This window comes from Solanum stenotomum, chromosome 6, assembly GCF_019186545.1.
Source record: "Solanum stenotomum isolate F172 chromosome 6, ASM1918654v1, whole genome shotgun sequence".
NCBI classification, from domain to species: domain Eukaryota; kingdom Viridiplantae; phylum Streptophyta; class Magnoliopsida; order Solanales; family Solanaceae; genus Solanum; species Solanum stenotomum.
In genome coordinates this window covers 61,186,837-61,328,318 of record NC_064287.1, presented here as the reverse complement: position 1 = coordinate 61,328,318, position 141,482 = coordinate 61,186,837, and the positions used below count along the sequence as shown (strand labels likewise).

The following is a 141,482-nucleotide window of genomic DNA, read 5'->3' as shown; positions in this document are numbered from 1 at the left end:
ATCCTAATAATTTGGAATATAATTTCTAGTCATGAAAAGAGTCGATAGAATGTTATGCTTTGATAGTGACAAAGCCAACTCGCAAAGCTTATCGGCTCCCTTTAATCAATCAATCAAACTTGAATTTCAATTGCTACCCATTAATTTTTTTTTTTTAGATTCTGTATTCAGTTAAATAGCATAACATAAAGTATTACTTTCATTATCTTATAACCATACAAATTGTCAAAGACCATTTTATATCATATATTAAATTAAATAATGTCACATAAATTAAAATACGAAGTATTAGTACTAGTAGGTAGAAGTAGTAGTTATGCATAGTTATCATAACCCCACCCCTCATGATCAAAAATAAAAGCAAAGAAATGGACAGAGAGATGAAGGATCTATGTAGACCTGAGTGAAAGCCACATGTGCTTTGGGAGCCAAAAAATTGAACTGATAGACTGCAAATATTCAGTGTCACTTCACTGGGGTTTTTTTGATGCCCAAAACTATTGGTTGCTATGTAAGATTCTACTTGATAATAACTCATCACTTTCAAATTTTGGAGGGCCCTTCGATCTCGTTTGGTAGAATGTATTAGAGAATTTAACATATGTACTTGTCATGGTATTATTTAATTATTTGCTACGTGGAAATCATTAGCTTATGTATAATTATTAGTATATATGTCTTATTCAGTATTATTGTACGTAGAATTGTCCTCAATACCCTATTTGTGTTATGAATAAAACTATCATTGTAAAATTCAGAATCGATAAAGTTGAAATTTTAGTTTCACGTTTGTTTCTAATGGTATATATATGTGTGCAGGCTCTGACAAATGGAAGGTTTAAGAGTGTGAGGCATAGGGCAATGGTGAATTCATGCAAAACTAGGATGTCAATGGTGTACTTTGGTGCCCCATCACCCCATGCTAGAATTTGTTGTCCCTTAGAATTGGTCACTACAACACCACACAAACCTTATCATCTATATAGGCCATTCACTTGGGCTGAGTACAAGAAAGCTACTTATTCCATGAGACTTGGGGACACTCGTCTTGATCAATTTTTCAGACTACAATCAGAAAATGATGAAATAATATCTATTAATAATCAGACGTCTTAAGTTTGAAATTTTAGAAATAATTTTTATTTTTTTTGAGAATGCTGCTATTAGAAATAAATTATGTAAAGCAGATATCGAACACTTGCTGAAAAATTGGATAATATCTTGAATTGGTTCTATAATTTCTTATTGAAACATGTAATTATGTGGAGTCCAAATGTGAAGTTTACAAGTTCATAACTTTTTAGGGAATGCATTGCATATTTTAGTTATTGTGTTCACAATTAAATATTTAGAGAGATTTTTTAAATATAAATATATGGTTTAAATAAAAACTATTGATCCAAATTTGTCAAATTCATACCTAAGCTAACGTTTGGGTATATATTTCGAGAGTACATTTAAAATATTTATCTTCAAATATTTATTTATTTATGATATTAGATCAAATATTTTCAAGTTCTCAAAGATTCAAGGAATTTTCAAGTAAAATACATGTCTGAATACAAATTTAAATTCTAAAATTACAATTCATTCTTCACTATTCATCACCCACGTATTCTATCATATATATATATATATATGTGGATACTTATCAAATCATTTCTAAATATTAATTTGTTTTACTCTAGAACTCATGTTATTTTGCGAGTTTCACATTATGACTATCAATTATTTCTTCTTTTTTATCTGAACAATCACATATTAAGATACACCTAAGTGAGTAAATGATAATAGATCAAGTAGAAAAAAGGAACATATTGACTTAATCGACTTTGAATTTTAATTAATAATGATACTTGAGATAGAAAAAGATGGTAACATATAATCGAGTTGTGATATCCATTGAAAGCCTAAAGATATCATAAACTATTAAAAAAATAATTTTATATTCACATGAAAAGAATCGCACTTCAACATATGTGAAATATACAATTTACTTTAATATAAGATTAATGAATATATCCACTGACGTATAAACTATACAGAAACAAATTTACTAGACTTCTTTCAAAACATAAGATATATCAAATAAATATAAATAAATTATTTTATGGATATATGTATTTAAAACATCAATATCATTAAAAATTCTATTGGGATTACATATCTGCGTCGGCCAGCTTCAAGTTTCATTTTCATTTAAATGCTATAAATTAAAAGGTACACAATATAAATTATATTAGTTGTCACTGTACCTGCCACAGTACTATAGTTGGCTAAGGATCTGTTTGATCATAAAAATTATGTATTTATTTATTTATCGAATATTGAAAATTAGTATATAATCAATAATACTAATTTCAAATTAAATTTTGAAAATAAGTCATAATTTATTATCTAACTTACTTTTTACTTTTAAAATGATATTTAGATACATTTAAATATGGATATATTTCAAATATTCCTTACGAAAACATAGAATCAAACACAATTTTATTTTCAATTCCGACTCGGTAAGTCAGTAATAATAATAGTGAACTGTAACTGACACAGTACTATAGTTTGGCCAAGACTTAATTATGATATGACCATGGGGCATGGGCTGCAAAAAAAGACACAGTGAACAGGCTACATATCCAAGGGGTCCTTTGGCATGATTTTTTTTTATTTTTACGTAAACAAAATATATTATTCTAAATATATTTATATATAATCTAGATAAATATGTAACATCTCAAAATTTGAAATAGCTAGAAAGAAGCTAAGAACTTGAAATAATCATTTTTGGAAAGTATAAGGAAATCTGGAAATTTTTAAGTAATGTAAAGTTGAGATTTTGGTCAACTTCAATCGATCATAACTCCTAGCTCAGGATGAGTTAGGTGTAGTTCCAGATATGGTTGGAAAGATCTTGGATTTATCTTTCCAACGCCATCGAGTTTGCACGATTCCGAGTTTGTATGAGTGAATTATGTTTGTTGGAAGTTGGGCTGTTCGAATAAAGAAATGCCCAATCCGAAATTTAAAAAGGGGTAGTTTGGTCTTTTCCTTATCCAATTAATTAAATCCGTTTTTAGTAAATTAAGTGGGGTCAAGACTGAGTTAGTTTAATTTACGCTTTTGAGAAATAGAGTTAGGGCTTTTGGAGAAACAACGCAAGAGAAAGGAGAAGAGGAAAAGCAAGATTCGCCAAGAACGATCGATTTTGGTTGTGGATTCGCCAAGGAATTGATCCTACAAGGTATGTGAGTCTCTCATAGCGTTGGATTCATTCACCCACGCGCCAAACATGTTTAGTTTCTGCGCAATTCATCCTAAAAGAGTTTGAAAGTTGATGTTCTTGACATGAATTCTTGAATTTGAATGTTGTTCTTGAATTGGGTTGATTGTGGAGTTTCCGAGATCTTTACATTGTGTTTTAGAGTTACTTTGAGTTAGGTTCTTGAGTACATACGCTAGGTATCGGGATCTAAAACGAATTTGAGGAAGCTAATCGAATTTAGGTGGGTTGAGGCTGTAAAATGAAAAAGGAAAAAGTCGAGTAAGGTTCATGAAACAAGTCTGCGTCGCGGACTTGTTCCCACAGTGAACAAAAATCTGTTTTGCGTCGCGGAGAGGACGCAGACTCCTCTGTCTCAACAATTTAATTTCGTGAGTAATTATTTAAAACACCTCCGTGTCGCGGACATGTTCCAAGACGGTGATTTCGTAACTTTTCTCAAGTTTATCTATTTGAAATCATTCCTAAACATCAAGAGATCTTTCCAAACACAAATCATAATCCTTGAATCCATAATTCAATTCAAGGATCAGTTAAGAGTCAATTCAAGCAAGAGTTAAGATCAAAGTCAAAAGTCAAGTAAGAGAAGTTCATTTCAAGTTTTTATAAGTCTTTTACAAACGTTTTAACTTGTTTTAAGACTTAAGTTTGAAGTTAAGCAAAGAGTAAAAGGTAAAGTTTGAAGTTCATTTCTTCAAAAGTATAGGGGACTAAGTATTCCCAAAGAGATTTTAAATGTTTTTCACATTTAAATAAGAACGGAAACTAAAATTTCCAAAGAGCCTTCGGCTAGTTTTTAGAAAAAAATAATAGCTTTCTAAATGAAGCAAGCAGGGAAACAAAGATTTTTCAAGATAGCCTTTGAGCTAAGTTTTTAAGCACTAATCTCAAATCACAGAAGAAGTATGTTTTTAAACATAAAGAGCTAGTATATTTTTGGGAGTAGTATTGAGCACCGATGGGGAAGAGTTCGTACAACTATCAGCCCCCTTAAACCATGTAGTCATCATTGGTAGAAAAAGGTCATACTTTTTAGATGAACCCTTTTCGAAATAGACTAGTGGATCCATTAAGCAGTTCAGGTCCTATACCTTTGGTATAGGATGCGCTGGCAGCATGAGGAAGATTGTTGTATCATTACTATAGCTCTTAAATGATGGTTGTCGGTTAGAGAAACTCTCATAGAAGTTATTGTATTTTTTTTTATATACATCAGTTTATTGTATTTTAAATACATCTCAGTGTTATTTGTATCTTGCATACACACATAGTTGATATCATATTTTTAAACAACTTTTCTTTATATTGCACTTGCTTTTAAACTGCTTTATATTGAAATGAGTTGAGTCATGTTGAGTTGAGTTGAGTCATGTAAGTTCTTCAGTTTCTCTCAGATTCTTTCTAGCCTTTGTTATTTTAGCATTCCAACTCGCATACTCGTACATTCAATGTACTGATGCCAGTTGGTCTGCATCATATTATGATGCAGTCACTGGTAACTAGGATCGGCATCCCGACGCGTCGTTGATCCAGTGAGCAGTCCAGAGTCTGTTGGTGAGCCTCCTTGCTTTCCGGAGGATCCATTTCATTGCTTTCTAGTTTAGTTTATTAGGATGTTATGGGGTCTGTCCCAACATCTATCTCAGTTGTTATTGGATGCTTTATAGACAGTCAGATGTTAGTTTTTAGTCTTTTCATTGTCGTTATTCCATGTTGAGACTTGAGTTTGCCTTAATGGCCAGTTGAATGTTCCTTTATAACATTCCAGTTTGTTATATGAACTTATCTTTGTTTAGTTTAAGTCTTCCGCTGAGTCAAGTAAGCCAGGCCAAGGGTTCGCTTGGGGCCAACAATGGTCTTCGGGTGCCGGCCACGTCCAGGGTGTAGGCTCGGGGAGTGACAAAATACTATGAAGGTAAAAGTGTGGAGAGGTGGGACGGGAGGTACATGTTGTGGGGAAGGGAGATACGTGAAGATGAGGAGTGTTGAAGGATAATAGGATGTAATAAATGTAAAATGCTACTTATAAAACTTGATTTCTCTACTTTCACTATCGAAGTTATTTTTCTCGTTTTTAAAGTTAATATCTTCAACAATGTGCAACTAATAACTCAGAGGCAAAGCGACAATATTAAGTATGTGATATATAAGATTAGATAAACCTAGTAGCTTTTGCTTAGATCATATTTCTATTAAGAAATCTATTAAATATCTATAAATATTTTATTAGATACATCCTAGCAACTAAATTGATTGCTATGAATTCAATGACAAGTTCAAGAACTGATAAACTTCAAATCGTGAATCACATATATAAAGATTGAGGCACCATTGCAATATTGTCTAGGAAAGTTAAAAAGGCCCAAGTTTTGAGTGCCTGAAAAATGGCCCAATAAGGCACAACTAATGGGTCGGGTCAAAATAGCCCATGGTCCAAGCCCAAAAGCCAGAAAAGTATTCGGGCTTATCTCCGGGTCCACAATGATAGATTACCCGTTTAATCTATGTCGGATCTATATTGAGTGGTTTGTTATTTAGGATCCATTTGAACATGTGATATGAAATTAGATTGACTTGGAAAACTATTCTTTTCGGATATTAGTGTTAGGTTCCGTTCTAATAATACTGCTCAAATTTATAGACAAAATGTTAGATTATAATTTAACGTTTACAATAACTTACAAATTGAAACGGAAAAGTATTTTTGAGTGACGGATGTAATGGGGAACTTATTATTATACCGTGTGAGAATCAAAAAAAAAAAGAGGCTCTACAACTTGCAATTTTAGAGCTTAAAAGATACCAAATATATTGACAGAATTGAAGAATATTTGTAATTGCTTGGATTGGTGTTGAACAATAATTTTAGTCAAAGTTAGTGTAACTACGTAAGCCATTATTTTATATCATCCAAAATTCCCAAACTCTAGCCATGATAATAAATAAAAATGTGTTATTTGACCCCATAATTTATTTACTTTTTCATAAAAAATGTGTCATTTGAAAATAAAGTTGAATGACACATTTCGACTTTAGTCATTTGAATGCATAAATGTGTCATAGATGTGAACAAGTAGTTATTATGTTTGATGTGACATAATGCAAATTAGTTGTAAGGTAGAATGAGTGTATCTCACACGAATTGTCACATAAAACGTGTACTATTAAAAATTGATTATTTATACACACCCAAAATTAGAGGCTATAAATGTCAACACATGTTAAGTTAAATGACACGTTTATGTATTATTTTTAATCTTATGATCTTAAACTTAGCGAGACATGCATAGTGTATCAAATTAATTTTTAATTTTATGATCTTAAACATCAATGTAAAATGTTGAAAATTAAAAAATTATCAAATTATAAAAAAAAATATTATATTTAAAATAGATTTTAATAGAGGAATAAGAATATAACGCAAACAAAATGAAATGGTTGGAGTATGTGTTCTTACAATTCTTAATCTTAGGCTGCTAATATGATTTGTATACTTTGTTATCATTTTCCTTAATATATAATAAAAAAAAAAAATTGGAGAGGGATCTTTATAAAAATAATAGATAGAATTCACTGTTTATTTTTCCTGATGGATATATTTAGATTATATATTGATTATAAATAATTATAAACATATTATATATTTATCAAAATATAATTTTTAGTAATTGATGAGTGACTATTTAAGTTTCATTTTTTTTGTTTGAGATTACTTTTTGGAAATTGGAATTTTTTTGTTTGTAAAGTTTTTTGTTTTTATTGGTAGTTACAAGTTAGGAGTGGGCGTTCGGTATTGATCAATAAATAAGAAGACATCAAAAAAAGTAAATTGACATAACTAAAAGACATTTGTATTTAGATTTTTATGTTTAGTCTTTAACTTACCTCATGCCAAATTACCAATTTTTTTTTATTTTTGTTCGATAATTTGGTTTTCAATATTTTATGCCTAATAATAATTTCTTGATTTGCGATCGACTAATTTGAGTTTATGTTGAAATATTTTATCGAGCATAAAGGACTCCTCAATAGTTGTCCTGTTCTTGTTTAATAATTCTAGTCAATGGAGATACTAATTTTATTCTTTTACTTCATTCCATTCTTATTAACATATGTTTTCAACTAATTAATTATTTTTTAATTATACTTAAACACGTTTTTACTTAATGCATCGAGCATGTTCGTTCCTAATGGAAAGGAGAGTTAATTACTAACTTTATTATAATTATAAATTATAAGTAAATGCACATACTTTAATCACTATATTTGGTCCAATATTATATTCAGCGTTGAATCTTGATAATTAAGCGCACACGCAAAGTACCCTAAATTGCAAAAAAGTTATCTAGGGTGTGTTCGGTATTAAATTATTCTCAAATATCTTCAATGTTCGGTTGATTAAAAAAAAAATTTTAAAAATCTAGAAAAATAAGTTTCAGCGCTATGCCCATGACCCCACATCCCTTCACTCCGCATAATATTTATCTAGATTACATAGTGCAATATTTTTAGAATAATATTTTTTTTGTTACCTACCGAACATAAAAAGATAAAAAAATAACCCACTTATTTTCGTAGAAAATATTTTTCTTAATGCCAAGGACACCCCTAATTTCATTTTAATTTCCAATTAGCTAGTTAACAATATATAATACCACTTCATAACTTGGTGATCATTAGATTTTTCAATTTAATTTTATATTAATCAATTTTGATTTTGAAAAAGTGCTATTTAATTTGAATAAAAATAAATTTGATTTGATTGAATTTTATTTTATCTTCGATTTGGTTTTTCAACTATAAAGTGCTTCAAATGGCATTTCTTTTTGAGGTTATGTTAAGCATCAAATGATGTGTAGTGATAAGCATCAACCCTAAGATATATTAAGTAATCAAAATTAATATGCTATAATCATATGGATTCTAGTTAATTAACTTAATAATTTAACTTATTAAAACGTGTTACTTGTCATTTATCAAAGTTACCAATCAATACTTATATAGTGTAGGTTGTAACTATTTTTAAAATGGTCCGACAATATAATAGTATAAGAATTAAACTCTATTACTATCTTTAGTGGTAATTAATTAACGATAATAATTTAATTACTGCAAAATAAATATGTTTAGTGATGGTTAGCGCTTTTTGTAAATGTTCCTAAAGCGTATAACGAGATTGAATCCAAATACAATTAATTGATACCGATTAAAGTGTTAGCACTCTTTATTAATATGTATATTTTTTACCGCTAAAAATTATTTTTGTTATAGTATACACATTAATAGTCCGCTTAATACTTTCCCTGTTCCGAAATGAGTGGTTTTTGTAGCTTAAGCCTAGAAAATAAGGGGTGTGTTTACTAACTTACCCCTAATCAAAGAAAAGTTAATCAATGGTTCTTGGTCATGTAAACAAGGGTAATTTTGGAAGAATAAGTTCAATTCCTTCTCGTAACCCAAGGATACCACTTAGTTTGAAACATAATGGAAAAGCTAAAACATCACTTATTTTGAAAACGAGAGAGTATGTAATTAAGTTGCATCATTTTACCTTCTTATATGCAAATATTTGTACTCCTCGTTTGTTTACTTGTTTATATTTGAGTTGACACATTCTTTTAAAAAATATAAATAAAATAATTATTTTATTTTATCACCTTTAATTATTATTGAAAAATAAACGACGTAATAATAAGGGTAAAATAGGTATAAAATAATATATAATTTTCTAAATTTTCATGCTGACCAAATAAAAATGAATATCTATTTTTCAGTATAGTAAACAAGTAAAAATAAATCGAGAAAATAGTTTTTTAGTGCTCAAATAACATAAAATAGTTTTAAATTTTTTTTTATTGATAAAAAATGTTGGGTACAAGGATAATCAATCACCTATTCTTTCCTTTTTATTTATTACGTGTTGGAATAGTATTTTCTGTTGAATAGTAGTGGCTATAAACGTTTCCAAAATTCGAATATGATGACAAATTTGTGGATTAGAGAATTTTAATAACAATTAATTAATGTTTAACGAATTAACCTCTCTTTTAATTAACAAATACCTTCACGTAATGATTTTATGATAACCTCATTTTAAATAGAATACGGAAACAAAATCTATACAAATTCAAAAAATAAATTTATATTTATTCATGATACGAAAATGAAAAAATTATTAAAAAAAAAGTTTTTTAAAAAATACAACTGTTCAATTTGTAGAAAAGTCTACAGCAAAAAATATTTTTGAATTTTTAATAAAAAAAATAACTGACCAATAAAGTCATTACAGCTGTGTGGTCTTGCTAGATGGGTGGATTACTACAACTTGCTACTGTTTAGGAGGGACTATATGAGTAAATACTTATTTGCATCGAGTACTACGTAAATCAAATCATGTAAATTTACTATAGTTAAATGAGTTAACGAAAAGAGAACACAAGTTTGTTAGTAAAGGTAAAGTTGATTAACAATTAGTTTTTTTTTAATTCAGTCAAGATTTGTGCATTTTCTCGAGTATACATTATTACGTAAATAAGTTAATCTTTTAAAACAGACTTAGTATATCAACAACCCTTCAAATTTGCTATTAAACTTTTGTTTAGATACATAAATTATGATTTGTTTAGATTGAGCACTTAAACACATGATAAAGTGTTTTTACTACACTTTCAAGTTATATTTCGAAAAAAAACTTTTGCATATAATCTCGTATGTTCATTACATAGATAAATTAACCACTTAAAATATATCAACATATCTAGTATTATCTCACAAATGCTCGTCCAAAGAGTGTAAGATGTAAGATAGTCCCTTTACTCGAAAGAGAAGATATTCAAAGCAAATCGAAAATATGTCATATACCTTGATTATACACTCGTTCTCAATTGTAACATGCCATGATGTTTTACCACTTATTAAGAATAATTTGTATAACTTAAGTACATAGTCATTTTTATTATGAAGCATCTTTTAATGTAGGAGTTTTCAACGCAAATTTAAATTTAATTAAGCTTCAATGTGGATATACCAGACACCAAATAAAAACTTAAAAAAAGAAAAGAGAAAGAATAATTCGCATAATCAACATAACTACACAACTAGTTCATCTATATACTCATCTTTTTAAATCATCAACCCTGATATCGATTCTTCGATCAAAATAATCAAAAGAGATACTCTAAACATAATTACACAACTTAAAATTTCTTAGGGGTCGTTTGGTTTGAAAATGAGTTATGATGGGATAAGTAATGTTGGGATAAGTTATATTGGGATTAGTTATGATTGGATAAGTTGTGCTGGGATTATTTTTTATTGAGTGTTTGGTTTGTTGTATTCAAAATAATAAATTTTAAGAACAATTTATTTGTTTACAAAAATGTCCTTCATTAATGTAAAAAGTGATATAACAAAAGGGTTGAAAGAGACAATTTTGTCATTTACCTATTTTATCCCGGGATAAGTTATCCCGGGATTACTATACCACCCAAAGAGAGGGATAACTTATCCCGGTACTAATTATTAATCCCGGGATAAGTTATCCCGAACTTGCCAACTAAACAACAAAATAAACGGTACTATAATTTAATCCCGAGACTATATGATGTCATCCCTCACACCAAACGACCCCTTAGTGTTTGGATTGTTCCAAGTCTTTGGAGTACTAAATAGTCTAATATTCAAAGGGACACGTGGAAGCTAAGTAACACACTTATAACTTTTGGACCACTTGTGATGGCTCTCTGTCACATCGCAAGTATTCTATTCCACATAATACTCTATCCCTCGCGTTTTAATTTGTTCGTCTTTTTTAATCGATTTATAAAGAATATTTATTAAAATTAAAGGTATTTTATAAGATTCGTAAGGTATATATGTTGTGTATCACACACACTTTTATTTAATGATCAAAACAAGATTCAAATAAAAGTTTTCCAAAGACCTTTGTTCATTTTTTATTTACTACTCCCTCTGTCCCATTTTATGTGGCACCATTTCCTTTTTGGTCAGTCCCAAAAAGAATGCCACATTTCTTTATATGGTAAGTTTATAAAGGTACAATTCCTCTTTTATTCTTGTTGGTCCCACTTAATCTTAAATACTCCCTCCGTCCCTTTTTAGTTGTCCACTTTAGAAATGGCACACAGATAAAGGGCAATTTAGTAAACATTTCAAAGTCTTCATTTATTTCTTAAACTCCGTGCTCGATCAAATGTTGCCACATAAAATGGGACGGAAGGAGTATTTATTATAACTTGTATATCATAGATTATTGATTTGATCCTTTATCCATGTACAAGTATTTAAGTCCATTTTTTTTTGTTAAACTTAGAACGGTCAGTTTCACACTAATATCAAAAGTGAAAATAAAATTTATTTATGGGCTTTCACCAAAGAAAAATTAAGGAAATTTCATATAGATGCATCTCGAGATATTTTTTTATTATATGATTATTTGCAGCAACTAGGTTTAAATTATATACAAAACCATGTAACTAAGAATATGCCACATATTTTTTTTTCACTTTAATTAATCTAGAATGAAGTCTAAGGTCTTTTAATTTGGTTCAGACCCCATAGACTGTTTTCTTAACAATTCCATGACTTTGGTCTAAGATTATTAATATTTATATTAACAAGCAACAAAGACGCTTTACTGTTAAAAATAGTAGAGCCAATTATGCACTCTCTCTCATTATAAAAAAAATACGTTCCCCTTTTAGAATTCCATCATAAGTATGTTAAATTATTAATTACTCCATATAAAGGAAAAGGCAAAAAAAAAAAAAAGGATTTGTGTACAATTGTAATTGAATTTTTAGTACTATTGTGTAATAAGAAATGGACTTCATAAACTTAACTCAATTTTAAAAATTTTCTCATAAAATAAGATAGTTGTCTAAGATTATAAAGAGAGACTAAAAACTCCAACCGCAATCGATGTAGGAGTTAAACATGATATTTGCACAATTACAACCAAACATTTGGAGCATGAACAACGTAAGACTGAAGTGCAACATCGGGTAAATCAATGGTTGAGATTGATATGACTCTAATACTATGATAAATATAAGAAATGAACTTTGAATCTAATTCAACTAGAAGTTAGTTCATGAGATAATGATTATTTAATATTAAATAGAAATAGACCAAAAACCCCATCCACAATTGATGTGGGACTTTAACGTTGCATTCACACAATCAGAGAGTTGGAAATCTGAAACATGAACAATATAATATGGAATTCAACATCGAATAAAACAAGAGTCGAGATGAGTCTAACTAACTCTGATTATTTATATATATATAACTTCGAAAGCTAGCTAGCTCAGGAGGTGAGAATTGTCCAAAAAAATATATAAATAAATCAAAGACCCCATCCACAATTGGCGTTGACTCTAACACACAATCCTCTCACTCCGTGTAAGCTCGTCTCCATCCAATACTATTAAAAAAAAAGTTTCTTTAATTAGCATTAGAAGTTCTACATTTTCTAGCACATAAAATGAAAAACAATATTAAGAAACTCATCGGATAAAATAAATCTAAAATAAATGTACACATATATATATTTATTAAAAAAACATAAAACTAAGTAATTGATGGAAATTTGGTACATAAAAGCTACAAATGTGTTGCATAAGAATTTTAAAAAAAAAAATGTAGATGCTTTTATGGTGATTAATGATAACTCTATATGAATCTCCAACCTCTTGAGGTACTTTTGGATACTATATTTGTATCACATCTCATTGTTCAATTGTTGTAAGAAGCACACATCTTCAATATTCCATGGATTTTCCATCCATTGTGTATTGTTTTGTTGATCCACTTCTTGGAATCCTTGAAATCCAGGGTGAAAATTATAACTTGTGGGATTAATTGTGGATTCTCCATAGCAAAATTGATTAGTACTTTGATTAACTTGAGAATGATCTTGATTATTGCTTTGGTTAATTGAGAAATTGTAGCAACCATCAGTGAGGTCGGATGAGTAATTATCCGATGACGCTGAAGTTGCTGAATAATTAAGACTGTTTGTTTTCTCAATATTCATCAGTTGGATAGGTAAGTATTCGGGCACATGATGATTCATGTTTGGTAGTGGATGTTGAATTTCTTGATTTTGGATATATGTGGTGGTGGTGGGGCCGGAGGAAGAAGCCGCCGTTGGGTTGGAAGTAGCCGCAGCGGCGGCTTGTATTCTTTCGGCTAACCTTGGCATCCAAAGATACTTCATGGTATCTTTGAATTGCTTGCTGTTCACGTCACATTTGAGTTGTTTTGCATGCTTTTGTACTCGAGTTCGCCAATAATTTTTTATCTCATTGTCTGTTCTTCCGGGGAGATGTTGAGCGATTTTAGACCAACTACACAAAAGAAATGAAAATCATATTAAACACTATAGTAGTTAGTTACTACAAGTAGCAAATAGCACATAGTTTAGTTATTTTAATGTGGTACTATTATTGAGATTGTGAACATACCGATTGCCCCAACGAGAATGCAATTCAAGAATCAAGAGTTGTTCTTCAAGAGTAATATTGCCACGTCGAACATCTGGTCGAAGATAATTAAGCCATCTTAACCTACAACTTTTCCCTGTTCTCTTCAAACCTGTTTAATTAATTGATTCACAACAATTTATTAATTATAATAAACTTCTCATGACTGATTTTGCCAAATTAAACTTTAAAAGCATATTTCAAAAATAAAGTATTAATAAAAGACAGTATATATGATGCATAAAACATTTTGTGTTTCAAACATACAAATACTACTTTTTAAGACTACTACTTCCCCACCCAAAAAGAAACACTTTTTTCCTTTCTCTTTATCAGATTAGACAGGTGCTCAGCATTTAAAAATTTACCTAGTAAAGAAAAAAATATATACAACAACATATCCATTCAAATATTTATCTACGTGAAGATATTGTCTTTTTATACAAAAGAAAAGATAAAGAAATACATGTTGGAATAAAGAAAAAGATGGTTTCTCGAAAAAAAGATTACTGATTCAAGTAACTCGATGAACATGATTTATTAACCAGAAATTTGGGGTTCGAACTTTTTAAGAATAAAAAATTGATAGTAATAAACACTTATTCCTTAACATGCCTTACACAAGTATGGACGTAGATTAGTTGAATGACCTTAGGTCATTGGAGAGACGTTCGACTTCTCATGAATAACCAAATATAAAAGGTTTTTATAATAACAAAAAGAATAAAAATAATTACCAGCACAACGGGCAAGGGAATTCCAACGACCTTCACCATGATGAGCAATAAAATTGATAAGTGTAAAGTCTTCTTCAACGGTCCATGGACCCCTTCGAAGATCCATAACAACATCTTCCTCCTTAATTTCTTGATTATTTTCATTACAATCTCCTCGTCCTGAATCAACTTCAATTTTCTGACCATGATATTCCATCTAAACTTTTTTTTTTTTGCTTACTCAAAATGAAGAAACTAATTGATTGATACAAAAAAAAAAGGGTACAAATAGAGAAAAAGAGAGAGAAATATTAATATGATATAAGAAGAGAAATGAATATTGGATTAGTACATAGGACATAGAAGTTGATGGGACTTTATAAAGATTTTTTAAAAAATAAATAAAAATAAAAAGTGGGGGAGAAGTTTGAAAAAATTGTGTTAGAAAATAAAAGTGGCATGTGAGGGAAAGAAGAATTTAGAAGTAAAAAAAAGTCTATAGTCGTAGTAATAATAATACTATGTATCCCACAAAGCCGCAATAAGGAGAAAAACTTTAATTTTCAACTTTTTAATTCCATAGTTCAATTAAAGTAATTAAAGCTTCACTTTGATTTTGACTAATCCTTCTACTTCATCACCATATTTAGTTAATTCTTACTTGTCTATTTTAATACTTTTCGTGTTTTTTTAAAAAATAAATTGATATAAATATTTTAATATAATATTCATATTATTTGATGATGTATAGTTTCAAGTATGGAAAATAATTTGAAGAATAAGTATTTAATATTGACGATAAAATAAGAAAAAAATAATTATATTTTTTTGATATGTTAAAATTAACAAGTAAAAGTAAAATTTCAATTTTTAAAATATTGGATAAGTGAAAGTCAACATGGTTAGTATTTTCTCGTTTCAAATTAACAGTCACTTTAGCTAAAATAAAATAAAATATCCTAATATACTTTTCATTTCATTTCGCTTGACATTAGGTTTGTTGGCATTATTGGCAGCACAAGTAGACATCACCCTTAAATAAAAAATAAATTTTCTTTTTTTAATTGTTCATTTTAACAAATTAAGAGGGGGGGGGGGGGGGGNCTGATATTATCTTTATCATTAATTAACTACATAAGATATTAATTATCAAATTTAAATTTCTAAAATATAATTAATAAAAATAATTTAATAAAATAACTCCTTAATATATATTTTCTTAAGAAAGGTATCAAATTATCATATGCCAAAAGAATAAAATGAAGGAACTAATTATTACTTTAAAAATTCAAGACTAATGTTGACAATGGTATTCAGTTATACCATTAATATTAAAGTGTACACATAATACTTGAGAAAAAAAAATTAATTTATTTTTAAATAAAAAGAATTTAATAAACAATATTTATATTTTAGTTTTTTTTAATAAATATGAAAAAAACTAAAACGATCGTTAAAATGGAACAGTAGTATAGAACTTGTTCCATGGTTTTCCCTAATTAGGCCTTAACTATACTTTATCTTATTTTCTTTTATGCAAGTTCTCACGTAATTTTTTATTTTTTTTGTTAAACAATTTTTTACTTTCTATCTTCAACTTAAAATGGAATAAGATGACCACTGGAATTATAAATTGAAACAACATGGGGATTTATAATTTATACCCACTATAAGGTGTTTTAAGCTTTATATTTAGTTCAAATTAAATGGTTTTAAAATAATTAAAAAGGTATTAATTAATTTTTTCCAAATTTATCTTTCTTTAGATAACTGGATTTTTATATAATCAACAAATCACATTAATTAAATAGGAGATATTATTTAATTAAGCTAGTAATTTAGTGAAAAACACTTCTTACTTTTTAGGTGTGAGTAGCTTCTTAATACGTTTGTCCAAAGTAAAAACACCAAAAAATATGGTGCGTAGGGAGTATTTCCCCTTTTTATTTTTTGTGTTTTAATTTGCATAAAAACAGTTTTTTTTTTTTAAAAAAAAACAGAACTTCTAAATCTTACAATTTTTAACTAAAAAATCATGACCGATATAATTAAAAATTCTAAAAATATGTGCAAAAACAACTTGATATATTTAAATATAATTGAAGACATTTTTTATTACATTTTTTTTCTTTCGCAAATATGAATATCTTTTTTTTTTTCATAACATAATAAATTACAAATGTTTAAATAACCTACTATGATTTTCTCAAAGAACTGAATTGAAGATGCGTGAGCATAATTTACGTAAAACCAAAAAATGGCTGATAATTTAATGAGCTATTTACTATTTTTTTTTTATATTAATGAACTTTAAAAAATTTAGCCCACTATCATTTGTGTACCTTCATAATTATTAATTATAATATATATATATAAGAGATATCTGCATAGGCCTAGGCTATTGAAGTCTAAAGATTTTGGAAATTAATTTAAGTACTAAAAAATAATGTACTTTATCCCACTTCCAGTGTGGAATATTTATAGTTCAATAAATTAATTAAATCCCACACTATACATAGTCTGACCCAAATTACTCTAGTCTAGGCCTTAGAACTAATGAACATGGGCAAGAAGTAAAATACAAATAAAATAGGAGTTTAAAATGTAAACACATATAGTTACTGAAAAATGTGCAAGATGATCAACTTTATGCACTTTTAAAAAGAATAAAAAAAAATTATATTTGGAATTTGATTTTAAAAAGGCATCAAAAAATTTGAAAAGATTCGAAATATAAGAGATTAATCTAATGCGATTAAAGGTTGATCTAGAATTTGATGTTTATTGATTTCTACAATAACCTCAAGTTAATATACAATAAAAATTAAATTCATAGTTAAATATTTAGTAAATTTCTAGATACATATACAATACTGAATTCTAATGAACTCGTATATATCATATATCCAACACTTAGTGATGTGATGATGCTCACATCCTTATCAAGTTCTGTTCACTATTTAAAAAATTGCTAATTTTTGATGAAATCCATTGAAATTGTTTTCGATTGTTTTCGTTGAAAATTCTTTACATTTATTTGAATTGTGCCGTAAATTTAATGACATTTCTTTCTATATAGTTTTATTAATTGCTAATATATATAGGGGATGGCTCCTACTAATATAAAAAAAAAATAGTCGACCACACTAATAACAAATGCAATATTGACATGCTCCAATATTTATCATGGACACTTTGCGCCAACAATTTTCAACTTTTCATTAATTAATTAATTCATTAATAAAACTATAAGAGCATGAGGATTGAGGGGGCTACAATAATAAAAGTCAGATTTAAGTTATTTACAATAATAGTGTAGAAAAATTAATACTTAATGACTATCATTTAAATTGTTATAGAATTACTTGTAATTGTATAAACAACTTAAAATTCAAAAAAGATTGCTAGGCGAAGCACAATTATCCCAAATTATTGCACTTTAAAAACATGTTATTTTATGTGAATTAGTGATCGTTTTGCGATGCTAAATATTTTTGGATGATCGATATGTGAATTAATGTCCCGAGGAAAGGGTGGAAAACCTCTATTTGAAAGTATAATAGAACATGAAATCATAAGCTTCAAAACAACGAACGAGTCAAGATTTTGATCGTGTTCCCATTTAAAACTAAACCTATATATAAAAAATTAATATTAATTGAGTGAATTATGCCCTCTTCTTTTTTATTTGCTTAGAATATAAAGATTTTTATTTATATACTAAGGTTAATCCATGCAAAGAGGAATAATCTAAATGATTCAGTTCCAACAACATCTTTATAGAAAACATTTGTTATAAAGAAGGAAATGCTTCAAAAATATAAATCAACATAGAGATTTAAGAAAAAACGATAAGATTTTTATATCTATATATAATTCTTAAATATATCATAGAATTTATGTGGTTATAAAATTTTTGAATTTCATACTTGACATTCCTTAATTAACATATTCTTCTTCTTTTTCTCTATTTTGACCCTTAATTCCAACTTCAAAGTAAAAAATTAGCAAATTTTAAAAATGAGAATAAAATGAGAAAGTGTAAAGTCCATCATAATTTGGAAATGTAAAACTTTATCATTTTTTTTAAAAAATAGATAAATTAAAATAAATAAAATATTAATTAGTGGCAGTATCAAATACCATTATACTACGAAAGAAAAGTGAACCCTCCATGATTCCATATATTTTCCAATTTCCTTCTTGCTTTAGCCATCAACTTGAACTTTGAACATTAGTTAGCATCGTGTCTTCATTCGACTTTCATAATAAATTCTATTTGTCCTTAGTCGTTTTGAATTATACTTTTGTTAAAGTATAAGTTTCTCCATAATTGTGATTTGCATCTTGGATCAACTTGATTTATACTCATTACACTATCTAGCTAGCTAGCTAGGTAGACTTTTTTTTTTTGGTCTTAAACTCTAAATTACCCCAGGCATCTCTAAAGGTATAGAAATTAGAGAATAATTAAAATAAATAGTCATTCATCAAACTAATAAATAGTAACTGTAATTTCTTTTATATACTATTAATGTATGATATACATAAAATAGTATATATATTTTTTGTATATACATTTAACTAGCGAATATTATTATTTTGCTCGATCAGTTAAATATATAATTACCTTGCTCTATCTTATGTACTATATTTTAAGATGTTGAATTTGCTTATTGCTTATGAATCAAACTTTTAGCAACAAAAAGTCGATATTTTTACATAAAATCAATCAAGGGAAATTGAATTAAATAGTGCCGATCAAAATAAGATAATATATATATAAAAGTAAGAGATCTTTATTTTTAATTTATACTTTTTTATAGTTTAATTATTATTTTACGAGAGATCTTCATTTTTAAAAATAAAAAATCCTCATTTTATAGATGGATTTAAAAATTTATTTTCTATTATTTAATTTATAAATAGTAAAAAAATCTTGCAAAGGGTCAAGATAATATTTACTACTCTCTATTCACTTTTACATATCATGTTTCATTTTAGGGGAGTTATATTTGATCAATCTTCTGTAACGACTCGAACCGTCGTTATTTAGGAGGAATAAAAAATTCGGAAAAAATTCTGGGCCATTCTCCAGCCAGAGCGGGCTAGATGTCGCCAGGGCGGAGGCGCTAGAGCGGGGTAAGTTGACGCCATAGCGGGATAAGCGAGACATAACATAAATTATGAGAAATTCTATTATCTCCATCTTCCTATAATACCTAAATAAGTCGTAAAACACCCCCAAAAACCTCAGAAAAGTTGCTCTAAGCTTGGAAAGGAAGGAGGAGGAGATTTCTAGAGCGAGGGTCGTGATATCTTGCGGATTCTTGGCCAAATTCACCGTCGCGAAGCCCGAAAAATCCGAATCGAAGTCAAAAACTCCGTGCAACTGCTTGGCGCCCAGGTAGGCTACGCTTTATGAATTGAGTAGTTTAAATTTGTGCTCACCTTGTAATATATGTAAATGAATGGTAGGGTTTATGTGTAGACCTTTGTGCACCGAGTGAATTCCATGGAAAATTCCTAGAAATCAAGTAATTGAGTTTATACCTTGAGAAGTGAAATTGATCACTTGTTAGGGCTTCTAGAATTGCTATCTTGGATAGAATTGTTTCAAGAATAAGAATATGAAATCATAATTGGAACTAGAATTATGAATGTATGTGAGACCATAAATTGGAGTGATTGATTTGCGGATTTATTATGAATTGTGATTAAACCCTAAAAGAAGCCGTAGATGATGAATTAGGGCTAAGTATGACAAATTAGCGTATGTATATGAATGATGCATTATTGATCACACTTGTTGTATATGAGATATATGAACTATGATCGCCATGAAATCATGACCTAAATGTGTGATCTTGAGGATGTACTTGTGACTGTGATTGTGATTGTGGTGTGTTGAATGGATCGGTTGCCACGTTCCGGCATAACTAACTTGAATGGGTTGCCACGTTCCGACATAACTATGAGATCGGTTGCCATGTTCCGGCATAACTATGGGATTAGTTGTCACGTTTCGGCATAACTAACTTGGATCAGTTGCCACATTCCGACATAACTAACTGTTGAGTTTGGGTCCCATGAGAGGGGCAATGATGTGATATAAAATGTGAAGTTATTCGTTGTTCGTAAATATTGATGAACTTGTATATGTTTTATATGCGCATGCGAGTGTAGTGTTGTCTTGACTTGTTTATGATGCACTTAGTGGGCACGTGTATGATGAGAGATATTTGATTGTTCGTCGTGATGAGCGAACTTGTCGAGTATAGTGGAAGGGTAAAATGTTCAAGAGGTGAGTAATAGATAGTAAAGGTAAGAAGTGAACGGTTAGTTGGAATGGTGGTAGTCGTATTTGGGAATGTTTTCTACATGTTAGAATGGTTAGGCTATGATCAAGTACCTAGTAAGTAGGTTGGCTGGAAGGTGGTTAATAGTTAGAGTGCCGACGTAATTTGGAGGTATTTTAAGAGAGGGTAAAGGTGAAGAGGCAAGTGGTTTAATTCATGACCTTACTAGTTGGTTTCTTATATTATGGGGTGGGCGTCGGGTTGACCGATGATGCCTACCAATACGTGTGTTTTGTACTGATACTATTCTTGCTATGTCTTTTGACATAGTTTGGATGCATGATTGGTGACGTTTCATTAGGTGAAGATGAAGAAATTCTCCCGCAGCCTCTATTCTTCCTTCCGCATGGTGGGAGCTGTGTCTTTTATTTATCTTGTTCAGTTGTACTCTTAGTAGCTCTTGTACTTGTTTAACCTAGATCCAGGGGAGTTGTTTAAATCACTTTACAAGTTTAACTAATAGAGTGTCTAAGGATATTTTTTATAAAATCATATTATTATATTTATCTATGTTTCAGTTAAAATTTTCTGCATGTTTAACTATTGAGATATGAGGGTTCTCCTACTTAGGTGTTAGAGTGGGTGCCCGCACGGTCCGGTGGGTTGGGTCATGACATCTTCGGAGCTAAGTTAGATCAGGTTAATTCAATAGTTAAAATTTAGATGTTTGAAAACAATATAAATCATTCACCTACTAATATGATGAAAAAAATACATCTTAAAATATTAATCAAAATTCTTAAATTCATATAATTTGATTCTCAAAATACGAAACGTGATCAGAAATAAAAAATAATGGAGAACTGCTAGTATAAGTTTTGGGGGTCCTTGAAACTATTAATCATAAATTAACTATGTGTCTTGCATTCTAATGGATCCATATTACAACCCAATCCCCAAAAACTCGTGTTAGATCGATCGAACCTCGTTAAATTTTGATATTATTAAATTTTGCTACAATCATACATCATTCCACAACAATAGTATGATGTCATTTGTGACAATATAGTATGATGCCACACACATTGTCTTTTTTACTTCACGATACCAAACTAAACAAAAAGTTTTGTGGTCCAATATATATTGGTTCCTTTTTGGAGATTAAATACAATGTATTGAAATAAAAGCTAGTGAAAAAACAAGAAAAAAAAATTGACATTTGAAAATAACTCACATGATGTCTACGTTTGTGAGAGAGAACAAGTAACTTGCCTAGCAAAATTGTGTGTGAATTGTGCTCCACCACCCTATATTGATAAATAAGTGTTTTTTTTCGTAGTCGTTACTCTTCTTTGTGTATACAGAATAAGCAGACTTATGTTAAATATCTCGCTTCATACAAAAAAATGTAAACATCACTAAACAAGTTTGGTTTAAAACACTGACGATATAACTAATATAATCAATTCCTGACCACTCTTACGAAATACCTTATATTGCTTCCCCAACTCAAGCAACTCTTATGAGTTATTGTTGATAAATAGTTGATGAGATATTTCTCAAGAAGTTCCATTCAATTTAAAGTTGCCACACGTTTTTCAACCATATAATTCTTGGGGGAAAGTATAATCTAGATATATGTCTATTTCGACAAATTAAAACCCTACTTTTGATGGCAGTCAACTTGATTTTATTTCAGGAATTTTACTTCGTTAAGCATCAATATTCAATCGTGGTGGAGCCAACAATTTCAAGAAGGAATTCAAAATATAAAAAACTGCTTTTTTTTTAATAAACAAGGTTTTAATAAACCATTTACAACATCCTAGCTCCACCACGATATTCAAAGGCAACAGAGCTAGCTTTCTAATACGGATTCAGTTGAACTCAATAACTTTGATCGAAACTTTGTATTTATTATTAAAATGACCGTTAAACATTAATATAAACTATTAATTTAGACTTGTAAATTTCAAATTCTAATTCTGTGTCTACTAATTATATATACAATCAAGTGTACTTTCCCAAAAGAGGATTAGTATAGTAATTCACATTTTATACTTTAGTAATATGAGTCAAAGATTATATATATATGTGTGTGTGTGTGTGACATAACCAAAAAAGGGAGCTTTCTTTCCCATTAGACCTAACTCTAATTATTATAGATTCAAAGGAGCTAGAGAATCATGAGCATAGTAATTCACATTTTATACTTTAGTAATATGAAAAACGTGACATTCTCCAATAGACAAATCTTTCAAATGCCATTTATATATCCTATACATACATAGTGCCAAAAATGACAACGAATTTCTTGAGATCGACTCGATCGTTTGATTTGTGAACAAGTTATATTAGAATTATAACATTAAAACTAAAAATAATGAAATTATTTAGTAGGTATACTTTTATCGTAAACGTTTGATTCATTGTACTAAAAGAAAGATATACATATAGACGCATTATAAGTTTTAAATTTGTGAGTTTCCTTTGCTATATTTTCTTAAGAGGAATTGAATCGTCAAGTCATGAGTAACAAAGCTTAAATAAGTTTCATTTCTACAGCTGGATCAAGAAATTACTTTGTTACTAAGTTTTAAATAATTTTTTCAAGATAATTACAGAATCCGTATGAAAATTATTGAATTCTCGAGAACCTGCTCCCATCACTCTAGATTCGCCTCTGAATGTACACGATATAATGTAATAAGATGTGCTTGATTTTACGTGGTATAAACTTAAACAAATTTCTATTTTCAGTTTCAACCTCAATTTTTTTAAAAGATTTAATGAAAGATCTTTCAAAAACTCGTAAATCACATGTTAGGATGCGTGTTATTCATGAGTAGTCCAACGATACATCACTATCAATATTTATTTTTTTTAAAAAAAATTGTCAAATAAATACACTCAAGACAATTAAAAATATGATGTATAAATATTTATTGTAATAAAAAAATTAGTTTGTGACTTTATGTTGTTAGCTAAAAGCTTGGTAAAAGTCCAATTAAACAGTAAAAATTAGGGAACAAAATTTTGTCAAGTATGAACACGACATGCCTGTCATTAGCAGAACACAAAATATTCAACTTTAATATAAATATAGTAATACTTTTAATCTAACTTTAACTAATATTCAGTTTCTAAAGTCCCAACATTAACATAATTAATCATTAGTGCTTTACGAATTAATTTTTATCTAACTTTAACTAAATACTTCTTGTCTAGCTTTATAGTTTCTAAAATAGATTAATAAGAGTTTAAGTTGTGTATATATACTAACAACTTTTTAAGAAATTTCGCAGGGTTAGTAGATTTTAATACTCCCACTATTCATTTTCACTAGTCATTTTGCTTCTCGAAAGTTAATTTTATGGATTTCGATTAGTATTATAAGATGTATTTTTTTCATCATATTAATATGAGAACAATTTGAAAACTTATTTAAAATATTTAATTAATCTAATTTAATTTAGTTTACGAAAATAGTTAAATTGACTCTCTTGAAAAGTGAAATGTGACAAGTGAAAGTGAACGGAGGATGTGTATGATAGATTGGTAGAAAGTTATTTATCATTTTATCATACTATAATTAGATGCCGATTCAAAATATATATTTAATTGGTTTAACTTTTAAGATTTTTAATATTATCTTTATGTACTGTTTAATTATGAATTCAGATATAATATTTTTAATATGTTTTTACAAAGTTATGAGTTCAGATTCTGCCCATGGTTACAACTTATTACAATTAGCAATTACATTGATTTTGTACTTTATAAATATTAACCTGATTTGTGTAAATATTTTTTTAATGCTTGATATATCTTAAATTCCAATAATAATCCAATAAACTACTGCCCTAATTGTTTATTTAATCAAAATCAGAAGCAGTAAAGCACTTTACTTATTGAAAATTTTCAATTCAATTATTATTTTATATATATATGAAGCATTGAGCCTAATCCCACCAAACACAACATTAATTTAATTTCTAATTTTTTCTTTGTTCTTATCTTAGGTTTAAACCTAAATATGATCTAGTCGTCTACATAGTCAAAGACATTATCAACAAAGATTCTATTCTAATCTTCGAGTTAAATTTGTTTTAGTTAATTAAAAAGAGATCAATGTCGCTTTCTCGAAATTAATTAATCAATACAAATTTTATATCCCCTATAATCTCATACTTGAAGTCTAATAACAAGTACTAACATGTATACATTTTTATCCCTATCTTGTAATAATCAATGATTATTTTTGATAAATTCTCGACTTAAATAAACCAAAATAATTAATCACTATTGTTAATTTTAAAGCCTTTTCAAGGTACATGAACTTAGTTTGTCATCTCTACCTATGCATAAAAGCTAATTAATAGCTCACTATTCAAAAGACAAAAATGAAATTAGCAAGAGTTGACCATTTGGATTTTACTCGTACGTACTTAGATTTTTTGTGAATGGTATCAATTATATGTATTTAAAGAAGTGAAGATATAAATAAATTATATTATAAGAAACACAATTTGAATTATATTGATAAAATACAGTACAAGTATATACATTAATACACATCAGATCGATTTTAAAACAATAATAACATATTAGTGTAATAAGTGAAATTTGAATAGAGTAAGATTTATACAGTTTTACGCTTATCGAGTAGAGAAGTTATTTCTGATAGATACACAACTCCAAAAAGAGAAGCTATTCAGAAAAAGGTTGCACGACAAAAAAAAATAGCTACGAAATATCGAGATATAAAGCAAAATGAAACAACAAATAGCAAATACACAATAACAAATCAAGAAATACACTCTAGTTAATCTGCAAAATATCTAACTCAATGTTAAAGAATCAAAGGAAAAGAAGAAAACAAACGAAGTGTTTCAATTGTAAAAAGACCTAATTAAGTGTAATTTATATAATTGTGAAAATTATAAGCAAATAATTAATAATGGAGTGGACGTATATCTACTTCCATTACAGATGCTTCTAATGTTAGACGAATTAATATTATTTCAAAGATGGACAAGTCTAGTTAAATTTTTTAATTCTTTTTATTGTCAATGAATTATTTTTTTTCTTTTCAAATTTTACCAGAAACCATCATAAAAGATTCAGTTCATAGCATGCCGTCAGTATTTCATCATAACATTTTATTTGTCCTGAAAAATGATTTTACTTCAGAAGATCGAAGGTCTATTAGAAACAATCCCTCTACTTTTTGGAGGTAAAAGTAAAATCTGTGTACATCCCACGTACCTCCCTATACCATATATTTCTAAAACTAATTGTCCACTCTTCTTTACCTTCTCGAGGTAGTGATCAAGTTTAAGTATGCTTTATCACTTAGTGGGATTTCACTGAATATGTTATTGTTGTTGTTGATTGTTCACTCTTATATTTTGAATTGGTTTATCTTTCTCATAGGAGCAATAAATATATTCTCTTCGTTCACTTTTAATTGATTTATTTTTTCTTGATATATTAAAAGTGAAAAATAAAAATGAAAATCTACCTTTGAAATAGTTGACATATAAAAGTGAACAAAGATAATATAAATACATAAACTAACATGGGTTGTGGACTTGTGGTGGATGGTTGAGATACCTTCATCGTTGATCATATGTTTTGGGTTTTGAAATGGTAAAAATCATGTTAGAAGTGTTGTTCCTAACGATGGATCTTGCAGTGCACTTGCTATTAAAGAATAAGATGTTGATTCTATAACAACTCCAATTCTCTCATTTTTTATCTCATAATTATTCGATTCCATCCCTAAAACTAGCTCCGAATTTAATCTAGTGCCTGAATTATAAGAGCAATTTTGAAGTTTCAAGAGAATTCAGAATTGAACTGGGCTGGGCCTAGTCAATGTTCATTTCTTAGATGTGTGTCGAAATCCATTTTGGGCTTTAGGATTATGTGGGCTTTGTTAGCTTAGCTTGGGTTATTTTGGGCCTAGTGCACAAACACCTAATTTGGGGACTACTATTTAAACTGTAGCCAAATTTTTTTATAAGAAAAATATAAATTAATTAATTTTGAAATAATTCAGATGTACGCGACAAAATTCATAAACTTCAAATGTTTTTTCTGAAGTATTACATGATGATCTATTATGGTAATAAGAAATGTCTTCTCTTAATCGATCTATTTTAAAAGAACTTTTCTTTTAGAAGAGCACTAAAATACAACTTTAATGGAATAATAGCTATCAAATTCCATCAATGAGATATCGAACATATTCCTAGAACTTAAAGAATGACTGACCACCTTTTACGTTAAAAGAGCAAAAGGCATGAGGCATAATTATAGAGTTTTGACAAAAAAAATAAAAATCCAGGTTTGTTATTTAGGAAACTTGATCAAAGTAATAAAATAAATATTATATTCATCAAAACAACACACACATTACAATATAATACACGCCTCATGAAGCATATGTTACAACTTATAACCATTAAAATAAGGTGTAAACGACTCAACTTAGATTTCAATAGCTTTTGTCACGATAATTCATATAAGTATTAGATCACAAACTCAATTATTATTATCATATAATACTAATTCAACATTTTAGAAATTCATTAAACTTCAAATCATGAATCCGTGACTAATCACCATTTCACTCCTCCATTATTCATCACAATTTCTACGAACATGACCAATTTTACCACAATTCCAACACACTACCTCTCCTTTTCTGGATCTAGATCTAAACTGTGATGAACTTTCAGTTGAAGAAATCTTCAACAATGAAGATTTAACTTCATCCAATGAAATTGTATCTTTACCATCTACAATTTCATCAACAAAATCTTCATACGAACAAGGTAAAGTACGCAATAACAACAAAGCCTTAATTTCATCATCAATTTTCTCATCCAAATTTTCCAGATCCGTAACGATCGATTCAAAATCATTAATATGAGAAGTAACAGAAGCAGTAGTAGTAGTACCTTCTTTCATTCGAAGAGAATATAAACAATGCTTGTTTACTCGAATGTTCTCCAAATGCAGAGCTTCTAATTTATCCCAAACTTGTTTTGCTGTTCTCTCTTCAATTTCATCTGCGAGGTATAAATGAATTAGATATCGAGCTTGTTCATCGATCTCCTTCCATTGATCGGCTTTCATGTCGATCGGTTTTTCTCCGGTTAAAGGTTTATGTAAACTGTTTTGCACAACGATGGCGTGCATTTTGATTTTCCATAGAGTAAAGCTTGTTTTCCGATGTCCAATAATCTCAGTGACATTTTGAAACTTCAATTTACCCAGCAAAATACACCATGAATTTGAGAGTTCTTCTCTAAATGGGAAACTCAAATATGAATGTAGAAAACTAGTATGATGATTCTTTTTAAAAAATGAAAATTTCGTAAATAACACTATTGATACTACTTTAATTTTAAATCATAGTAGAATACATATATCTAAATTGAAAATCGTGTAGATATGGTATAATCTTACCAACGTATGTGTGTACGTATTGCTGAAGTTGAAGTTAGATGTATGTGTGAACAATTTTATGTGATAGTGGCGATTAGAATTTTTAAATACACATATATATGTGTATACTAAACTACACAAAGTTTTTAAATATAAGTGATTATCCGATAATAAGTCAAAAATATTCATCTTTTTGCTAAATAAAATAGATTGAGCTCATAATTCATATGTGTATTTTTATAAGGGATAAATGTCTGAAAAATACCTCAACTTTGGTTGGATTTGTTGTTGCAATACTAAACTTTCATGAGGACCTATTACCTTCCTAGACTATTTAATACCATATTTTAAACATATATATTTGCCCATGTGGACATAAAAAATAATGCAAAATTATAAATAGTAATGTGTCCACGTGGGGACATATATATCTTTAAAATATACTATTAAATAGTTCAGGGGGTAAAAAAATACGATATTAAATAGTTCAGAAGCTAAAAAATACGATTCTTATGAAAGTTTAGTATTGCAACAGTAAATGTCAACTAAATAGGTAAGGAAATTGCTTCCACTTGTTCAATATTTAATAGCTAAAGTGAATTCTTTAGAAGAGAGAGAGATTGGGATAAATTGGGACAAGTGGATTGATTACTCATACAATCAACAAAAAAGACCCTTTCTCCACAATTTTTGCTCGTCTAGTCAAGGAAGAAGAGTGAGAAAATAGAAATGGAGGGTGGTAAAGGAGGAGTGGTGAAGCACATTTTGCTAGCAAAGTTCAAAGATGGGATCCCACCTGAACAAATTGATCAACTTATTAAGCAGTATGCTAATCTTGTCAATCTTGTTGAACCCATGAAGGCTTTTCATTGGTACCCTCTTTCTTTTCTCTTCCATAAATCTTCAATCTTGCTCAACCCCTTTTAATGTGTGTGCTTGATTTTGAGGTTCCATGTTGACATTCTTATGCTGTTGATTTTTATTGGTGCCCTCTTTCTTGTCTCCTCCACAAATCTTCAATCTTTTCTGTGCTGTCTGTTCAACCCCTTTTCCTTTTCCCCCCTGTTTTTACCTTATCCGTGGATGGTTTATCTCTTTTTATTTGAGTATTGGAGCAACCCCTTTTTACGTGTGTATTTGATTTTGATGTTCAATGTTGACATTCTTGGTTCTTATAATTAGAAACATACAAACTAAAAACTTTAGCATTCTTGATTTTCATTAGTGTGTTAGTTTGGTAAGTTGAATCGAGGGTCTGCCAGAAACAACCTCCGGGGTAAGATCTGTGTATACTTACCCTCCTTAAATGTAACTCTTTGGGCTTACATTGGGTATGTTATTATTATATCATTTGGTAAGTTCAAAGGTCAATGTGATAAAAGGAAAGAATTTTCTAGATCTGTTGAACTTTTTTAGCTGATTGGGATCTAGATGAGGAAAAGTACTTAAAATGCATAGATCAATGTTGATGATCACATTTGCTGCAAGTCGTAACACAATTATTGCCAGTTATTAGGGTATTGACACTTCTTAGATTGGAGCATTGACTATAGATGCTAGGCTAGTAAAGGGCTACTTCTAAAATGATCGTTAAGGTTACATACCATTCATATCGTATAATTGCTTCATTATGGATTCTAACATTACCCATAACTTCCTTGGGTGTTTCCGGGAGTGGTTACATTTACTAGAGGTTGCATCACCTGCAACAGACATACTTAAACTTAAAAGACAACAAAAGGTGATTACTGATAAACAAAGTCTTCATGAATCACACCAACTTATACAATGTGCTGTCCGCTTTCTCTCAGACACTAGTGGCTTATGTAGTGGTCAGCGATACTAGGTGCACCTCCTTGCGTCCCTATAAATTTTTTAGAAATGTTAAAGTTCCGCCCTTAGCTTGTTTCAGTATATGTCTTTTATGTTACTTCTCATTTAGGTCTACTATACCTCACCCACTTCTCGTGTGCAAACTAATGCATCCTTGCCTCGGCCAGTAGTTGGTTTGTTTTTGGCGTTGACAACATATAAAGATTATATCATGCTTCGACTAAGATACTCCGGAAGTAGTAACCTCTGAGATCTGAAAGAGCACTCGAGTTTTGAAGTTCCCACTATGGGGCGGAAGGGATAGTTTAAGCTCGACATACAAAGTTCACTAATGATCATTCACTCTATGTGCATAGTGTTAAAATAAAATAAACAAATGCATTCCTAGAATTGGAACTATAAATGTTTTGAGTTTGGTAATTCCCCCTTCTAGTTGTTAGAGCATAGCCTGTGCTATGTCAGTTAGGTGATGGGTTCGAATCCTAGGCAGACAATAGCCTAGATTTAAGTAGAGAAGGGAGGAGGAGTGGGTCTATTATCTATCGAGTTTCAAACTGTACACCATTGGACTTCGAGGATTTAATGGTTATCCAAAAAGAATTGCACTTATAAACTGAACTTGAAGAGATTGTCCTGTTGAAGTAAACTCAATTTTGATTTATATATATGCTTGATGGAAAGTGATGTAGAAGTAATATTTTGTCTTGCTTCTGGTAGCAATGCCCCAAGGCTTTATGTCTAGGGAACTTGGGGTAGAAAGAACATTGTGAGGCACGGTGTTATCAAAAGCAAAAAGCGCAAAAAAAAACTCTAAGGTCTATTGAGACTTTAAGAGCAAAGCACAAATAAAGTGTAGGCTTTAATGGAAAAAGGCGCAAGGGAGAAAAAATACAAATGTATTTGTTTAGTCCAAAACTAATAATTATAAGCATTATTGACAAACATATGAACAAAGAGATTGAGAAAAACAATATTATAAAACTAAAATATCAATTGTTTAGTGTTGCCTCTTGAAAAGGTCTTAGAACCTTGATGACGACATTGAAGCGCACATTAAGTGAGTCAAAGTGCTCAACAAGTTTTGAGCGTTGCTTTAGGGCTTAATCACGCCTTTGACAACACTAGTGAGGCATTAGTTTTTTTTTTCTTGCAAGTTCATACAAGTATTGAAATGTAATTTGTATGTCATTATTGCAGGGGTAAGGATGTGAGCATAGAAAACCTTCACCAAGGTTTCACTCATGTTTTTGAGTCGACGTTTGACAGTTTAGAAGGCGTTGCAGAGTATGTAGCTCATCCTGTTCATGTTGAATTTGCAAATACAATGCTTCCTCAGCTGGAGAAAGTCCTTATCATTGACTACAAACCACAGTAACTCAGTCCCTAAACTGGATTCACGAATTGATGCACTATATCAGTTTTACTTTACTGTACTGAAATCCAATAAGAACACAAACTTTTCTAAAGGGTGTGTCTTGCTTGTTTGCAATTATTGTATTCACTTCATAGACGCTAATGCGAGTAAATTATGGTCAGCTTGGGCTGTTTAAACTCGAGGAAGAATGTTCTTCGTTCTTCGTTCTTCTCTTCCCAGGGAGAATGAATGATGAACAACATATAAGTGCATCAATAAACTCATATTAGTGTTTCCATTACCTCCTTTTTTTTTAACATTTTACTGAGCAAATTCGTCGATTGTTGGTAGCTCTCAAACACTTCAATGACTCTACCCAGTCCCGGCCAGGCATTTGGATTTACGCCGGATAGGTTTACTAAAGGAGATAAATAGCTACGTTACACAAAATATTTTCATTGCGACAATGCATATTAACAATTGAAGGACAAAAGAAACAAGGAAACAAAATGGCTAATAAAGCATTAAACTCACATTTCTGTAGTATTGATGTCAATGAGATTGCCGCACTGCAGAGTTCATAACAAGAATATTAGCAAAGAATCATACAAAAATGATTGAATCTTCAGATGCTTGGAAATGATCAAAGTAGTTGAATAGGAAGATCACTATAACTACAGCCCCTGGTAAGTTTACCAATGAAAAACAATTTATTTGATATTATGGATGACTTACACAACCTTTGCCGGTATCACTGCCATACAACGCTTGAGGGAGAACACCATTTAAAGTGAAAAGTACAACAACATACCAAATGAAATCCCACAAGTGAGTTCCAAAAAGGGTAGAGGTACAGAGACCATACCATTACCTCGTGGAGGTAAAGTGGAAAGTAAAGACTCGTAAATTTCAATCAAGCAAAATCTATAATGCTGATCAAAGATGGGGCGGGGCTAAAAGAAAACTCAATGAAACTCACCATTGATGGCATTTAAACTCGACATGCAGCTTGTATCTTTATTACAGTAATGAATATGCAGAAGAGAAAACATTAACTTTGAGGTGGTTTGAGTACCCAATTAAGAGAGGAGGGGGGATGGAAACTTCTGTTCCAGATATACTTGAGGAACGATATGGCAATTAGAAAATCTGCTCCAAGTATTCGAGATACTCGAAGGAAAATAAAAAACAATGATATGACACTATCTCTACATGTGAATGGGCTTGTCATAAGTGGCCATGGCTGCTTCTTTCAGAGCCTCGCTCATTGTTGGATGTGCATGACATGTACGAGCAATGTCTTCACTTGATGCTCCATAATTCAAAGCCAGGACTGCTTCGTGAATAAGCTCCCCTGCATTTGATGACATAATATGGACGCCCAAGATTTTGTCGGTTCCCTTCTCAGCAATTACCTTTACAATTCCTTCAGCATCGTCAATTGCCTTGGCCCTACTGTTTGCAAGGAAAGGAAATTTGCCTACGCGATAATCAACTCCAAGTGCCTTAACCTGTTCTTCAGTTTTCCCAACGGAAGCCACCTCTGGGTGAGTGTAGCAAACACCAGGAACCAAATCGTAGTCCACATGACCCTCCTTGCCTGCAATGAATTCCACACAAGCAACACCATCCTCCTCTGCCTTGTGAGCAAGCATTGGCCCAGGAATGACGTCACCAATTGCATATACCCCTGGAACATTACTGGCAAAACGTTCATTGACCAAGATCCTACCAGCCTTGTCAGTTTCAACACCTATCTTGTCCAATCCAAGTCCTGAAGTGAATGGAACCCTACCAGCAGAAACAAGAACAACATCAGCCTCAAGAGTAGTCTGCTCACCACCAGCTGCAGGCTCAAGGGTCAGCTTCACACTATCGCCAACAGTGTCAACTGACACCACCTTAGTTTTAAGCATGAACTTCATCTTTTGCTTCTCAAGAGAACGTTGGAATTGCTTGCGAACTTCACCATCCATGGTTGGAACAATATCAGATGCAAATTCAACAACAGTCACCTCTGAGCCAAGGCGGCCCCAGACAGATCCCATTTCGAGGCCTATGTAGCCAGCACCAATAACAACCAGTTTTTTTGGAATTTCAGTCAAAGCTAAAGCTCCAGTAGATGATACAATTCTTTTTTCATCAATGGTTAACCCAGGTAGACTTTTGACATCAGAACCAGTCGCAATTATAATATTCTTCCCCTTAACAATAGTATTACCACCTTCCACGGTGTCAACAGAAACTTCGGAAGGGGAAAGGAATTTACCATAGCCCTTGACATAGTTCACTTTGTTCTTCTTAAATAGACCCTCAATACCCCGTGTTAGGCCAGCCACAGCCTTATCTTTCTGGGCCATCATGGCAGGAAGATCTACCTCAACAGAAGAGAACTTCACACCATGACTAGCAAAAGAATGTTGAGCTTCATGATACATGTGAGAGGAATGAAGAAGTGCCTACACATGAAAAGCAGAAACAGTAAACATGAATTAGACCTCAAAAGCTGACTACAGAGCTCCAAGCACAATCATCGACGAGAAAGATGGGAATAAACCTGTGCACTACTCTGCCAAGTATATTTTAAGAGTACCATTGTTAATTTTACTATGCCGAAGAATGAACTTAAGTTCATGATGTCACAAAAACAGAATGACAGTTAGCAAATTACTAGAGCAGAACTCTATAGTTGAGGGTTATTACAAGATAAGTGGAGGTCATAAGAATATATGCACCCTATGGACAGCATTGGGTAAGCTAGGCACTAGGTTAGATACCAATGAAAATGGCCTCTCGGTGAAGTTACGTCTTTATTCACAACAAGAGAACCCTCGTGCATGTCACATTTTAAGGGCATCAAAGAAACTGAGTTAGCCATATACATTCAGCTTATCTTCTCTTCTTTGTTCATATTCCACAAATATATCGAAACTAACTAAGACCAAAATATTCAGAGGACTCTTCAGACAAAATAAAAAACATGCAATTGTCAGTAAAGTTGTTTTCTTTTTCAAATCCAAACAGCTCTTCTTACTTAGAATATGTCGTCGATTCAGCATTAGATAAAGGGGGTAAAATCTCCCTTTTTACAATTTACAATAAGCAGTTAAAATTATTTTATCAATATGAGTATCCTATATCAATATAATATTTATTTTTGAAACCACCTCTATCTTAACATAGAATAGGGAAAGTTGGGAATATATACTTCAATGCAAATTAACTCATAAGAATAAATATATACCTTGCTAAGAAGCCAAACCAAGGAAAAAATGCACAACCATGAGAAAAGTATTTAACCTTCAGAACTTTTGACAAAAAAATAGAACAAAGGAACCCACTAAATATTCGCGAGAAAACATTCATCAAGATTAAAATCTATATCAAGATAGTATGCCTCATTTAAGGGTGGCAGATTGGGCCATCCAGAACTTTTGGTCTTTAACTAGCTTAGGTAAAACTATTGAAAGGAGAACTGATACATGTTGAAGTTCAAATTCAGGAAAAAAGGAAGAAGCTGAAGCACAAAAAAAAAAGAAAAGAAACAGGTTCCTAATTGTATATGAAAGCTACAAGTCAACTCGTCAATTGGAACCACAACTGACCACATCACTCAGCAACTAAAAGAATGTGACTGTTGATCATGCCAGATGTCTTTACTTATATATGTAAGTCACAGATTAACTCATCAATTGGAAATTAGAATGTCTACAATCCCCTTCCAATAGTTTCATATAACTCAAAAATTAGGTCTATATTTTATTTTACTTCTTAGAGAAAGCACCTTCTATTTTATTTTACGTCACTTTGGATAAAATTACTCAATTCTAATTCAAATAGAAACAAATTATATTTAGTACTGAAAAGAACATATCATTCATTATACAGCATATATCTGCTATCGAAATCAGTGGAGACGATTGCCATTTCCTTCCATCTTTTATCAACCAAAAAATATATAATCAACACTTCACAAGTCACAGCTGGATAGTCAGAAATTACATATTCCCTCCATCCTATTTTATGTGACACTCTTTCCTTTTTAATCCATCCCAAAAAGAATGTCACCTTACTATATAATTAGAAACAATATAACTTTAAAATCCCCCCTTTTCCCTCAATGAAATGATTTATAGCCACATAAATATCTAAGGATTGTTTTAGACTACAAATTTCAAAAGTCTTTCTTTGTTTTTTGGTCTTTCTTATTTTTCCTTTTTCTGCAGGGGTGGATACTTGATTTGAAGTGTCAACATAGCAAATGAAAGTTGTATGTGTAATACTTCCGATAATCCTAAAGCTAATCCTATAAAAATTATTAGAAGCAAATGAGAGATAATAAGTGATGAATAACTAAACAAGATTTTAGCATGCAATCTGGTTGAAAAAAAAAGATGTCGATGACATACAACTTCTCTTAATGCAAAAAATTTCAATACATGTATTAAACATAACAACCAAAGACTTTTATTACTAATGCAACATTTAACACACATTATTCCTTTAAATAATACAGGTCACAAACTAATACTACATATTTAAGAATTGTCTAAAAGTGTATTCTTATGTTAACTACATCCCTCTTTGGAATTTCAAAGCAACTTCAGAATCTTTTAGAGAAGTGAATTCCTGAATTACTAAGTGTGTTTGGTATGACGAAGGTCACTTGTCAAGAATTCTGTCTCCTGGTATTTGGTTACCAAAAAATAAAGGAATACATTTCCGTCAAAGGATAGAAAATGAACCTCATGGCTCATTTATAGGTGGAAGTTCCTTGTCACTATCTTAATTTTTTAACTTCATCCTACTTGCTCCAACTAATACTTAAAAGATATTATTACTATTTATCTTCAATACAAAAAAAATTCATCATAACACTCTCCAATTTGCAAACATTATTCCTAATCTTTAGCACATTTTTTTTCAGAAAATATTTCACTCACTAACTGAAATGCTAGAAAAAAACATTTTCTATGGAAGATCATTTTCCATCACACCAAACACAAATTTTTCAATTTTCTCACAGAGCTCACATTACAGAATAACCTACTATAGATTTATTTAAACCCTAAAATACAAAACTGATATCTGACAACAGCCTCTCAAATCAAAATCATCACAAAGTTAACCAAATGAATACCACAGATAACGCAATTTTTTAGCTCAATACTCAATAGCAGAATACTCTTAATCGATATCATCGTCACATACTATCGCATAATAAACAGTATTACAATAGCAAAAATCAATAGATCTATGAAGATTCGAAACTTTGTTAAATCAAAAAAATCTAAAAAAATTACCTTAGAAGGAATACAGCCAACATTGAGACAAGTACCACCAAGAGCACCACGTTTCTCAATACAGGTAGTTTTGAGACCTAGCTGCGCCGCTTTGATCGCCGCCACATAGCCGCCGGGTCCACCACCAATAACAACGACGTCGTTCTCATCGGATCCCGAAGCGTAACCTCTGCTAAGAGAAAATGAATACTTGAGATATCTAGAAGATAAAATTGTTGAAGCCTTTCGTCTAGCTAAGCTCCCAATCGCCATTTTTTCCGGCTTGAATTTTCTGCTCTGAGAAAATGAACAATTTTTCGTCGAGTTTTCTTATTATATATTTGTAGAAAAATATATGTACAGTGGTGGAGGTGTGCGCTGATTTATTATTTCATTTATTATTTATTATGTGGTGGCATTTATTTATTTTTATTACAACATGCCAATATAATGGATCGGGTTATGCAGTCTTATTTTTATTACGAGCGTAAAGAAAATCATAACGAAGAACATAAGGACCAAAGTAAAATAAATAATTGGTAATAATACATTAAAAATAAAACAATATAAGAGTAATAATAACAATACTAGAAATAAATTTACTTATTATTCCTATAGTTTAGTTTTGACTTGCATACGCTTTTATCTTATTCAGTTCTAAAAAAAATGTAGTAAATTAAATTTGTGATTATCTTTAATAAGGTGAATATTAGTAACAAATAACAATAATTTTCTAAATTTTATTCTTTAACACTATGCTAGTCAAAGAAGGAAGCATATAATAATATTTTTGAATTTTTTTTGTCACCAAACGCTTGTTAATTAAGTACTTACTAATATAAAGGGTCAAGAAATAGTAAGAGAGAACTAACTATAACAAGAATTTCTTTTATCGATAAAGAAAATCATAAACGTATAATTCTTTGTAAATTTCATAGGATAAGTAAATTGCGTTTAATCAATAAATCAACTTTGTGTGATAAGTTCGATCAAGAAAATATGAAAAAAATCTTAAACCAGAAATTCTATTTTGAAAAATGATCTGTTTAACCAACTCGACCATCTTTGTGAGGCAAGATAACAAGAATTGTCTTTTGAAGACACTTGATTTGGAACACACACAAAAAAAAAGAAGAGGAGAAATAGTACCACTAAAGCTTTCAAGGCTATAAAATCATAATTCAAATAACTTATTTTATCTTGGAAAATTGGCATTATGTCAATTTGCACACACTTCAATTACTTCATTAAATATATATTATTTGTCACCAATACAAATATTACTTTCGCAGTTTCACTAATCAAAATTTAGACATAGAATAAAAAATGAACTAATTTTTTGTTTGTCTTGGTTCAAATTTTGAACAATAATGTAAAGGAGTTATATCCATTTCATTGTTTATCTAAGCTAATTTTTGGGGGGGAAAATGAAATTATTTTTTGAAGGAAAACTCCAAAAGATAAACAGATAAGAAAAGATTGAGATATTTAGCATCAGTTAGGAAATATTTTCCATCATATAGTAATAATAAATATCCTTTGCCACAAGAAAAATAATGTCCTCACAAACCCTACCTCCTATTTAACCTTCATTCTTGGCCCAAAATAGATTACAAGCCTCCCCAATCTAGATGAGGTAGCCCACTCTTCTTCACAATTGAAAGCCACTCATTAAGTGTGTTTTAAAAAAACAAGCAGCTTAACATTAAGCCACATAAATTTGACAATTAAGACAATAGTTTAAACCAATGTCGCTTAGACTCTTTAAAATTATTATCATGTGCCTGTTAAATCCTTCAAAAAGGATGTATTTATTGACTCCTGCGCTGGTAAGGTAACGACCCTTCAAAGCTTGCTTAATTACATCTATGTTTACCCTTCGGGGTGGCCCAGTAGTTTGAGCTTGGAACTTCCATGTTGGAGGTCTCAAGTTCGAAACCCCTTGCCAGCAAAAGCAAGGGGTTTGCCTTCTAGGTCGAGAAGCCTGGTGCGATTTACCTCTCCTATGTGGTTTGCAAGCTATTGCATAGGAGCGGGGATTTTGCCCTGTGCGCACCCAAAGGGTAGCGGTTGCGGATTTCCCTTGTCATAAAAAAAAAAAAAAGGTAACGACCCATGGTCATCCATCTCCAGTTTGCCAGTCAATAAGATCTCTGAGATTGACCTACCAGCTCCATTGGACAACACAACATATTCACTCAAATAAATATAGACGAATCATACTTGTGAATTGTGATGGTTTCTAAAAACTCAATATGAACACTTAAGTCTACGATAGTAGTCATTTTTTAAAGATTCACAAACGTACAACTCCAAAAATGTCCTAGCAACATAGATTTTANNAGCAAGGGGTTTGCCTTCTGGGTCGAGCTCGTCGCACCAGGCTTGCCTGGTGCGGTTTACCTCTCCTATGTGGTTTGCAAGCTATTGCATAGGAGCGGAGGCTTTGCCCTATGCACACCTAGAGGATAGCGGTTGCAGATTTTCCTTGTCATAAAAAAAAAAAATAACGACCCATGGTCATCCATCTCCAGTTTGCCGGTCAATAAGATCTCTGAGATTGACCTACCAACTCCATTAGACAACACAACATATTCACTCAAATAAATATAGACGAATCATACTTGTGAATTGTGATGGTTTCTAAAAACTCAATATGAACACTTAAGTCTACGGTAGTAGTACATTTTTTAAAGATTCACAAACGTACAACTCCAAAAATGTCCTAGCAACATAGATTTTAACAACTATTAAAGGTAGATGGCTGTAATGGTAAAATGCATTATGGCAATTAATTTCAGAAATAACTACACAAGTTCTATCTTTCCATTAAAAGAAAATGACAGCACCTACAATGCAATAGCCTTACAAAACTGCTGGCTGCTTTTTCTCACTACCCTGAAGCAGCCTCAAACAGACATGAAACCAGAAATAAAACAATTCTTTTATACAACATTGTAGGAAAAATATATTAGTATGATCATGAAATAATGCTAGCTTACACTCAATTGCTTCCTAACAAACTTTGCAGCTTCTTCCTTGCGTCCTCGGACAAGTTGCAACACCTGAATCTTGGTCTCTGTGATGGAACTGAAGTTCGGTGATCAGGAGAAGTAAAGCATACAACAATTGCAGTGAGATTGTCATCTATGTCTTTACATAAAGCTTGATTCACAAGTTCTCTGGCAGACTGGTGTGGGTCATTGTGCAGCCTCAGCTCACGGCGAACAACATTCACTGCATCTTGGTTAGACATCACATCCCAGATGCCATCGCAACCAAGTATCATGAACTCATCATCCTCAGTCAACAACATTTGCTTAACTTCTGGTTCTGCTGTAAGAGGAGATGCAGACCCAAATGGAAGCTTCATATACCAATCTCCAAGGGCTCGAGTAATTGCAAGATCTCCATTTAAGCAACCATATTCAATAATACCGCCTAATTTTTCAACTCTTTGTCGTTCCGCCAAACAAGTTGGCCTGTGATCTTGAGTCAACTGAACTGCAACACCTTTCCTACAAAGAACAGCACGACAGTCACCGGCATTAGCAACAACTAGATGTCTTCCTAAAACCAGCGCAGTTATTGCTGTTGTCCCACAATAGGCATCAACACTACATTCATCAGCCAAGGCCTGGTCAGCAATTAAAAATGCTCTAAAATGAGAACTCTCCAATTCTTCCAAGAATGCTTGATCAACAGCAGATGTTTGCGGCAAATTAGCATCTTCAAAGAAAAATCTCATTGCATTAGTCCTGACATAAGCAGCTGCATCAGAACCTCCATGACCATCAAACACAGCATAGAAGGCACCTGGGAGAGGCCAATTGTATAGAGAACCTAACTGAGCTGAAAGATCATCAACACGAATATGCTCATCTTCATTGGATCTACGAGGTCCAATATCAGTATAGCTACCCGAACGAATAGCTGGGATAACATTACTGCTTCTAGCTGAATCAATTATAGTCGTCTGAGAATTAGTTGAGCATCTCACACCCTGCTAATTGCAAAATATATAAGGTCAGGTCAAACCACGGGTACATTGCATTTCAACCACATAAGTATCAACAAGCATTAAGAAAACAAAATTATTCAATCATAACCACAGTCCACATAAGAAATGAGATAGTATAGTCAAATAACTCAACAAATCAACAACCAACAACAAAAACCATCAGTTAATCATATGAAGAAACCCAAATAAGAGTTTGAAAGTTCAAATCCATTTCTTTAGCAAATAGAAAAATCATTCAACTACAACTCAACCCCCGCTTAAGTTCAGTCAGATATACAAGTCCTCAGAGAATTCATCTTAGTTACACAATTTTGACAGAGACCCTAAACTTAGCAGAACCCTCATTCTTTCAACTTGGACCTGTTATACTTGTGCAAAGTTTACATACGTACAATCCCAGAATCGAACAACAACATACGCAATATAATCCCACAAGTAGAGTCTGAGGAGGAAGGATAGAGTGTATGCAGACCTTACCATTACGTTGTGGCTGTTTTCGAAAGCCCCTCACTCAATTCCAGAATTGAAAACAACTCAAAATAGCAGAATTGAGTTTTTTACACCCTAATTCATAGCAATATCTATCAAATGAACTTTTTTTAACTCCAAACCCTAAATAATACTATATCAGAACCTCTAGGCAGATCCAATTCTTCACAGCAAACAAATACACAAAGAAAAACAGGGTGCTACAGAAAATAATTTCCCTGAAAAGGAGATAACCTAGGTCAGCTGGACTAACAACTTTGAGATCCCCGATTCGAATCACAAAGCATAAAATTAGGTAAATTCTTCAAAATACGCAAAATTGCACGCAAACTAACTGAAACAGTTACCAAAAATAGCAGAAGACAAAACGGGAAATCAAATCTGAAACTTTACCGAGTCAGAACGAGAAATATCAACAGAAACCAAATCAGCCGAGCGAAATTCACGAGATTTTGGACGAGAAGAAGACGTAGCAGTAGCTGAAACATCAAAGAAGTCCAAATCCTCATCGCCGACCACCGGCGCCGCCGTTGAAACTCCGATGTACTCAACGGAAATATTCGGCTGACACAAAATCTCCGCATCTACTACCACCATCTTCGCCGCCGTCGTTGAATTCTTCACAATCATCAAATGAGTTAATCCAAAATTGAACAATAATTTGAAGTTTTTGTTTGGATTATGAGAGATTTTATGGATAAAATTTGTTTGTTAAAAACAGATTAGGGTTTAATTAATCGTTGAAATAGAAGTAAAAGCAAGTTGGGTTCTTGAAGAAATTTATAGATTAATAATAATAATAGGCGGCTTAGTATTTACTCGGATTAAATAGGACGTGTGGTAGTAACGCGTGACGCAAAAAGAAAAAAAGCAAAATCGATTCTTACTCGGATTACATGATATTTTATTTAATCGTTCGATGTCGAGTACTCACATACCGTAAAATTAAAATTATTTTATTTTTATGTATGTCTATAAATATAAAAATAATATTTATTTGTGTTAGAATTGATGACAAGTTTATAATATCTATGTATGTAATGAGATATTCTGATATATCGATAGACTTGAATAAATTCTTAAAATGACAGATATTTTTAATAAGAACGATAATAATTTTGATATGAGAAGAATAACTAAATCAACCACTTGATAATATGCCATTTACTTGGTTTCCTATTATACACGAAAGCTTGATTGACTTTTTAAGGAGGAAAATTTTGAAAATTAAATTAAATGCTATTATGAGAGACCTTATATTTTAAAAATCTAATTAAGAGGCAGAAAGGAAGGAATAATCTTAATTAAGATAATGGGGTTATTCTTGCTAATTAATATGTTCATATTGGAGCCTCTTAAAGGCTTTTTAATTTATTTTATTCTTTATTTAGATACCTAATCCTTTAGGAGAGAACAATTACAAGTATGGTAATATTATTAAAAATGTACTCTATTTGTTAGTAGAATTTTATCACTTAATCATGATTAGTCCATATAAATTTATTATCATTTCATTAAATTATTTAATTAATAATAATTATTTGATTTGATATAAATATAAGGTGTAAATAAAATTTTGCTGTATATGATGATGGTATCACATGTTACGCAAAAGTATTTGTATCAAAATCAATATATATACGTTGCACCCGTAACATCAATGATCCACGTTATTTTGAAATTTCATTCATTGACGTATTTTCTACTTATTCTTGAAGGTCAAACCATGTTATCACACATTAAGATTACACTAACACTATTAATTTTCAAATTAATAATCGCTCACGCATAGAAACGACAAACTGACAAATTGATTCAAATATAGACATTACGAAAACGAGTTTCACAAAAATAGATAAAATATCCGATACATCCATATTTAACACAAATAAGTCACACGGCATGCTTTCCACTTCATACGATAACCTAAATTAAGTATTGTTTTTAATCATAACTAAAGGTGGGTTATTTCAAAATTTTGTCTATTCAGATAACTCGATATATCAAACTCTCATTAGGCATGACGTTCAGAAAATAATTGAATGAAAAAGGATTTATTATACACAATCTTACTCTATATTTTTACAACTCGATCAAAACTCTCATCACGTGTTTATCCAAAGAAACAAGTCATTTACATTTGTTGAAACAATGGCTAGGGTCAAGAAGTATCCTTTTCTTTCTAGATAGTTCTACAAATATATATATGTCAAAATTCTTCAATCCAAATTAAAACGTCACTAATCACGTTAATAATATATTTATTCGTTAAAAGTATAACAAATGGAGAAATATTTATTATTTTCAAGTTAAGTCTACGTTGACTTTAATAAATAATACTCTGTATTTTCCATTAATTTTAAAGGTATAATACATTAGTTTTCATTAAATTGAAATTGTACAAAGACAAAGAAAGGGGTTAAGGAAAACTAGAACAAGCAACTATCCAATTTTATTATGCATATAGGATTACAATAACCTTTTTGTATATATTGATTTGAGTGACACGTAACCAATTTTTAAATCCTCTTGATAAAATTCCTGATATAATTTTAAAATGAGATGGAAGACTCGAGAAAGAATGGAATATATAAAAAATCTTATTATTTTAAATAAATTTTCAGCTCAATAAGAACGCGGCTAAGTCCAAAACGAGCACAACCACATTAAGATTGGTAGGTAAAGTGACACGAAAGTCGAAAACAAACACATAAAAAGTCAAAACACTAACTCTAGTAGGACCAAGCACTCAAAAAAGATGCCAATAGTCAACAGGTAATGGGATATTACTTTTGTACACTAATATTGTATAGTAATTCTTGAAGAGGTAGAGGGTAGATCGAGGAAGAATTGGAAACAAGACATAACATATTTTTAGCTTATCAAATTCATTATTTCTAATAGGAAAACATGGAGGTCGAGAATTAGAGTAGAATATTAATAGATAGTCGAACATTATTGTCTCTTTTTGATGGGAGAGGAGGTTCTAGTTCGGAGCACCTCTTATTTGCTCCCTCTACTCGTTATTAGTATTATTGTTATCTCATCATTATCTTATTCTTCAATTTTATTATTACGGTTGTTTTATTTACTTTAATTATCTTTATTATTTTTGATGTCAATACTTTCCTTTTTTCGATATTTTCATTTCAAACCTATTTTGAAAAATGCTTTTCCTGAGCTTTGTGTCAATAGGAAACAACCACTCTACCCCCACAAAGAACAAAAACAGGGGTAAGATATGCGTACACATCACTCTATCGAACCCCACTTGTGAAATCATACTAGGTATGTTGTCATTGTCATAGTATACGTATAAATATATTTAGTATCTATTACTCCTTTTTCAACATTCAACATCAGCTTAGTAGCTTACCAACACAACATAAGATGGCACATAGGAATAACAACAATATAGTGCCAATGAAACAATATACAATTGCAGTTTGATGACCTTTGTCAAAGAATAAACAAACAGAATCATATTTGAAACCATTATATCTGCAAAAAAATTGTACTCACTAGTCGATTTGCAACGTTCAGGATTACAGCACGATCACTCGCAGCAGTTTGGTTCGTGCTCTTTCTGCAGTTTCTCCCACAGACATAGTACCATCCTCGGATTCTGATAATGTGCAAGAATATAGCCTGATTCACAACCGGCATTGTAAAATCTTTCATCGTTAACATACTGTACTTTGTGACCCTTCCTCCTGAATTCCTCAACCCAAATGCCCACAGCAACATCCTCAAGTTTAAAAAGCTGGCAGAACATCACAAACAAAATAAATTTAGCATATTGAGTAGAATTTCGACTTTGGGAAATTCGTCTCATGTGTTTCTTCTCTTTTTTTTTTTCTTTTTTTTGGTTCAAACGATAAGACGATTGTATATAACAGAGAATAATGTTAACATCCGTAATTTTTCTATACTAGATAATTCCTAGTTGTTCTGCTTCCATAACATCTAACACAATTAGAGGAAGAACTGCTTCTTCCAATTTACTCTGATGATGATGATATGAAATGAGCTTAAATGAAAAGGTCCGACCCCAACTTATTTGAGACTGAAGCGTACTTAATTGTATTTTGCTTCTTTCTATTAATGGCACGGATAAGATTCTTTCAGTAAGTTGATTATTGGTTTGGTACCATTTTCTTTCAAGTCATATAAGATCAAAATAAATGGTGCAATTATTCATCTTTCTCCTTGTAACTATCTTTGTACTAGTAATTCATGGTTGATAAGAAGGCAGAGAGATCAGGTCAAAACAAAAAATGAAACAAAATAAAAAATCAGGACAATAAGACTGAGTGTTACCATCAGTTCCATTTCTTGATGGCCCTGAACAATGAACTTAGCTATATCTCGAGAAATAATATAACCTGGTCCATGTGCCCATGGGGGATAGGAAGCAGGCGGATATTCCTGCAGAAGGGAACTGTGATTAAGGAGGTTGTAATATTGCTATACGAAGACACGAATTTAGAAATAAATACCTCAGGACTGATATACCACTTGTTTTCTTTATCCCTGTGGGGTGCTGACTCAAAAGATATTCCACCATATAATAGACCATTAGGATCCTTTCCCTTGAGGCTAGATAGAACTTCATCAATCCTTACAAAAGCATCATCATCAGTCTTCATAACATATTTGGCAGGTAGGATTTTAACCTGCAATTTAAGCACACCAACACTTTAGCCAAATATTCTATCGAACTTTCAAATGAGCATGTAAATGCAGTCAAATAACATTCCTATTGGATATGTTTCTTCTTGTCAGATGAGAAATTCAATATATAGAGAGTGTGCATAGCACTGGGATTGTGGAAATAATCCTGATACATTTTCATATTTAAGGAGTTGTAATAATCCGTAAATCGCATTTTAGTTTAAGGATATAGGGATACTTTATACAGTTATACACATACCAGAAACCTATGTACGCAATCAAAAAACCTTCATACACTACATATTCTCCAAAATGAATTCTGTAGTAAGACTTTTTTCCACTTCACCCCATCGGGAGGATCAATAGTTTCCCAATTATTCTCCAGTGTGACTCGAACCTTCAACCAACCAGTTGATGGTGGAGATACTCAACTACTAGAGCTAGCCTCACTTGTCAATTGTGTAGGAAGGCTTTATAAAGCTTTTCTTGGACTTTATGTAATACTATCCTTCAGCAATTATAAATAAAAGAAGACTCAAATTTGTAACTGATAATTAAATTCAATTTTTACTCATAAATACTTGAAAGTCCTTACACCCATAATGCAAATTGCTATGGTCTTCAAAGTGAGCAGGCTGTAGTAATCAACAAAAGGCAATAATTGGATATCTCCATAGGCTTGTGCTTCCTTCCATAGCTCAAAATTGACCTGCCTATTTTTGTCCTGCATTTGTTTTCAAAAGGACATATACGTAATGATCAAATACCTAATATCAGCAACGAAAAAATATTAGACAAAGTAATTGAGCAACAAAGGCTAAACAACAATATCTTAAGAGGTAAACTCGTGATAAATTGCAAGAACAAATGCCGAGCAATTACAAATAAAAGTACTCCTATAGAAGTGTAACATGAAAACGAGCTGGGAAAGTCTCAATAGCAAAGGCCAACATAGAAGAGACAAAGCACAATCACAATAGATGCAGTGAGTTGATTCAGAATGCCAAAAATCTAGACCATCAGAAGGACCAACTACCAAGCCACCAAAAAACAATCAAAGGAGGACTGCAGCAACCTTACCATAGTAAGTACTCCCACTATTTCAATTTGTTTGTCTAGTTCGCACGAAGTTTAAGAAAGTAAATAAGACTTTTGAATGTTGTGGTCTTAAGCTAAAGATATGTAGAATGTACCAAAATACCCATTAATCTTGTGATTTGAAACATGTCAAGTGGAAAGTTAGAATTAAAGAGTTGCCAAAAAAGGAAAGAGGCTTTCTTTTTTAAACAAACTAAAAAGGAAAGTAAGACAAACACATTGAAATGGAGGGTGTATTTGAAATAAATGGAGAATATGAAAATTAGTGTCTACAATAACTACTTCCAGTTGAAGGTCTCACTTACAAGACCAATAAAAAATCGGACAGCTACTTCTCCTGACCGCACAGCTTCATATTGCATCCATGATTTCCTTAGTGCCATACGTCTCTCAAAATTGTTTCCAGTAGAGAAAACCCCAATTAACATGACAAGTCTCTTTTTAGGAGTTAGTGGAGCTTTGAGGTGCTCAACATCATCACCCAAGTTAAAATCATTGGACACAGGTAATCCTTTCGCTAAGATCGATATGGTGTCCACACCACCTATCACATTGACTCCACTAACCAACCAAGGTTCGAGTTTCTGCATTTATAGAAACACAGCACTATAAAAGGAGTTATCCATAAAATTCATGCAACAGTTCCAAAAGATAATAAAGCTCAGTGATCTAGCTGAAACTACAAACACTAACCTCTCTATATGCAAAAGACGTCTCGTGTCTTCCGTTGACTGTCATATGGAACCCCTCTATACCAGTCCATAGTGTTGCAGTAAATGGATTACCTTCAAGAAAAGGGTAGTTGGCAGTACCGTAGGCACTAGAATTTGATACATCTGAAGACTTTGGATTGCTGGTATTGGTCATATTTGCAGTTTCTTCTACATTATTTCGGAAAATTTTGGCATTGCATTTGACTAATCCATCAACTGATATATGTAGGAAGAATATGTCAGATTACAAGATTATTAGGAGCAACGGAAACAATAAGGTGCTAACTACTCCTGGATGTTTATTAAAAATATTGGTCACTGAAGAAGGATCACCACTTCACTACAGTCAACAATTGAAATACTCGTCTATTGGGCTACCGTCCTATTTGCACTGGTAAGAACACAGAACTTAGAGATTTGACAGAATACAGCGCCATACGTCATGATAATCTAGGCCAAAGTACATGCTATCCAATAAGCTTGGTATCATCAAATAAAATTTTAAAAAATTGGCAATTCGTTTACTGGAAAATCGAACTACAAGTCCATGGCTTTCTTCAATATGCAAATGGTGATATGACTTATCAAAGAGCATGATAGGAACAATTCTTTTTCAAGCAAATGCTGAGTTGGTGACTCATTGAATGGTTGAGTTCATAATAACAAGCTTATCAAAGACTTAAAATTTGTAACTTAATTCACTAAATGACAACTTTCTTCATCATGTCACACGGTCGAACCCACTACTTTGTGATGATATAAGAGCAACACATCTATACCTCTCTTGCTTTGACCTGAAGCTGGTCACAAATCATTACATAAAGTTCTATTACTATCTGTTTGAAAGCTTGCAACATCAGATAATTTTCAGCTAAGTTGCGTGGACTCTTCACTTCCGATGCCGCACCCGTGTCGGATTCTCCAAAATACACTACTTTTGATGAATCCGACGCGCACCCGTTGGCATTTTTGAAGAGTTTGAGCAACGTAGATTTTCAGAAAAGGGTTGCAGAATCCAATTAATGCAGCTTACAAAAACCCACCCAAATAGAATGAATCCTTCTCTAAAAAGCACCCTTGTAGCAACTAGCAAGTAAGATGACATCTAAGGTAGAAAACTATCTCTAACAAAGATATACAAGATTACATATAACCGTTTTCCCTGAATGAACACAAATTAGAAGATGAAAAGATGCTCTAAGTAAGTTTTTTGTATGATTTACCTTTTATCACGTCGGTAGAGCCATGATCAGGGCACTTTTCCACCTTACCCCACTCGGATTCATTAGTCCATGTATTTTGAGTAATAAGGGGATCCTTTGTCAAGTTCTCCCCGGGTAAAATTACATTATAAATCAAAACTATAGGAGGATTTGTTTCCTCTGGAAGTTTCGAACCTACCAGCTCAATTTGAAAACCTTCTTGCTTTGCATCAGGTATGCCTATCACAGTAATAGATGAATCCTCAACTAAACCACAAGGGATCCTAAGACTGCTCCCGTCCTTCAACGTCGCGGTATTGAATGCAGTCACAGAATAAGGACAATCCTCATTTTCCTTCTCATCTTGAGCTTTACTTTTCTCAATGAATGACACCAAATCTTTCCATGATATAGCAGCCTCCTTAACTCCTTGAGCAGTTCCATTCAAACCATCTGATCTAGACAACAACAATCTCATCTTGCCCCATGCTAGCAATGCCTTCGACTCTTCTGTCGAAAAATTATTCAAGCTGTATAGATCATTAAGCCCTTTGACATCAATAAGATGTGGTTTTTCCTTAAAAGTTACTAGCTCTACTGGCTTCAGATCAGACAACTTGGCATTTTCATCTTTTGAACCTTCATTAATGTTCGGATGGTCATTGAAAAACCCATAAACTGATTGCTTTTTCGGAGATTCTTCCACACTGCTGTCTGATTTTTCTCCAATGCTGTATGATTTTTCTACACTACTATATCGAATCAACAAAACCATTGCAAGACCAATAATAAGCAGACATCCAGCCCATCTCTTCCTTCCCACTTTTCTAATTAATAAATACTTCTTCATTCCCACTATACTTCAGCTTGTACTTAACTAATGCTCCACCCAAGGTCTCGTATTCAATCCCTTGGTATAAAGTCCCCTTTATTAGGAAACACTTTACCCCCTAATGTGAGCTTCTCGACGTGAATCAAGATTTAATCAAAGCCCCAATATGGGTACCATACACCAGATGGAAACCCAAAAAACAAAAACTAGTGTTCCACCACAGTGAATCAAATCCTTAGTTTTCAACACCCAAGAACTGAAAAACTTGAATTTGCAGTTTTGGACCTAACCCCATCACTAAAATTTTCACACACCTCAGCTAATATATGCAGATTTCAACATTCTTGAAAATTAAAAAAATCAACTTTTTGCCTCTCTTTCTTCTATACTTCTCTCTTTTACAGTAAAATGAACTTCACAAAGTAAAAAAGTTCACTTTTTTTTCTAGAAAATGGGGAAAAACAAAAACTAGTAAAAGATCAAGAAACAAAACAAATAAGCACAAAAATTAACCAAACCTCTGGATCTGCACAGGGAAAAAAACAAGACTTTCTTGATTTCCACTGCAAAATGAGCTGAATTTGAATTTGAGAAGTTGGTATTTGAGAGTTTACTTGTCTACAACATTACTTCTTCTTCATTCAGCTTAGCTATGAACAAGAATTCAGTAGAAAGCCTTCTGCTGAAAAAACGACGCCGCATTGTGAACTCCAAAGAGTCAACACTATATTTTTGCGTATAACTAAAATAAATAACAGATTTTATATGGTTAACTTAATTATCTAACAAACAAATTGAAAATTTTGAATCATCAATGTCTAAATGAAGCATTCTATTAAAAGTTGAGTGTTTGATTAAAATAAAGTCTAATTTGAATGTCAAAATGAAATATCCTTTCAAATTTAACGGATGATTTTGTATCAAATCTTTAGTTAATTATCCTTATAGCATGAAGGGGAAAGGGATAAATGTATTAGTTGAAATTATTTAAATTTTCCTCATATTAAGCTTTTAGTCTATCAAATTTTAAATTTTACTGATCTAAATTTATCCATTTTTTTTTATATATAATTTAAATTAATTTAATAATAGGAAAAAGGAATTTTATACAAACTAGCTCTTCAAAATATATAATATCGAGTTTCAACTATTATTAATTGCTACGGTTCAAAAATTATTAGTATCTTTGTTATAATAGTTGAACTCGACACATCGTATTTATTATCTTAAAAATTGAATGTATAGAATATAATTTTTCGATAAATAAATAAAGCTTAATTAACTATTGAGACATGGTGGATTAATAGGGTTTCTTAACCTAACATGGCAAGGTGATCCCTATCTGTGCATGTCCAATTTTATTTTAGCGCTTATCCTTATTTATTTATTTATTTTGATGAAATGAAAGGGGTTGATAATATGTTGCCCAATATCTTTGGAAGGTAGGGAGGTTTTCTCGATAAAAAGCACACAAGAACAAAATAACAACATACCTAATATATTATGTGAATCTTATTTTTATCTTAAAAGATAGAAAAATTATTTTCGATAAAAAGCATATGGAATCACAACAACGACATATCCAAGTATAATTCTACATAAGGGGTGTCGAAATGAACCCAAATATATGTAACCCGCTTAATCCGTCCAAAATTTTATGGGTTTGGCTCAAGATAATTTGGATTTGGTTCAATCTCAACTCTTTAAGCATTAATTCATTTTAAATGAATCCTCAATTGAGCCTAATTAATCTCCAATTTCAACTTGTTTTAAGACTCTTTATTTGCATTGATGTAATGTATGTTCTTATATAAAAAGTAGTATGAATTACTATCTATTTTATATCTTCTAGGATTTATTTATCCATTTGTAACTTCTTCATTTTTTTTTCTTGAGTTAAAATTCAAATTAAGGTTATAAAAATTAAATAACAATATAATAAAGTTATTGAGATTAAGCATATCGGATTGGGCGGGTTATGACTCAACCTGTTTTTAGCTCATTTGAGCCCAAAGTAAAGTTGGACGGGTCAGAATCCAATCCGATTTCTATTTCAACTCATTTTCTTTTAGAGTAAATTTAATAAATAACATATTTAAGAGTAGTTATTACTAGTACTAAACTCCAATTTCAATCCAATTCGCTCAGTTGACGCCTCTAATTCCACACACTTTATCCTTACTTTAAAAGATAGAAAATTTATTTTCGACAGCAAGCACAATGGATATTACACATAATAAAAAATAGATTACACATTGAAAACACTAAATTACAACAACAACAACACCAACAATATATCCTGATCTCACAAATCGTATTTAAAGAAGGTAAAAAATACATTGACATATATCTTATCCTTACCTCATAATGATAGAAAAATTATTTACGATATATTCTCCGCATAAAATGAAAAACACTAAATAAAATTAGGGAAATAGACAATGTATCATTCATTTGTTGTGATGGTGTGAATCAATGTCTTTGATGAGATCAATGCCAATTCTCAAGAGTATGAGGGGCTCTGGAATATCTTCATTTTGCTTCTCATACTCAAAAGTCCAAGATATCCAATTCTCTTCAGCATCCAAAGTAGTACTAAGTGTCTTATACAATTCCATAAAAAATCCATCAATAAACTTGAAGGTGATTCTTTTCTTCTCTTCATCTATGTGATCAATAACTTGCTTTGCCACTCTCTCTTCTCCATCTTCAAAATATTTATACAATCAGATTAATTATAAGATAATTATTTTTTAATTAATAAACTTGTAAAATATTTGTAAAAAATTGTAGTTGATTCGCAAAAAATATATTATTATACTATCAATGTATATTATATCATGGTTATTACCTTGATCTCTAAATTAATAATTTTGTCAGGAGTTATTCAAATGATATGACTAAGTGATTTTTTTAAGAATATAAAATTTGTTATCTAAAATATGAGACGGGTTATTGACTACAACAGGAAAAAGGCGATGATCTCATGTAAAAATTCTTAACACTATAACCATGTATTCCCTCCATTACTTTTTGTTAATCCTCTACTAATGTAACACTCCTCTTGAGAAATAATTTATTACTTTTAATTAATTTACTAAATTATTCATATTAATTGTGCTTTGAAAATATACATTTAATTAATCATACTCCATGTAGTTACTTAATGATAAAACAATCTCTTTCTTTTCTATCATAAAAGTTTGAACTAAATAATTTTTATTTCACCAGAAAATAAAAGTGACTTACCATAGTTAAATCTCCATTCAACAAGAGTACCAACAGTTCCTAATTCACCTTCATTAACCTCAAAATGATTTATCTTATCACTTATATTAGGGCTATGGTGGGGTTTGGAGTTGAAATGATCATGAAATAATTCTCCACCACACTTGACCTCTACATGAGCAACTAATTTACCCCTCAAACCCATCCTCTCTCAGCAATAACAATACTTATTGAAACCAAGCTTCATAGCCTTTATATAGAACCTTTTGGGTCTTTAGTAGCGGAGTTAGATATTTTACTAAGGAATATTAAAATATAAATAAATAGACACATGTAAAAAAAAATTAAAATAAAATAAAATAGATATATATATAGTATCTATATATGAAATTAATTTTCTTACCTAACTAAATAATGTAATTTTTCGACGAAGAAACACCCCTTAGCATCATGAGTTTCTGCCATTATGGATCCAATGATTTTTATATATATGGCATATACATATCGTCAGTATCTTAAGTATGTCAATAAATTCAATTTTAGATATACAGATTATGATTTATTTCGATCGAATTATCAAAATACATGATGAAATTCTTTATTAGAAATTTTCGATTGAAATTTTGATAAAGTTTTTGTCTACATTTTCAAGTATTTATTACGTAGATAATTTTAACAACTTTAATTATACGGATTAGCCTTAATACCTCGTAAAACTTTAGACATGTGTTCTAATTGAAGATAATGTACTGTATAATTAGAATAGCCAAATGAAGCCCCAACCTATTAACAAATTTTCAATTACACATTTATATATTAGAGGGGTCCTATTACACCCCTTGATTATTTCATAGTGGAATAAATAACCCCTCAAGGGCTAAGTTGGCACAGAGAATGTATTTTACTCTCTTTGAGAGAGTGAGAAGCAATAAACATGTAAAAAAAAAAAAAAATCTATTTATTTATTTCTTAAAAATAAAATTACATCCCCCTTTAATGGAGGTAATTATTCCCTCTATTTCAAATTAATTAAATTGTTGAAGTGTTTCACTCACACCCTTTAAGAAAAGAAGATTAAGACATAAATTAAGCATAATTTTCCATTTTTACCCTTATTAATTATTGTCAAATTTATGATTAAAATAACGAAACATTAATTAATAACTAATGAAAATTGAACAATTAAATTAATTTAAGAAATTAAAAATGTCTCAACAATTCAATTAGTATAGTCTTAAAATAAAGTTTGTGGAGGAAGGCGCAGATTCCCTCGACGACGATACAGTATTTGGGACCTTTCTATTATTTGTAAAAATATAATAATGGGAAACTACACGGCCTATAATTTTGTTAGTTTGGTTTTTACACAATTGATCAAATTATTCGCAGCCACAACAGGAGGGTGTTCTTTTCCGACTATAGTAGGACTCCTGGTAGTCGATGTACAAGAATAGTAGAGTTAAGCATTGGATTAATAAAATAGGACGAGACAACCAATAAATGGTTAAAGACTTAAATATATACATGTATGCTAAGACTGGATTACCTGGTTGGACTGAGTTAAACAAGTCAAAATGAGACGAGTTAATAAATGGACAATGTATTTATCCTCTCAAACTTAGACGAATTACACGAGTCATATTTTCACGAGCTAATTTTGTCACCCGTAAATGCAAGGGGTTGCTTCCTTTGTGTACCAAGATGTGAATAATGTGGTGTATGTATGCACCAAAGATGATGAATTAGGTGAAGCAGCTTGTGTAGACATATTGTGCTTAAATTGTTGGCTTCATCTTCCAAAACGTAATCTTTGTAACAAGGCATATTGCAACCAACATGCTTACCAACAACATGTTGGCTCCTCTTTAGGGTTCTTCTGTAGCGAGTGTAGTTTTCATGCAACACAAAGTTCACATTAGTAGTGGTTTTGAAATGTGTATTGTATATTGCTATTTCGTAAATGGATTTTGAATTTTAAGTTTATGGATTCTGGATATTAGAATATGATAGTAAAAAGTGATTGAGTTCGAGATAAGATTATTATATCTCATCAATTCAAACATCCAACTGCTACATAGTATTGCAAAACAACGATATGTTACAAAACATACTATTAGTTAGAAATAGATTTACAATACAATTACTAATGATGTGCGGACAATTCAATGAGGCATTATTTTAAGACAAGCAAGTTGACTCAAACTTTATAATGCATGCATTCATAATTGGGTACATAGCGCCCCGCGCTTGTTTCCCTAGTGAATACATTCACTGTGAGTGGTACGGGGATATAAAGTTCACGAAAGAGATTAATATTCTTTATCTTTTTATTGGTTCTAGAAGTTTTTTTATATCATCATTTTTAAGGTAATCAAGTCATGTAAACACCTAATCTAATTTGATTTCGTAAAATATATTGCATCATGAGAAAGGCGCAGGCAGACCTGCGTCTTACAAATATTATGTCCCAGCACATGGGAACTTGCGCCTTCCTCCACAAAACTCACGGCGTCGCCCTCCCGTGCAAATGTTGCCCTTTTGATTTCAACCTTATTTTTTGTTGCCCTTTTGAAATTTTAACTCAATTTTGTTGCCCTTCTAGCTTCAGACTCCCCTTTATTTATGGGAATAAAAAACTACACAATACTACATCAATATATCTCACTTCTTTCCTTCAAAATCCAATGGTGGTAAAACTTAATAGTTTTTGCATAGAGTTTAAAAAGAAAAAAAAAAGGTTTTATCTGAGAATACAAAAGGATGTTTTTCACCACAGAAATGTTCACAGACAAACAATTCTTTTTAACCAAATCTTCATTACTTTCAAAAATAAACTGAAACAAACTCAAACTGCTTTTTGTACATCAATGAAGTAATAACTATAAAAGATATCCCCTCAAAACCAGAATATTAATGACTCTTCTGAGGAATTACCTTTGATCTAAGTCAACAACATCATACCAATGTAGTCCCACAAGTGGGGTCTGAGGATAGAATGTACGCAAACCTTACCTCCTACTTCTGTGGGGTAGAGAGGTTGTTTCCGAAAGACCCTCCGCTCAAAATAATGTAATGGGCACCATTCACAATTTAAGCTTCATATATTACAAAGTAGAATTGTAGAAGTCATAATCCAGGACAACATAACATTAAGCTCAGTTCACTAAGTGCCTACGCATTAAATCTAAGGAACTCGCTAATTCTGCCCCATTGTACTTCTTACACGTTGCAGGACACGAACAAACTCGTGAAACAACATGAAATCTAAACTTGCATGACTATCGATATCTGCAGCTAAATTACCTTTAGAAGAGTATGTACATGGGTTCTGGCATATGATGAAATCAAAACAACCAAAGTTCTTAATCAAGACCTCTACCTTGTTACTGGCCAACTTGTGGATGTCTTCCATCTGCACGAGTTCTCCTGTTTGTCCTGAACTACTCCACCATTGCTTGAGAATTCTCCGGTTTTTCTCAGAAGCCTCTATTGAGACAACAGCTTTTAAGCGAATACCAAGGCGATGCAACGCAACTTCTGCTCCACCAATTCCGCTATATATTGACAATACAGTCAACCCTCCAGGGTACAGATGCTTCAATCCAGAGAGACAATAAGCCAATGTATCTATCTGGAAGCAATGTTTCAGTGATAGAAGTCTTTCCATCAAGCTAAATGCAGCAATTCGAGTGTGATTTTCTGGGTAGCCAAGAATACGTTCTATTTGTTCTGGCCCTACAGCTGCCAATTTGTAGCGGCCTACCCAGACTAGATTAAATATCTGGGACTGGTAGAGGATATCTCTCTGTCTGTCAACTGAAGGAAACCCCTGGGAATCACTAACTGTTTTTTCAAGCCTATCACATAGCTGAGATATAACAGATGTCTCAGAATTGATGCCGTTCAAATGTTTCCTTGTATCCCATGATGGCCACCATTTTTTACTACTGGGAACTGCTTCTTGAATTGTCATTGGTGGTTTCGGAACAATGTGAAATCGATTTTCAGTAGGAAGATTATGTACATAACCTTCTTTACGACTCAGAGCTGAGAAAAGTTGAGTATGAACAAATTCTGGCTCAATGGCATACAAAAACTGTGATATTCTTACCCAAGAGTCATGAGATAAGTTCATTACATTCCCATAAAAGAAATAGGGAGCTTTAGCCACCATCTTATCAAGGCTCCTACATGAATTCGGCATAGATAATTTCTGTGTTTCTTGGCAATCCAGAACTCTTGATCTTTGGTGAATCGCTCTTCGATGGACTTTATAAGGCCTGGTGGTATTGAGGCCTAATATTTCTTGCCATGCAGGGCCAAGGGAATTGTTAAAGGCTTCATCATACTCTGATTTCGGTCTCTTAGTGTCTATCTCATCAATGTAGTTCTCCTTTGGCCTTTTCCCTTTAAGCTTTTCCAGTAGGTCAAGTTCTCTAGATTCAGAGGTATCCAGACTATATTCCTCTTTCTTAACAGCTACCGGATGAAAACCAATTGAACCATTCCTGCCAAGAGAGTTTAAGAGATGCTGCAATGCAAGCAGATGAATAAAACAAAATAAATTAAAAACGGGATTCTCAAACAGCATACCATAAGGAAAATGAGATCTCAGATAAACAAAAAGTATCAAAACATCAGCAAGTCATTTGAAAAAAATACAATAGTTTATCTAAATTAATCTAGTCATACTCTAGTTTCTACACAACTTTAAGCATCAGAGTTGCATAGAGCAGAGCATGTCAATAGATGATGAGCAAAACTGTAGTCCATGTATGAATTCTAAAACAATGCTTCATGCAAATAATCAAAGAAGAATCATCCCCAAAATTCTCTCTTGCTAATAGTTGATTTTGAACTACAGCTGCAAGCACACCACCATAGAGTTTCACTCAGGCAAAGGTGTGAGTGGTTGTCACAACAGCTTGAAACCTCTTTGATATGTTTGTTAGAATATGAATAGGTTTATACAATCTTATTAGAATAGAAATAGGTTTACACAATCATATTAGAATAGGAATAGGTTTATACAATCCTATTTAGAATAGGAATAGGAATAGTAAATAGTATCCTACTTGGTAAAAGATTGTATTCTAGTGTCCATAAATAGGATCTCATGTCATAATGTAGACACAACAACAATTCAATAATATTTTTCTCCTTTATTTCTCACATGGTATCAAAGCCTCTATGATCTTGGTAGAAAATCAAAGAGCTTTCGCTGCCGATGGGTGGCACCCATATATGTTGCCCGTCTGGCCAATGATTATGTTAGCAAAAGTTGGGTCACCGTGTATCTTTCATGTGACTATTTTCTCATATCTAATTTGTGTAGCACCGTGCCATCATTTCGATGACTACTTTCTTATATCTAATTTGTGTAGCACCGTGCCATTATTCTGGTGACTACTTTTTCATAATTAATTTGTGTAGCACCGTGCCATCATTCCGGTGACTACTTTTTCATATTTAATTTGTGTAGTACCGTGCGATCTTTCCAGTGACTACTTTTTCATATTTGGTTTGTGTAGCACTGTGCCATCATTCCAGTGACTACTTTTTCATATATAATTTGTGTAGCACCGTGCCATCCTACCGGTGACTATCTTTTTTTGCGTATCTGATTTGTGTAACACCGTGCATTTTTCTGGACTACTTTTCATATTTAATTTGTGTAGTACCGTGGATTTTTTCCGAACTATTTTCTCATAACTGAGTTGCATCTTTTCAGTGACTCCTCAAATTTGATTTGCATAGTTCCATTCGTCTTTTCGGTGACTCCTCAAATCTGATTTGCGTAGGGCACCATCATTCCAACCCTACCCGTATAATTTTTCTTTTTCAGTAGGGTCGTGCCATCATTCCGACCCTACCCATATTATTTCTCTTTTTCAATGGGGTCGTTCCATCAATTCGAACTATCCTATATAATTTTCTTTTATAGTTGGGTCGTGACATCATTCCGACCCTACCCATATAATTTTATTTCTTAGATTGTGACCACTTTTAGCCATCAAATCTAATACTCCGACATATGAGCATGTTCCGGCCAGTTTTTCGATGATTTGTATGTCGATTATGTGAGTCACTCTATGGTCTGAAACAGTCTTTGCAAGTTTGGTTTGGAAAGTTCAACATTGTAATTTATCACTCTGTGTTTTATCGGCATTATGCATCAAATTCAGTATTTCATGAGAAGATTAAGCACATTGAGATTGACTGACATTATGCATCAAAATCAAGTATTTAATGAGAAGACAAGCACATTGAGATTGACTGTCAATTTTGTGAAGTCGACTGATCAAGTTGCAGATATCTCACCAAGCCTCTCATCGGTCCTCGTATTAATTACATAGGTAACAAGCTAGGTACATGAATTGTATGCACTAGCTTGAGGGGGAGTGTTAGAATATGAATAGGTTTATACAATCCTATTAGAATAGGAATAGGTTTACACAATCCTATTAGAATAGGAAGGAATAGGTTTATACAATCCTATTTAGAATAGGAATAGGAATACAAATAGGAATAGGAATAGTAAATAGTATCCTACTTGATAAAGGATTGTATTCTAGTGTCTATAAATAGGCTCTCATGTAATAATGTAGACACAACAACAATTCAGTAATATTTTTCTCCTTTATTTCTCACAATGTTATTGTCTTATTTTTGGTAGGAACTAATTGAAGCAAGCTATCTAATCAACAAATAAGGATTTACTAAAATTGTGAGTTTTATGACATACGAAAACAAAAAAGGAGACATAATTAATTACCTTGTCCATTCTTCTACTACTACTAGGATCTATAATCAAATTTGCAAGCTCTTCAAGAGGAACTTCAGAACCTAAAAGGCAGAAGATAAAAGCTAAATGAAGCATCCGATTAAAAAAAAAACTTGACTGAAAAAGAGAACTTGAAGACGCTAATGGCATATTTTACCAAATCAGAAAGGCTGCAGTAACACTATTGTGATTTCAATATGCAAACAGTTACTGGAGTAATAGACACTAGCAAAGAACATAATTTGCTCACCAAACTTCTCAATAACTGTGGAAACTTCATTCTCAGAGAAACCCATTTCAAGCAATTTCAATGTCTTCTCCATGGTTCCAAACAGAGACTCAGTTGTGCATTCCTAGACAACAAAGTCGGTATTAATCAAAGCACATAAACTCTTAATTAATGGTATTCTAACCAGGAACTAAGATATTTGGGCTCATATAATATGGAGCAGGTTAGTTATAGAAAAAATCCACTCTTAAATTACACTCAAGTCAGGAAGGACAACGAAACAGTTACATGAAGCAGTTTAATCTTTGCAAGTGTGATATTCACTTATGGTACACGACAAAAAGCCTTCTATAATGAATTCTAAAGACAGTTGATTCAAAGAACCTTTTTTTCCATATTGTGAGCTACATGATTAATTCAATACATCTCTTTATAGATCTACAGTCTAAGCCCCGTAAATTTTTACTTTTGATTTAAGCTAATTCAGGCTTAAAATTTTACTGCAGAGCAAGTCTGGAAAAAATGAGACCCACACGAGGGTAACAAGGTCATGAGAGTGATTGAACAAACCAAGATGCGTGTTGAAGTGTTAGTGCACAAGTGCGAAAAGCCAAACGCGTAGGAAAGAAGAGGACCCAAGTTCCAGCTTGAAGCGTCCCAGGTAGCGCCACACACAGGCGAGGGAAGCACGCGGCAGGGTGTGTGATGCGTTGGGTTAACACACATGCTTGCCGAGAACCCCTGCGCGCATGGGGGGGGGGGGGGGGGGNATTTCAAGAATATCTACAAGGATCCCAAGCTAGGATATTGAACCCAAAAGGTAAAATATTTACCCCATGTTCAAAGTCAAGAATGAGATAGATATTTGCAAGGTGTAATTGGTTGAGGATCATCATTTAGATAAGAAGACATCCAAGTTCTTGAATGGGTCTTATGAACTAGGATTTGTGGTAGATAGTAATAGGTAGAGATAAATTATTTTTTTTGATAATGGTAACTGAATGGATAGAGATAAATGATGAAATTAGGTGATTAATGTTTGTTTAAGTCAATTGGAGTGTAAGGAGCTATGCTGGCTTCAGGACACTCGAGGTATGTTGAGATGAACCCTCCCATAGAATCGTTCTACAAAACTACATGTCTTCTAACCGTAGCTATATGACTATTGCCTTCTAAATTGTTAAGTGTATAATTGTGGTTGACAAGTAATTATGCACTATCCATGTTTTCCTCATATGTTAAGGTTTCAAATGCGATGCTTCACATGACCATGACTGCGTCGAGGTTTAAATGAGAATGATTATGATATTCAAGTTTTTTCAAATGACCTTATGGTTTTTCAAATGTTAAAGGTAAATAATTATGACATGGTACAGGAAAGATATATGGCTAATGAGCCTAAGCTTATTGTTTAATGCAAAAGGGCCAAAGGCTCCAAATAAAATGAAATGTTTCTGGAGTCTCCTTGGAATAAATGAGAAGGTATTTGCAAAAGGTCAAAAACCCGAAGCTACATGGTGCCAATGTAGGACTATGGTCGTAGCCATTGGTTTGGGCAACTAGATAGTCTCCCTTGGTTGGGGATTAATGAAATGCTAGCAAATAAATGTCAAACCACACAGCATTGAGGTGAGATGGCTTAGCCAATGACTGAGATTGGACTCCATGTCGTACACATAGTGGTTCAATGAATATGTCAGTGACTAATGTAACTCCCAGTAAAAGTTAAGTCTGTTTCAAGTTCAAACACTCGAATGTTGAAATGAAATGATATTGTTTGAATTGCATATTACCTCTTAATGTTTTTCCTTAACTGTCTTGTCCCATTTTATGTGAAGGAGTTGACGATACAGTCAACCACTTGTTGTTGTGTACTCACGTCCCTTCGCGGGGGTTATGCATCTCTTTCGTGGATGCAAGTGCTGATACTTTGAATGGCATGGGCTCTCGCTAGGCACCTCCATCATCCTCCCGTCTTTTGATGAGCCCCATTCTATGCTCAGGACATTCTTTTGATAATATAAAGATTTATATTCTTTTGGCTATATCCGGGACCTTGTCACCAGCATTTCTCTATTCATATTCTCATAGAGGCTTCATAGGCACAACGAGTCATGTTATGTCTTTTGACATTCTATTGAGGTCTTATATGACATGTATGAATAGCTATTTTTATTTTTTTTTTGATAACCGAGAAATCCGTCTATGACCCGCCCTTTGGACCAATCACAGCCTTCTAAACTCGGTGGATAATGGGCCCACCCCTCTACCCTTCTCCACTTAAATACCGGGCTTCGCTTTGCATGGTGTGGGGCTTGAACCTGCGACCTAAGCCACAAATCCTCCACCTTTTGCCACTTGAGCTAGGCCTTGGGGGCTGTATGAATAGCTATTTTGTATTTATAGTTTTACAAGTTTATGAAAAGAAAGTGTTTTATGAAAAGCTTTACGTTTTTAAATTCATGCATGAGCTTTGTTTATCAATTCATGCTAAGGTTGGTTAGCTCAGTCGAAGTTAAGGCACCAGGTGCTGGTCCATCCCTCCAAGGTATAGGGATGACACCCAACTTAATTGGGTGATCTATTCAGTCAATGTAACCTTCTTTCTCTTCTTTTTTCTTTGAAGTAAGAAGTTCTACATAGGCATAAAAGAAGATGCAAGAAGTACAAAAGTGGGGAAAAGAGTCAGTTTTGATACCAAAAAAAGGCTAAGCTAAAGCAAATGAGCTGACAAAATCCAACAAGTTAATAGGCAATATATAAGGGCTAAATATTGCCAAAGACATGTAGCCCTAAGTGTGGGGGAGGAGTTGATATCACATCAAAACATATGCAATTCCTTTCTCTTCAAACACGCCGAAATATCAGTTAATGTAACTTCTGCATATTCTTGAAAGGGTAGCTTGTCCGCTTTCTAACTCTTCATATGTTTCATAGTTTTTTTTCCAATCAAAGACTCAAAAAAGAGTTCACATAAATCACTAACCTTGTTCCTTTCTTTCATCTCAACAACAGAAACATCATCATCATCATCTTTTTTGTAATTCCCAGCGATTCGAGCTGCAAAGATTACATCCACTAGTTCGTTGACAGGAGCAGCTTCACCTGTATACAGCATGAGGAGTACTTAGTTTAGATGATTGTCCATTTAAAGCAAAAAGAAATTGAGAATAAATCTAAGGAAAGAAAAGAATCTTCAGTGGCAAACTATGAATTATCGCATGTATATTTATGTTATACAAAAATATGATTTTACTATAACGAGGCAATTTGGACATAGAGAAACACAATAACAACTATTACTATTATGCCTTAATCCAAAACTAGTTGGGTTCAGCATAAGGTCTGCCGCACCAGCTAATGCTAAATTATCTGCTTTATGATTCTAACTTCCACCCTTCCCGTTGGAGTTATTAGTCTCTAAGGATTGTGATATGCTCTTATTGAGATATTTTATCCTTCATTATGGACACAATGACCGCTAACTGTCCACCAAACTTCTCTGACTTGTTCCAATTTTAGCTCAGACCTCAAAACCGAAAAATGCTCAGGAGAGTAAAACAGAATGGCGAAAAGGTGTTTGTATATGCTTGACATTGTGGAAGGGAAGGATTCAAAGGTTTGAAGGCAAAGCTACTGGCGTGTACATTTTGAGGAACAAATGCTTAGGGCACTTGGCACTTTGGAGTAAATAGGAAACTACATATGATGGGGACAGCATATGGATTTTATTAATTCCGTTGTCAGAAAATTTTATTAATTTCTCACTGCGGTGAGAAGAGAAAAGAAAAGGCAACGGCATCCTGTAACGGGTTGGAGGAAGAGGGGCATATAATAACTGCAGCTTAGGAGATGTTGATGGCACCTGAGGGACGGATAAATGATGGGTGCCTGGGAAGGTCAGAGGTTCAGGATAATACATAAGTGATGGAAGCTAGAATGTTGCTTTCAGGTAGGGCCCAGCAGGAGTTGGCAATAGGCAGCTGGACTGGTGGGTGTGCACAGAGAAAGAGAGAGATATGGTGGAGCACTCTGGGTTTGCACTTGTTAAAGCAACATGTATGTCACGTTATGCTATGGATGAATATGAAAGCTCCAGTACTGTGAAATCCAATAATTAGAAGAAATACAAGTAGAGGGGTCTAAAAGAGTACAACCATTTGTTAGGTTCTACAATGCATTTTTTAAAAGCCTAGTGTCATTTGCTCTTATTTTAGCTTTTCATGATTCGATCAGCCTAAGTACTAAAAACATCAATGATCTACAATTTAGAAAAAATTATGTCAAGATAGGTAATATTAGTCCATTGAAATTTCTCCTTCCTACATTCAGAAGCTTTACTAGGACCATCAGACATATACTGCAATATTTCTCAATGTTATATTCCAAATTCCTTCACAGGTAACAGAGAGAAAAACAGAAACAAGGAGCAGGGAGAAAGACCAAAGAATTTTCTGGACTTCTCTCCTTGCATATCATTGACACTGAAGTCTACAATTTTCTACAGGCTCTAAAGACGGGATTAGAAAAGAACAAGGTTTTCTAGGCCACATGAGTAACAAAATAACTGAATTTGGTTCTGCTAAATGTCACATGAAACTTTTACACAATGGACACATAAAAACATCAAAGATGATGGGTTGACTGTATGGCACAACTTCAGAGATGGGAAAATGACAGATTACTTAATACTTTAACTTTTCCTGGACTGACTAATGGTCAAACAGCTGGGACATCAGTTTGAGGAAGCAACTGGCTGCAAGGAGCAAGAGTGGTGGGTAGTAGAGTAGAGTGAAGAGAAGCTGCAACAGGCTCAGGACAGGGAGACACTAGGGAGCAAAGGTAAAGAAGGAGAGATAAAAGTGCTGCTAACTCTCTCAGAAGACAGAAATTCAGTGGCGATGTGGCCAGGGAAGGGAGAGAGCAAGTAGGAGTAGACTGGGAAGTAATATGATAATTGAGAGGAGACGTCTCAGAGCAGTGAGGGCTAATATGGGTTTGGACTTGGAGGGTGAAAGGGCAATAGAAGGAGAGATGCAGGACTCCCCTTGAGAGAATTAAGAGGAAAGAACAAGAAATTTATTGAAAACGTTAAGATTGTTGAGTTCTTCACACTTTCAAGTTTTGCTTCCTAGAAGTAACACAATTCATATGTGACTTGCCAGAAAATGCAAATAAAATTACTTTAAAAAATACGATAAGCATAATAGAAATGCAAGGACTAAAAAGAAAATCATACTTCAAGGACTAAATTGCATATTCAGAAACCTTTCGGGATTTTCCATTACCATTTTCTCTTTTTTCTGTTTCATGGTTGCATCGCCTGGAGAGCTGGATAGACCAATGTTCCAAAATCTAGGAAAACTAGTACAGTAAACAACATTTCTCTGTGACTAGAACATTGACAAATACAAGCAGAATGACTCATGCTCAGACTTCACTGTCATCTATGAAGCACGGTTAGGAGGATTCTGCTTAGTGCCAGGCTGCTTTGTTTATAATTTAATTTAATGCTAAAAGTTACCAGTTTAAAAAAAATAATTAATTTAATGCTTGCTTACTTTTCCTAAAAAAGAAGATATGAGAACCATAATACTACAAGACAATCCAAGAGCATTTTTAAAAATACAAAAAACTACAGCTATTTCACATACCAAGTTTACTAATTGCAAATTCAACTTCGTCCAAAGAGAAACTCATCGCCAACAAAGAAACTCTCTTGTCATCACAAACTCCAATACAGGGATCAGGCTCCTGCAACAGAAAAAGGTGGAGACAGCCCAAGCGGAATTCCTCGTTATCCTTCTTAATTCTAATATAATCACAAAAAATAGGCTAAGAGCCTCAAGCATGTAATCCGCAGTTTCCATTGTGTGGCTTTATTCCTATATATAAGTAGCATACAGAGTAAAAAGTGATATGCACAAGTCTGAAGTCCACAATTTTTTCCACATCTAGTATGAAATAGCAATACCCATCAGTGTGAAAAGTAGGGGTACACATTGATATTGGCTTAATGATATTCTTCAGCAATGACCAATTTATCTATAAAGTGAACAGCCCATTTTTGTACCATAAGGCTTTTTGTGTTATGCACCACACTGAGCAAGACAAACTACTAATAGACCATACTTTTAGAGCTTCCTTCTAACTTCATTCAAAGAAATGGTTTTGAATAAGGAAACAGACTTTTCTTTTATTGCTTCTTCACTGGCGTGAATCACCACTGTAATAATGTGTTTTTTTCCTTAAGCTGGACTATCCTTCTATCCATCTCTGGTTGAATATGGAACTTTTTCCCCCATCCCCCAATCTATAAAAATGACTAAAATGACCTATCCAGTATCAAAGATTGCATCTGTTTTGCCTCTTTATCTCCAAGGCAGCTACGCTTCATTGACCCTTCTATTAGTTGGATACCAAAAATAGTTTTCTTCATGGTGAACTTGGTGATGAGATCTACATGGAGAAACCTCCAGGATTTGAGTTCAGGTGGAGTGTGGGTTAATGTGTCGACTATGCCGATCTCTGTATGGTCCCAAGCAAGGGTACTGTTGGGCCATTTTAGCATGGTTGTCCAACAATTTGGCATGCTTCAGAGTAAAGATGATTACTCCATGTTTAAAAGATAAGGATAATCACAAACACAAATTATTGGTTGTTTATGTAGACAACATAACAGATGATAATCATGAAGGCATTATTCCACTTAACAACTTCTCAGACACTTTCAAAGCAAAGATCTCAATAAACAAAGATACTTCCCAAGTATTGAGATGGCAAAATCTACCAAGATATGGGATGGAGTGATTTTTATGGCATGGAGTAGTGAGATTTTTATTACAAAAGCTAATGGACAAGGGAAGGGAAAAATCAAACACACCTAGCATATTGCTTAAATCGAAAGGTTCATCAACTAATAAATACGCCATGACAAAAGAGGGATACTAAAAAGACAACGTACAGAAGCATATTTGCCCATAGACCAACATCAGATCACTGTAAGGTGGACAAGCATAAAGATAGAATTTTTTTACTAGCCTATATACTTATCAGTAGGTGATGGTCTGACACCAGTATAAGTCAAAGTCTTACGGAAAGAATTCATTGCAATTCTAGAAAAAATGTTTCACAGTAATATTATGCAAAATGTTATTCCAAGCTTATCCAACAGAATGAGAGAAACAGCTCTTTTTTAGAATTGCTGCTACAGAAAGGAGAGAGGACTTTCATTGCTCTCAGAAGAGCTCAACAAAAAGATGTTGCAGGGACTTGATTTATCATGTATTTTTATGTACGTTCTTTTTTATGACCGAGAAATCCGTCTGGGGCTAAACCTTATGATCAACCACAACCTTCGAAATTCGGGAATAATAGGCCCGTCCCTCTACCCTTCTCCACTTAAGTTTGCATGGCACCTGTGACCTAAGTCACAAGTCCCTCAACCTTTTCCACTTGAACTAACCAGTATTCTTATTCACAATATTGAGGGGCCACTCATAGACTAATGCTTCTTTAGAAAGTTGTGGCCAAACCAAGTGGGCCTTTCTTCTTTCCTTATAAGTCTAGATAGTTTTAGTTCTCTATTATAAATAATAACTACAAGTGTTGCAGACTTTCAGATGACTCCTTCAATCTAATTACCCAACACTTTAGTTCAAACATATAGTGGAAATGACAGCTTATCAGGCATTTGTCAATGATATGATACTGACAGCAATTTTTTTCATACAACTATAAACAGGGAATGTTCAACAGTATCGATTCAATATAGTGATGCATATGCAATACACATTTTCAAATGCAGTAACCAGAAAGTGATTATATTGACTGAAGTATGAAGTTTGGAGAGCCAAGGATAAAGGAGTTAGTCAGTATCAAAAACACTATAAAATGTACTACCTTAAGAAACCATATGGAACATTACACATAATAATATTATAGCAGTTCACAACGAATATGTCGTAAATTACTACAAACTACTATTCATTTCAACCAGTGAGTGTCAACCAACATTTATAGAAAGCACATAACTCACACCACAGAACCATATTCCTTTACCTCTTTTATATGTGCATCTCCATCATACTTGGCAGAACTGTTTATGTCCTCGTCATCACAAAACAAGCTATCCAGAGAATCTGATGATTCTGCTCTAGGAGGATCCTGTTAAACACACAAACCACAATCAATTCTGGTTATTCCGAGGTAAATCAAGAACTGAGTGTCACAATATTCTGCATCCATGATTAGCACAATTAGTGAAGTGAAACTTTATTTTTATTGAATATGTCGAATCTACTACCTTTTGTTTCTAATGTCAAACCTAACAGAACAAGAAACTTGAATAGAGGAAGATGGAAGAAACTCAAGAAAATCATCCAACTATGTGAAGCAGAAGCTGTCCTATGAAAACATGAAAAGAAATTGTACAGATGCATAAAATAACTCAATACCAAAAGCAAAGAACCTTAAAATATAGAAACTATAGAACATAGCAGGAGCTAAGCTAAAATTGACTCCGGGTGGTGTTTTTAAGAGAAAAAACTGAAAAGTGAACCATTTATTTGCTTGGTGAACATGTGGTACAACAGAAATATTTTTATCTTCTTTGTTTTTGAAAAACTAAAGTAGAGAGCTGAGAAAAATTGCATTGAAAAGACAAACAGTAGGTCCTTCTTAGTGTATATATGTCTTGACCTTTTAAAGATTGTGCAGCATTTTGGGGCAAACTAAAAGGGAAAGATACACATTTGATTAGGGAGATAGACCAACATACCTAATTTTTGTTGTTTATGATCTGCAAAACAATTGCATTGTAGATAACCTAAAACTCAGAAAGTATTGCTGACATTTTGCGAAAGTACTGCTCACTTTACCACAAGCAAACATTTGTAGAGGGGCACTTAATAGCTACCTAACTAGACGCAAGGACCCAAGAAGTAGTAATTTTATTTTTCTAACTTTTTTTTCTTGATGACAAGGGAAACCCGCAGCCGCTACCTTTTGGGTGTGCTTATTTATCTAACTTCTTAATAGACTATGTTATTGTTCATTCTTTTCCAAGTTGTGATAAGAAGTTTTAAGTTGTCAGAAGTTAAGAGGTCTTGAGGGTGCTAACTTGACAAAGAGGAGTAGCACTTTGCATCAACACATTCTTTCAGGCAAGAAATTTGCAGAATCAAAGAAGTACCATACATTATAAATAGTTACTTACAGAATTTGCAAAAAGAGTCTCCAGTAACAAGTCCATGTTGTCTTCACCTAGATTGAAAAGAAAATATCCCTTCAAAAATTATCCAACTGTAATAACAACCCAAACTTTTGAAGAAAATCTATGAGTTGTTATTCTTTTTCTTTTTCCTTTTTTAAGGTGGTACACTTGGTGCTAATTCTCCAAAATTCAGTAGAAAACTATTTGCCAACACAATCTCGCAATAGATTAAAACAGAAGTTACTGCTCACTACATACCCTTTTCCTCAATTGCTTTATCAACAAGTGATGCCTTAAAACCCATGGTCAGAAGAGATGACCTCACATTGCTGCCTGATGAGCTTGCAATATTGTCCTACAAATGTATTAGCATCACAAAATGAGATGATTACAGAGGTGATGAATATTAATGCTACCACCTGACAGTAAAACCATATTACCAAGGAGTTGAAAACTCAGCTAAATGCATTTTTGTTTCCTTACCCCCATAGGCGTTGTATATGTGTATACAGATGGAAACTCGCAATATGGATCTTCAACTTTAGGCATGATTCCACTCACACCTTCAGGCTTTGAAGAATTTTCACTATCTGAATATTCACGCTAGAGTAAAACAAAGAATGATTAAGAATGAAGTAACATAATAGAACCATACATAATTAAAATTTTCATATGTATACCATTTTAATGTGAAATTGAACAGGGCAAAGCTAGAGAATTGTCTCTTATGTGCCACAGCAAAAGCATAAAACAGTGCTTTCCTTGAGCCTGTTGCAGCATGGAAAAGTAATATCAATAAATTGAAACACAAGGGTAGAGAATCAGCACATAATCCTGCAGCCAAAAATTACTGAGTCGCTCAAAGCAAACATTAAGGATCATATAGCGAACCCCAACTTACTTAGGCTTAAGGTGTAGTCCTTGTTGTATTCAAATCAAACACTGAACCCCAACTAACTTATGCTTCAGGTGTAGTCCTTGTTGTATTCAAATCAAACACTGAACCCCAACTAACTAATGCTTGAGGTGTAGTCCTTGCTGTATTCAAAGCAAACACTTCAGCCCAGATTTATAAAGCAAATTGGAAAAGCTATTTTTAATTTATAAAACAAGTTAAACTCTATTCTTAACTAAATCTTCACTGGAAAATCCTAAAGCTATTCTATGTGGAATAATACCAAAATATCAAGCTAGTGCATTCGTCTTTTCGTTATTTCAATACCCAAGACCACTTTTTGTGCAACCCAGTATACTCATATCTCAATTAGGAGTGATTAGATGAACTAATCATTCTAGTCCAAATCAATTCCAACCAAGTAAACATTTTAACAAGAAAGAGCTTGTAATTTCACTTAAAATTAGCAGTAATTAGGCACAAAATGTGCCAATGTAATCAATAACCAATTCACCTAATCCAGTAGAAAACAAAAGGCCTAAATTTTCCACTACCTGCATTTCAATTTTGAAATTTTACAGACATATATACTAACAACTCAGTAAACTCATGAGGTCAATATTTTCCCCAAAAAACAACTCCAATTCATACATGTTCTTAGTGTAGAAAATGCATGAATTTTGAAGAAATTAAACGAAAATTGAGCATACACTAACTTCACCGGCGGGGAGAAGAGAAACGGAAGCTGACCTTTAGCTGCGGCGGAAACTGGTCGGAGCTCCGTTGAAATTCAGGCTGAGAGAACTTAATTCAGCTGATGATGACGAAATATAAGAGTTCTTTCAACTTTTTTTCGGTTACAGCATTTTTTTGACCCGTTTCACGAGACGGGTCACTACTTGATACTACAAGAGGGATATCTACGGCTGAGATTAACTTGGGATCAACGTATACGGATTGATCATTGATGTCTCTGCCCTCAAATTATATATTGTGATTTATAAGTAGGCGTTTGGCCATGCGATATTATATCACAATATGGTATCGTGAGATGGAATCAGCGTTTGAACATGCGATTTTACGCTGATTCCATCTCATGATTTCATATCATGAGATGTGATTTCATATTCTCCAAAAACCATGATATGGAATTATGTGGTAATTTCATATCATGATTTGAGATATTTTAATACAAAAATTGATCCACGAGTTTATATTTTGTTAAAACAACCCCACATTTATATCTACTAGCCATTTATTTCATATGTAAATAAAATTTATAATCATATCATTACTTTTAAAAATTTATTATTCTCACCGACATAAAATTTATTATTCTCACCAACATATAGTGACTTTAACTCACACCAACCGATTGTTAAAGTGATGAAATATTTATGGTCTATGAGCAGTGGGGGACCCAGAATTTTCGTTCGGGGGGTTCAAAAAATAAAAGTATAAATGTGTAAATAAGCCTTTAGAAATGAAAACCTTGAATTCTTTTGGATTTAAAACCAAACTTTTAGCACATTTTTTAAAGTACAAAAAAAAAAAACTAAACTGGGAATCGAACCGATGACTTACAGCTTAATTTCAGGGGTACTTGTCACTGCGCCATCAATTTCTCTTTGTTATTGAAGAGGTTCAAAATTTATATATCTACAAAAATACAGAAAATTTACCATATATACCGTGTTATTTTTTGCCGATGAACCCCCTCGATACCACGTGGGTCCGCCCCTGTCTATGAGCATGAAAATATAGTTGCGGATGATATTGACCAACAAATGGCTCAAAGTAACAATGTTGGTTCGTTTTCTCGGTCACATGATCGAGAAATGCAAGTTCAACGTGAGGAAATTGTCTATACTATGTGAAAGGATTATATTAAAGACTAGTACACTACAATTTATGCTCAATTTTTTTTAATCAAATTAAAGTTAGATGAAACAATTACTTAAGTGGAGAACAAATAGCTTTGTAATAATTTATTATGCGATTTTATAAATTTTTATTTATTTGATAAGATTGAATAAACAATTGGGGCTATTTTAATAGTTTTACAACTTATGGAATTTTTATGTTTATGAGAAAATATACAACACAAAAATTACATAGCGCATGTCCAAACAAAACTTCAATTTCATCTCATGATTCCATATTAGGATACTATATCGCATGGCCAAACGGGATATATAGTGGTATCAAATTATTTATTCTTGTTGATTATATTAAAAGTAGATATTTAATTTTATTTATCTATTTTTTCAAAATTAAAAATACTTTATTACTTAGTTTATAATTTAACCTTTATCATTAACTATTAGGTATTTTTCAGAACACTGAATTTTTATATTCAAAAGGTGATACTAGACAAGTAAAGATAGACAGTGATAATATTACTTCAAAAATTCAAGACAAAATTAATAGTATTTTCTCATTTTGTCCTTAGTAGTGATTGTTTTTGAAAACTACAAATACCTCAATTATATGAAGTAAATATTTAATGAATAAACAAGGGTAAAGTATTTTAAATAAAGATATAATATATTTTCTTACTCCTCTTTGTATTTGACAAGTAATCAAAATATTTACATTCTAATAACAACAATATATTCAGTGTAAACTTATGGATGTAATATGAAAGGGTAGAATATATGTAGATCGTACTTTTATTTTTCAAAAATATAAAGATTATGTCCGAAAAATCTTCGGTACAAATAACATATATCAAAGCAAATTAAAAAGGAGAAAATAAGTAATGAATATAACACAATAATATTGAAGGCATTCTAAAGCATATAGAGAAAAAGAACAAAAACCACAACAAAACAAAAGGATAGTCAAAGTGCAATAAACTACATGTAGCAGCAAAAATCGAGGGACCAAAAACTACGAAAATGATGTTAATACTATTGGAATGAAAGGAGAAACCTACCTTATAGGATAATAAGACGACACTTAACTATCTACTAACCTACCACTCTAATTCACGACCTCCATACCTTTCTATCTAAGGTCATGTCCTCGATAAGCTGGAAATGTGTCATATGTCCGACTTACCTCTACTTTCTTCTAAAGCTCACCACAATCAACCTCACATAGTGACAAAGATCATCACTAGGACATCTGCACCTATTCTCTTCACATGGTTGAATTGTTTCAGTTTCGCTCCTTTCATCTTATCTACGATAAAAGTCATCCTTACCTTGTCTCAAATATCTTCATTTCTAATCTTGTCTCTTCTAGTATGCCGGCATGTCATCTTCATGAGAGCCCTTAACTGATCATTTAAAATATATATTCCTCTTTACCAAACACAACCTTATTAATATTTTCTTGCTAATCCTTCCCTATCAAATTTAACAGTCCAACCTAATTTGATATTTCTTAAAAGCTCTTCTAAAATACATGTTTAATCATATGGTATACATATAAATCAGTAACTTTAATCATTTCATGATCAATATATTATAAAGGACTTCTATAGATGAGAATGTTCCACATCGCACAGGTATGAGAACATGAGCTCCTTATAAGACTTGGACAATCCTCCTTACTTTAACTGTCGGTTGAAGCTTACTGGATTTTCATAAATAAGTCTTAAATTTGTCTATTTATAAGCAAATAAAAGCTGTAAGCATTGCCAAAGCAACTATAGACTTGCATATTGAATGTTCATTACAAAATCAACTTGTTTAATTTCAATCTCCAGATTTGACTTCTAAATCTCAGATTTGGATTCTACTGCTCCCCTAATAGTTTCCAGTGATTTCTTTCCTGCCAGATCTTCGAGTGTAAAACCTAAAGTATCAACACAGCCCTTTTTCACTTCCTCTCCACGAGCAGCCAGGAAGTCTTCCACGCTACCAGGCTCACCAAACCACCCGAGACGATCAGCAATAAGGTGTATGTTTTTACAACCATCACATCTAGCCACCACTACACCTTTCTCGTATGACTCACGACAAACTGTTTTCATGGTTCTGGTTTCACATACTGTGCAAGTGAAGATCATCATCAGGTCATGTCTTGGGGATGTTTTAAGATTAGATTGCACAGTGTACTTGTATGTGGTCTCTTTCATGATACTAGAAACAACTGCAGCAGCAGAATTGGTATTGGTATCTGGATCGCAATCTTTATTACTTTCCCCTACTTCAACAGCCTCCTTGGTGATTTCTGTCACTGTTTGAAAACACCGTCTTGAGCATATATTGTTCATGCCAAAAGATGACCTTGCAGGAGAAACAGAACTCCATGGTAATCCTGGAAAAAATAAGAAACGCGGTAGAATCTCAGTAACAAGTTCTTCACAAAAAACAGGTGGAGATGCACAACGCAGAGTAATTATAATATTTTAACAAAAACATCAAAAGGATAAATTACACACAACTGAGGATAACAAATCATATTATTTCAATTGTCAATTGCTTCTAATATAAGAAAAGTTTGTCCGAACGCCACCCTTCATTTTGAGTAATTGAATCCCATCCCATGATTTGAGACTTCCTTTAAGTCCATATAGTATTTTGGGACCTGCTGGATGTTAGGGATTTGAGGAGCTCGGGTGATTTTGATGCAGGATCTCACATTTAAGCATGTTGCAGATTTTATTTTTTCTGGTGCAGCCGTGTTTGCGAGAGGGACCTCGTAATTGCGGACTTAGCCACTTGAGGGCCAGTGACTTGGGTATGAAGTGGTTGTTTTTAAGGATTCTCAACATTCCAACACAATTTTGGGAGACCAAAGTTATGGACGGGAAAGACAGAAAGAGAATCGACTAAGGAATGTCATATAACGTTGAGGAGACGATTATACATGAATCTACGCTAACTTTAGCATCTAAATCATGGATTATGGGTAGAAATTGGGTGATTTTGCCCTAGGTTTAAGGGAGGCTAAATTGGGATTTGAATATCGATTCGAGGTCGGAATTGGGAAAGAAATTACCGAACCAATGAAACAACCACTACTCAAACTTCAGAGTCAACCTTTAAAAGTCTTAGTAAGAATTAAAACATGGACAATCTAAACAAAATGAGTTAGGACTTCTTTACAACACAAAAAGATTCAAGTCAGATAGTTTCAATGATGAAACTATTGAATTGCTTCAATATGTATTAACTCACACATATGCATCACATAATGTACCACTGATAAGAGTGCTGGTTGAGCATCAAGCCCCGAGAGCCACAACGGGGAGCTTATACATTCTTCCCTAAAACAGCCACATAGGAATCTCACTCATGATAGTCGAACCACCTTAGCGAGGACATATCTAGAAACTCAATGCCTTTCAATTTAACCCTAGACATCTCAAATCCCGTTATGCTAACTCAACACTCTCAAATAACTCAGAAAGATGATTTCCAGGCGTGTTTGGTATGAAAGAAGGCTTAATTAGCAACCAAACATTCCACAAAACGCTTCCTTCGCTTGTGTTATTCTCCAATAGTTCATTTGAAATTGTTTCCAAATTTTAGATTTAGAAACATTTCAACAGGAAATTATGTTCTTTTCTACCATAACACCCTCAAAATTCAATTGACACGTGCCTTCACTTCCCCAAATCCACAACCTCTAATAACATAATAATAATAATAATAATAATAATAACTAAGCATAAATTCAAACAATACACAAAGATTATAAATGAGATCATAGTAGAGAAATCCTCCTAACTCACTTCATTTACTTCCAAACAACTAAATACATCAAAAAAAATTACCCTATTTGCCTCTATGCCTCACTAGCTTAGCCTATCATGAAATAATCAAAAATAGAAAACAAAAAAAAGACATTATTTTCAGGGTTTATACTGATTGCGAAAACATTGAATACAGAATGATAAAGCTCAGAGTTTAACCTATAATAAAAAAAGTCTAAGAATTGGGGCTTATTAACTCTCTGTGCAAAAGCTAGAGGGGAAGCATACCTTGAGAGATGAAGGTTTTAGTAGAGAGAAGACTCAGAATTCGCTTCTGAATTTGCCGAGCCGCCATGGAAATTTCTTCGATTCGACACCAAGAGTTAAATAAATAGTGCTCCCTCCGTTTCACAAAGAATGACCTGGTTTAACTTGACACGTAGTTTAAGTAAATAACGAAAACTTTTGAATCTTGTAGTCCTAAATTAAAGTTATGTCAAATGTACAAAATTGCCCTTAATCTTGTGGTCTTAAACATGTCACGTGGAAAGCAAAAAGTAAAATGTTACCAAAAAAGGAAAAAGGTCATTTTTTTTAAATTGACTAAAAAGGAAAGGAGATCATTGTTTGTAAAATAGAGGGAGTAGTATTTCTTATATTAATTGAGGTATAGTATAGTATTAAAAACATTTCAAATTTGGCATAAATTATTAATTTTGTTTTCAAACTACTAATAATTTTTAAATATATCTTAACTTGACTAACTAAATTTACATACATCTATTATATACTATAACAAGTGGTTTCAAACTCTTGTAAGAACATGTGATTCTTAATAAAAAGTCGAAAAAAGTGTTAAAAACACTTTTAAACTAGACGAGAATTTAATGATATATTTTACTCATATAAAGCAAATCATACGTGTATGTAAGTTTAGTTAGTGAGAAAGGAGTGTTTTTAAGACTGTTGTACTTAGGGATGAAATTAATAATTTAGAGGTGTTTTCAATATTCTCTTTAGTTTTAATTGTTCATATTGAATTTTATAAATCATTTTAGAAATAATATTAAAATAAGTATTTTATCGTGATATTTATACTAGTTGATGTATACTTTAGTTCTTAAAAAATGAATAATTAATGGTGAAAATAAAATAGAAAACGATAAGTATTTTTCTTTAAAATATTAAAAGTGATAATTAAAAATAAAAATTTATTTTCGAATAAAAATTAAACGGAGGGAGTGATTTGAGGCTTCTTAATTTACAAGTCCACTGGAAAAAAAGAAGGAAAATAGGCAAAATAAAAATGCTCTTGAAATATTGGAAATAGAATAGAATGCATTAAGTTTGATTTTTAGTTTATATATATAAAAAAAATCTGAATTATTAGAAACCAGTAAAATCATTTATAATTTTTTATAAAAAATATAGTATGTTGATAAAGATCTATTGGAGATGAAAAATATTGTCCTTGGCCTACTTTCCCATTAACTCACCATTTGGTGATTTGATTCATAGGAGCCCAAATATATACAGGAGTTTCTTTTACACGCTACACTATCGTGTTCTGCACTTGCTTCTTAATACGAGGAGAGGGCAAACAATTTTAGTTTAAATCACTTGAATTTACCTTTCATCGATATTGCTTAGACTTTTCAAAAATGTCAATAGATGCATATCGAATTCTCTAAAATAGCATGTTAATCCAACACAACTGCGCATCAAAAGTGAGAAGTCCGCGCAACTTAATCTTTTATATCATGAAACACTAGCAATACTAGAACTTTCAAGTGACATTTTGAATAGATATTCCTTCCAATATGTTTGATAAAGATTTTCAAACAAGTAGTAGCTGAAGTAGGTACAAATAGGAAATCATAAGTTTGACAATTATACTAAAAAAACTGAGTCCGGAGCCTAAAGGGCAAAAATATTTGACAAAAATTTTAAAAGGGCACATCAAATTTTTTTTCTAACCAAAAGGGCAAAATCGCTATTGACGCAGTGATTTTACTTTGATACCGTTAACAAAGGCAGCGATTTTGTCCAATTTTATTTTTTTTTCAGAAAATCGCTGCCCGTGCAGCGTTTTTGCAAAAAAAAAAAATTATTTAGAAATCGCTGCCATGGCAGCGATTTTTGTTATTTTATTTTTTTTTCAAAATTGTTGTTGTTGCAGCGTTATTCCTTTTTTTAAAAAAATCCCCGCATGGCAGATTTTTGGTGGAATTTATTCTGCCAACTAGTCGACATCAAAATGACTAAAAATTTATATTTTTTAGAAAACGCTGCCTTTTTGGTGGAAATTTTTTCTTAATATTTTTTTTATAAATATCGCTGCCAATTTAACAAAAAATATTAATTAAAATAAAAATTGGACAAAATCGCTGCCAGATTTTGATCTGTTAATAGCGTCAAAGCTAAATCGCTGCGTCAGCGGCGATTTAGCCCTTTTGGTTAGAAAAAAATTAAATGTGGCCTTTTAAAATTTTTGTCAATTTTTTTTGCCCTTTAGGCTCCGGACTCCTAAAAAACTATACAAAGACAAATAAAGAACAGCTAAAAAGAAACAATGTTGATGAAAAATGTAATAACTTGTCCAGATTTTACCTAAGTGGAAGCTAACTAGCTAAGGAAGATCAATATAGCAAGAAAAATGTGTGCTCAAACCATAGATGCAGACATTTAGCAGTCCATATAGTTAAAATACAAAGCAATTTACTCATCTCACACAACATATTCGGGGTCAGATCTGAGGCGTCCACGACTACAAACCCAGTGGCCAGTCCTGTTCAAGTAGTGCTATCAACTTATAAAAAGAATAAATTTCCTATTTGCAGTTAAAGCTTCTTATGTATAATATTATGATAAATTAGACAAAATAAATATACAGAGTTGGAGCTCTCCCAATTATATCGTGGCATATTAATTCAGAAGAAAAAACAAGCCATGGCATTTCTATATTATCTTCTTAAAACATAAGGCTATACCTTATTTTAGATGGAGCCATACTTCAGCAGCTCCCATCTGAAGGGTCTGAACGAATAAAGAACCTCCGGTGAACTTTTGAATAGCAAAGCTACACAAACACAGATAGCAGCAATTGCAACCATTGAAAGCATTGCCGGTTTGTATACAAGTGATGTTCCTGAGTTTCCATAAGATAATTTCTGTTTGCACTGTTTGCATTGTCGGTGAATTGGTTTCCCTAAAGACTTCTCAGTTTGAAAGCTAGTTACTTTTACCGACCTATGACCATCTGATAGTTTCTGCTTGAGATTGCTATCCAACAACGAAACAGGGATATCAAGAACAACATGTCCGTCACCTGGTTTCTGATTGATTTTTTTCTGGACCATATGGACGTATGAGTAATGGCCTCGCAGGCATGCATAATCATTGGGTGTCAGTCCGGTACTGTCACGGGCACTTTTCCAAGCTTCAATTCCCACCTGAAGAAAACAATTATCATTCATGAGCTCCTTGAAACACCTGCCTAACTCATTTCTTTCCAAACAATGGAACCAGAAAATAAAACAAGGAAAGATCTACAACACAAGCATCCTTGTGTACATGAATATACTAGAGTGCCTCTTATTCAGCAATTGAACATGTTGAGAATACATTAAAATTATAAAAGTGTGCTCTCTCTAATAGCTTAAGCTTTTAGATGAAATGGTCAAGCCAGTGTTTTAAATGGCGAAAGGCGATAAAAGGCGAGCGCCTTTTTGAATTGCGGCACCAATTTACCAAAAAATTAAAATATTTAATTGCATATGTAAATAATCAAAATCTCAATAGCACAAATATTTTAATTCAGAAACTGAAAAAAACTGAAAATAGACCGTACATACTAAAAGTCTAGAATTTGAATGAGAAAAAAACAAAACAAAAGTCAAAACAGAGGTAGAATTGGACTTTGGAGTAGCCGGAAAAGTTTGGTTGGTCACCGGAGGAGTCTAGTCGTAAACCCTAAAATTACCTTTTAACTTTTAAAACCCAAAATTGGTAGTCTTTTTTTAAGAAAATACAAAAGGCGACGCCTTTCTCGCTTTTCTTGCTCTCACCTCTCGCCTTTTGTCGCCATGGCGTCGCCTTTGGAAGATCGCCTCGCCACAAAGCTAAAAGGCGATGAAGGGTCGCCTCGCCTCTCGCCATTGGCAACGAGGTGATCACCTTTCACAACAGTGCGTCACACACTTCAACATGGTATCAAAAAGAATTTCTACGTGCTTGGCGGNAAACCCAAAATTGGTCGCCTTTTTTTAAGAAAATACAAAAGGCGACGCCTTTCTCACTTTTCTTGCCTCTCACCTCTCGCCTTTTGTCGCCTTTGGAAGATCGCCTCGCCACAAAGCTAAAAGGCGATGAAGGGTCACCTCGCCTCTCGCCATTGGCAACGAGGTGATCGCCTTTCACAACAGTGCGTCACACACTTCAACATGGTATCAAAAAGAATTTCTACGTGCTTGGCGGCCGCACGTGAGGGGATGTGTTTAGAATCTTACCACCACCCATTATTAAAAGAATTTCCACATGCTTGGCTCATGAAAAAGAATCAAGGCCGCGCATGAGGAGATGTGTTGAGAATACAATTAAATAGTAAAAGTGTGCTCTCTCTAATGGTTTAAGCTTTTAATGAGATGGTCACACATTCCAACAAAACACTCATGACCATAACCTTGAAGCAAGTTACAGAGACATATTTACTCAAAAACTAAAGCCTAAGAAAGAGCAGGTTGCAGAAAAATACTCTAAACTGCAAAGAGAAGTCATAGTTTAGAAAAGAGAAAACAGTTGAAGTCCCTTATTCAGGGAAAGCAAGGATGTGTATTTATGAACTAATAGGGGGTCATTTGGTTTACATGCTAGTTATGCGGAAATTATAATGTAGGAGTTGTTTGTACGGTATTATAATAATAAATGGATAATTACACGGTGAATAATAATGTAGGGATTGTAATATGATGAGTAATAATATCTGGAATACTTTGTAAGGATTATCTACTCTAAAGGCATCTTTGTTTTCTTTAAACAGGTAAATTGTGATCATATTGATAAAGGAAAAATAGTCTAGCACTAAGTCGGAGCAAGCACAATTTACAGAGTTAGGAGCAATGGCGGACCCAGGATTTTCGTTAGGGGGTTCGAAAAATAAAAGTATAAACGTGTAAATAAGCCGACAAAACAAAATTTCAAGAAAGTAGTAGTATATAGTTTTAGTGGCAGACCCTTGATTTTTTTTGGGTTTAAAACCACACTTTTAGCATGTTTATAAAATAAAATTAAAAAAGTGAAAAACGGAACTGAAAATTTAAAAAAAAAAAAAATTGAAACTAAGAGAGGAAAAAAATAAAACACTAACACAAGGATTCGAACGCGCGACATGAAGCTTAATTTCAAGGGGACCTGCCACTGAGCTATCAGTTTCTCTGTCTTTAAGGGGGTTCAAAATATATATATCCACATAAATACACAAAATTTACCTTCTATATACAATGTATTTTTTTGTCAGGGGGTTCGGGTGACCCCCCTAGAACCCACGTGGGTCCGCCCCTGGTTAGGAGTCCTCCACAATTTAAGGGCATTTTTGTCTCCGTATTGCGAACAAGCGCATTCTTACTCCACATTCTAATCTTGTATAAATAATACATAGATGATTGTATTACTTAATGCGTATTATTCATGGTTGTACTAGTTCTCGTAATACCTCCAACCAAATGACCCCTAACTGCATGAGTGTTTTTGCTCCTCAATTGTTAAGGCAATGATGATAAACCCAACTAGGTCACATCATACATCCTAATTAGCTCAAGTGAAGAGCACAAAAAGCTATGCATACTTCTTCTTAGAGGTTGGAACATATCAAAAGGTCCATCGAGAAGTGAATTTCGCAGAGGTATCTTGGTTCAGGTGGTCAAGTCCCGTTACAGTAACCAAAGTACATATTGTCAGGGAGGGGCTGCCAATACTTAAATACTCAGATTTCTAGAGCCACCCTGGATTAGAGTGCTAATATATCAATCCTGATAACAAGGAAAAGACTGAAGGCTATTGCTGATCTTATCGTGCTCCAGTCCCACACACACAAAACCACACCTTTCTGTGGATTGAGGGGACCGTCTATTTTCATTGCAAAAGACCCAAATGCACATAATAGAAAAAGGAAAATATACCTGTCCTGGATCATCAATTAAAGCATCCAAAATATTCTCATAGCCAGCAAGACTAGCAACAACATGAAGTGGAGTCAAACCCCCAGGACCCACTGCATCAGGTCTAAATAAATAGCCACGATCATCTTCTTGCTTTTGTAGTCCTGATTTGTCAAAAGCTCCATGATGATGATATTTCAAGAGGACATCTACCATAGATCTGCACTTTCTCCTCACAGCTCGATGAAGGATGCCAACCTCCTGCAATGGAATGTCAAGTGATGACTGTATTCCTACATCCACAACGCCATTGAAGAAGACATCCAACAGTTTCTTTACTACAGCACACCAGTCATGGTCAATGGAGAAATCTATAAGCCGATGGAATCTCTGAAAAGGGAAAAGATTCAAGCTGGCACCAGAACCCACTCTAAATTTCAAATGGCTTCTATGAAGCAGCCAACCGAGTTCATGTAAAAAGTCCAGAGCTTGGTCCCTGGCTTGAAATTCTTCAGTTCCTCGCAGAAAACCATCGGCCATTTTAGCAACCTCGATAATGCTCTCCAATGTACGAATCTCAGAACAAACTTCTTTCTCTGCAACTATAAATGGGAAGAAGTTGCTGCTAAGACCATGGTCCTCAACCTGTCAAAGATAATGAACCTACATTTCAGAAATAGAATAAAGTGTATCCAATATAGTTAATTTTATGCAGAAAAAGGAGATTGAGATATAAGGATTTACTCAGACAATCTACTTTATCAGGTAACTACATACCTGAAGTATGAACCAGAATCTGTGATCTAATGAAAAGCAACACATGGTGGTAACAGGGGGTCCAACCAAAAATAAGAGTATATAATAGTTTGCATGTTCCAATGAGGTAAAAACAAATAGATTTTCCTTTTTCTTTTTTCCTGATAGGTTTATACATTTATATTTTATCAACCCAAGCCTAGGTTTACTGTGCACATAGAGACCAAAAGTTGATCCTTCTCCTTGAATCTTCAATGAATTTACTTATAACATAAAACTGAGAGTCATCAGCAAGCCAACGAGCATCAAATTCCATTCACAATAATCCAAACAGGATTGCTCCGGGATAGGGAAAAGAATAAGCATTAAGGAGAAAAAAAATCACCTCAATGAACCCTCTTCCAGTAGCATTTGGCACTGTACAAGGAAAACTAAGGGACTGGATCTCATTATGGTCCATACAAGAATCAGCTCCTACCACCATATCAATACAATTCCCCTGAACGAGATATTTCCCTTCCATGGCACATAGTAACCTAAACGGAAGGTGGAGACAAACCAAGAATCAATTAACTAGCTCAACATGCTCCAACCAGCTAAGCAGAGATCAATAGAAAAAGGAAAATGCCTTTAGGATCAAACAAATATCAAAGGTACCTTGTAGTGGGACGAGATAGGTTAAAGCCTTTGACCAAAAATTGAACTCTTTCAGAGGCACAAACTGCTATAGGTTTGATGATTGATATCCCACAGCTTCTATGGCTTGGCAAGGGAGTGTCCAGAACAACCTGCCCTGTAGTACAGAAACAAAGACTTGATGTTCATATCAGAGGCGTAACTGTGGATAAAAAGACATGACAGGAGAGAACATGGATCAAGAAAGGATACAATGACAGATGCAAATATACCATTAAACAAAAATGCCACTCGATCCTTCACCCTAGAATAAACCCATCCAGTTCGCCAAAATGAACCAGCGGATGCATTAAGAAGTTTCCTCAAACTAGAGTTAAGATCACAATAAAGCTGCAAAGGGAAAACAATTAGGTGCAACACTTGTTAGATTAAAACCTTAACGGAACATAAGGAAACAGAAAAGGAAAAGGAAAGAGCAGATGTGTGGCCTGAGTAAATTTAATTTGCTAGTTTCATTTCATTAAAAGTACTACAAATAGCTCATATAAAACACAACTTTAAGGGATAACTAAAGTAATACCATCATTTCAAGTATCATGAAATTTAATGTCCACTCTGGCCAACATGATTTCTCTTTCCTTTCCCTTTATTTTGAATTAACAAACCCAGATAGAACTTTTGTTGATCCATTGTTCCTCTCAGAAAATGAAGTGATAGATTTCTTAGGAAAAAAAAAGTTACCTCCTCCCATATGGGTTTATCCATCCGAAGATATATTGTTAATATAATACAACCAGGTCTAATATAGCTTTCAATATCTGTAGGACTGTGTGATAGCCAATCAAGAACCTGCAGATTGTCCAGGAATAGAGAAGGTTGGGTTTCATATTGAGATGAAAGAAATACGAGAACACTTCCATAGAAGCATATTATAGCAAGAGAACCAAAATACCTGCTTCCGCAAGCCTGTGGGAATTTCACCAGGATCTTTCCCAAAAAGTTTAAAGACAATACGATCCGTTCGACTCTGAAAATTAGTCACAATCTTGTATTTAAGAGACAAACCATATTTATACATTGATGCATCAATTGTTAGCAATCAAACTCACTGAACATTTCTTCTCGGTATCTGACTAGCCCTACAGGCACAAACAGCCTAGAGCAATCTAATGATAAAAACACATTGATTCAAACTCGAAAAACTTATTTACCAAACATCAACAATATTTTTTTGTTTTACCAAAAATACAATCAAACCAAATGTTTCTCTAAGAGAATGGATTTTACTGCAAATCACATATCTCGCAGCCAGCAGTTCACGTGACAAAGGAACGGTCCAATTGCATATCTCACAAGTAAATTCAGCAGCCTGTATGACAGACGGCTGATAGAGCTCGGAAGAGCATACTTATGGAACATCGTAGTGGTGGGCAAATACAGATTAATTTTGCTCAACATTGGAGAAACTTATGGAATGTGTCTATACAGCAGGGCAGATTGGATAAGTCAACATCATAATCTTACCATATTTCGTGGAAGTACTGAATCCTGGTTAGGATCAATCTTACCATATTTTGTGGAAGTGGTGAATCCTGGTTAGGATTACAGGCAGCCAATTTTGAAGGAGAAGTGCAAGTGCTGATCGCTGAAAGTATTATTAGGCTACTTTACTAACTGGAATTTAATGCATAGTTGAGAACAACCATGACAGAAGCCTACTAGAGTCATGGTTTTCAATTTCAAGATATATCATCAAAACTGGTCTTATTTATGTCTTGGGCTTCTCTGGAAAGCAAATTGGAGTGCATAATTGGAAGGGATTTTTTGGTTTTTGGTTTTTGGATGTAACATTGCAGCACCATCTTACTACTGGTTCATCAATAAAACTAACCTTTCTGTCAAAACAAAAAGAAATGAATCTAAAACAAACACTTATCATTCTATAACATGTTGTCCACCTTTTGTACAAATATATGATGGAGTGTAGCGCTCCAGAAATTTTAGGATGCATTTAAGCTCAAGTTGTGCTTAAATTGTGTGTTACATAAATGGTTCAATGTATTGAAATGATGGAAATACGATTGGCAGATTATTTGTATGAAGTCTAAAGCGATTCGGAGTTGATGGAAACCTACGGAACAAGAAAAATAGGAAAACTATGCAAGGGGCATAAGATTCAAACAGGGTATTAGAACTTACAGATTCAATGCCTAGAAACTACATTGACTGGTGTAGTAATGTAGTCTAATGGTCATTTATATTGCTAGCAAACTCCCACATAGAAACCATACGGCCTAGCTGGTCAGGCATAGATTGAACACCATGATGTACATATGGTGGTTGTTCAGTTCATGTAAGTGTTTGGACGAGGCCCACTTCATGATCGTGGTGGCTAGTCTTTTATCATCTCTTTGGGAGAGGGGGTGTCCGGAGCATTCTTTCATACGTGATGTCATAGAAGCTCCATAGACGTAGTGGGTTCAACTTATGTTTTGATCTTTTTTAAGTTTCAGATCGTATGTATGAATGACTATTTTTGAATTTATGGTGTTCTAAGATATTTCAAACATTTAGGCTATTGGTTGCAAGATGTGTGAAATGTGTTCATATTGTTATGATTCTGTCCATGCATAGAATGTGGTAAGTCGGTTGATGCTAAGATTAAGGTATCAGGTGTCAGTACCTCCCTTCTACTTTGGGGTGTGACAGCCCTCAAGTCTGGGCCATGTTAGAACGTCCTCCTTGGATTAATTTTGTTTGTAGTATTGTGATACTCAGAAATTTCAGACATAGCACCATAGGCCCTTCTGTTAACAACTCAGTCCTAAAAACTTGCTCTAAGTACATTAAGACAACAATTCATTCCTCCTACCCAAAAAAAAAACATGCAAAAGACAAATAAAACAATAATGTGGATGTTACAGCTGCAAATGTACTTCATAAAGAAAGGAGAGAAAACAGGAGAAAATTCTGAGAACTACTACCCGAACAAATTAGATGCTAAAGATCAGCACTCCAAATAAACATGTCTGTTAGCTAAACAAATTGCATATAAGTACAATGGTAAACACCGAGAGAAAACAAAAAACACATACCTGAGCCTCTCCACTTGAACTAGATGGTGAAAGGGATGAGGTGGATCCTGAGTTCCAACTTGTCCTTGTGGAGTTTGACTTGTGAGGGTCATGACTTATCCATAGAGGACGGCCAGAAGATCCAGCCCCTGGGTTTGCAAAGGCACCAAAATTCTGCAACTTTTGAATGCCACCTTGAGAATCATCATAGATGTTATTCAAATCAATATTTAGCTTCAACGGTGCAGATGTGGTGACTGGGGCATTTGCATTGATAGGTAAGCTCTCTTTTCTACAACACATAGTCTCAGGCTGTGAAGCACGAGGATTTTGTGAAATTCCACGTTCAGCATCACTCGTGCCCGTGTCCATTCTCTTCTCTGTCACTTCTGATGCAGGTTTAGTCAAACAATTCCCATTAGGCCTAAGAGAGTCCTGCAAATTAATCCAATCAGAAGCTGAAGGGAGAAAGGGTTTTATCAATTTTTGGATCTAGTGCAGACCTCTTTTGGAGCCTCCATAGATGTCCCTGTGTTTTGCAGATCTAAAGGTGCAGGCAACAAGCTCGATGTGTTCCTCTCATTAGCTGTACCAGCCAGACTAGCTAAGTTTCTCAGCAGATGTGACAATAGATCCTGGTCTTTAGTTTGCTCCGAGCTATTGACTGCATTTCACAATGAGAGGAAGCCAGAAAGTAACTCCTCCAACTCATTTAAAGCAAAATCTCTAAATAAGTATCTATGTGCCTATACATTATCATGATTCTTGTGGAACACTGGAACCCAAAAGCTTGTTGGAGAATAAAACATGCCAAAACAGTTGTTCTAGTCCAAACGTATTGGTCGCTAAAGTTCTAGTAGAGAAGCATCAATAGATAATTTCCACCAAGATTTATTTTAATGGCCATCAATTATTCAGCTGTTAATCTCTGACCTATATTGCTAGGACTCTCCAAAAATGTTGCTGCTCTTGTGTCGGATACTCCAAAAATGCACCACTTTGGAGAATCTGACATGCACCCGTCAATATTTTTGAAGAGTACGAGCAACATAGTCCATGACTCAATGCCCTATGTCATGTGTAGCCTTTAGATATAACAGAACATCTAAACTAGGTAGTAAGAACCTGTGCTGATGTTTCAACCAGTCAAACTTAATATAATTTATGCAAACAACTCTCCTGCCACCAAAAGCAATACCCAATATAAGTTAGATTTAACAACTGTTATTCCCAGAGACAAACTGCTGTTATGGAATACACATCGTTGCATTCACCAAGTCGTTGTTATACCAGGCAAAGGATAACTATACATTCTTTTCTTTCTCAGCCTCTTGCACCACATAAAGAATAGCACTTCAGCCAATCACCATACAGTGAAAGAACTCACCTTATTATATAAATGTTATCACCTAATTAATTTGCCCAACATCTTCTGTCATACGAAATGAATATATCGCGCAGGAAAACCATGGAATTCATATAAGGACTTACACTGTACATTGGCCAGTATCCTCAGCAGACTAATTAATAAGTAGTGGCTACCCCCCTCATCAGTCACGGAGGCTCCATTAGCTACATTTTCTGGATGTGTTTTTCTTCTTCGTTTGTTATGCCCAGCTAAACGCCTACGACAGCTCCGCTTCCCCTCATCAAACTCTTCGAGAACATGAAACCTGATAAAAGTAATCATATCAATCAAACCATGATCAATTTTCCAGGAATATGTTATCAAATTTATCTCCTCTCTAAAAGTTTCACCTTTCAGATGAGATGGACGCAAAATTTAAAAATATCATACTCAGTGTAGTCCCACTTAAAGTGGGGTCTGGGGAGGGCTCTAGAGTGTGCGCAGGCCTTACCCATACCTAAGAGGTAGAGAGGTTGTTTCCGATAGACTCTCAGCTCAAGGAAAAATAATCTACAACAAGAAGTAATGGAACTACAAGAAACACAGATAGTAACAGAAAAGAAACTACAATACTACAACACGATAATCAGAGTACAAGGAACAAACTAAATCTTTCGTCATATGAAAAAATAATATATCCAGTTTCCAAAGGTTCTAATTTTATTAGAATATTTCAACTGGTTCATAACCTAGAGATAACAAAACAAATAGCACATCAAAATGCAAAATGTCCACTAAAAAACTAACCTACTACACTGCTGACAGAAACGCTGCATAACATTCCCAACCAAAGCTTTTGCTGCTTTAGAATGCACCTCACACACTTTATGTCGTCGATGGTAATCTTTAGCACAGCTCAAATCAGCTCGACAATCCTGCACTTGACAAACAGCACGATTCGATGAAACCCCACTAATTTTCGTCTTTTTACCATTCTTCCCTTCCCATTTTTCCACTTCCCCTTCCATCACAGGATACAACTGTTCACCAAGCTTCAAATTGAGAGACCCAGCCTCACCATTCTGCTCATCATCATCATCAATTACAATCGTCCGCCTCCTTTTCTCCAATTCCTTCCTCCGTTCATCAAATCCTAATGTCAATTCACCTGCGCCAGATGAAAAACCATTAAAGATTCCAGTAGCAGTTTCTGGAATCTCTGATCCTATAGGAAACAGCTGTTTACTCCTACAATCTGATGGCAGAGAATTCAACGGTTCAGCAGTAAATCGATCACCATCCCACACCCAATCATTCGAATCCCACTCCCTACTCTTCTTCCCACCAACCTCCATATTTGACACAACTGGACCATGAAAATTACGAGCCTCCATCGACAGAAAATTCTCCGTCACAAACACCCTTCACAAATTAAAGATGAAAAATACATCAAAGACCAAAATTATTCCCCAAATTCCACTCAGAAAAGTGAAATCAAGCTATATTTTAGCTTAATTTAACAGCAATCAAAACAACCCAGAAAAATAACTAAACCCCACACCAAAAAACACCCTTTTTCAGCTCAACTACATTTCTTACAATTCACCCAATCAGCTATTTTCATTTCAGCACAAAACCAATACCAAAAAAAGCCGGAAAAACTGAAAAGTAAAAAGGGTTGTTGAGGAATTCAAGTATACAGCAAAAACTTTAAAGTAAGAGAGAGCTAATTAAGAAGACTGTTGAGCAAATCTCTCTGAGAGATGTGATCGGAAAACAGGCAAAATCTCCGGGCAAATTTCGCCGGCAATATAGAGAAGTTATTATTAAAAAGGGGGAAAAATAGAGAAATACAGTGTAAGAGGAGATGGAAGGGCTTGTTTGTTTTGTCAAGTGAATTAGTAACAATAAAGGAAAGTTAAATTGAACAAGTCATATATTCTTTCTTCGTTCCATAATATTTGTCATGTTTCTTATTTTGACTAATATTTTAAAATATAACTTTTAAATATGATCCGAATTAAATAGTTAGGAACTGTTCAATTGAGAAATAAGTTATCCTAAAATTAATTATCTCAAAAATGAATCTGAAAGAGTAAGATGTATGCAGACATTATCACTATCTTAAGTGTAGAGGTAATTTCTAATAGGCCCTCGACTCAAAAAGAAACAGTGGAATAATGGAAAATAACATTAATTAAGACAATAATGCAAAATACTACAGACAACCTGACAAATCATCTTAACCAACCGTCATAACAAGCTACAACAATATATATATATATATATAAAAATCAAACTGAAAGGACAAAGAAACCACACGAGTAATATAATTAATAGTAAAGAGGAATAAGCGAGACAAAGTTCAACGAATTAACTAATCTCCTATCCTAATATGTGAGTCACATAACCTCCTATCTAAAGTGTGTGTATATATATATATATATATATATATATATCCTTTACACAATGAAATTATGATAAAAAAATTTAACTTAACCCCTTCATTAAACTTACTTTTTTAATTATTTATTTCTTATTCGGTGTCTGATATTTATATTAGAGTCCGACTAATTTGAATTTACATTGGATAAGAGTCGTTTCAGGGGTAGCACTCCCTCCAAAGAAATTTTTTATATTTACAACTCAAAATCAAAACATTTGATTAAAAAAAAAGCAACATCATCAACTGCATTACATCCTTAAATGATCCATTAAACTTACCTTGTCATGCTAAGTCAAAATATATATGCATTATTCATGAATCATGCACAATGTGTTTAAACTAAGCACCAACATTATTTCTTGAATTTAAATTGGTAACCAACATAAACTTTTGATAAAATCATTCGTTTCGATATGAATATTGAACACCAAATAAGAAAACAGAGAACCTAAATTAGTAATACAAAGGCTACAAAGTTTAAAGGGAGTCCCCGAAGCAATTTAAACATGACATACGTTAGCTAGTGACTTGCTTCAATCATCTTTCTTTTAATATGTATTTTTATCTTGAATTCAATATTTGTTTTTGAGTCTGATTAATTCAGATTTTGTGCGAAAAAATCCTTACTTTAAAGGTAAAATACTTTCTATCAAAAAGTGATTCTATTACTAAGACTCGGACTTACTTTTTTTTTATTAAGAATGAAGAAAGATTTACCGTCGTTTTTTTAATTGTTGTCTTCAATCGTCCTTGCTCTCACATATTGGTTTGTGTTTGGACTTTTAACAAACTTTTGCCCAACTTTCTGAAAAGTGTTTGTTGGGAATACTTTTTTTCAAAAAAAGGTTTTGTGAAAGGAAACAATTTCCTAACAAACGTTACTACTTCAAATTTACTTTTAAACAAGAAATATAATTCTATGATAGTTACTATAAGTTAAAGTGTAAATATATATACACTTAACCATTTTAATTAAGTGATAATTATGTGATGAACTATATATATTTCATGTTGATATGATGTAAAGTTATGGCGTCATAAAACTCTTTCGATATATATATTTAAACTCAAGATTTAAAAATGAGCTAATTTAAAAGGTAATTAAACTAGTGTTTAGTTAAAGAATTTGGATCCGATTTTGAAAATCTATCTATCCTTAAAAGAAAAAAATTCAAGGTCTAAAAACTGGTTCACATCAATTTTAGGAGAAATTTCACTTTTACTCATAAAATTTTAATTTTTTTCCAAGTAAAATGCATGTTCAATAATAATTACATAATACACGCATTGCACAATTTCTAAATATACATTTTTTATTTACAAAAATGCTCCCTCCACTTTATTATTTAATAGAAAAGGATTTTGAGGGAACGCATGAGAATTTCGGTCATTTATATTGTTTTATTTCAAGATGATTAATTTTTATATTATTATTTTTACCTTTGATAGAGATAACTTAATTATCCCAATACTAATCAATAATTCCGATGTGGGGTCGAAGGTAAGGTGTGTCGAAGGATGAAAATGAGATGATCAATATAAAATGATATCATTTTATTATAAAATTTATTTTCTTTGCTTCTATTAGAATTATTATTATTTTCATTTTTCTAAGGTATATTTAAAAAATAAAATATAACTTTTTTAATTATTTTTTTTACCAAAAACTGGATTGGGAACCCATACAAGTGTAGAAATGACCCCATACTATCCTACTTCTTTTCCTTTTTTGGAATTTTCATGTGATCTATTTTAAGGTTCGATTGATTATTAGATATACACCCTTTAAATAATTATGTATCTTACAATTAATTAATAATTTGTTATCGTATATTAAGGAAGACACATTTAAATACATGTATTTTTGCTATTAAGTAATTAAAATAGGAGAAAGGCGAGCGAAACGGGAATGAGAGTGAACGAGATAGTCGTGTATCCCAAATATATGTGAATCATACCAGATACACACTTGGAGATAGTGTGCTAAAACAAATTACATCTAATTTTAATCTCATGTATCTCGAAATACATATATCTAGATATATTTGAACACATTAAAATTTAATAAAACTCGTAAAGTAATAGGATTTCCATAATTTTCCCTATTTACAACCACATGAATTAGTACAATAATTTCCATCAATTGAGAGTTTCACACATTGATGGCAAAGGCCATCCATGGACAAATAGGACAATGAAGTTAAAGTAGAGTTGGTCCTATACCTTTGGTTTTGTGGGTAACCCATTATAATTGTTCTATGTACTTCCATCGTTTGGTTAATGGAATACGAATAATAATTTCAATTGAAAAATACAAATTATTCTATTTTATATTTGATTATTAATATTAACTTGTCTAAAATTATTTAATCCATTAGTTGTATTAAATAAATTGTGCTCATAAGGATGACTCCATTAGGGAAGCGAGGGAATATGGATCGACTCCCTCCCTCTGTCAACGTCTTCTCAATCGAGCTCGTTACTTCGGGTTTAATTTATCTAGTGTGATTTATATCTTCTATGTAATTTGCGAGATATTATACATGTACACACTCAAAGTATAACGACTCCAATGATATTGTCAAATCATCTTTCAATTTTTTTCAAATTACGTACGTTTGATGGGGTATAACACAATACGCACCACAAAATATTGTTAATGAATTATCATGGATAATGTTTTTCAACAAAAAGGCCCCCAAAATGATGGAAAAGTTTACTGCATAATGATGTTATGATTTTTTTTTTGGAGTTATATATATTTGTCTTTATATTATTGTATTCTTTGTTTGCCTGGTTATTAGTGTTATCTTGATAAAAAATATCAATAAATGCATTATATAGTTTATTAAAAATTAAAAACTATATCTAAGAAGATGGAGTATAAAAGGATAGTTAAAAAAATATACTCCTAATTTTCATCTTGAATTTCTAATGTTATTTAATCTAGGACAATATTTTTTTTATTAAAATAATACTTATTTGTATGTATTTTTTTTGTGGAGAAAATTGCAGACTCAATGGTGGGATATGAGTGAAAGGGCATTTGGATAATATAGTACTGATAATGAGTTATTAAATTGAACCAAATTGTTGACTTTAAAAGTGACCAATAGTGTGTTTTGGCCAAAGTTAAAAGTGTTTTTTATTTCAAAAAGATATTATTTTAAAAAAAAAATGTATTTGGCCAAGTTTTCAAGGAAAAAAGTAAGTGTATATAAGTAATAGTAGAAGCAGTTTTAAAAAATAGTTTTCTTTTTCAAAATATGTTGAAATGTTGGTCAAACACAAAATATTATTTTAATATTGATAAAAGTCATTTTCAAATAGACTAGTCAAGCAGTATTTTACTATTTCTTACTCTCAAGTCTCAAGAAATAACAAAGAACATTTCCCAGAAACAAATATATTTTGAAAATTTGATCAAAACGACTATATAACTAAAGTAGAAAAAACATCACTAAATAGTGGTTAAGTAATGAAAAATTATATGTATGAAAGAAAAATATCATATTGTTATTGATTTAGTGTAAATATCTGATTAATATTTTTTTTTTATATTTATCATAAATAATTTCTTGAGGACATGAAGATGGAGAAATGTGAACAAAATAGATTAGGTCCCATATTAGGGATGTGTGCCCACACGAGTGTAAGGTTTTATTACTAATTCGTATTTATAGAAAAGCTTTTTTTCTTCTTTTTTTTGCATATATGTTATTGTGATATTATAGGCAAATATCACATTTAAAAAGTATGAAAAAAGTGTTGTTCATATAAGAAAGTGAAAAAGGTCTAAAATATATCTGAATTTTGATCAAAATTGTTGTAACGATATCAAACTTTGGAAATGACCTTTTATCACCCTGCACTATTTAATAGTGTATTTTAAAGGTATATATGTGTCAACGTGGACATCATAAATATTGCATAATTATAAATAGTAACGTGTCCACGTGGGCACATATATACCTTTAAAACACACTATTAAATAGTGCAGGGGGTAAAAGGTCCTCCATAAAGTTTTGGTATCGTAAGACCAAATTGAAGTATTTTTCAAACTCTTTTCCCTAAGAAAATAAGTTTTATACTTTAGTAACATGCTTTAAAATCGTGTTGTCATAAAGTTTAAGACAAATAATATTATTGGTGGGTTGAGCTATTATAGATGATATTAGTGTTATTTTGTATGCAATATTCTTGGACGGTGATAGAGCAAAATTTTGCGTTCAAATAAGTTTTGACGAAAGTCTTTAAAGATAGTCTACGAGGCATCCCAAGTAATTAATCACATCGGCAAAACATGGATAAATGTTGACACATTAGGAAACAAAGTTTTTTTTTAGATCTTAGTAATATGTTTTAAAATTGTGTAGGTTTAAATTTAATATAAACTTTTAAAATCGTGCAGAACTGTGTCAAACGTGAACAATATCACTAAGGAATTGAACGGTACAATTACCACTAGTAATAAAATTGAAAATTAAATTGTATTTGTGAAACAATAATAAATAAGTGAGTTGAACATCCAAATGATTTTTCTTTCTTGGTATATATTTTTTTTTTAGGTACAATTGGATAGTTACAACCAAAAGAATTAGTACCAATTGTCATCAATAATTTTAAGAAGTTTCACCCACTGGTTTGGATGGCCAATTGACAATAGTAGAAATGACATTGAAGTAAACCCTTATTTTGTTGTTTTTTCTTGATTGACTCGGGTAGTATTGGAGTTTAATTAATTTAAATTCGCGCGATATATAATTCATTCAGAAAAATATGTGCTTCATATCAAAGATATTTTTATATTTAAGATTCAAAATCAAGACTTCTAATCTATTTAAGCAGTTTCATCTAGGGGTGTGCATCGGTCTGTTCGGTTCGATTTTATGTATTATCTGTTCGGTTTATCGGTTTTCGGTTTTCAAATACGCTAAATCAATAAGATAATTTTTTATCGGTTTTGGTCCTTAATGGTTTGGTTTTCGGTTTAACCAATAAAAAAATGCTTATAAAACAAATATATGATTTCTCTAATAAATTTGTCACGACAAGACAATAATGTAACTTTACAAAAGCTCATAAAATATAAATAATAATAACAAACATGAAAAGAACTATACATGCGTAAGACAAATAGAAATCAAGAGGAATATGGTTCTTACTTTAAATTTTGACGATTTGTATAATGTAAAATTGTGAATTCAAAGTCACAACGAAGTATGAATTGATGGCTAGATGACAAAGACATAACTATTAAGATATTGAGATTAATATTTACTAATATGTATGTATATGTAAAAGTAGTAAATTACTATAGTCTCAACTCTTAATGGGTTATCGGTTTACCCAATAACCCAATATTGAAAACCAATACCGAACTGATAACCCGATAATTTTTTTTTATAAAACCATTGAGAAACCGTTAACCCAATAACAATAAACCAATAACACTTTTCTCGGTTCGGTTTATCGGTCGGTTCGGTTTTTGCACATCCCTAGTTTCATCTATTGTATTATTAAAATATTTTTATACTCAAATCTTAGGGCCCGTTTGGCCATAGATTTTCCAAATAATATTTAGGGAAAAATTTGGCATATAGTGTTTGTCCATACAATTTGTCATTATTTGGCAAATATTTTTGGCAAATATCCCAAATTCCCAAATACTAGTTTTTTCTAGTATTTGGGCCAAATCTCATTATTTGGGATCTTTTGAAAATTGAAATTTTACACCAAACTTTTATCTTTTACAAAAACACCCTCTATACTAGTTGTTTGCATTGTATTACATAATTTTTTACGTGAACACCAAAGTAGTGATGAAATATTCAGTGAATATGAAAGTGATGATATGGTTGTTGATGAAAATGATGAGCAATCGACTCAGGGTAACAAAGTCATGTGTTTTGTCTACTTCACGATGTATGGAATGATACTTGTTGCACTCACTCCAAACTATCACATTGCTTTAGTGTCAAGGACACTACTTGTTATTTGTTGCAACGAAGATCCAATTGACTTGTAATACAAACTTATGGTTAGTTTTGATAGTTTTTAAAACTTATGGGTATAAATCATATTTTTCTAAAAAAGTGAAATATATTTCTCAAATACTATGACCAAACACATGGTGAAATTTCACCCAAATAATATTTGCCAAGAATCTTTGGAAATCTATGACCAAACGCTAACTTAAAATCAAGACTTTCGACACAACCTAGTTAAGAAAAGAAACAGATGAATCGTAGTAATTATAGTAGTAGTACATCTAAAGAACTAGTACCAATTGCCATCAATTATAACTAGTACTATCAAGTGGATGAGTGGAGAACAAAAGTTTGTGCTCCCTCCATTGTTTCCCTTTTGCTTACATCTAATCTACATATNTTATTTTGTATGCAATATTCTTGGACGGTGATAGATCAAAATTTAGTGTTCAAATGAGTTTAGACTAAAGTCTTTAAAGATGGTCTATGAGGCATCCCAAGTAAATTAATCAGATTGGCAAAACATGGATAAATGTTGACACATTAGGAAACAAAGTTTTTTTAGACCTTAGTAATATGTTTTAAAATTGTGCAGGTTTAAATTTAAAATAAACTTTTAAAATCGTGCAGAACTATGTCAAACGTGAACAATATCACTAAGGAATTGAACGGTTACAATTACCACTAGTAATAAAATTGAAAATTGAATTGTATTTGTGAAACAATAATAAATAAGTGAGTTGAACATTCAAATGATTATTTTTTTCTTGGTATATTGTTTTTTTTTTAGGTACAATTAGGATAGTTACAACCAAAAGAATTAGTACCAATTGTCATCAATAATTTTAATAAGTTTCACCCACTGGTTTGGATGGCCACTTGACAATAGTAGAAATGACATTGAAGTAAACCCTTATTTTGTTGTTTTTTCTTGATTGACTCGGGTTAGTATTGGAGTTTAATTAATTTAAATTCGCACGACATATAATTCATTCAGAAAAATGTCTACTTCATATCAAAGATATTTTTATATTTAAGATTCAAAATCAAGATTTCTAATTTATTTAAGCAGTCTTATATATTGCATTATTAAAATATTTTTATACTCCAATCTTAAAATCAAGACTTTCGATCTAGTTAAGAAAAGAAACAGTCTCACTGTTGCATCACAGTCATTATAATAGTAGTACCTCTAAAGAACTAGTACCAATTGCCATCAATTATAACTAGTACTAGTGCTATCAAGTGGATGAGTGGAGAACAAAAGTTTGTGCTCCCTCCATTGTTTCCCTTTTGCTTACATCTAATCTACATATACATAATTATATTATTTTATTTTTTAAGAAAAAAAAACAGTAATAAAATATGTATAGATATCTGCAAAGGACAATTATTTGAGAATTTAAGAAATTTGAAGATTTTTATTAATCTATAGGAGATGGATATTGTGTTTATTTTGTATCTGCATTAATCTTCTCTTTTATTTCATAACCTTTATTTCGGTTTGGTCGAACGTGGGTCTCCAAAATCCAATATCGTAATTTACAGGTTCAAATCCTATATAACGTACGTGATTTTATTTTTTTAGATTGAATTAGAATAAAATAGATTCATTCAATAACTTTCACAATAACTAGAATTTGACCTCCTATGCCCTGTAAATTAAGAAATGAGGAGCTGCAAGCCACTTGATTGTAAGGAGAGGACTTCAGGACTCGATTTGCATCCCGTGGTCAGGTAGAATAGACACTCCCAAAAATAATTTATACACACAAATCTCGTGGGGGTGTGTTTGATACGAAGAAAAATATTTTTTGTAAATATTTATTTATTTTTAAAAAAACAGTAATAAAGATTTTTTGTTGTTTTGCAGACAACACAGTTGCCCATAACTAACAAATTGAATCATTTAAATTATATCAACAGAAGAATAGAAATACTTATATACAATATATTACAATAAGGAGCGAAAAGATTATGGTGGATGATAAGCGTTTTGCTTATTTATTTTATTAAAGATTTAAGGTTTGAGTCGCGAGAATGAAATCACCTTTAACAGAAAATGTGTCACTCTCAAAGTGTAACTTTATGACACATATTTAAATAAATCAAACTCAAAATAAGTTCAATTACCTATATCGAAAAAAAAGTGATTTATTTTGGGGGAAAAGTTTCCAACATTTATTTTGGGATTCAAAATTGTTTCATTTTCAAAAGTAAAACGCATAATTGAATAAGAAATACAAAAGCAAAAATAGCTTTAAATAATATAATAGAACAACTTGTTCTATTTCTCCAAACAAATTAATTTTCTTCTCCAAACAAAATTAATTTCAAACATTTACTATGATAGTGATTCACATGTGCTATTTTTTAATTGTTTTTTGTTTTGTTTTTTTCCTTTGAACGTACGCTTTATTCGAGGGAAAGCACTTCCTATCAAATTTTTTTTATTATATCCATGAATCGAATCGAGACTTCTAATTAAAAAAGGAACAAGCTCATGCACATATTATTTCTTTTTTTAATTAATGAAATGCAAATTGAGTTCTACGTGGAGGATTAATTAATATTAAACCGACAAATAACACCTTAAGCTTCTTAATTTAGTTTGTCTAATCTAACCACCCAATGGACTTTTGTAACTATAATTTTCTTGTATTACATTTTTTTTAATGATACGAAAATTAGCTAAAGGAAGAAGATAATTAAAGAAAAGCCGTGTTTATCGGAATTTGTTAAAGATAAATTTATATTCTTTAGTTTTTTCATATTCTGTGGTGAGTATCAATTTTGACCTGCTAATCTAAATTCTCATAAAAAGTTCTCATTTTAAAGAATAAAAAGTTTTCTACTGAATATAACTTCATACACATAACTCAAATCTGAAATCTCTAATTTTTTATTATAATCTTTGGTTGTCTCACCGCATGAATTATCCCCTTCAATTGAAAATGTTTTGTTTGAAAATTATAGTGTTAAAATAATATTTTCTTTTTGTTCTTTTCTTGTCTGTGTATATATGGACAAATTACATGTGACTCAAAAGGGATGGATTTTGACTGATGAATGAAAAATGAAAGATATAAAAAAGGAGAGACTGAGTAAGATTAATGTACTTTGTATAATAATTTTAATTAAAAAGAGAGTCTTCTCTTGCGTTTTTATCGTGACTCGATTTGATTTCGACTTTAGATCTAATCAAATGGTGTAAGTGATAGCTTTTGCGAGACGCTATAAGAAAAAGTTGTATCTCTTTGTTTTGAATTCAGTCTTTAATACAAATACATATCCTTCCGTCTTATACTTGAAATACTAAGATGAGATTAAAATTCTTGAGAATACACAATAAATATAATAAACTTGAATTTATTCTTACTCTTCTCCATTTCTAGTTTTGTTTCTATTTAAGTTTTCACATTTAATTTTCGAATATAGATCACTAGCAAAAACTACTTTAGGAGGTTCAAATCTCAAGTGTTACATTTGTATTTTGTTCGATCTTCTTATTAGATTTCTAAAGTTCACTATCCGGTTTATCTGAAGTCCAGAGACAAAAACAAGATTCAAACTTAATGAATTCTTGTAACGGTCTCAAATTTATTATTATAACAATAATTAGTATCATAATAAATATTTGATAAATTTCACTCATAAATAAAACTATAAAAGTTAGATTTTTTTTTGAATTTACATGAATTCGTAACTAACACATATAAATAAATTAAAAAATGAGAGGACTTAGGTTGAGGTTGCACATGGAAATGGACATGGACATCCTTTATGTTAGTGTATTCTAGTCAAACATCATAAGGGATCCACGACAAGGATCCAATAAATGAAATATGGGTCTCTTTGTTTTTATTTATTTCTAATATCTCAATTCAAATTATTGAATTAAAAACATTGACCTTCATATATTTGATATGTGTACTGGAACTTAATTAAATTCAAATTCAAAATCGTATTTTGAAATTTCATATAAAGGTAAAACACTCTCGAATAAACACTCCCTTCATCTTACAAGCATTAAAAAAATGACAACCATTCTTTCCTTTTACTATGGTTCGTTATTCATCGTCTTTTTCTATGAAAAATACTCGAATTAAAGATCTGGGGCTACATACGACAAAATTACATAGCATAGTGATATTTTACAATTTATAACAAGTATACACTTAAAAGATATATTTATATATCTAAAAACTATTAACTTCCTTAGACCGTTCTTTCATGCCTTCCTCAACATGGGGAGTACTTCCCATAGATAACCTACTCAAAGCATTAGCAACAACATTAGCCTTACCTGGGTGATAGAGGATACTCATGTCGTAGTCCTTGAGCAACTCTAACCATCTTCTCTCACGGTCAGTTCGGTTCGGTTTTGAAGTTTATCGGTTTGACTTATTGGTTATCGGTTTGTACAAATGCTAAACCGTTATAGAACCATTAAGATATTGACTTATCGGTTATTGATTATTGATCGCTATCGGTTCGGTTATCGGTTTAACCGTTAAGATTTGACAAAAAAAATCATTGAAAATCACTTAGAAATTAGGTGACAAACCAAATTTCAAAACCTCAAACCGTTAAGAAAAAACCTCAAACCGTTAAGAATCAATAACCCGATAACAAAAAAAACAATCAAAACCGTTAAACAATAACTTTTTTTCTATTTGGATTATCGGTTTTGAACGGCCCTAGACATATACACACATTAAGTTACAATCAAATATTGTATAGCGCAATTTTAAGTTATTCGAAAAATATTTATTTGCATATTAAATGTCATTTATTCTACAATTGTAACCTGAATAAATTGTGTTGGGCCAGTTACATTTTGTTCCAGATGAGCCCTATCTAATAAATTGTAGAAAACATAGACGTCAAAGTAGAAGACTAGAAGTTGGAAAAAATCTTCGACATTATAATAACTAATTATTATTATTATTTGACTAATGACTATTAAAATAATGTGGTCATATTATACAAAGAAAAATTCATAAGTAGCAGTATTAGCGTGTGTATACATATAATAATATGTTTCGTATAGATTGGGACTTAGATTAATTCTTTTATTCACATACGGTATTTGATTTTAATTGTATATGTATGTGTATGTACGGGATGTATATGAAGACATCAACTATATATATAGTCAACTGGATTCAATACATGTATTTTCAAAATATATATGCAGATCAACTGTATAAAAAATGTATGTAAATTGTATATTGTATGCATGGGGCAACCAACATCTAAAAATATGGTGTATATATGTCAAATGTATATTTGTTGTTGTCTCTATTGAGAAAGTGCTCACTACTAAAGATTTTAGATACAAAAATATGTGTATCTTGTATATTTGCTATACATAATATCACTATCTTTTATAATTTCTTAAAAAATATAAGAGAGCCGAAACCGCTACATCAGATAGTATGTTGGACTGGATCTCTTTTCAAAATGGGCCTGCTGTGGGAATTGGGCCTTTTCTTCTTTGAACTGATCTGTTACTGGACTCTGGCCCACGTTATTTAGATAGGGATCCATATTTATGATGTTAAATGAAGAGAAAAAAGTACAGTTTGCTCATAATTTTTTCATTGATTATCCCTTTTTGGAACATTTTTGTTTGGTAAATTATTATATTTTTATTCATCTTGCAATTTGTAGGGGGATGATGAGGTTAAGGTAGAAGGTTAGTAGGTAATGGAATGTTGCTGAAAGATTTGTAGAATTTTCCGTACCCTTCTCATTGCTATTCACAGTAAATATATACAAGAGATTAGCACTATCCTAGGCTACAAACTAGGAAACTAATTACACCAAAAACGTATAACAGAAGCTATAAACTAGGAAGATAATTCTTAGAGAAATTATCTCCTTTGACTAAAAACAATCTATAAACTATATATTTAACACACCCCCACAGTCGTAGTGGGAGGGCGACGGACGCTAAGACTGTCCCGAAATTCCTCAAATAAAACCCGCGGAAGACCTTTAGTGAAGATATCCGCGATCTGATATCGTGAAGGCACATGTAGTACTCGAACTTCCCCACGTGCAACCTTCTCTCGAACAAAATGAATATCCATTTCTATGTGTTTTGTTCGTTGATGTTGAACTGGATTTCCTGACAAATAAATAGCACTAACATTGTCACAATAAACAAGAGTAGCCTTTTTAATCGGACAATGTAACTCCAAGAGAAGATTCCGAATCCAGCATGACTCGGAGACAACATTCGCCACCCCACGATATTCGGCCTCCGCACTAGACTTGGACAATGTGGGTTGGCGTTTAGATGACCAAGATATCAGATTATCACCCAAGAAAACACAATAACCAGACGTTGAACGTCTTGTATCAGGGCACCCACCCCAATCTGCATCAGTATATGCAACCAGAGAAGAAATAGAGGATGGATATAAATGTAGTCCAAAATCAAGAGTACCCTGTACATACCGAATAATCCGTTTGAGAGCAGACATATGATCAACCCTCGGGTCATGCATATGAAGACAAACTTGCTGAACGGCATAAGAGATATCCGGCCTGGTGAATGTAAGATATTGTAGAGCCCCCACAAGGCTCCTATACAGAGTCGGATCATCAAAATGAGCACTAGTAATAGCGCCAACCTTCGGCTTCGTGTCAACCGGAGTCTGAGACGGTTTACACGATGACATCCCTGCACGGTCAATTATTTCCTCGGCATATTTACGCTGTGAGAGAAACAAACCACCCTTATGTCTAGTCACAGCAATACCCAAAAAATAATTCAGAGGACCAAGGTCCTTCATAGCAAACTCGGAGTTAAGACGAGCCATGATAGAACATCGGAGAGCATCAGAAGAAGCTGTCAAAATAATATCATCAACATACAATAAAAGATAAGCCATGTCGGACCCATGACGATAGATAAATAAAGAATTATCCATCCTGCTGTTAGTAAATCCAAGAGACAACATATAATCAGCAAATCGCTTGTACCAAGCCCGGGGCGCCTGCTTAAGTCCATAAAGAGACTTACGCAAGAGACAAACATAATCCGGATAAGTCCGATCTCTGTATCCAACAGGTTGATGCATATAAACAATTTCCTGCAGCTGACCATGTAAGAAAGCATTTTTAACATCCAACTGATGAATAGACCATGCCTTTGACAAGGAAAGACTAAGAACAGTACGGATTGTAGCCGGTTTGACAACCGGACTAAATGTCTCGCCACAATCGATGCCAACCTGTGGAGTTTTACCATCACCAACAAGACGGGCTTTATGCCTCTCAAAATCACCGTTAGCCTTGACTTTATGAGTAAAAATCCACATAGAACGAATAACATTCACATTAGGTGGACGGGGCACTAACTCCCACGTCTTATTTTTAATAAGAGCATCAAATTCATCATCCATGGCCATTTTCCAATTTGGATCACGAAGTGCATCAATGGGATTTCGAGGTAAAGGAGACCGGTCAACCGTAGTATGCAAGTGTGCATATTTCGGATTGGGTTTAAAAATCCCATGTTGACTTCGTGTGACAACTCTAGGCTGGGAAGAAGGAATGGGCGGAGAATTTGTGGGGAATGGGGCCTGATGTGTTTGGGCTGAAGGGGAGGAAGAGACTGGGCTTTGGGTAGGAAGAGGCCCAAAGAAAGAAGGAGATGGAGATGAAGGAGACACGGGCTGGTCTGCCACGCCTGGCCCAGCCACCGAGGCACCCCCCGTACCGGCGTCCGCTGGTAACCCGGCGGGGCTGGCAGTTGGTGGTGCAAGACCACGCTGCCGGACGCAAGTTTGGGTGGCAGGTGGTGGTTGGTTATGGCGTGGAGAAGGAGAAGAGGTGGGGCTGTGCTGCTGGGCCGTGTGTGGAATGGGCCCATTAGGAGAAATGGGTTGGTCAGAAGTAGGAGTAGTAGATTGCTGCATATGGTGGATAACATATGATGATAATCCATCATCCAGAAAGTCATATGTATGAGAAGTAGGAGTATGCACACTAGCAAAAGGAAAAGTATGTTCATTAAACAAAACGTGACGACAAATAATGATTTTCCTAGAAGACATATCATAACATTTGTAACCACGATGGTTAGTGGGGTACCCAAGAAACACACACGGAGTTGACCGTGGTTGCAATTTATTAATAGTGGTGGAGGGAATAAGAGGGAAACACAAGCACCCAAAAACCCGGAGATGATCATAAGAGGGAAATCTTTGATAAAGAACTTCAATAGGAGACTTATTATGCAACAATTTACTAGGAAGAACATTAAGAAGATATGTTGCCATTTGAAGAGCATGATGCCAAAAAGATGGAGGAAGAGAAGCATGAGCTAAGAGAGTACGAGTGACATTGTTAATAGACCGAATTTTGCGTTCGGCTTTCCCATTTTGAGAAGAAGTATGAGGACAAGACAAACGGAATGACATGCCATGTTTTGTACAAAAATCCCAAAAAGAATTGTTATCAAATTCACGACCATTATCACATTGCACATTTTTTATATTACGTTCAAATTGAGTCGAAATATGGGATTTAAAGGCTAAGAAAATGTCATAAACATCAGATTTTCTACCCAATGGAAAAGTCCATAAATACTTTGAAAAATCATCAAGAAACAAAACATAATATCGATGTCCCGCAGAACTCAAAACAGGAGATGTCCAAAGATCACTATGTAATATATCAAATGGCATAGTAGTGCTAGAAGAGGAAGAAATAAATGGCAACTTAGTTTGTTTCCCAAAAACACAAGAGCTACAAATACTTGAACTAGAGTGTTTTTTTACAATCAATGCCTTTATTTTTCCTAAGCAAATCTAAAATAGGTGCCCCCGGATGACCCAAGCGGTCATGCCATATTTGAGGTGAAATAGCAGCAAACGAGGAAGGTTGATTGTTGTAAGAAGGTGAAAATGGATAAAGATCACCATGACTATCACATCTCATGATTGGCCTCCCCGTCCGAAATTCCTTCACAGAAAACCCAAAAGGATCAAACTCAACTGACACGGAATTATCTTTAGTAAATTTTCTAACAGAAATTAGATTCTTAATCAGTTTAGGAGCATGAAGGACATTTTTAAGAGATAAAGATTGACACGGGGAGGGCAATTTAGTGTGACCATAGCCAAGAATCGGAATTGAATGACCATTACCAACAACAATATTATTATTTGGATGATTGCTCAAATTAAAATAAGACGAGAGTTTACCAGTAGAAGACGTCATATGAGAGGTAGCACCGGTATCCATGTACCACGATGGGTCGGGCATTTGAAGCGACATCGTGTGCATAGCTGCCTCGATATCCGTAGGTGTGTAAGAACCGAACTGCCCCTGCTGTGGATTGGACGCCCCTGCTTGCTGGAAATAGGCCTGCTGAGGTCTGGGCCCAAGTAAACCGGCCTGACGAGGCTGCTGTGGAGCAGGAGGCCTGGCCCATCCTTGCGTTGGGTAGGGGCAAGGAGGGATGGGCCAGCCGTGATTGTACCAGCCCCATGGAGCTGATCCCGCAGGCTGCTGTTGCTGCCACTGTGACTGGTGCTGCGGTCCACCGTGGCCGCCGGACTGCTGGTCCCGGCCACCACCCTTGTTGCCGGCGGAGTTCTTGCCACCACCTGTACCCGAATTTTTCCGGCCACCGTTGTTGTTGCGCCGGCCAGAATTATTCTTGCCTTTGTTGTGACCCTGTTTATCTCCATGGTTTGGACCACCATCACTCGAGGCCACCATAGCAGACTCAGTGGCTGCTTCTTTTGCTAACCCAGCTTCTTCTAAAGTGAGCATGGATCGAGCCTTGTAAAAAGGAGGCAGAGGATTACTTTGGCGAATCAACGTACCCACACCTCGGTACGGCCGAGTAAGACCTCCAACCAATTGTAAAACCATTCTACTATCGGACACCGGAGCCCCAACATTCTTCAATTGATCCGCAAGGGATTTGAGACGTTGACAATAAGATGAAACATTTGGGAAATCCTCCATAGAAGTGGTGGAGAATTCTTGTTCCAAAGCCACGGCACGAGAATGTTCATTATCTTGGAATATGTCACGCAACCTATCCCAAGCTTCCATAGCCGTAGAGTCGGGCTCAATAATGGTGTTCAACAAATCACGAGAAATAGTAGAATAAATCCACGAAAGAACCGTGGCATCCAAGGTTGCCCACAATTCCGTTTCCGCATCCGTAGATGGAGGAGGTTGCTCCTTGCCCTTGGCCGAAGGAATGATATGGTGAAGAACCTTGTTTGATTTTGCGTGAACCTTGAATAATTCCGCCCACGTAGAATATTGAACATTTTCCATCTCAAGAGTGATGGGAATATTGTTCTTGATATTAGAAACAGCAAGAGCCGGATGGAAGGACGATTTAGACTCCCCCATAGAAACTGCCGGTGAGAAGAGAAAAGAAAAAATAGAGGAAGAAGAAGAAGATGTGGGCGGAAAAGCAGAGCGTAGGGTGCAGCGGAATTAGAGAGAATACCCTAGGCTAACTGATACCATGATAGATTTGTAGAATTTTCCGTACCCTTCTCATTGCTATTCACAGTAAATATATACAAGAGATTAGCACTATCCTAGGCTACAAACTAGGAAACTAATTACACCAAAAACGTATAACAGAAGCTATAAACTAGGAAGATAATTCTTAGAGAAATTATCTCCTAAAAACAAGCTATAAACAATATATTTAACANAGTTCCTATATTTTCTTTATTGATGTTTTTTCCTATTTCATACCTACTTTGATTTGCACACGTGTCGAAGATCTTCTGAAAACAACCTCTCCACCTCCATGAGGTAGAGGTAAAGTCTGCGTACATTCTAACATTCTCATATTCACTTGTGGATTTCACTAGACATCGGGGCGGACATAAATATTGGAAAATCGAAAAACCGAACTAATTCGGTTCTTCAGTTTTTCGGTTCGGTGTCAGTGTATTTTTTTGGAAGTTCGGTTCGGCATTCGGTGTAAGGGTCTCAAAACTTCAGTACACCGAAGAACCGAACTTTTATTTTAAAAAAATGAAAATTAAAAATATTATATATATATATATATATATATATATATGTGCATTCTCTTAACTAAAAATTAAAAATTCAACTAACAATTAAATCATTCATGAACAAATCAATGTAACAACAAATGTACAAATCAATAGTTAACTTCAAATATTAATTTCCAAGAGAAACTCAAACATATTTCTACCAATGTACATTATGTAAAGGAACCGTCTTCGTACTTGTTTTTCTCGAGAAATAGTTGGAGGCACAATGTTCTTGATAAAGACAAATATAGTCTTTTAGTTAGCACAATAAGTGTTCCACGGTGATACACATCATTCTTTAACATAGTTTTAAATTTCTAAGTATCTTATACTTTATCCTTATTTTATTTTTCATTCACACCGAAAAACCGATTTAAAAACACCAAATTAAATTGAATCGAAGTAGAAAAAATTGAACCGAACCAAATTAGTTTGGTTTAATATATGGTGCACACTTTTCTAAAACCGAAAACCGAAGAACCGAACGACCACCCCTAACTAGACATGTTATTGTTGTTCTCTTGCAATTTATAAACTTGAGAAAATGTTAGATCACAATTTAAATTATGTAATTATTATAAGTGTTAGACGATAGTCAAATGTTTTGTCCGTGAGATTGAGAGATATATGGGTAAAAAGTAACTCGAGTTTAACATTGTCCAAAAAAAGTAATTTTTTTAAAGTTATATTTGCACAATGTCTAAATAAAGATTTATTTTCTCCGTACACTTTTAAATATACATTTTCATTTTTAGCATATCAAAGAGAAAGGGACATAATTTTTCATGTTTTGCTCTTAACATTAATTGCTTATTAATCAAATCTTTTTCCAAAATTTAAGAATAAATATCAATTAATATGAATATTTCAATAAAATATTCATGTCAATTATTATTTTTAAAAAGCGTGTAAAATTCGAACTGAATAAGTAAAAACGAACATATGGACTAAAAAGGAACATTTGAGTGAGTAGCATAATGACCTAAGTTTTCCATTTTAAGTTTGTAAGAGGTTTGCTTGAAATTTTCACAATATTATTCATTTTAACCAGATGTCTCGGGTTAGAGTTCTTCTGAGTACGTGGTTGCCTTTGTTAGGAACACTTTACCTCCAATGTGGGACTTCCCAACTTTACGTCACAAATTCAAATTTAGTCGGATTCTAATGCAGCTACAAGTCCCGAGTGAAAAAAAAAACTATTTTATTATTATTCATTTAAGACGGAGGAAGAACTCAAATAATTAGGAGAAAATTTGGAAATTTGGTAGATTTATTTTTTAAAAATAATTAGAGGACTAACTGCCGTTTATATTCATACCAAAATTAACTAAACGCCAAAAACCACTTAAAATAGTTATTACTTTAAATTTTATTATAATCATAAATCATAGTCAAATGTAAAGATACCAAAATGATAATAATTTTATTAGAAACAAAACTAATAAAACAAGACCTACTTATTATATTGTTTTATTTTAATAATTGGTGTTTCCATTTGTTTAGCATTTAAATGAGTTATGACTAACAAACACCCATGTGAAGCCTCACTTGGAATATTATGAATTGGAAAAAAATAAATAAATTAAACAATGACAAAAAATAAAATAAAATTTACACCTAGCTGTCACACAATTATTATTATGTGCCTGTAATCATTTCTTAAACCTAGTCTTTCTGATTATGAAATAATTTATTTTGTTTATAATAAATTTATAGTGGATGAATAAGTTTTTTTTTTACTTTAATTTGAGATTTTGGATTCGAGTATTGAAGTGATAATTTTTTTATTAGAGAGCAGTTTCCTTACATGATATGAATACATTCATATCGATTACTTAGGGCTCTAATACAAATATCAAATATCTAACAAAAAGCGAAATAATAAAATTTCACATTTACTATATTTATTTTCAAGAATAAATTGTTCTAGTGTGATTTTTCTTCTTTCAATTTTTCATGAATTGTTTTACCATATTTAGACCTGGGCATTGAACTAGCCTCATTTGTTTTGATTAAAGCTTAGTCTGATTAACATTTTGATCAAACTTAACTTGACAAAAAACTTTCAGTAACTCGGCTCAAGTTGACCATGTAAGTGTACTCTAAATGATAATTATAATATGACAATGTTCGATGAGAATTGAACTAGGCTCAATATTATAGAAATTTGATTTGGTGCCACTCGAGTTTTGGTAAAGTTGGGTATGATAACCAATTAGGTTAGACATGAATCAACTCGACTTGGCTCGATATTCTACACATATTTAGCTTTTATAGGTTATTTCCTAATTTTTTTTTTTGTTTTTTCACTAAGTATGAGTATTATTTTTGAAGTTCCAATCAATTTGAATTTGTGTTTAATATTTATTGGAAAGGAAAACATTATCTATTAAGATTTATTTTTATTTTTATGACTATTTAAGACCTCTGATTAATAATAGAAGATTTTTTATCAAGAAAAAGCTTACATAAACTAATAATACGTAAGTGATAGTTCATATACCAAACATGTCATATATTATTAGTTATTATATGTAAATATAGGTTTGTAGGGTTTGAGAAAATGATCAAAATGATCTTTAATGTATAAGTTTTGATTCTATTTAGTCCTTAATATATAAATATGATGTAAATAATCCTTAATATATATTACATAAAGTAATCAATTTTGATCTTAAACCCTATAAATAAAGAACATCGTTGCTTTTGCTATCAAAATAAAAAAAATTAGGATGGTTGTGACTTTATTATGTTATCATTTTCTTAGTGAAGTTTTATACATGTCGTCACAATCGTAACACTCTGCTGGGATGGTTGCGACTTTATTATTTCATAATATATTGTATTGTATTGTGTTATATTATATCTTATTATATTATTGTAATAAATATAACATTTAAATAAATTGCATCATTATCATCGTTATATAATGTTATACATCAATAATTAATAATAAACCTATAAAAGAATATGATAAAGAGTAAAATTACTGTAAAAACGGTAGAATAACAAATAAAAGTAAAGACAAAAAGAAAAGAAAATACTAAAGTAATAACACGATCTCAGTAAACCGGTCATTACACAAAATAATTTTTTTATTGTTGCTTGATCAATTTAAACAATACTATATAATATAATTTAAGTAGCAACAAAACAAACATAAGATTTAAACGAATAATATATAACATTATATAAATGGTTGACCATTGAAATTAGTGGTTGAATTAAGAATTTTAATAAGAGAGTTCAAAATTTTAAAAAACAAACATACAAATGAGTCGAATGAAGTTTAACATCTATCATATAAGTACATATTATAAATAAGTAAAATTTTCCGCCGCCAAATCGCTAATTGAAATAAGATATTTTTAGTCAAAGGGCCACACAAAATGGTAAAATATAAGTAGGAAAAGAATATATCTAAGAAAAAACCTGTGAATGAGAGTATTCTTGATTTGTCCTTGTTACTGTGTGTATTTGTGTGTGTGAGAAGAAGAAGAAGAAGAAGACGAAGTCAATTGGGTGGGCGACAAAGACAAAGCAACTAGTATTACACTGTTTCCATTTCTCTACAGTATATAATAAATAACAAGACTTTTCTCTATATACAATATACTCTGATTCATTCAATTCAATACAAAATTTTGACTCCCTTTATAGTCTTCTTCAGATCACCATTTGTTTTTCACTTCACAAACTTTCTGAACAAACCCCATCAAAGTATTTACTTTTCCTGCCGATTTTTGCTTCCAAGGTTTGATTTTGCCCCTTTTTGAGCTTATTTTTGTTGGGGAATCTGAGGGATCGGTGTTGATTTTGGATTTTAAGCATGGTTCTGTATTGGATTTAATACTATTGTTGTTTAGTTTTGTGGGGTTTTGTTTAAATGCTTGAAAAAGGGTAATCGAGTTGAGTAGCTGGTTTTAGCCTGTTTTGTTATTCAATCTGTTGAATAGATTTGTGGGAAAGTTTGTTTCTTGATTTTTTGATATTTGTGTAGCAGTTTTACTGTGATTTCAGTTTCCTGTCTTAGTTTTGAGGGGTTATTTTTATTAATTACTGAGAAATTTGCTGTTTTTTCAGCTTGGGTTAATGTCATTATTGTTGTGTTGTGTTTAGAGGGTTATTAGATTGTACTGGACTAGTGAAATGTGAAGTGGATCACTTAGATTTTGGAAGGAGGATTGTTTGGTGTAACGTGTATAGATAATGAAGTCACTTAAAGAGAGGAAGAAAAGGTCTTTGTGGAAATGAAAAACAATTCGATTATGGGGTTTTCTATTGTTTTCGTATGTTTAAATATCGTATGGAGAGTTCAAAGTAGTTATCTTTGTGGTGCATTTAGGCTTCTAAAGTGACTCTTTTTTCGTATCTTCTAAAGTGAAGATACCAAAGATTTGGTCTTTGATCTTTGCTTATTACGAGCGTGAGATTATTTCAGGTAGCAACTGTGATTTGTGAAATCCAATGACATGGTGACTATTGGTTATTGAACACAGAGAAAGAAATATAGCTATGGAAAAATTGAGTGATGGGGATGTTAAAGAAAGAGTTGGCGTGTCTTTCTCGATGCCAACTCTTTAACGACCCTGGTTCAATTGACTATATTTTATATATCATGTCATGTTAGGTTCAGTCATGTTGTTGGTCAACTCTTAACATTTTCCATTTTCCATTTTCGTCTTGGTTAGTCTATGGCGTTGGCTTTTTGTTTCTCTATGAGATGTTGATGTGCTTAATTTCTTCCTTCTTGCACGCGTGTCATACAAACATTCAATATATGTCAGTTGAAGCATAAGATAACATTTTCTCTTGTTATTGATATTTCACCTAGCCCGTTTGATATTAATGATGACAATGGATGAACACTTTCAATGTGGAAAGGGCTTAGTTTCAGAATCCTTTTGAACTTTGTATTATAGCACTGATGACGGTCCTGTTTCCTTGTTCTAGAGACACCAAACATAATTTATTAACTTCTTGACTAGTATTTTTCAGAATATCTCACGGGTATAAGAAGGATAACTATGAGCTGCTTCGGTTGTTGTGACGATGATGACATGCATAAACCTGCTGATCATGGACCATTCATGACCAACAATGCAGCAGGTTAATTTCCTCCTTGTACTATTTGCTATTAATAATATTTCGAACTCTTTGAAATGATAAATTCAGCTGCAGGAGAGGGGCAAGAGGGTAGTGGGTTTCAATCCTAGTATCTCCTGGATTAAAGCTCAACCTCAGCCACTGAGTACTGATGTATAATGTATTATCAGTAGAGTTGGGAACTAATAGGCGAATCTTCCTATCAGGTCTATAAGTAAATTAGTTCCAGTATCTTGGAAGCTCAGAGATCATGATGTTTGAATCTGGTGTCGTCATGACCTGGTATGGAAGATATGCCTGCTGTGCAAACATGTCTTTCACCTCAATATTCCAGTTTAACCTTAATAAATTTTTAAACAGTCAGGTGAAATTTGTAGTGTTTAGTTCATTGCTTTGGCTTTACCCCTATTCTAAAGATATGTTTTCTTTAGATAGTGTCATGATTTTACTCACTGAGATTCTATTAATTCTTTTTTTTACCTGTAGGATTTATGGTTTTCACTCTTCCCTAACTGGAAATCTTTTTTTTAGGCTACAATGCAGGGCAGCGTGCAACAGAAAGTGCGCAAAGGGAGACGCAGAATGTTAACATCCTGCCCATTGCTGTTCCTTCTATAACTGTTGATGAGTTAAAAGACATCACAGACAACTTTGGTACAAAAGCTTTGATAGGTGAGGGATCGTATGGAAGGGTATACCATGGTGTCCTGAAAAGTGGGCGGGCTGCAGCCATTAAAAAGTTAGACTCGAGCAAGCAGCCTGATCGAGAATTTTCAGCACAGGTCAGGTCGATTGGATTGTCCTACTTTGACTATTCTATATTATACATAAACCTCTTACCTTGCTTGGATATGATGTAACCGTTTCAGGTTTCCATGGTATCAAGACTAAAACATGAAAACGTGGTTGAGTTACTCGGTTATAGTGTGGACGGCGGTCTTCGTGTGCTGGCTTATGAGTATGCCCCAAATGGATCTCTCCATGACATTCTTCATGGTTAGTTTACTATAAGCCTTTGTGTATCCATTCTATGCATGTTGACCAATTAATGACTTTGTGGATTTGGTTGTTCTAATTTATATATACCGGTGAAACTCAGATGAAATTCAGATTTGGTTGTTCTAATTTATATCCATCGTGGTACGTTGAGTTTGGAAATGATTGCGCAATCCAAATCCAACTAGGTCATGCGCCTGCCCTATACTGTGCACTTTAAGTACTTGACTATGCACTTTCAACCCTCAAAAAGTTGTCAAAGCTCCTCCCCCGATATATCCCCTTTCTTGAAGTACCTCACCAGGGTCTTTTTTGACATGTGTCGTGGAAGTGTTATGTAAAGTTGCTCAATCAAGAGTAGACCTGCACCAAGACTTCCTCATATTTCATGCTACTAATTGGACAAACCCTTAAGTCTTTCCTTCTTACTTTCAGATTTTATCCTTTTCTTCTCCGTTGTGCATATACATTTCTTTCTCTTGTCCTCTTTTCAAAAATATATTTTGTTCATAAGTTCCATTGGTTATGTACTTGACTATGCACATAGTGAAAAAGTTTTCTACATATTATATTGCTAGTGACTGGACAGACTTCTGAAAATGATAAGTTGGTTAAAATGGAAAATGTCTACGTAATAAGTTTTAAGTTCCTCAGATTTAGTAGCTATTAATCCTAAATGACAATAGGGGTTTGAACTCATGCTTGCTTTAACCTAATCTACTTGGGATCCAGATTTTGGTATATTGGGTTTCGATGTATAATTCTGTCCAATATTGTTCAAGATTGTGTTAAACATTTTGGATATATAAAATTGGACAGGAAGTGTGCACTGGGTTAAGATAGAGGGTCTACGGGATATCTGAAGGTAGAATATTATTATTTTTAGTGTGCTTCCATTCCTCTTGTAGCCTTTTTGATAGTCCAAACTTGGAAAGAGTGCTGTCAGAAAGGTCATTGGGATTGGCCCACCTCATTTGTCAGATATCGGAAGGATAATCTATCAAGGAAGTAGGGAGAGGCAGGGAGCTTGAAGTGGGTTTCTACATCATACTGATGAAGCTTTATTTATAGAGAGATGGTTGTTCCAATATATTCTTGACCCAATGTAATGAATTGAATTTGATCACAGTCGCGTAAGATGCTCGTATTTTTCTTCAAAATTCAGTCTAACCCACCTTTTTCTCATGTTAATTTCAGCCATTGCCACTGCTCCTTTAGTAAGTAATAGAAAAGGATAAAATCCTAGTATTTTGAAAATCCATCATTATCCTGCCAAATCGATTGCATCCTTCCTCTCTCTCCCTGATAAGTAAATTCTAATTCATGAAAACAGCTCCAAAAGTGATTTTTTTGGGTTGTATTTACCTATCCATTTCCACTATGTTAAACAAAATAAAACTTCTGCCTTGCAATTGCTGTTAAATGAAAATTGTTGTCATTTGCTGACAGCATGTTGTATCTCTATTTAACAGAGCAAAATCCATAACAAGCCTTTGTTTTCTCTTACAGTTTTCCTTATTTGAGCTATTTTCTGACTACGAGGGTGTCTATTTCTGTACATATGTGTGTGTCAGTGTGTGTACACATATTCCTGTTTCATTTGGAAGCTTTGGTTGTGTTTTCCTTCTTTATGTATGGCTGATCATTCTCATTTTTTTTACTTATCTGGAAGAACTATAGATTGTGGTGGTTGTCTCAGCCAAGTTAATGTGTCATCTCATACTAATGCTGAAAACCATTTTGACTACCTATTTTTTCAAATTGGTTGTAGCAGCCTCAAGCTACCTGGACTATAAATTATTTTTTTGATGACAAAAGAAATAAAAAAAAAGTATAATCCGGGTAGCTTGAGGCTGCTACAATCAATTTGTAATTCTTGCAATAAGTAGTCAAAACGGTTTTCTCATATTCCGTAATCTTGCTAATTCAATCTGGAAAATGCAAATAACTTTTCAATTTGTGGTTACAGGACGAAAAGGTGTGAAAGGTGCACAGCCAGGTCCAGTATTATCATGGGCCCAACGGGTTAAAATTGCTGTTGGAGCTGCAAAAGGGCTAGAGTACTTGCATGAAAAAGCACAGCCACATATCATCCATCGTGATATTAAGTCTAGCAATGTCCTACTCTTTGATGATGATGTTGCTAAGATTGCGGATTTTGATTTATCAAATCAAGCTCCTGATATGGCAGCACGCCTTCACTCTACACGTGTTCTTGGAACCTTTGGTTATCATGCTCCTGAGTGAGTTCAGTTCTGAATATTTGATATAAATAGACTGTAAACTTGATTAACTAACTTAAATGAAGCAATTTTAGATCAGGGCCCAAGGGTCATTCATTTTTATGCTGATTGACTTCCCTCATGTTGCAGATATGCAATGACTGGTCAGCTGAGTTCAAAGAGTGATGTTTACAGCTTTGGTGTTGTCCTCCTTGAACTACTCACAGGCCGTAAACCTGTTGATCATACATTACCACGTGGCCAACAGAGTCTTGTGACATGGGTATAACCTTCAAGATACTGACATTACTATATCTGATGCACCAATTTTTTAGTTGATTATTTTGATTCTGAATTGACGTTCCGTACCCTGTGTAATCAGGCAACACCAAGACTTAGTGAAGATAAAGTTAAGCAATGTGTTGACGCTAGACTCGGTACAGATTACCCTCCTAAGGCCATTGCAAAGGTATGTCACTAGAGCAGAAAATTCTTGACTACTGCAACCATAATCCTGCATCTTCTTACATCTCTTCTTGATTTTCATCAACTCGTATTTCTCAAAATTTGTGTTGCTGAAACAGATGGCTGCAGTTGCTGCTTTGTGTGTGCAATACGAAGCTGATTTTCGGCCAAACATGAGCATTGTGGTAAAAGCTCTTCAACCTCTGTTGCACGCTCGACCTGCACCTAGTGAAACATCAAACATGTGATTCTCTCCTTTGCCGCAGCCGCTACCAAATGGAATGACAGTGATTGAGATTTGTTTTGTTGAGTTGAAAATGATATTATACTAGTAGTTATCTGGGTAAATAGCAGACATACTGTGCTTTCCCCCCTTCTTTTACTGGTCTCAATTGAATGTGAATAAATTTATACATGTACTAATGAAAGTAGCTTTGCCTATTCTTTTAATGGATTATTCTTGAGGTCTTGAATATCCTAATATCAGTTAAGTGGAGATGATCATTATGATAAAAGCTGAAACTATTGAGTTTAGAAGTTGGAAAACATTGGCTTTTCCCACCATTGGCAATATTCTATTGCTGATTAGGTCAACAATTGTGTTTGGCATGAGGGTTGCTACTGACCTATTATGATTGAACTTACAACATCATACCTAATAGAGTTCCATAAGTGGGGTCTAGGAGGCGTGAAGGTAGAGATACTATTTCCAAAAGACCGTCAACTCAAGTGTAGTAAAATCTATTATGATTGAACTTGAAACATTGAAATAATAATAGTAGGTGCCTACTTCTAGTAGCCCCTCTCTACTTTAGTGCTGTGGTAAGGATGCAACACATACATATGGATTAGGCGCATGTTATGGATTTGAATCTTGTCATGAACAATACAAACTATTGGTAGTTTTGACGTATGAAGCATCTCATATTCACATACATGGTTCGGGGAGGGCCTAGTTAGCTTATCTTGACGCAAACATTAGTGTTTAATGCTAAATTTCAATTTTTTGGCATACAAGTCACACAAAAATAATTTTACCGTTGCTCTCAAGTTCCTTCAAGAAGCAAACCTGCAGTCTCAAGTTGTCTCTATTGTCCCATCTGTAATATTGAATGTTGGGAGGCAATGAACGGCCAATTTGTACATATATCTCAAACATTTGAAGAGTAGCTAGCAATTAGTCAAATGAGAATATAGTCATGTTAGCTGTTTCATTTTCAAGCTTGTGGACAGGCAAGCAAAGTTTAGGCAATTGTGGAAGCCCCCACCAACTACCCTCTCAAAACTAAATGCTATCAACAAGTTGGGTAAAGTGTTGGCAACTATTACTGGGAAGTGTACATATGTCCAATTTTGGTGTCACTATCTAAGTTTTGTCCAAAGTTCATAAATTTTCGTACGTCTATTCATTTCGGAACAACTTTAAACATATGGTGTGAAGTTCATATGATTGGACTTTTGACACATAAAAATTCAATCATTTTGCCTAAAGCTCATGCACGCACATGAATGAAGTTTAATCATCTTTACCTGAACTTCAGGCAGAAATGCATGTTGGGATTTGATAAACCTAACTCCAGACACCACATATTTGACATCAAGTATAGATAAAATTCTTAATAGGAAGCGCTTCCCCTTTAATAGGCTTACGTGACCCTAGAAAATGGCTGTAATTCAATGATCACAACATTAATACATCTCAAGTCCTTGTATCTTTGTAAATCTTCTGAACTTGCTTACAACTGATTTCCTTAACAAATTATGCAGAGTAATGTATTCCCCTAACAAGAAGCAGAAGAGAAATGGAAAAAAATGTCCTCTAATAATAATGCATGTGGGATTACTCCTAATTTGAAGCTTAATCTGGACTAAAATATGGTTGTATACTCAGATTAGCATTCAAACGTCCAATCAATTTTCAGATGGTAATATTTTTTTATAACTTATAAGTACCAACAAACAACAATACAACCTAACATTCTAATATTTTGATACCAGAACAATAAGAATAGAATACGCCATGAGAAGGCAAATATACATGACGATCATCAGCAACACAGTTCAAAATTGATGACAACTATTTCTGTTGGAGTGCTAGAAACACGTATTAGAAGTATGCCGGTGTAATTAGCATCAAGGATTTGTAGATGTTCTGTGAAACCTGCTTTGTTTATGACACATCCCTATAGTTTTCCCAGAATGGCAGGTACACCTCTCATAGAAGATTTCAATGCTCTTCGACTGGTCAGACAGAAAACCGGTAAGAAACGCTTCATGAACACTATAGTTTCAATGCCTTCTTTGCTTTGCACGCTTCCTTGACTGTGGACCTCTATTCTTCCATTTGTCAACTCCACCTGGCCGATTGCGTTCTTCAATCTCGCGAACTTTGCGTTTCCTGTGTAGCATATGAGGTTAATGATCCTTAACAGACCGGTTAAAAGTAGTTGCATAGTTCCTTTACTTCTACTCATGTTTGTGACGTACCTGTACTCCCCAAGTTTACGGTCAGAAAGTAGCTCCTCAGTAAGTGTTGTCTTTCTCTCCTTCTTAGTCAGTCTACCAGAGTAGTATTCAGATGCTGGCTCTATTACTGTGCCGACCTGCTCGAATTTCGAAAACGTTAACATCTTACCTCTAACCAACAGGATAACAAGATGTCAATAAAAGAGAGTGCATGACAACAACAGCACAAAAGATGCCTGCACGGTTGTTCAATTCTAGCTTCTTTCTATTCTATATCTTTCTGTTCCTTTGCTTTATCATGTGAGACAGGGGAAGCTTTTATTTTGTTATATCATCAGGGTAATGATGCATCAGCCTGCTAGTGGTTATTATCAGGCATAAGAAGGCGAATTTGTCGCTCCACAAGTGGGGTCTAGTGAGGGTAGTGTGCATGCAAACCTTACCTCTACCTTGGGTGGTAGAGAGGCTGTTTCCAATAGATCCTCGGCTCAAGCAAAAGCATTACAAAGCAGTTCGAAAAAAGAAAACAACAGGAGTGAAGAAGCCAAGACAAAATGCTATAGAAAATATGACAAATCATACTAAAAAAGAAACAGTCACTACATCAATAATTTAGAAATAATAGATTTACCTGGAAATATTTAGGTAATGTTTTTGATTTTGAGCCACTCTTCTTGTAATGCCTTTTCGGATCCATGGCACCCCTTAGCTGAAACAATCAGATTTTTAGAACTGAGAACTTACTCGTAAGAGAAATGTCTGCAATTTAATTAGGCATACATACAGGAAACTCAACAATATATCATAAGAAAAGGTGATCATTAGACATGATTGCGTCTTCACAAGTCCATCTTCACTAGGGATGTCAAACTGTGCTGAAGAATATATTATTTGTATACACCGGATGGAATTTAATTTTTTTTGTTTATAACTAGTGAGATCGAACAATAGCAAATGAATGAGAAATTTCAATTAATATGTCACTTTACTCTAAGCTTGTCTAGAATTTGTAACAGGGAAACCATTGAGGCCTTATACCCTCCTTTAAGACCATAAGCAAGTTACTCCAGGAAACACGAATCTAGAGAGTGGAGGATGAGAAGAGTTGCATTTTTCAGAAATATGTGTAGCAAGTTTATACATATTTCAACTCTACCTATCTTACTGATCATGGACACAATCTTCAGATGAATAGATCATTTATCAGCAGCAGTGTGAAATGTTCTATCTCTTACGTTTCTCTCTCTCATTGCTCTTCCTCTAAGAAAGGCCTTCATTGATTTTCAACATCTTACAAAGCTATGGCTCCTAAGGTAGACGAGCCAAGAATTTTAGAAAATTAGACTGTGATTGTTATGGACTAGTATCAAGATCGAGTCCCAGACAAGGGATTTACTATTAGCAGTGGAGTAGTAACAAAAGATGGCCCCCTCTGTATCCTTTTAACAACAATGTGAAAGAAAAGCTTAGCTAAGTCACAACCTCTCATAAGTAACGAAACACATCAGCCTATCATCGAGCAGTAAAAATGTTCAAGTAAAGAGAGAGACTGTCATTCAAAGAATCACCTTTAACAACTGGAGATCCCTTTTCAGCTCTGGAGTAATCGTTGGGGCAGGCATATCAAACCTATTTAAATTTCAGAAACAGTAAATAATTTTCATAAAAGGAACAAATTTACATTAAAAACACAGGAATTTGAAAAACTACAATTGAGATTACCAATTTTTGCCAGTTGTATCCTTGATTTGTTTTCGTAGAAGCTTGTTCACCTTTTTGGGATCATTGGGCGGAACAAATAGGCCGTCCATGAGCTCTGAACTAGGTTTGTATACTGCACTGGCCCCGGGCACCTCATTGGAGCTCTTTTTGGTCCCAAATGATAATTGAGGTAACTTTGGTTCCCATGAAAGCCCAATTACAGGCTTGTTTTCAGGCATATTGAATTGCTACAGACCCACAAGTTTCAACCTAACGAGTAATAGTTTAAATAAATAAGCAACATTCAGCCTAAAATAATTCATACACAGTACAACAACAAGATACCCAGTGTAATCCCATAAGTGAGGTCCGAGGAGATAGAGTGTATGCAGTCTTACCCCTACCTTATGAAAGTAGAGAGGTTGTATCCGATAAACCATCGGCACAAGTAAAACATACCAAATCATGTATGAAAATAATGGGGAATGGAGCAATGGCAACAACAAATAATACGATAATCGGAGCAAAGGACACAATGGAAAGTAATAATAACAATACAGAGAAGTGAAATAAGGCGATGCTCGAATACCTACTACACTTCTACCCTAATCCGCAACCTCCGTAACCTCGTCATGTCATCCATATTCATACACAGTACATGATAACTAAAAACAATACCTAACTAACTTCAGTCTATAAGCAAAAAAAAAACTATGAAATTATAGCTATCCAGTGAGAAAAAATACGCACAAGTAGAGTTTACAAGCTCCTTATTTGCTACATATTTCTATCCAAGGGCGGCTCAACCCTAAAGCCCCAAAAAATAAGAGCCTCAAAATTACAAATCCTCCAAAGAAGCAAAAAAAAAAACCACATTCAGTTCGAAAAAAGAAGCTCAAATACACGAAAACATACCGAAGATACAGAAAAAAAAAAAGAAAAATTCGAGCAAGACTAAACGAAGAACCAGATCACTAAGCAGACAAAAAGATGAAGAAGATACATACCTAAAAGAGAAAACCAGACCTGATGGAGGCGATGTAAAAGAGACGCACATATTAACCAATAGCACACTTAAAAGAACCAAAAAAAAAAAAAAAACCCTAACTAGAATTTTTTTTAAAATATGTATTATTGTTACTATTAATAATTAAAATTTTCTTAATACTCCCTCTATCAATTTTACTATTTTGTCCTTTGTTCATATTAAGTAGCCTCTTGGAAAAAAATTGAATTTCAAAGGTTATTTTAATTGTAGGGGTAAAATAGAATTTTTTTTTTAATTAATTCCATCCTGGTGATCTAGTAAATAGTAATATGTAACAAATGTTTTAGTAAGATGGATGACAATCTAATATAAGACAAATGTTTCGTTTGGTGTGAGGAATAAAACATATAGTCTTGGAATAAAAAAATAGTCATTTCTTGTTTGGTTGTCATGTTTGGGATAACTTATCACACCATTTATATTATAGTGATACGATAAGTTATCTCATATACATGGTGGGATACGTTATCTCAAGATAACTAATTTCAAGATTATTAATCCTGGGATAACTTGTTCCCAATCAAACGAACACTGTATTTATGAAATTTTATTATTGATGTAATTATAGTTAAAAATAGTAGACAATTAATTTTATAGTTATTTTCTATTTCTTAATTCGCCTATTTCACTTCAATTTGGATCAACCATGTTTTAATATTGACTTTGTAAGATTGTCTTCAATTTTTTAAGATGTTTTGTTTAACATTTCAAGCTCAAACCAATTAGATTATCAAGTAATTAAATTTAAATAAATATTGTCTTAAGTTTGAATGTCTTCTAAAAGTAACCATCATTATAATATTGGTTTCTGTAATTAAAATTATTACAAAATATTATATAAGTAAAAAAAATGATACTCTAATTGACATATTCAATGAAGGGAAGTCTTAATTTTATTTTTTAAGACCTTTTAGAATAATTTTGATAGTTTATATAACAATGGGCTCTATTGAAAAGGTTTTCTAAATTATAATCAATAATAGAGATTTAAATATTTGTGTTGTTATGTAACGTGTACAATAATTTATATATATTTATTCTTGTCTTATCAAATATTACAAAAAATGTTAAAAGGAAAAATAATTATTAAATTATAATTAATTGCAATTTTTAGAATTTATATATAATTTTTTTTGAATAAATATGGTACTATTTTCTAAATTTTGGCTTTAGGTCACCCATTTTATTGAGCTATCCCGTTTCTATCTCCCATATTCTATTACTGTTATAATATATTATCTATTCCAATAACTAAATTAAACACCAAACTCTAGGTATAAACTACTGATTCAGTGAAAAGCTACTATGAATTTAATTTCTGGATAAGATTGATGGTGTTTTAGATGCTTTAACTTTAACACACGAACGACATATGCGATTTTATTACGCAACATGAGAAAGAAAAAAAAAAAGACGAAAAGAAAGGATAATCTTACTAGAAAGATGGCTCGTCGGCACCAGAGATGGAACAAAGAATTGGATTTGGAGTAGCAACGCTAAAACAAAATGACAAACTCAACAAAACATAACAATTTACCTTAAGTAATTGAATTTGAAATTTCTATCTGAATCAAATTTAATTATTGACTTATTACAATCCAATACAAAACATTATATTTACGTAATTATATTATTAGTTTATACTGATTAGCTGTTTTTGTAATATGAAATATGAAAGCTATATAATATTATACATTTACGGTACACAACATATCAATCTTACGTAAAAAATGTGTTTATAAATACATTTACATTGTTATACAATATTATACAAACTTTGACAATTCGTCTCTTACAAAATTTATATATAAGTTTTCAAGCCTTTTAAAATCCAGAGAATGAATTATTCTTTTTTTAAATATATTTCTTTTGGAATCGCTATAGATATACATAAGTAAAATTGCGAAAATTCATGTATAAAGTTTGGCAAACTTAAGATATTTTGTGCCTCATGTTTGGCATTCTCACAACCAAAATTCAGACATTTTTGCTTTAAGTCTGACAGACCTTGCCAAAAATTAATTTAAGGCATTTGTTACTTAAGTTATGACCTTGACAAGACCAAACTTCAGACTTATAATGGTTAAGCTATCAAGGCCATTTTTAGATATTTTTTTATTATTAGAGTTACAATCTTGACAAGCCCAAACTTCAGACATTTTAATGACTACACTTTGGGCATATTATACCTTTACTCTCTCATATAATCTGTTAAGAAGTCAATCATTGCTAGTTACTGATTATTGTTCATAGAATCAAATCTTGCTAGACATGAAGGAGAGTTGGTGATGATTCTACAAAGTCTAATTCATGGATTGTGCAAAATGTATTTAAAGACATTGTTATAAAGTTGGATTTGTCAACTTTCTCTGCTAAATTATTGGTGCACATGATCCTCCCAGTCTTGGTTGTACATTATAATATTGTCAACAAGTAAGATTTATAGATGAAAAATGCATCAAATTTTAAATATAGTAAGGTAGCCACTTTTAATTCCTCTTTGTATAAAAATGACACTATACAATATCAATTACGCTTCAATTCCAAGCAACCCAATCATTTTCTTTAAAACAAGTATTATATACCGTCTCTCTACCCCTACAAAGATAAGACGTAAACTGTGTATATTCTACCTTTCCCAAATCTTGCTATGTTGTTGTATTATGTGCACAATCATTTACACAATAATTGCAAAAAAAGAAGAGGCCATGTGCAAAGTAACTTTCTCTTAATTACATAAAGCTGCATGAAGCATTATTTCTTTTTTTCAAAAAAGGACATCTTTGCTTGGAGACTTTCAAAGTCCTTGTAAAGACCAAGCTCCAAATAATTGATACTACAGAATACAAATTTTGCTGAATTTACTTATCAACAAGGCCGCTATAGCCATGTTCCAAAGAAGACATTTGCCTAGAGACTAAATAATAGATACTACAAGATACAGATTTACTTGAATGTACCAACTTATAAGGCGAATTCCGCCATGTTCTTTACTATACACTTAAACCTCACGTTATTGCTCGTGAAACTGATGAATCAACCAACCAACTTGAAGGGTGTGCTTACTGCTCACAACTCCTCCTACTACTCAACAAGAGCAGGAGAAATGGAACAAAAAGAACGAAAGAATGTATCCAGTCACCGCTGCAAATGGTCTAGCTATCACAACAAACAGTAGGTAGGAGCTCTTCACTTCGGTGGACTCCCAAATCATTCGATAACCTATTACACAACTGTGGGATAAAAGTGATTTAGTTAGTTTAACATGTTTGGAAGGGTTGTAGGTTGTAACTTGTAACAAGGTAGACGAGGATGTTGAGCTATACCTGTCTATATACTGTTGAATCCCCTGAAGACTTTTGTAATTCTACAACATACAAGGATGGGCTAATCTCGAAGACCTGAAAATGATGCATAGGAAAAATTACTTTTGTTTTTCTTTCTTGTTATGGAAAATAAGGGAGTCAAATACCGCGAACATTGCTTACCTCTGCGACTACCAACAGACTAGTTGGACTTTTGTGGCCTTTCTGCTCTTGCATCACTTTCAACTGTAATGTACAAAGACATAACATGGAACTTTATTTAAGATTTAATTTTTCTTGTGTGACTATGCATATACAGATTGATGCGCCAACAATTATACTAACCCTTCCGTGTCTTTTCTGGACATGAAATCCCATCTGTGTCACCATATTCTCGATCCTCTCCAACAACTGTTTTGGAGAGAGACTGGATGTGAATCTGATCTTCCTCTCGGAAACATCCTAGAATAATTCAAGAAGAAATAAGTCTATGTTTTATGAAATGTTCCTTGCATAATACGGTACAAATTAGAATTAAAGGTTACCTCTTTCTCAAAAAATCCAGAAAGATCCAGACATGACGACATTCCTATAAGCTCAAAGGCATTGATAAGGCAAGGCGATTCAGGATCTCTTTGAGCATCAAGTGGCTGTGACAGGGATATAGCAAACAATCAGTCATTAAGGATGAAAGGATTAAAACGCTAGAAATGAACCAATTACTCAAGGGTCCAACGTCCATACTGTTTCATGCACGGTGAAGACGTGATCATCTGTAGAAGCATGATCATCACTTTCCAAATCTTCTTCATCAGTATTTACAGGTGTATAGTCTTGTTTGAACCATGCATCTTCTTTGATTTGTGCCATTGTTATACGAGTATGCGGGTTGGGATCAAGAATCCTCTTTATGAGGTTCTTTGCTCCTGCAGATAGCCATTTTGGTATATGAACTTCCCCCTTAAGTATCTGATTTATATCCATCAAAAATAATATTAAAAGTATTAGCTCCACAAAATGTCATATAAAATGAGCTCACACGCATAGAACAAAAAGAAGAAATTGTCTTACCTTTTGATAAAGTACGGCAAGATTTCTATCATCAAAGGGTAAATAACCAGTGAGAATGACATATAAGATAACACCACATGACCAGGTATCAGATGCCGCGCCATCATATCCTCTGTTAGAAAGAATTTCTGGAGCGACATAGTTTGGACTACCACAAGTGGTATGCAACAATCCATCATCCTATAGTTAAGACAAAAAAGCTCAATAAGATTGAGGAAACTAATTCACATATGCAACAAAGAAAAGCTGGTATTCCGTACCCTAAAGTGTTGGGGTAACGCACTGAGCCCAAAGTCTGTTATTTTTATGTTTCCCCTCAAATCAATGAGGACGTTTTCTAGCTGCATTTTCAACACCACACATGTTACATGACTGAATAACAGCTTATATTATTTATGCTACACACTATATAATTAGTTACCTTCAGGTCTCTGTGGAAGACACCTTTGTCGTGACAGTAACTAACGCCATCAACCAATTGTTGGAAGAGCTTCCTACCTTGGGCCTCTGAGAGTTTTCCTTTGGAAACCTATGGATAAGGATTATAGTCAAGGCTAAAATTCAAGATTTGAAACGCTATTATTCACAAACAGAATATATAGTCAAAGTAACTTACGATTCTGTCGAATAATTCACCCCCATTCACGTATTCTAGCACCATGTAAATCTTGCTTTTGCTCGCTAAGACCTGCTTAATTGTACCGTCTTGTTAGAAATGCATCATAACAAAATACTACTAACATGAGGAAACCCATGTATGGATACCTAAATGTTTGATAAATATACTATTATTATTACTATTATTCACTTGCCAGTTGCCACCATGAAGCAGGCATTTGACAAGCAACAGAAGTCATCGTGGACGTTACATGACAAACTCCTTAAGGAAGAAAACAAACAACTTTTTTTTGAGACGGGAACGTAATTTACTTAGATTGAGTAGCTAATACGTCAGTAGGATCAAAGTTGTTAATCCCTGATTTGAACTAAGACCAATTAAATCTTGGTCTACCAGGGCAGAATAATATAATATTCCAGCAAAAGACTATTCCTAATGCTACACCAATAAGTCCAAGAAAAAAAACAAAACAAAGTTGTCCACCTAAGTTTTTAAGTCTTTGGATAGATCCATCTTTCCTCTTCCATGGTCCCAGACAAAATGGACCCCTTCCCATATACAATATATAACCACAAAAATCAATGATAAACACTTATGGTTATCCAGCATTAGCATTTGTTAACTTGTAAAGTTGGGAAAAAGATCTAATTATGAGGGGGGTCGAGATGGCTCACCAATTATTATTTTTCAACAACCACTAGATGAATTATCTCAAACCCCTTAAGTTCATACATTGAAAAGTATTCCTAAAATTCAGTAGACTTTTCTGAGCAATATATTTATGCCTAGTTGAACAATAAAGACAAGAAAATTGGAAGAAAAAAAAAAAAAATCTTTAGCCGTGAAAGAGTGAGCATTTGTTGTTCTTTACTTCAAGCAAAAATGAATTGGCTAATTGTCTATACGCAAACCAAATCAGATTCCAGGATGTTTTTTACTCATGGCTTTCGAAGAATAAAATGAATTATATAATATAATCCACTTCAAATACTGAATCTTTAGGTGGAGCTACTTTATCACCACTACAAACACAACTTGTATCCGGAAAACATTTCAATACCTCAACTTGGGTATATTAGGAGTTTTTTTTTCTGTTCAAAAGATAATATATTTGAAAGAAGGCAAAAGGAAAAGGATAGTATATACCTCGTATAATCGGACGACGTTAGGATGTTTGAGGAGTTTTAAAGTTCCAATCTCCCTCTTAATCTGAAATTACACAAGAACTGCATAAGCTTATTTGAGTTATTTCAATTTTCAACTTTAAAAGTATAGTTCTTTATCTACTAAGAGCTTCAACACAAACACTTTCCACAAAAGTAGCAAAGGTTCAATTAAAAGATTAACAACAACAACATACTCCGTCTAATTCCACGAGTAGGGTCTGGTAGAGAGGTAGTTTCTAAGAGGCTCGGAAAAAATGTGCAATCAAACAATTTACAATTATACAGTTTAATAGTTGTCGTCAAGTTGGACTGATTCATTATCCAATAAGGGAATTTTGAACCACCAAATTTAGCTAATCCTTTAACTTTTAGCTGCAGGATTTAGTCGGAAATATAGTGGAAGATGCGATTTCTCACCAAAAAGCGCTAACCACCAAGCAACTATGATTATAAAGTTGAAGATTCAAACTTTTAAGACTTTTTGGCCATATCTATAATTTTTTATGAGTTTAGAAAATAATATTTGTGTAATTTAAACGGTTAAAAATACATGATTTAGAAATCCAAAAATCATGTGTGGCTCAATATTAAAATTCAGTATAGTGACAATAAAATTACTAGGTAATTTCTTCTTATTGGTTCGACCTTCAATGAGCAATAATAACATATTAATGTAATTTCGAAAGTAAAGTCTTAAAATATACGCAAATCTTATCTTGCTATTTCCGATAGACCCTCAGAATACCACAGTTACACAAAAAAAGAAGTAGTTCCGTCCTACCCATTTTACTTGAGCTAAGATTTATCGGAAACAACGTCTCTATCTTCTCAAATAGGGGCAAATCTACATACACATCGTCTTTTCCAACGTGAAATTACACTGGGTATGTTGTTATAATAGTAGTTCCGTTCAACTCGCCGGAAATGGGATTTGGTCGGAGAAATTGAGAAGAAGATTTTTATAACGAAAACACCAGATGGAAAGACCTTCAAGTGGAAATTGGTAATGAAAATCAACTTTCACCATGGAAATGAAGTTACAGTAGAGAGAAAAACTGATCCACTTTTTTCCACACAAAAAAAAAAAGCACACAAAAACAACAGAAAATGGGGAAGAAGAGATTCAAAATTATTTTTCTATTTCTGAGAACCCAAATAGAACAAAATTCACCCATGAACACAACAGAAACAGAGATAACAAAAAAACAAAAAACAAACCTGATCAGTAGACCTGAGGTCAAGGATCCGACTCTTCTCCAAAATTTTAATGGCGAAAGATTGACCAGTCTCTACATGTCTAGCATACTTCACTTTACCAAAATTTCCTTCACCAAGTGTCTTCCCTACTTCATATTTCCCTAATCTCATTCCCTTCTTCCCTCCACCCACCCTTATTTCGTCTTCCTGTTGTACCAACACCATACCCAAAAATGAAGAAAAAAAAAACAGTAAAAATGGGTATAATAGTTTGAAGTTTCAAGCAAAACTGGAAGAATTCAACTGAGAATTTTTTTTTGGTGTTAGTATGAATGAGGAAGATGAAGATCAGCAGGTTTTGTGTTTCCTCTTCTATGTTTGGTGGTTAATATATAAGGAAAGATGCATAATCTCTCACTTTCCAAATTTTGTTTGGCTTCATCTTAATTAAATTACTCATTTAGAGAGTATAAAATATAGAGAATATTATTTATCGAAAATCGTCTCTATACTTATTAAAATATGCTTTGTTTTCTTTATTTTTATTTGTGGAATCATATTGAATACTTTTATTGTTATTATTCTATTAAGTCATAATAGTTCTACTTCGAAGAGATAAAAAGACTATTTTCAACGGATCTCCTGCTTAAATCAAGTAGAAATGAAAGTAGTAACAATATTGAAATAATGTGATATGAATTATAGAAAATTAGAAATTGAAGAACAATAAAAATTTTAAAAATTATTTAATAAAATTATGATAAATAATAACTTAGACAAACAAAATTAAAATGAAGAGAAAAGAAAAATATTAAAGTGGGGCCACCTTTGTGGACCACCCTGTTTATCCACTAATTACTCCGTTTTTTCTCCCTTTGTTTGGAGAGTAAATCAACTTCATTGATTGCCACCAAAAATTAAGCAAAAAAAATATTTATTTTATTTTGAAATTTTTAATCATTAAGTAGTCATTTTCCAAACTTATTGAAATAAATAATTAAATTTAAAATTATAAAATATAATTAATATTGAACAAGTTAATAAATATTTTTTCTTAATATTAACAATTATTTTGGCAATTTGCAAATTTGTGAACACAAACGAAACGCGGAGACAGAAAACCCCACAACCCACTTTTTGTTTTAGTACATTTTTGGTGTTCATATATCATGTGTGCATGTTTATTTTTGGTTGACGTGGATTTAAAATTTAAACTCTATATATGATTTGATACACAAAATGAAATAAAGAAAGATACGTCATCGGTTGTGGTATCTCTATATGGAGAGTAATTTTATCATTTTAGATAAATAATTTTGAAATTAGCTAACACTAAAATTAAATTTAAGATAAATTTTATTGCGACCTTAATCAATTTAACATTTTGATATTGAGCCAAATATAATTTTGAGACTATGAATCCAAATCCACTATTTATTATAATTTTACGTATAAAGATATATTTTAGCTAAAAAATATGAGATTCAGATAAATTCTATGCTTTTAAGGTGCTGATTATTTGGTTGGTTTACTTTTAGAAGAAGTATCCAAAAAATAATTTCAAAAAAACTATTTTTAAATTAATCAACCTCTCTATAAGCTTGGTATCAACAAGAAATAATTATGTTTGTATGATTTTCGAGAATTTTGTAAATACGTTAGCTATATATAGATATAATTTAAATTATTGTAGTTGTTGAAAGTTGTTTTGTATCTTAAATCATTTTCATATTTCAATTTTACAAATTACAATATAGGAGTATTAAACTAAATTTTAGTTTCGATGAAAATATACCACTCTTGAAAATCTTTAAATCGTTTTCAATTTTACAATTTATTAAACTAAATTTTAGTTTACCTAGAAACATGTAACTCTTGAAAATCTTTAAATCATTTTCATCATTTCAACTTTACAACTCATTACTTAATTTTAGTTTCGATGGAAACATATAACTCTTGAAAATCTAAATTGTGTTAAAGGATAGAAATAAATAGGTAATTAATTATATACGATCTTCATATATACAAAAAAAATAATTAAAATTCAACAAAAATCGTAAAAAATATTCTAAAAGAACATTAATGTAAGCTAGCAAATTTACTGTTGGACAATCAAGATGTTATGATGATAAATACTATCCTAATTAATTCTACATAAAATTATGTTACACCAATTAAATAAGAAAGATGACAATAAAATTATATAGATATTATTCAATATTGTTCATAATAGTACTATATTCATGTTAATCTTTTTAAAGAATTAATTATAACTAAAAAAAAATCAAAACCAATCTCACAAAAGAATAACAAGTTTATATAGCTATAGATATACCTGAAAATCAGACATAACTCCTAAATTATTAAAGGGAGACAAGCATAAAGCATTTATTCAAACTCAAATTATTTATTGATTCATGAATTATTGCTCACATATATAATGGTAGCTAGCTAGAAGATAAAAAAAATATATATGGATAAGAATTTGAAATTTGGAAAAAGGAAATAATTTTGATTACCTGAACAATTAGGATTCTAAGTTGCCTTTGATGTTTTTGTTTTTTTAATCATAAAATATACGATTAGAATTCGAACTTGCCTTTAATATTTTTGTTTTTATCATAAAATATTATTATCTAAAACGGATAAATTTAAGATATCACGTTTTGTGCTTAATTAGTGTATCAACTATTCATGCCATCACATATGCATAAGGTCTATAAAGAATTTTCTCATGAAATTTTGCACTAAAAGTTAATTGAGTGATTTTCACGAGATATAACACAAAATTATGATAAAATTAATACTACAGCAAATAATTAGAAAAAAGAACAATAATTGTGATTGCCTATCTGATTTGCCATTAGGATTCGAACTTGCTTTTAATATTTTTATTTTTATCGCGAAATATAATTATCTAAAACAAATCAAATTTAAGATATCACGTTTTGTGCATAATTAGTGTATTAATTATTTGTACCATTATATATGCATAAGGTCTATAGAAAGTTGTCTTGTGAAGTTCTTCATTAAAAGTTAATTAAGCAATTTTCATGAGAAGTTGACACAAAATTACGATAAAATTAATAATTCTAGTAAATCAGTAGAAAAACGAAATAACTTTGACTACATGTACAATTAAGAATTTACCTGATTATTCAGAATATTCTAGGTTTATATTTTGAATTTCATTTTTTATGTCATCATTTTTTTTTGGAATCTCCTCAAAAAGGTTTGTTGCCTTTATCTTTTTTGGTGTGAATTGGTAAATTTGTTACTATGTAATAATTCACCACACTAATGTTGTGTAATTATAAAAAAAGGTATATGGGTAGAATTAATTAGATCCTGTATCTTTTATAAAAAAAATCTTTAATTCAAATTATATGAAAATATAAATAATAAACCATAGTAAAAAAATGATTTTCTCGAACAAATAATAAACACACAATGATACATAATTTTCGTGTACCTTGAAAAAAGACAATGATGTTAGGTACCACATTAATGAAGCAATGGTTGCCCATACAAAAAAATGCAAGGCACATGGGGTGGTTGATATTTGTGTTTTTCTTTAACTTCTTATTCGATAGTCGTATGAAAGTTAACTAAATTTATATATGCATAGTAGGACTTAATTTATAAAGTAGTTCATTCAATTAATTTTTTTCAATTTTACGGGCTAAAATTCAAGGATTTTAATTAGGATAAAGAAAACACAATCATTCCACCACAATTTATATAGGTGAAATTTGATGTCATGAAAGGTATGCAATAGAATATGAAGTTTGCTCTTTTTAAGATCTTGATTAATACTTTGCCTAACCTGTTAGATGATTGATACTAATCACTAACACTTTTGGTAATATTTAAAAGTGATGTGTTGTCTTACTCTTGTTGAGAGTTTAGGTTTGTTGATATTTCTCGCTATTATCGTCAGTTGTATTATGTTTCGTTTATTAAATTTCCTGATTCGTTGCTATGTTTTCTTTTTCTTTGTACTTGAATTTGCTTCACTTGAACGGTTAACCCGAGAGACCTTAGGAAACAACCATCTACCTTCACGAAGTAATGATAATAACTACGTATATTATATCATCTACAGACTCTACTTGTAAAAATTCACTGAAGTTATTGTTGTTGTTGTTAATATTTTAATTTTTAAAAAATAATACTTCTAGGTATTATTAGTGAATCTTTATGTCTTAATTATGATTGATTCTATTAATTTTGAGAAACTATTTGTTTCGTAAGAATATTTTACATATAATATTAATTTTTTAATTTTTTTGTTTTCTGAATTTATTAAAATAATATCAAACAGAAAATATATATAATTAATTATATAAAACTTTTTTTTGTATTATTCAACTGCTGATTGGCCCTACCACGTGAATCACGAGCCTGAGATTTATTCAAGGCAAGCCCTTTTTTCCGCGTAATATTTTTTGTAAATTAATTTATTCATATAAATATCCACTATTCATGTTCTGCCGTCCACACCATCGAGGTTGGTTGAACAAGTGATCTTTCTAATGATGGGTCTGAAGTTTCAAATTCTTTATATGTTTTCTCGATTGAGTTTGTCACGGAAAGTTTAGGTAGTGCGATTTACTTTGTACTATTAGAAATAAAGTTTTTTCCGTCGCGAATCAGCGAGAAATTTGTGTTATAAACATGATTTTTTCACCCGTTTTCTTTATAAACGTTCTGCCGTCGCTTGAAAATGCATGATGAAAAAGAAGATTATTATTCAGAATAGTGAGAAATTTCTTAATTTTATTGTATGAAAATAATACTATTTTTTTTCTTTTCTCACCGATTCAATCAAAATATCTACGAATATAGTTATTGAACATTTTTCAATGAAAAAATAGTACTAGTAGTGTCTAGAGTGAGATTTATCTTGCCCACAATAATGGTGATTTTGGGATCCGTTGTAGAAAAAAAAAGAATTAGAAATTGGAATTAAAAAATATCCCCACCTACCATACTTTTATAATATTAATAATATCCTTTTGTCAAATTTATGGTTTCAGTTTCATTTGGTAAAATCATGATTTGTGTGATTGGTTTATATTTGCCTAAAAGCATACTTAATTTGTAGGATTTTTTGAGTGGAAATAATTGTTTGTATTGATAGATATATTTGTAGAAAAAAAAACGAGACTATTATATTTGTATTGAAAATTATAGTAGTAGTATTCATATATTGGTAATTAGCATAATTATTATTTTTTAATGATTGAGTAGTTAATTGTTTTGGCTTCAGAGATTTTTTTTTTTAAAGTTTCCCACGGGTTGTCTGAAGTTTATATTGGAGCCCCGATTAAATCTAAGTCACGCATTGTAAGGTTCATTCGGAGATGATGCTTCCAACAATATTTTTTTCATATCTACATCTCGAACCCGAGACCTCTGATTAAGGATGAAACAATCCCACCACCGTACCACAACTCATATTAACGTAAATTTACTCTCTTATCCTTGTTCTACTTAAATATCTGGATTGGTAAAAATATCAGGCTCTTATATATACCATACCTTTCACATTATCCTATCTTTTTCTTTATTAAATCCAAGAACCACTTGGAGTTAGGTTTGTTTAGTAATTATGGAATGAATATTGAAAAGAGACGTTGAAAATAACAATAATAACATATTAATGAGATTTTAACATTTCACATTATCTCTATGGAATGATATATATAAAGATATTATTTTCGATTCGTTGATAATTATTATTAGATTAATAACTATTAAGATGGTGTCTGAATTTATTTATGCAAAATCTCAATTAATTATTTCAAATATCTACTATTTTCCAATTCTCATTTGGTATTTTGTATGAATATTGAAATTCGATAAAATTTAAATTCATATTAAGAAATTAAACTCGCAATAAAAATCTGACCTCTAATTAAGAATGAAGAACTCGAACTCGAGACCTCTAATTAAGAGTGAAACACTCTCAACAGTTCACCACAACTCATGTTGATCCGTTATTTATTTATTACTTAACGATGAAGTCGTGTATCATATAAAAACAAGAAGAGATGTGAAAATGTGGAAAAGATTTCGGCGACGTGTTCCTGGATTTCCTCACCAAATTTATTAATAGTAAAATCTTATACAATATAGTTTTTAATTAATTTATTTATACAGATATTATATCATATAGAGTAATATTTAATTATATATCCTGTGATAGGTCTAAGGCATAAAACAACACCGTCCACATGCGTATCGGCATTTTCCTCCGATGTATTTGGATCTCTTTTTGACTGCTTTTTCTAACTTTTTAATAATAAAAATTTAATATTATATTATTGTGTATTTTTAAGAAGAATTTTATATGAACGGTATATCTTATTAATTATTTAAATATATTTTATGGTATAGACATTATATCGGTTTCAATGTCCAAGTATAATATATATATATATAACAATTAACACCCATGTAAATTAATTTATAAGCTAAAAATGTTAGTCGATTTTGATAATAATGGTATTAATAAAATTAATTAACTAGGAAATTTTCCATGAATTTGGTTTTAAATAATAGTAACATTTTGTTAAATATTTTTTTCCCTATAAATCACTAATTCATTAATTAAAGAAGATCTCAACAAATTAAATTTTGTTGAGGATGTACAATAGGGCCTTTTTTTAAAATAATAATATTTTAATTATCATACTTAACTTAATTTAAATTGCACGATAAGGCATTGTGATTATTAAGGATTGCGATATAATTTTAGCCAGCTGGTAGCATTTTAAAAATAAATATTGTGCATTGTTTTGTTTAGTATATATGAATCGTGCGATCTGTAAATGAGGTCAATATTCAGCGATATCATCGGGAGATTGACGATTATTTTTTTATTTGATGTTCAATATCTTTTTCAAGAATCTGAGAAATAAAAAATTGTGGTGTAAGGTCTAATTAAAGTGGTAAGCACACTTTATCAGTTTTTGTTTCATTTCTAGAGTTCAAACTGAGAATTTCGAATGAAGAGTAAATTATTACTATTAATCGATTCCAACAAACTATCTCTTGAGAGAGGGCTCATCTACACCAAACGTTTTGGATTCGTTACTATACGATAACTTTGGCTCAAACTCTATGTTTATATTAGGAATTAACAATATGCATAATTTATCAATCCCAAAATTAGTGGTTGTCTGCATAAAACGTAAGACTCATTAACTTAGGTCCTTAATTCGCCTTTGTATTTGGTGGTAGAATTTGATGATTAAGACCTCATTGTACTTGCATTTTATGGAGGTTTGAATTTGAATGGTTCAAAATTTAGATTATTAAATACATTTCTTTACATTAAGATTTAAGCACTTTTTTCGTTTGACTAAGTTTTAATTATTACGATCTTAACCAACGTCTTAATATCGTTAAAATATTTTTTGTGTGAATAATTTTAACATCACTCTGTCCACAACCACTACTAAGCACCTGTGTCATCACAAACACCACCACCACAATATCAACTATTACCATCGACGCCAATCACAACTATCACCAATTCACCATTAATCACCCATGCATGTTATCACAATCAATACTGACAACCACCATTGATGTCAATTACTATTACTGTTAGTCGCTACCACACCTATCATCTTCATTATTATGATTAAATCTATTAGTGCTACCACTACCGTCATTACCGTCGTCATTACAATCAACCATTACCATCACCACAACTAATCCCTACTACCAACCATCTCCATTATCACGACTGGCATTGCCATCAACTATCACTGTACCAACATCATTATCAACCACCACACACTTCAGCCACCTCCAATATCAACTCCATTAACTACTAACATTATTAACCGACTCTACCATAACAACCATCACTATCAACAATCACCATTGCATCTTTTGAACAGATTCCAGTATCCATTACAACATCAACCACCTCTATCATTACGACTACTACCACCACCATCACTATCCACTAGCACCAACCATCTCAACTATCCCCCACCACCATTTCTAACCACTAACACCAACCATCACAATTCACAATTATATATCACCACTACTGTTATCAGTCACGAACATCAACCATCAACACCATTGCGTACCACTGCAGACCATTGGTTTTTTTTTTTATTAAATTTATATTTTTTCCCTATATTTAATTACGTTGTTTTATTTAAATGGTATATTTATTATATTTTAAAATAAATAGATATGTATATTCAAATATTGAAAACAAACAATCTTAACTATTAGTGTTTAGATCTAAAAATAATATCTTATCCAAATTTAGATATCTTAATCTAATTTAAATGCAAGCAAAGGTTGTTGAGTGTACATATATATCTAGAAATAACATATTAATCATTATTTTAATTTAATTTTTTTTCCTTTCAATTTTCTTTTAAAAAAGTAATAATGTGACATGTTCACTAAAAGAAATTTCAGACCAAATAATAAATAAATTAAGAAATGACAAGGAAAGATGTCCATCTCTAAACATGAAGTGAATAAACAGAGATGCTGAATCACAGACAAATTGACAACCCTAGAAACATGCAGTGGTCGAAATAATTCAATTAATTTAGAGGAAAAAAGGCTGTCTTATTAGTCAAATAAATTGTCTTGACGATACATAATTTGATACATCATTCATGAGCCACATACACTATCGGGTGGTGCGGAGCTAGAAGCCGACATATGAATTTAGTTAAATTATATGACTATAGTTTATATTATGTTATTTGTGTTAGGAAATTTATTATAGATATGTAGAAAACTTAAATTTACCACTTGGTTATCAATATGTGCTTCATCTGTTTCATATTCGTTGTCATAATTTATTTTGCGTGAGTCAGTTTAATTAATCTCCGAAGCTAATTAATTCAATTATTTAAAATTACAATTTATAAATATACAAAAAATATTATTAGTTACAATTTTTCATAGATCATGCATATGATGAAAAAAAATCTTAATATATCAATCAAAATTAGTATAATTTGACTCTCATAAAATAAAATATGACAAATATTTTGAGACGGAAAAAGTAATTTTGTTCCTAAAATTTGGAACTCACAAAATTTGACTCATGTAGCTTTGAAGCTGCCATCACGATACTCTCTATCTTTCAAGCTATTCTAATTTTTTCATATTTGATTAAACTAAAATATTTTCTTTCAATTTGTGGAAATATTCTTGTGATTGTAATATTTTAAGAATTGTTTTTTTTCCTCCTCACAACAAAAATAGAGCAAAATAATTTACTCAACAACCAAATACTAAATTTTTAAAAAAAATTATATTTTACTCGTGCAAAGTGTTCTTCTTTATACCAAGCACACCCTTAATATTTATTACTATTTTATAATTAGTTTAAAAATACTCTTTTTTATATTTAAAAACTCTTTAACATTGAAGTTTTCATTATATCCATAATAACATGCTCTTATTTTCATAAAAATGTTGTCACATGTTTAAGAGTTGAGTCGGTCTTTATTTCTTTCATAAACTCTGAATACACACTCAGATACTATCATATGAAATGAATCATATCGAGATTCTAGTGATAGGTAAACTCGTAAATACACCAACAATATAAAAAAAAATCTCCACAATATATGTGTACCTAAATTAAATCTTTTTCCCAATTGGTAATAATTTTCTTCACGAGAGAAATATCAAGCATACACATGCAAAGAGACATGGACCACACACCAAATTGAGGAGGAAACAAATACCTTAGTGACAACTCCTTGTGTGTTTTTTTCCTCGTTAATTGTTCAATATTCGTATTGTAATTTCGATTAATTTGAATTTGTGTAGCCTAGCTAGCTATTAAGGAGAAAGCATTTCTTAACGTTTATTTTTCATGATCAAATCTCAAACTCAAAATCTCCAATTAAAAACAAAATGATCCAAGAAAAAGATATGAATGGTTGCTACTATGAGAAGAAAAAATTTATATTTGTTTTTTACTTATAACACAACCTTCTCCACACATGCAAGAGGTGATTAAAAAATATATATTGTAGGACTTTTTTTTGAGGATGTAGTTTGTTAATTATTTCAAATTCTATTTGTGGGATTATAATTGTATATGTTTATTACTATAGTTAATTATTCTAGGTAAGTTTAAAATGAAGTAACATAATTAAGAATGGTATATTGTCGTAATTGATTAATTGTGGTTCCAAAATTTGAAATAAAGTTTGAAGATTATTTCAAGTATGTGTTCTGTTTAGCAAACTAATTAATCAAACCAATATTATTTCAACTTCACACACTAAAATATATAATTTGAAAAAAATATATTTTAAAACTTTTCAAGCTTTTTGAGTTTTTACTCATGAAATTTCAACTTTATTCTCATATTCAATTATAACTTTAACTTTAAAATAATCTTGAATTTCACCTTTTCTCTTCGAAATCTAAATAGAATCATGTTCAAAGATGAATTTAGACCACTCAAAATGAAAAAAAAATCAGGCTAGAAGATGACTCGTAACCGTATATAATTTTAATTTTAAAATATTCACTTTCAACTTTAATTACATTTTTTTTCTCCTCACAATCTCTACCGAATCATATCCGAACACGAATTTAGACCACCCAAAACGAAAAAAAATTAGGCTAGGAGATAACTCGTAATCGTGAGGCCAAGTGTGAAGTCTATATTTTCTCAAAGAATTCGTTTCAACATGGTGACAAAAAAAACATATTTATATTTTGTTTTATTTTATTTTAAGTGGACAAATGTCACTTTCCAGACCACCATAATGTTTAAAACATGAATGACAATATAATCTGACAAAGAAAAAGAAAAAGAAAAAGCATTACATTTTAAGTAAAAAAGAAAAAAGAAAAAAAAAAAGGTAAGTGTTGAAAAATACGAAAACCACATAAAATAAACTTTTAAAAAATGACGTGATTTTTTTTTTCTTTAGCACCCATCTACAAGGGATCAACATCGTCCATACATTAGGCAAAAAGTGTAAGGAAGTGTAATATATTTAATATTGGACTTGATAATGCTAATACTAATTTTACAATTAAATATTTTATGATCACTTTGAGCTTAAAATGTTATTATAATTTATATAATATATAATTGTTTTTGAGTTTGAAATCAAGTATTTACTTAAGGTGATCAGTTTGCTATGACGGAACATGTTTTTTACAAAATAAAATCTTTTGAAAAATAAGTATTTTTTGTATTTTAAACAAAAATATTAATTGACAAGTGAATATAAAATATAGGCATATGAAATATGTCTCTCGTAGATGAATATCGACTCAGTTGCTCTTATTGCATATTCAAATTAACCTATAAGTTGACTTTATATATAACCTCCCTTTGCATATCAAACGAAGAGTGGGATCAGTTATACGAATTAATCTGGTCACAATCCATATTAATTTATTACATAATCAAATGCATTAAAAAATTGTATGTATTGCTAAGCATGCATTAACAAAATAAGAAGCCAAAGGAAACTTACAAGCGATATGTGATATATTGCTTGAACTTGAAGGAAAAAATGCTAGCAGATTAAGCAAGGATAATAATAATAATAATATTATAAAATATTATCACTCTATCCATTTCAATTAATTTTATATATTTAATAGTATTTAATTAGACATAAAGTCTTAAAAGGCTTTCTTTTTGACCCATGATCCACAAATACGTGACTATACAAGGATGTCATTAAAAAGAAAATTGATATTAAATGTAAAATATTATATTTTTTAAAATAAAAAATTAACTATATATATATAGAGAGAGAGAGAGAAAGAGAGTTAGAAAAAATAAAGCGAAAATTCGAACCATTTTAATAGATTAATAGAGAAAAAGTGTTACACAAATATAACAGTGGGAATAATAAACTCAACATATTAATTTTGTTGACCTTGCCACGATATGAAGGGGGAATTAACATATATATGGCCAAATCATATTTTATTTCCAAAAAAGGCAGAAAAAAATATTATTATATACTTTGGTAGCTAACATATTAGGTATATATTTTACATAATTAAGAAACTTAAAATAGATTTCATGGAGCCTATATGCCACGTAAATTTTAGTTTAATCCTTAGAGATATATAATTACAATAAAACTCTCAAGTGGGGACAAATTTACATATTAATGTATTCAAAAAGTGAAGCAAAAGAATCTTAAATTTTGTACTACAACTAGAACATTTATTTTATATAGTATTAAGTATATACATCATTATCCATATTAATAGGAGATTGAGTTATATGAAAAGGCCATTTTCCTTCTTTCGTACCCTATTTAAATTGGCTTCTCAACCCAACAAAAGGGTGGGAGATATATTTTGTTATTATTGTTTATATTAGTAGATATATGACTTTAAATATGTTAGCACCGATCGAATTAATTGAGCAGGGAATCCAATCTCATACAGAGTAGAACACAGGAACATGAGGGTCATAGGTTAAAATCATCTGCATGTTTTTTTGATTGAGCTTATCATACGGGGCTTAATTGTCTAGTGAACGATTTATACCTTTCATGTTCGTTGATGGGCTATTACATTAAAGCGAGATTTATCATGTGTCCCCCCGAAGGATAGCAACTGTGAACTCACTTATCATTTAAAAGAATAAGTATGTTAGCAATTAATAGGTTAATTAGTTACCATGCCCCACTTATAAGACAACAAGTTGAGGAAACAAGAAAATGAAAAGTTCACATCAAACATACGCATTCTTCTTATCCATATATGAGTAAAGTTCAAAAAAGTGAAAGAGAAAACTAGTTAATTAATGACTAATTAAAGTTTAAAAAATGAATATAAAACTAATTAGTTAATGACTAATTAAAGTTAAAAAAGTGAAGAGAAAACTAGTAAATAATCAA

The 141,482-nt window shown here is 32.4% G+C and overlaps 14 protein-coding genes across 19 annotated transcripts in view; 3 read left to right on the top strand and 11 right to left on the bottom strand.

Annotated features, from left to right (window-relative positions):
- LOC125866646 (gibberellin 2-beta-dioxygenase 2-like) overlaps window positions 1-1,179 on the top strand; it is a 6,616-nt gene extending 5,437 nt beyond the window's left edge. The window contains exon 3 of the mRNA XM_049546948.1: window positions 820-1,179. Within this exon, the coding sequence (XP_049402905.1) occupies window positions 820-1,116 (297 nt within the window). The 3' untranslated portion in view covers window positions 1,117-1,179. The remainder of the gene's footprint in view (window positions 1-819) is intronic.
- Window positions 1,180-12,993: 11,814 nt separating this feature from the next.
- LOC125866649 (transcription factor MYB78-like) lies at window positions 12,994-14,782 on the bottom strand. The gene is made up of 3 exons (XM_049546952.1): window positions 14,523-14,782; window positions 13,768-13,897; window positions 12,994-13,650 (listed from the first exon to the last, which is right to left on the bottom strand). Exons 1-3 carry the CDS (start codon window positions 14,716-14,718, stop codon window positions 13,023-13,025), a joined length of 954 nt encoding a protein of 317 aa, XP_049402909.1. The 5' UTR covers window positions 14,719-14,782; the 3' UTR covers window positions 12,994-13,022.
- A 14,135-nt stretch (window positions 14,783-28,917) lies between these two features.
- Window positions 28,918-31,746, top strand: LOC125866665 (stress-response A/B barrel domain-containing protein HS1). The gene is made up of 2 exons (XM_049546977.1): window positions 28,918-29,130; window positions 31,289-31,746. The coding sequence occupies exons 1-2, from the start codon at window positions 28,988-28,990 to the stop codon at window positions 31,464-31,466; spliced, it is 321 nt and encodes a 106-aa protein (XP_049402934.1). The 5' UTR covers window positions 28,918-28,987; the 3' UTR covers window positions 31,467-31,746.
- Window positions 31,747-32,410: 664 nt separating this feature from the next.
- On the bottom strand, window positions 32,411-37,077 carry LOC125866627 (dihydrolipoyl dehydrogenase 1, mitochondrial). Its single transcript, XM_049546923.1, has 2 exons — window positions 36,749-37,077; window positions 32,411-33,904 (listed from the first exon to the last, which is right to left on the bottom strand). The coding sequence occupies exons 1-2, from the start codon at window positions 36,998-37,000 to the stop codon at window positions 32,654-32,656; spliced, it is 1,503 nt and encodes a 500-aa protein (XP_049402880.1). The 5' UTR covers window positions 37,001-37,077; the 3' UTR covers window positions 32,411-32,653.
- A 2,452-nt stretch (window positions 37,078-39,529) lies between these two features.
- On the bottom strand, window positions 39,530-42,021 carry LOC125866640 (probable protein phosphatase 2C 49). Its single transcript, XM_049546938.1, has 2 exons — window positions 41,631-42,021; window positions 39,530-40,730 (listed from the first exon to the last, which is right to left on the bottom strand). The coding sequence occupies exons 1-2, from the start codon at window positions 41,865-41,867 to the stop codon at window positions 39,732-39,734; spliced, it is 1,236 nt and encodes a 411-aa protein (XP_049402895.1). The 5' UTR covers window positions 41,868-42,021; the 3' UTR covers window positions 39,530-39,731.
- Window positions 42,022-44,579: 2,558 nt separating this feature from the next.
- Window positions 44,580-50,394, bottom strand: LOC125866624 (hydroxyproline O-galactosyltransferase GALT3). Its single transcript, XM_049546921.1, has 7 exons — window positions 48,946-50,394; window positions 47,703-47,938; window positions 47,315-47,593; window positions 46,507-46,635; window positions 45,737-45,913; window positions 45,558-45,665; window positions 44,580-45,000 (listed from the first exon to the last, which is right to left on the bottom strand). Exons 1-7 carry the CDS (start codon window positions 49,772-49,774, stop codon window positions 44,794-44,796), a joined length of 1,965 nt encoding a protein of 654 aa, XP_049402878.1. The 5' UTR covers window positions 49,775-50,394; the 3' UTR covers window positions 44,580-44,793.
- Window positions 50,395-52,206: 1,812 nt separating this feature from the next.
- Window positions 52,207-53,189, bottom strand: LOC125869013 (kirola-like). The gene is made up of 2 exons (XM_049549569.1): window positions 53,006-53,189; window positions 52,207-52,463 (listed from the first exon to the last, which is right to left on the bottom strand). The coding sequence occupies exons 1-2, from the start codon at window positions 53,187-53,189 to the stop codon at window positions 52,207-52,209; spliced, it is 441 nt and encodes a 146-aa protein (XP_049405526.1).
- Window positions 53,190-56,066: 2,877 nt separating this feature from the next.
- Window positions 56,067-70,941, bottom strand: LOC125866622 (probable inactive DNA (cytosine-5)-methyltransferase DRM3). Of its 2 annotated transcripts, none has more exons than XM_049546912.1 (11): window positions 70,857-70,941; window positions 69,892-69,979; window positions 69,695-69,814; window positions 69,470-69,566; window positions 69,215-69,261; window positions 68,059-68,163; window positions 65,652-65,751; window positions 62,984-63,102; window positions 60,019-60,121; window positions 59,760-59,830; window positions 56,067-57,515 (listed from the first exon to the last, which is right to left on the bottom strand). In XM_049546912.1, exons 2-11 carry the CDS (start codon window positions 69,892-69,894, stop codon window positions 56,181-56,183), a joined length of 2,100 nt encoding a protein of 699 aa, XP_049402869.1. In that variant the 5' UTR covers window positions 69,895-69,979; window positions 70,857-70,941; the 3' UTR covers window positions 56,067-56,180. The 2 variants fall into 2 exon arrangements, with proteins under 2 accessions (XP_049402869.1, XP_049402871.1); XM_049546914.1 differs by lacking the exon at window positions 70,857-70,941 and adding an exon at window positions 70,113-70,204.
- Window positions 70,942-73,707: 2,766 nt separating this feature from the next.
- On the bottom strand, window positions 73,708-76,146 carry LOC125866655 (uncharacterized). Its single transcript, XM_049546962.1, has 2 exons — window positions 76,045-76,146; window positions 73,708-74,375 (listed from the first exon to the last, which is right to left on the bottom strand). Exons 1-2 carry the CDS (start codon window positions 76,109-76,111, stop codon window positions 73,831-73,833), a joined length of 612 nt encoding a protein of 203 aa, XP_049402919.1. The 5' UTR covers window positions 76,112-76,146; the 3' UTR covers window positions 73,708-73,830.
- A 2,436-nt stretch (window positions 76,147-78,582) lies between these two features.
- LOC125866615 (squamosa promoter-binding-like protein 1) lies at window positions 78,583-89,584 on the bottom strand. Its single transcript, XM_049546896.1, has 11 exons — window positions 88,533-89,584; window positions 87,869-88,050; window positions 86,881-87,041; window positions 86,399-86,812; window positions 84,256-84,330; window positions 84,045-84,152; window positions 83,576-83,693; window positions 83,325-83,460; window positions 83,053-83,203; window positions 81,933-82,556; window positions 78,583-79,208 (listed from the first exon to the last, which is right to left on the bottom strand). Exons 1-11 carry the CDS (start codon window positions 89,117-89,119, stop codon window positions 78,753-78,755), a joined length of 3,012 nt encoding a protein of 1,003 aa, XP_049402853.1. The 5' UTR covers window positions 89,120-89,584; the 3' UTR covers window positions 78,583-78,752.
- Window positions 89,585-104,724: 15,140 nt separating this feature from the next.
- On the bottom strand, window positions 104,725-106,664 carry LOC125866639 (uncharacterized). Its single transcript, XM_049546937.1, has 2 exons — window positions 105,386-106,664; window positions 104,725-105,143 (listed from the first exon to the last, which is right to left on the bottom strand). The coding sequence occupies exons 1-2, from the start codon at window positions 106,554-106,556 to the stop codon at window positions 105,109-105,111; spliced, it is 1,206 nt and encodes a 401-aa protein (XP_049402894.1). The 5' UTR covers window positions 106,557-106,664; the 3' UTR covers window positions 104,725-105,108.
- A 3,971-nt stretch (window positions 106,665-110,635) lies between these two features.
- On the top strand, window positions 110,636-116,483 carry LOC125866644 (pto-interacting protein 1-like). Of its 5 annotated transcripts, none has more exons than XM_049546944.1 (9): window positions 110,655-110,768; window positions 110,882-110,975; window positions 112,220-112,330; window positions 112,859-113,109; window positions 113,197-113,323; window positions 115,293-115,566; window positions 115,696-115,828; window positions 115,928-116,014; window positions 116,130-116,483. In XM_049546944.1, exons 3-9 carry the CDS (start codon window positions 112,249-112,251, stop codon window positions 116,256-116,258), a joined length of 1,083 nt encoding a protein of 360 aa, XP_049402901.1. In that variant the 5' UTR covers window positions 110,655-110,768; window positions 110,882-110,975; window positions 112,220-112,248; the 3' UTR covers window positions 116,259-116,483. The 5 variants fall into 5 exon arrangements, with proteins under 5 accessions (XP_049402900.1, XP_049402902.1, XP_049402901.1 ...); XM_049546946.1 differs by having other exon boundaries at window positions 110,661-110,768; window positions 112,210-112,330; XM_049546943.1 differs by having other exon boundaries at window positions 110,636-110,975.
- Window positions 116,484-117,888: 1,405 nt separating this feature from the next.
- Window positions 117,889-120,475, bottom strand: LOC125866658 (rRNA-processing protein fcf2-like). The gene is made up of 5 exons (XM_049546965.1): window positions 120,199-120,475; window positions 120,045-120,105; window positions 119,108-119,185; window positions 118,498-118,613; window positions 117,889-118,408 (listed from the first exon to the last, which is right to left on the bottom strand). Exons 1-5 carry the CDS (start codon window positions 120,414-120,416, stop codon window positions 118,300-118,302), a joined length of 582 nt encoding a protein of 193 aa, XP_049402922.1. The 5' UTR covers window positions 120,417-120,475; the 3' UTR covers window positions 117,889-118,299.
- A 3,485-nt stretch (window positions 120,476-123,960) lies between these two features.
- LOC125866634 (CBL-interacting serine/threonine-protein kinase 1-like) lies at window positions 123,961-128,925 on the bottom strand. Its single transcript, XM_049546930.1, has 12 exons — window positions 128,605-128,925; window positions 127,367-127,429; window positions 126,218-126,289; window positions 126,023-126,130; window positions 125,862-125,942; window positions 125,602-125,781; window positions 125,275-125,499; window positions 125,076-125,180; window positions 124,876-124,992; window positions 124,714-124,776; window positions 124,552-124,626; window positions 123,961-124,458 (listed from the first exon to the last, which is right to left on the bottom strand). Exons 1-12 carry the CDS (start codon window positions 128,806-128,808, stop codon window positions 124,381-124,383), a joined length of 1,371 nt encoding a protein of 456 aa, XP_049402887.1. The 5' UTR covers window positions 128,809-128,925; the 3' UTR covers window positions 123,961-124,380.
- Between the last annotated feature and the right edge of the window lie 12,557 nt (window positions 128,926-141,482).

What these genes read in the sequence shown, in the direction of transcription:
- LOC125866649 (XM_049546952.1), bottom strand. Translation starts at nt 14,718, where the DNA reads ATGGAATATCATGGTCAGAAAATTGAAGTTGATTCAGGACGAGGAGAT. An exon ending in TTCCCTTGCCCGTTGTGCTG is followed by an intron (nt 13,898 to 14,522) that starts GTAATTATTTTT and finishes TTAATTAAACAG; the next exon opens with GTTTGAAGAGAACAGGGAAA. An exon ending in CATTCTCGTTGGGGCAATCG is followed by an intron (nt 13,651 to 13,767) that starts GTATGTTCACAA and finishes TCTTTTGTGTAG; the next exon opens with TTGGTCTAAAATCGCTCAAC.
- LOC125866665 (XM_049546977.1), top strand. Translation starts at nt 28,988, where the DNA reads ATGGAGGGTGGTAAAGGAGGAGTGGTGAAGCACATTTTGCTAGCAAAG. An exon ending in CCCATGAAGGCTTTTCATTG is followed by an intron (nt 29,131 to 31,288) that starts GTACCCTCTTTC and finishes TCATTATTGCAG; the next exon opens with GGGTAAGGATGTGAGCATAG.
- LOC125866627 (XM_049546923.1), bottom strand. Translation starts at nt 37,000, where the DNA reads ATGGCGATTGGGAGCTTAGCTAGACGAAAGGCTTCAACAATTTTATCT. An exon ending in TTGGCTGTATTCCTTCTAAG is followed by an intron (nt 33,905 to 36,748) that starts GTAATTTTTTTA and finishes TTTCATGTGTAG; the next exon opens with GCACTTCTTCATTCCTCTCA.
- LOC125866640 (XM_049546938.1), bottom strand. Translation starts at nt 41,867, where the DNA reads ATGATTGTGAAGAATTCAACGACGGCGGCGAAGATGGTGGTAGTAGAT. An exon ending in ATATTTCTCGTTCTGACTCG is followed by an intron (nt 40,731 to 41,630) that starts GTAAAGTTTCAG and finishes TGCAATTAGCAG; the next exon opens with GGTGTGAGATGCTCAACTAA.
- LOC125866624 (XM_049546921.1), bottom strand. Translation starts at nt 49,774, where the DNA reads ATGAAGAAGTATTTATTAATTAGAAAAGTGGGAAGGAAGAGATGGGCT. An exon ending in AGTGGTATATCAGTCCTGAG is followed by an intron (nt 45,666 to 45,736) that starts GTATTTATTTCT and finishes TCCCTTCTGCAG; the next exon opens with GAATATCCGCCTGCTTCCTA. An exon ending in ATCAAGAAATGGAACTGATG is followed by an intron (nt 45,001 to 45,557) that starts GTAACACTCAGT and finishes ATGTTCTGCCAG; the next exon opens with CTTTTTAAACTTGAGGATGT.
- LOC125869013 (XM_049549569.1), bottom strand. Translation starts at nt 53,189, where the DNA reads ATGGGTTTGAGGGGTAAATTAGTTGCTCATGTAGAGGTCAAGTGTGGT. An exon ending in TGAATGGAGATTTAACTATG is followed by an intron (nt 52,464 to 53,005) that starts GTAAGTCACTTT and finishes AATATTTTGAAG; the next exon opens with ATGGAGAAGAGAGAGTGGCA.
- LOC125866622 (XM_049546912.1), bottom strand. An exon ending in GAGATGCACATATAAAAGAG is followed by an intron (nt 65,752 to 68,058) that starts GTAAAGGAATAT and finishes TTTCTGTTGCAG; the next exon opens with GAGCCTGATCCCTGTATTGG. An exon ending in AGATGAAAGAAAGGAACAAG is followed by an intron (nt 60,122 to 62,983) that starts GTTAGTGATTTA and finishes TTTGTTGTCTAG; the next exon opens with GAATGCACAACTGAGTCTCT.
- LOC125866655 (XM_049546962.1), bottom strand. Translation starts at nt 76,111, where the DNA reads ATGGCGGCTCGGCAAATTCAGAAGCGAATTCTGAGTCTTCTCTCTACT. An exon ending in TAAAACCTTCATCTCTCAAG is followed by an intron (nt 74,376 to 76,044) that starts GTATGCTTCCCC and finishes TATTTTTTCCAG; the next exon opens with GATTACCATGGAGTTCTGTT.
- LOC125866615 (XM_049546896.1), bottom strand. Translation starts at nt 89,119, where the DNA reads ATGGAGGCTCGTAATTTTCATGGTCCAGTTGTGTCAAATATGGAGGTT. An exon ending in TTCTGTCAGCAGTGTAGTAG is followed by an intron (nt 88,051 to 88,532) that starts GTTAGTTTTTTA and finishes TACTTTTATCAG; the next exon opens with GTTTCATGTTCTCGAAGAGT. An exon ending in ATAAACCCATATGGGAGGAG is followed by an intron (nt 83,694 to 84,044) that starts GTAACTTTTTTT and finishes TTCCCTTTGCAG; the next exon opens with CTTTATTGTGATCTTAACTC.
- LOC125866639 (XM_049546937.1), bottom strand. Translation starts at nt 106,556, where the DNA reads ATGGGGGAGTCTAAATCGTCCTTCCATCCGGCTCTTGCTGTTTCTAAT. An exon ending in TCATATGACGTCTTCTACTG is followed by an intron (nt 105,144 to 105,385) that starts GTAAACTCTCGT and finishes TTTTCTGTGAAG; the next exon opens with GAATTTCGGACGGGGAGGCC.
- LOC125866644 (XM_049546943.1), top strand. Translation starts at nt 112,249, where the DNA reads ATGAGCTGCTTCGGTTGTTGTGACGATGATGACATGCATAAACCTGCT. An exon ending in TTTGGTTATCATGCTCCTGA is followed by an intron (nt 115,567 to 115,695) that starts GTGAGTTCAGTT and finishes CTCATGTTGCAG; the next exon opens with ATATGCAATGACTGGTCAGC. An exon ending in AACAGAGTCTTGTGACATGG is followed by an intron (nt 115,829 to 115,927) that starts GTATAACCTTCA and finishes CTGTGTAATCAG; the next exon opens with GCAACACCAAGACTTAGTGA.
- LOC125866658 (XM_049546965.1), bottom strand. Translation starts at nt 120,416, where the DNA reads ATGCCTGAAAACAAGCCTGTAATTGGGCTTTCATGGGAACCAAAGTTA. An exon ending in GATACAACTGGCAAAAATTG is followed by an intron (nt 120,106 to 120,198) that starts GTAATCTCAATT and finishes AAATTTAAATAG; the next exon opens with GTTTGATATGCCTGCCCCAA. An exon ending in CATTACCTAAATATTTCCAG is followed by an intron (nt 118,614 to 119,107) that starts GTAAATCTATTA and finishes AAATTCGAGCAG; the next exon opens with GTCGGCACAGTAATAGAGCC.
- LOC125866634 (XM_049546930.1), bottom strand. Translation starts at nt 128,808, where the DNA reads ATGGTGTTGGTACAACAGGAAGACGAAATAAGGGTGGGTGGAGGGAAG. An exon ending in ACCTCAGGTCTACTGATCAG is followed by an intron (nt 127,430 to 128,604) that starts GTTTGTTTTTTG and finishes GTGTAATTTCAG; the next exon opens with ATTAAGAGGGAGATTGGAAC. An exon ending in CTGGATTTTTTGAGAAAGAG is followed by an intron (nt 124,993 to 125,075) that starts GTAACCTTTAAT and finishes GAATTATTCTAG; the next exon opens with GATGTTTCCGAGAGGAAGAT.